This window comes from Apodemus sylvaticus, chromosome 2, assembly GCF_947179515.1.
Source record: "Apodemus sylvaticus chromosome 2, mApoSyl1.1, whole genome shotgun sequence".
NCBI lineage: Eukaryota > Metazoa > Chordata > Mammalia > Rodentia > Muridae > Apodemus > Apodemus sylvaticus.
Genome location: NC_067473.1, coordinates 37,211,623 through 37,355,801, shown reverse-complemented (window position 1 = coordinate 37,355,801; position 144,179 = coordinate 37,211,623). Strand labels below are relative to the sequence as shown.

The following is a 144,179-nucleotide window of genomic DNA, read 5'->3' as shown; positions in this document are numbered from 1 at the left end:
GTCCCCTATCAATGCTTCTAGAACTTGATTTGTTTTATTTTAAGGTCCTGTGATTGTTGTTGTTAGTAGTTCTTCATACATGCTGTAAATGATCTGTGACAGTAGACGGTGCCTTTATTTTTGGACTCGAAGAACCTGTAAGGAATCATGTTTTATTTTGACTACAGCTTCCATGTGATTAAAGAAAGGTTGGCCCCTTTAAGTACCATTGATGCTATCACTAAAATAAAAGAAAGATGAGAAGAAAGAAACAAGAAAAGGCAGAAAAGAGAGAATATAATTGTCAGCAAGGACTCAAGAGTCTGTAATCTTTATACACTATTGGTAGGAGTGTAGAATGGTGCATCCAGCACAGAAAATAGTATAGCAGTTACTCAGACTATTAATGGAGTTGCTGTACTATTCAACAATCCCAAGTTATGCCTACATTGTTTTTCTCAAAATGCTACATTCATATGCTACAATCATAGCAACCTTACTTACAGTGATCAACAGGTGGAAACAATCCTATTGCCCATATGAAAATTAATCAAGTGAATGAATGTGGTATATGAAACAATGGAATATTATCCACCATCTAAAAGAAAGAAATTTCCGACACAAAATAAATGATTGTGCCTTCAGAACATCAATTATTCCACACAAAACAAGGAAGTTGAAAAACCACAGACCTATGATTTCACATATCAAATGTGCTCAAGCTGAGTTAAATGAAAAATAAAAATCGGGATGTTAAGAATTAGAGAAAATAAAAATTTACAAAAGTAAGTTTCTATTCTATTAGTACAGAATTTTATACTGAAAAGGCAGACAAGTTCTTGAGAAAAGGGGACTGTACATGATAGAGTGAACTAAAGGACTGCTATGAGAGTGATGTTCATACTATCAGGCCACAACCCAGAAAATCAGACCAATTACCACACACATTATCACTGCTTCAAACAAAGGATCCCGTATCCATTTGGTAATGCCACAACTATCCTCTAACTATCATTTTTTAAGACATAATAAGAGGATGCAACTATTGCATACTTCTGCCTTATTTTCATATTCAAACAACACAGTTAAGTTTTAGAAAAGTAACAAGCATGATCCCACTTAAATTGACCTTAGATCCTGCACTGGAGATGGGGTGAAAGGAAAGGAGAAAATATAGTGAACTTAGACTGAATTGTGCACTCCTGTGAAAAGAGAACATTTGAAGAATGAGAAAGAAGGGCTTTCTTGATAACTGGTATTGTTATTCGTCTTTGAGTCTTCAGAGTCCACAACAGTGATGGGAACAGTGGATGGGAGATGTGAGAAGCACTTCTTCTGTCATCTTTCTTCCTTCTGTTTTCACAGAGATCTTAATGTTTAAAAAAAATGAGTACAAAAACCAAGGTAAAGAAGTGACGTGTCTTCTCAAGCCCTCAACAGTAGCCATGATTATTTGGAAAGTTCATCTGGAAGTAATGATTAGGTTGGTTTTCTTTCTCCTCTTCTTTTTTGGTTTACATTCCAGACCAGTGGCTAATCATGATTTATTTTTGAATAATTTCCATTTTAAAATAGCATTGAAAACTCAATCACCAGATAAGCATAAACCTAAGGAAAGAATCCTACATACTTTGCTACATGCCATTAAAGAACTAAGCAGTCTCCAGTCTCCATACTTTTCAATCATACCAAATAACTGCTGCCCACTCAGATACACTGAGCTAATTTTAATCTTTAATCTTGATCATGCAGTTTCCAATTCTGGACTTAATGGCCAAGGCTAAAGGTTCAGGTTTGTAATATTCCAGCTATTCAAAGGTCTGAGTCAGGAGGATATGATGCTCAAGGACTGAATCCAGAGAATGTCCAAGGGGAGGGTGTGAGAGTACCAGTTCAGTGACAAACAGCTTGCCTAGCACACGTAGTGCATAAGTCCTTAGTTTAATCCCTGATAACAAAATAAATACTACCTGCTAAACCCATACTGCACACAAAATACTGTCCACAATATACAGCGGACCAACCCATACTGCACGCAGAACACAGAATAACTGGGGTTATGAATATTTCTTTGGCAGTCGTCCATGCATCCTTTCCTCACCTATCATGAAAACATTACTATGTTAAAGAAAGATGGAAGTAATGTACCATAACACCAATAACGTAGGTAGCAGCCAACCTACCAGAAAAAAGGGAGAAAAGTTGGTATGTATTCTAAAGCAGAGAGAGAAATGTCAGAGGTGATCATGTAATATTTTTCACCTTCAGTCTGTAAAAAGAGAGGGCATTCTCTGAAAGGAGCATCAAATGGGACAGCATGGTAGAGGGGTCAAACTACAGGGCTTACAGGATGATGTACAAAAGTTTATATAAGGACCAGGACTCATGGGGCAAAGGTGGGTTTGGGGACATTTAGATATTATTTAGGCATTTCCTTTTTTAGAGGATACTACTTTGTGTATACACTATGTGAAAGACCTCAAACACTCCCCAGAATGTGAGCAGATATAACATTACATTATATAACATAACATAGCATAACAATATAAACACTGAATTTTTTTTCTAGAATAACTGGTTTTCGTTGATTTTCTCACCCCCTTGCCTTTTAAAACACCATCTGAAGTGTTCAACAATTATATAATCAATACAATTTGAGGGAAAAATTAAAGGAACTCAAAAGTGTGGCATAAAGACAAAACAAAACATAATGTCTGCCCCAAAGAGAATGGTACATCATGAAAATACTTACCTGTATGTATCTGAAACATTTTAATGGTTATTGGAATATCGTTAAACTGGTATTAAATTAATCTGAATTATTTCAATTGGAAAAAAAGAATAATGACAGAAAACAATTATAGTTTCAAAATATACTGGATTGATATAAGGTATATTCCTAAGAGCAAATCTCCATCAAAACTTGTCCCTGGCATAGATGAGAAAACAGATGTTAGCATTCGTCAAACGCAGAAACATAGAAAACATTTCTAACTTTTGAGGCTTTTTTTAAATTTACATTTCAAATGTTATCCCGTTTCCAGGTTTCCACTCCGAAAACACCCGATCACATCCCCCATGCTTCTATGAGGTGCTCTTCCACCCACCTACGCACTCCCCCCCTCACCACCCTGGCATTCCACAACACTGGGGCATCAAGCCTTCACAGGGCCAAGGGCCTCTTTTCTCATTGATGCCAGATAAGGCCGCTTCAGCTCCTTCACTCCTTCCCCTAGCTGTTCCATTGTGGTCCCTGTGCTCAGTCTGAGAGTTGGTTGTAAGCCTACACATTTGTATTGGTCAGGACCTGGTAGAGCCTCTCAGGAGGTTGCTGTATCAGGCTCCTGTCAGCAAGCAATTCTTGGCATCCACAATAGTGTCTGGGTTTAGTGTCTACATGTGGGATGGATCCCCAGGTGGGGCAGTCTCTGCATGGCCTTTCCTTCAGTCTCTGCTCTACACTTTGTCTTCATATTTGCTCCCGTGAGTATTTTGTTCCCCTCTCTAAGAAGGACCGAAGCACACTTTGGTCTTCCTTCTTCTTGAGTTCCATCTGGTTTGTGAATTGTATCTTGGGTATTCAGAGCTTTGGGGCAAAAATCCACTTATTAGTGAATACATACCATGTGTGTTCTTTTGTGATTTAGGTTACCTCATGCAGGATGGTATTTTCTAGGTCCTTCCATTTGCCTAAGAACTTCATGAATACGTTGTTTTTAATAGCTGAGTAGTTGTATAAATGCACCACATTTTCTGTATCCATTCCTCTGTTGAGGGACATCTGGATTCTTTCCAGCTTCTGGGCTATTATGAACATAGTTGGGCATGTGTCCTTGTTATGTGTTGGAGAATTTTTTGGGTATATGCCCAGGAATGGTATAGCTGGGTCCTCAGGTCCAATTTTCTGAGGAACCTCCAGACTCATTTCCAGAGTGGTTCTTGAAGGGGGCTTAAAAAGAGAGAATGGGGTGTTTAGAGAATGTGGCACAGTGTGGGGGGGAAGGGGTTGTTTAGGTGGGCCCATGCCCAGGCACCTCTTCACCCTGAGGGACTACACATACACAGACATGGTATAGAATAGAGTTTATTCAGGGCAAATGATGGGAGTTAATGGTATAGTGGAAGTAGAGAAAGGCAGAGAGAGTGTATGTAGAGGAATGGAGGAGTGGAGGCCGGCCATGACCACATGGAGGGGGGAGGGGAGGAGAGCCCAAGAGGGGCAGAGAAGATGAGAGTGTCAAGAGGCTAGAGCAATGACAGAGAGAGAGAGGGAGGAGGGGCAAGTAGCTCCTTTTATAGTGGGCCAGGTCTATGGGGAGGGGCATACCTGGCTGTGGCCAGGTAAGTGTGGGGTGGAACTTAGACAGAATACCAACAGTTGTATCAGCTTGCAATCCCACCAATAATGGAGGAGTGTTCCTTTTTCTCCACATCCTCATCAGCATCTGCTATCACCTGAGTTTTTGATCTTTAATTTGTTTCTTTATTTCTTCTTTTACCAATTTATCGTTGATTAGAGGGTTGTTCAGCTTCCATGTGTATATGGGTTTTCTGTAGTTTTTTGTTTTGGTTTGGGTTTTTTGTTTGTTTGTTTTTTTTTGTTTGTTTGTTTTGCTATTTAAGACCAACCTTGATCCATAGAGATCAGTTAAGAGGCATGGAATTATTTCAGTCCTCTTACATATGTTGAGGTCTGATTTGTGAATAATTTATGGTCAGTTTTGGAGAAGGTACCATGAGGTGCTGAGGAGAAGGTAAATTCTTTTGATTTAGGATGAAATGTTCTATAGATAGCTGTTAAATCCATTTGGTCCATAACTTCTGTTACTTTCACTATTTCTCTGTTTAGTTTGTATTTCCATGATCTGCCCACTGCTGAATGTGGGGTGTTTAAATCTCCCACTATTATGTTAGGTGCAATGTGTGCTTTGAGCTTTATTAAAGTTTCTTTTATGATTGTGGGTGCCCTTGTATTTGGAGCATAGATGTTCAGAATTGAGAGTCTTTCTTGGTAGATTTTTTTTCCTTTAATGGGTATGAAGCACCCTTCCTTATGTTTTTTGATTATTTTTGGTTGAAAGTCAATTTTTTCCAATATTAGAATCACTACTCCAGGTTGTTTTGTGGAGCCATTTGCTTGGGAAATTGTTTTCTAGCCCTTTACTCAGAGGTAGTGATTGTCTTTTACACTGAGGTATGTTTCCTGTATGCAGCAAAATACTGGGTCCTGATTACTTATCCAGTCTGTTAGTCTATATCTTTATTGGGGAACTGAATCCATTGATGTTAAGAGATATTGAAGAATAGTGATTGTTGTTTAATGTTATTTTTGATGTTATATTTATGTTTTTGTGGCTAGCTTCTTTAGGGTTTGTTGAAAGAAGATTACTTTCTTGCTTTTTCCAGGGTGTAGTTTCCCTCCTTGTGTTGGGTTTTCCATCTATTATCCTCTGTAGGGCTCAATTTGTGGAAAGATATTGTGTAAATTTGGTTTTGTCATATGGAATATCTTGGTTTCTCAATGTATGGTAATTGAGTTTTGCTGGGTTTAGTAGTTTGGGCTAGCATTTGTGTTCTCTTAGGGTCTGTATGACATCTGCCTAGGATCTTCTAGCTTTCATAGTCACTTGTGAGAAGTCTGGTGTAATTCTGATAGGTCTGCCTTCATATGTTACTTGACTTTTTTCCTTTACTGCTTTTAATACTCTTTCTTTGTTTTGTGCATTTGGTGTTTTGACTATTATGTGACAGGAAGACTTTCTCTTATGGAGTTCTGTAGGCTTATTTTATATTTATATGCATCTTTCTTTAGGTTAGGGAAGTTTTCTTCTATAGTTTTGTTGAAGATATTTACTGACCCTTTAAGTTGGGAAGCTTTACTCTCTTTTATACCTATTATCCTTAGGTTTGGTCTTTTCATTTTGTCCTGGATTTCTCAGATGCTTTGGGTTAGGAGCTTTTTGCATTTTGCATTTTTTGACTGCTTTGTCAATGTTTTCTCTTGTATCTTCTGCACCTGAGATTCTCTCTTCTATCTCCTGTATTCTGTTGGTGATGCTTGTGTCTATGATTCCTGATCTCTTTCCTAGGTTTTCTGTCTCCAGAGTTGTTTCCCTTTATGATTTCTTTATTGTTTCTATTTCCATTTCTAGATTCTGGGAAGTTTTGTTCAATCCCTTCACCTGTTTGGTTGTGTTTTCCTGTAATTTGTTAAGGGATTTTTATGTTTCCTCTTTGAGAGCTTCTACCTGTTTACCTGTGTTCTCCTGTATTTCTTTAAGGGAGTTATGTATGCCCTTTTTATAGTCAAAAAATACCAAATTCAAATGTCTCAGAAAGGAGAAAGGGCTATCCAGTTTCTTTGTAGAGCATCTTGATTTCTCTTGCAGGATTTTTTATTTATATGCCAATTTTTGTAATTTAATTAGTGCTATTGTTCAGAATTGTTACCCTCCATCTAGTAAAGTATAATGAAAAGGGGTTGTACTTTTCATCATACAGTGATGGAAGATTTAAAAAACAAACAGAACTTGGCATTCACAAATATATACTAAAGAAGTTATCTCAGGACCAGATTTCAAGATTTAAATTCAATTCTTGCCAAGTATTGGTGAAATATGACTTTGATGATGGCATTCAGGAGGCAGAGATAGGTAGAATTTTTTCCTTTGGTTACCGCTTCCTACTCTTTATCAACATTTCTTGTTTGTGACAAACTAATGCTTCCATTTCCTCATTTCATAAGCCAAAACCTTTTCTAGATTTGGTACTTCAGCTAAGGTATCCACAGTATCTTCATCCTTTAATGTAGCTATTGTTAGCATCAGAACTGTCCACAGACAGCCAGAAGCTGTTTGAAGCCAGCTTCTGAATCCAGCGACGATGTTATCTCTGGGTGACAATGACCCTCCTACAACCATGGCCATAGGCTGGAGAGATGGTTCAGTGGTTAAGACCACTGACTGCTCTTCCAGAGGTCCTGAGTTCAATTCCCAACAACTATGCCTTCATTATTGGTACATTTTAGATTTTTTTAGATACGCTGACATCATGTCTGCAGCCACATTGTTGTACCTAACAAAGCCTTTGGCGTGCAGGGTGAGCTGTACCAAAACAATGTGAAATAACTCCGTGTAGAGAGCTGATGTTTCAGCTGGTCTCAATGATGATCTCCTTGAGAGCTATTAGCACTTTCTCTTTTATTCAGGATGGAGCCCTGGACTAGGCCGGCATGCCTCTAACCTGGTGGCAGAGATACCACAAGCCCTATAGGTTGTTACAGGAAAGAGGTCTGGCTGCAAAGGGCTCCCTGGTCAGGATGCAAAAGCCGTAGTAAGGACACTGAATAGATGACATAACCCGTGGATATCAACTGGAAATATGAATTCACAGTGTTTCCACAACTGTGGCAAAACCACTTAAAATGTAAATTATCTGTTGTTTGTGCAGTTCTAAGTTGAACTAGAGTTACTGCATGTTTGAAATAAAAAAGAGAAAAACAAATGCAGTGACATGATTAAGAACTGTTCTGTGACAGAAGCACAATTCTGGCACTAGAAAAAAAAAACCACTCATTTTATCTGATAGCTTAATATCCTACATAAACTGCAATGATCCGGCACCTGCTCCCAAGACAGGGATCAACAGAAATTGATATTGGACAGTTACATGTAACGACACTTGACAGACACAGAGAACCACAGTGAATGCACATGGCTAATAACTTGAAACTGTAATAAAGGGGAAAGGAGATTACATTTTAAAAAAATGTTGGTAGATATGTAAGGAAAATTGAAAACTGTAGGTTAGAAATTTGGAGGTAGATTTTTGAAAATCAGAAACTTCCCAAACAAGCTGGATTTAGAAGTACCACAAAACTACCTGGGTAAGAGAGTAACAGTGTTAGTTTTAGTGTTATTTCTAGGACAGAAAATTCTGCTGCCTTTCTGGGCTATTTAAATTACAATAAATAGAATGCCTGAGGAAAGCAAGGATGTTGATCAATTTTTTTTTAAATAAAATAAGCTGTCAATGACTGAATCCCGTGTGATGCCACTGAAGTTACTAAGTGTAGTGGGAAATAAAAAATGACCCAACACTTTCCTGTTCCCGACATAGCTACAAGACAAACAACCAGCGGCCTGCACAGCTCAATCTAGGCCCTCAGGTCTCCTGTGGCTATGGGCCTAATGCAGTGTCCCTCTGTCTGACATCTCTCTGGTGGGAGACCCTGAGGTTCTCACGTTTCCACCCAGCACTCATGCTACCCAAGAGCTGCCAGCTCTTAGAGTTTCCCTACCATGCTTCCCCAAATTAACTGGTAGAACAGACTCTTAACACTTAATTAATTGGCTAATAGACTTGTCAATATTTAAAACACAAATTCAAGATGCCAGTTCAATGAAATATTTTGCTAATATTTCTAACCTCATAATACATTCAAAAGACAACTCAAGCCATGGTGTCCTTCACTTCTGCTGTGACCTCCTTTTTTGTGTGCCTCCCAGAGTCTCTCTTCCCCTCCACCCCTCACTCTCCCACCCCCTCAACCCCTCACCCCACCACCTATCACCACCACCTTACTTCCTCATCCAATCACAGCCCTCTCTACTCAGGAATTGGGCAGGGAAGTTCGGGCTACAATTAAGAAAGATTTAGAAAGTGTCAATTACCATCCCAGCTGACTGCAAGCCAGCACCTCATGGTTAATAACAGTTCTAGAACCTAGACTGCTCATGCTGGTCTTGCTTCTCACACTGACCTCAGGAATGTCCATGCTGCATCTACATAGCCATTCCTTGTCTTCAGGAGTATTCTTTTTACCATGTGACAGCAAAGAAACACTAGAATGTACCAGAGACCTGGGAGGTAAGAGACTCTGAGGACTCAGAGGGAAGGACCTTAGATGAAATGTTCTACAATGGGGAGAGAGAACTCATAGAGTCCACCTCTATGAGAAAGAGAGAGCATCACATGGAGGGATGGGGTTGCCATTTCATAGTCAAAAACTCTGACCCAGAATTGTTCCTGTCGAAAGAACTGCAGGTTCAAAAATGGAGAAGAGCCTGAGGAAAAGGAGGTCCGGTGACAGGCCCAAAGTGAGATCCAACTCAAGAGGAGGCCCCAAGGCCTGACACTATTACTGATGCTATGGTGAAATATCTGCATAAGACTCAGTTGCAACTGAAAGAGTCTTATGCAGATATTTACACTCAACCAATCGACAGAGCTGCTGACCCCTGTGGTTGAATTTGGGAAAAGTTGGAAGAAGCTGAGGAGTAGAGTGACCCTATAGGAAGATCAGCAGTCTCAACTAACCTGGACCTCTGAGATCTCTCAGACACTGAGCCAACAACCAGGCAGCATACACCAGTTGATATGAGGCCCCTTGACACATACAACAGAGGACTGCTGGGTCTGTACTCAGTCAGAGAAGAGGCACCTAACCCTCAAGAGACTTGAGGCCACAGAGAGTGGGGAGGTCTGGTAGGGTGAGAATGGGGGGATGGTGGAGACAACCTCTTGGAGACATGGGGAGAAGGTGTGGAATGTGGAACAGTCAGAGGATAAAATCTGGAGTGTAAAAAAGATTAAAGAATAAATAAAAAATAATTTTAAAATGTTTAATTTCTTTTAACTTCAAATAAAAACATTAAATGTATTGATTTCACTTCAAATTTTTCTACTTTCTGTTAATCTGGGTTTGGATTTTCCAAAAGAATTCATCTTGTGTCATTGATTTTAGACACAAGGAATATCAGATTTACATTTACAGTGATTCAAGGTTGAAAATCCCAAAAGTGTTCATTCTCTTCTGATAATTATGGGGGTTAGAGAAAATAGTGAAATATTTTTTTGAGGGAATTTTAAAATGAGTTCAGAGAATGATTTATGACAGTGTGGCTTTCTTGAATACTGGTTCATAACTTTATTCAGAGTCAAATATTTGAATTTAGAAAATTTTATGGCTGATCTCATTTTATCTAAATCAAATTAATTAAACCTTAAATATGAATAATTCAACAAGTTCAAAAACCATATGTGCAAATTCCTGACTATATTTTTTAAGGAATTATAATAATTTTCTAACATTCTGATGACATTGTTTTGTACTTACCTAAATATACCAGATATAATTGTTACTCATTTTTTGTTTTTCTTTCTTAAGCAAAAGGAAAAAAAGATCAGTATGTATTCCTAGTCATATGATCTGATAGCTAGAATGTGACAAAATAGCCCTGTTAATTGATGGGTACATGTATTTTTTATATTTCCTTCCATTTCTTTTTATTTAGCAGTTATCTCTTCAAGGTGGGCGCAACAAATGGTTGCTTGCCAAAATAATAGGTTTTGTTAGAGTGAATTTCATGTTTAATACTTTCCTTTATCCTTAGGTGGGAAAGTTCAATACTACACATAGAGAAATCATTTAAATACTTATTGTTTCTGAAGCAGTAAAATTCAAAACTAAAGCGGTCTATATCCTAGTGAGGAATAACATAAACTATCAAAATGTATAAATAAATTTCATCTTTTTAATGAAAGCACTCTATGACACTTAAGAAGCTAATCTGTACTCAGATATGGAGTTTAACAGTTAGGGTTTTTGGCCAATTATCGGCTATGCCAACAAGAAGCTTCTATTTTAAACTATATCTATGGAACTCATTTCGGAGAAGGCTCATGTATTTCATGGAGATGGACAAGTTAGGGAGGTAAATGTGTTTTTAAGACAACTTCGATTAGTGCTATTCTGAGGATGTGGAGGATAAGAGGGTTGCCAGAGGCATAAAGCCAAGTGCCTGGGCATGTATGCTTCATGATTCCACAGAGTGCATGAGGGCACACAGAGAGGGGCACACACAGAGGGTGTAGAGGGGTATGCTCAAGAGCCCATTGGCTGTTGCCATGGAGGCTGGCAATAATGATGGGGAACAAACAGAAAGACATAAAATGAGAAGACTGTATATTCTGAGAAAGAAACCTGTGACTGGCTTGATTTTCATTGGTCATCACTATGGACTTTAAACGCAAAGGATGGAATTTAGGTTCCGTGTAAACACACACACACACACACACACACACACACACCTCATAGAGGAGGTAAGCATCAGCAAATATATTATTTAACATTAACATCATACAATGTTTTCAGAATCCTTTAGCAATGTAGGTCAAGGAAAAATCCCTCTGGGTGCACAGAAAGTATCCACAGTACTTACCAATCTTTCTTTTAACTGTGGAATTCATTGTAATAAAACAACCTCATGAATCCAGTTTTATTTCTAGGTAATTTCAACCAACCCTGTGTTATTTCAACCAACATCAGTGGTTCTGAGGAACAAATCGGTATTTCAATAGTTAATAAAAGATGCTGCTACATATAGAGTGTTTAAGAGCCATGACACTGGTGTTAGGCAGTCAGGTATATTTCAAGTTATTGTTATACCCTGGGTCAATATTTTGCAGGATGCATTACTAACAAGGTTCCCTGGCAACCCATTACCTGAAAGAATTAGGTGTGCTTCAACCCGGGGCTCATGAGGCATAAAGTTAGTGTTTGTTTTTAAATCTCCTTCTGCCTCTTTGCACAATATAGCAGTTTCCCCAACTCAGTTTATTATAGCAATCATCTTTTGAATACATTTCATTTTTTCATTTGTCCTAATATCCTGTTGTGAACATAAAGGTTAGGTTTACAGAGTAGTACAAACCTATAATCTGAGTACTCAAGATGCTGAGGCAGGAAAATCTAAAGTTTTTTTGTTTGTTTTTGTTGTTTTTTTTTAAAAAATTATTTATTTACTATTTTACACTCCTCCCAATCCACCCTTCAACTGTTCCATATCCCATACCTCCTCCCCACCCTTCTGTCTCCTGCCCACCACCCCACCTGACCTCTAAACTCCCTGGGGCCTCAGGTCTCTTGAGGGTTAGGTGCCTCATCTCTGAATGAACACAGACCCAGCAGTCCTCTACTTTATGTGTGTTGAGGGCCTCATATCAGCTGGTGTATGCTGCCTCTTTGGTGGTCCAGTGTTTGAGAGATCTCGTGGGGCCTGATTAAATGAGAGTGCTGGTCCTCCTACAGGGTCGCCCTTCTCCTCAGCTTCTTTCAGCTTTTCCCTAGTTCAACAACAGGAGCCAGCAGCTTCTGTTGAAAATCTAAAGTTTTAAGCTAGACTGAGATCTATAAGAAGTTGAGAAGAGTCCTTACCTAGCAAGGACTTAAGTTAATAATGAAGCAAATAAAGCACAGGATTGTCCTGTTTTAAAAACTGTGGGAGAGGGACGGGAAGGGCTGTGGCAGCCAGAGGAACAGGCTCTTACAGACTGACTAAACAGGAACAGAATGGAGGTGATACTAATGGACAGGGACAGGTAGAATCATAAGGGTTCAACCCTCCACAAAGAACTGCAGTTAACTGATTAATCTGGGAGTAAGAGAAGTGGTTTTCCCCACGGAAGTCACATCAATTAGTTACTCAATCCCCAATGGTCAGCTCTGAAAACATACATACAAGTAACATTATAGAAACTAAATGGGTCATGTATCAAAATATATATCAAAAACTAAAAGAAGTAATTAAAAAATAAAAATAACTTTAGAAAACTTATTCTAAAGAAAGCATACATATTGCTCTCAGAATCTGAACATTTATCATAACTTTTTATTCAGTAAGAAACATAAGATAATTCAGTCATGCCCTATATAGAAAAAACTTAAGGGCTTTTTTTTTTCCTTCTGTGAAATTTATTTGTTAATGTGATGGAGAAAAATGTACTTTCCCAGTTTATTGACATTATATATGGAAAGAAATTGCTCAAGACTGAATTCTTTGAGAGGTATGGAAGATATATCATGTTTCTTGTGAGGAGAAAACATAATTTTTGCTCTTTTTCAATTAGGAACTTCTCTAGCCCAAATAAAGAGGCGTAATAAAGAGAGAGAGGGAGAAACAGTTGTAGGTGACAAAATTACCCCTGATAATTTATTCCTTAAAATAAAAACTTCTATAGCCAAGGCAGGCACAGTCTTTCGTTGCAAACCTCAAACTATTAATAGTGTACATACACTGAGAACCTACCCTTTAGCCAATGAGAAGAGTTATATCTTCGATCTGGGAGATAAAGACAGAAAGGTCAAAATAAGGGCAGATTTTCTGCCAGCCCACGCAACCAAACATGAAGTCTTCTGTCTTCCAGATGTCAGAGGCAAACAAGTGAAGGTCATACAGAGTTAAATGAATTCTCCTCCTAAGTCATTGTACCCTGGAATCCAGATTTTCCTTGTTAGGCACCAGGTTCTCATTTAGAAATGATCAAGTTCTGTCTATACATGTGGGGAAGCAATCCTGAACTCAGTGTACCTTAGCACTTGGGAAATATATCTGCAGCATACTGCTCCACAAAGAAGACATGTCACGTGATCCCTAAAAAGCTTCATGGAGACTCTTTAAAAGTTGAAATTCAACCTTGAAGCATGATTAACAAATACTTTTAAACAGAAGAATAAATCTGATATATTGCAAACTTAAAATATCACTGTTGACATACATTTTTTTTAACCGTTTGGCCTGAAATTTTAGCAGTGTGCAGAATGAGTTACGATGTTTCATTTGAAGAATGAACTTCACTTTAAAGGCTTATTGCAAAGTCTAACAGCAATTATAGTAATAATAGACTGAAATGTAAATTCAAGTTGTTTTAAAGGTGTAGAAATATCGTAGAGAATACCTGCCTTTCCCAGCACTGATGTCAAAAAACAAACTGAGCATCCCTGCTGGAGCCTTTCAACACCAGCCCTGTGAGGACAGATGCGAGAGCATCACTGAGGCCTGGCTGCCAGCTTGAGAGATCCAGTGTCCAGAGAACGAGACAGAGCACAATAAAGCAGGGCAATTAGCATTCTCTAAGCTTTGCGCGAGCCCTTGCGTGCATGCGTGCGTGCGTGCATGCGTGTTTCTATGTCTGTGTTAGAGAACAACTTTCAGGAGTCAGTTCTCTTCTTTCACAGTGAAATCCAGAGACTGAACTCAGGTTTGTACAGTAGGCGTTTGTACCTACTGACCAATTTCACTTTCACCCATTATGTTTTCTTAAACCAGTGCTTCTAGTAAACAAATGGCATTTAGATGTCATGCAATTGTCTTTTTAATTTCATCAATTTAAACTCTTTTTGTCCTGAAAAATGTTTATCTAAATCAATAAAGGTATAACATCATAGATAGATAGATAGATAGATAGATAGATAGATAGATAGATAGATAGAGATACATACATACATACATACATACATACATACATACATACATACATAGATGGATGGATGGATATATACAGAGTTAGATCCTAAAAGTTATTTGTAACCTAATAGTGCAGCCTATCTTCAGCATGCTTTAAATACTTACACTGGACAAGTTTGCCAAAGTACCTAACACAAGCCTATTTTAGTTCTTGAAAACATTGATTGTCTCACATACCTTATTGAAAAATGACACTGAAAATGAAAACCAGTGTGGTTATATGGGGACTTTCTCACTCTTATAAAGCTAAAACCTCCTAACTCTAACCATGTTGGGAGGGCATTTTATGTTCCACGAGTCCCAAGAGAACTATCTTCCATTTAATTAGTTGAAAAGCTTCACTTCTTCTGTGTTCAGTGAATGTATGGACAGTCTTTTTGGTCCTATGCAATTTTTCTTCTGCTTTTAAGGCTTTTTGTGTTCAAATGTTCTCATGAGAAATTCTTAGGGCTTTTAGATAGTGTACCCATTTATGATTAACTCTCTAGCTCAGTGTTAAATGGATTTACTATAGTAAATTCAATGCAGTTAAACTCAAATTGAGACTATAATTACCGTTTAGATGTTTATGTATATGGGTGTGTATGTGTGTACTAAAACATGATGACTACATATTAGTACATTACTATGATAAATTGTGTATACATTATACAAATATTTGATGCACATACATGTAGGCACAAGTGCACATGTAATCTCATTTTTAGCATTATTAAAGATAGTTTGTAAAGCACCAAAAGCATTCATAAGACTGTTTGGCATGAGGTGAAGAACTGACTCAGGAGTAAGCTCTTGTCGAGGCCACAGCATAGTTCCCAGTACCTATCTCTGAGAGCTCACAACTACTCCTCTGGCCTCCTGCAACTGGACTCATCGGGATGTACAGAAAGAGAACACACACACACACACACACACACACACACAATTGAAAATAATGCAAACCTATATTTAAATAAATTTTCTATGATCCTAATATTATTAAAATTCAATTTCATATATTTCCCAGGATTTTTACTACAATGTTTTAGTATCACAAATATTTGTGTTAATATAATTTCAAAGGTGGCACATTTCAGTACATCACTATGCCAGATTAATTTCCCAAATTTTAGGTATTTATGAGTCTCTAAATCATATGGCTTCTTAAAAATAAATATCCTTTGGATTATGTCATAATTAAAGCCTTATAAGCACATGAAAGACCATGAACACATGTTTTTAAGGCTCTTGATGCCAATTTACATTTTTCTAAAAGACATTACATTAATAAATGAGAATGCATATTTATTTCAGTTGAATGATATTGAATGCTACTTTTAATTATGCAATTATTTATAAAAATATGTTAACAATCAAATGAGTGCTTTTAATTTTCAGGTTTTGATTACTACTAAAACTTCCGTAGGTTCTTAGATAATTCACATTTAATGTTTTTATGGATTACCCATGTCCTTTGCCTTTTGGTCTTTGGTACCAATTGTAAAAGTTTTCTTTTACTATTGTTTAAATGGCTTAAATCTGAGTAATACTAGTCAGGTACCACAATGGGAGCAAGATATGATGTATGAATTTTTCAATTAAAAATAGCAAACCCAGCAAAATCTGTATTTCTACATTGTTGACTATTTTTATACCATATCACATTGAAGATGCTGTTACTGTGTTTCGATTATATATGCTTAAAGCTTCCTGGCAATTGGCAGTGAACTTACATGGTACTGCAATGAAATAAACGGCTGACTTCAAAGTATAGTGTTAACAATCTGGGACTCACATGCTACCCAACAAATCCAAGGATTTTACATCTAGCAAGTTGTGTACAAAACCTGTTATCTTTTAGAAGCATAAACAGTAGATCTTAACAGGTTTTGTTAAAACCCAACTTAGTCAATGAAGATACGAAATACTTAGAAATTTCTCATAATTGTTGAATGTCTCTGGTTGAATTTTTAAATTTTAACTTGGAATTTTTCTTGTTGGCTTTGATGGCAGACTTTATATTGAACATTTCAGTCCTGTCTCTGGAAAACCTCTAGGTACTTTTGGTATCTGATCTGTATGGTAAATACAGTCTCATTTCTCTTTTGGCACATCTCATTTTTCACTTTCAGAGGCAAGTTCCCTTTTCTTTCAAATCTCAGTAAAATGTAACATTTCCTAACAGGGAGGTCCCCATAGTTTTCTATGTGTGTGAGACATGATTTGCTTAGAGAAACAACTATCAGAGAAGCATGATTAAAAATCAGCCCTACATGAGAGTAATGAGAGACTCGATTTTCAAAATGTTTCTATTTCTTTGAGGACTTACCTCTGTGGTAACCTTCCTTTCTTGTCTATGAAATAGCCAAAGAATACATAGAGGGTATCTGTCGCTGAAGCAGGGGTGGGTGGGCTGGTGGGGGAGCACCCTCATAGAAGCAATAGAGAGGGAAAAGGGGATAGGGGGCTTGTGGAGGGGAAACTGGGAAGGGGGATAGCACTTGAAATGTAAAAAAATTAAAAACCAATAAAAAAAGAAAAAATTCTAAAATATATAATCCAAGATTATTTGTGTAGGAATTTATTTTATATTATATTAATAAATAGTTCTATTTTATTTATAATGTTATTTTATTTATGCAGGACTTATTTATGAATAGGACTATAATATAGTGCATTAATGTAGCCCTGTAATATTTCCCCTGCAAATTTGTCTGCCCTTTACACCCCAACAATCATGTCTTCACTGATCAATACATTTCTGAAAGGCTTGTTACGGTTTGAGAATGAAATTTTCCTACTGATAGCAGATCTGCAGAAGACTCAGGCTGTCAACATCCCCCTAATTCTAAAATCACTGCACATAATATGACAGCTTTTCTGATATGTTCAATCAGCTTGCTGTGAGTTTTCAGGATTTGAAAGATAAAAAGAGGGGAGACATTCTTTGAAGTTACTTCTGCCTATTATACTAAAATGTCCCTTTTCTTCCATTACACTTTTAAGAAACTGCTAACATGGAGTAAAGCACAACATTAAATCAGTATTGTGCTACATTATGCAATTGAATATCAAATAGGCAGACTATCACACACCAATATTAACATGTAATATGTATGCATGCAGTAACAATTGAAGAGAAAGGGAAAGTGATGCAATTAGAATCCCAAAAATAAAAGAAAAAAATTGTATGTAAAATCTAGTTTAGAATTAGGTTACAGACTCATGTGATAACAGTTTTTTTTTTTTTTTACTTATCCACACCACTGTCTTGTTCAGTTCCTAGAACATGCCCCCCTTTTACAAAAGCTAGCAGCAGCTGTAATGATCAAAGAGTCTTGTGTCTGCCTTAAGGTATAGGATTGGGTGTCACTGGTGTCCATCCTCCCCAGGGGCTAAGTTTGAGTGATGTCATCGGTATCCTCCTTTCCCAGGAGCTAAGCTTGAGTAATTTCACTTCTGTCTTCTTGCCTCCAGGAGCTAAACTTGAATGATGTCATCAGTGCCCTCACTCCCTGGGGGATAATACAGCTTCAGTGATAATACATCTGTTGCTATCTGCAGCTAAGTGAGGTGATGTCATTCTTTGAAATATAACCATGGAGATATTTCATTCCATTGCTAGGCACTTCATTTTCCTAGAGAACTTCAGAATAAATTAAGAAATCTAGAGAAGTGGGCCCTCCAGACATAAACCTAAAGCTACTTGCTTTGCTTAAATTTGTGAATACAGTTGATTAAGAAGTAAAGAAAGAGACAGACTGACCAGCACTAGGAGGGGTGCTCCGCCATCTTGGCTTCTGGACGCCAAAGAGATCTAACAGACAGTGAGAGGTACGCGGACATAGCCTGAGGCTAACGTTGCTTGGGTCTCAGCCTGTCAGGCTTTTGCCTGCACCCAGTAAGTGGGCAGCTATGCAGGACATCTGTGTAGCAACACTTTCAGGGGTCATTTGCCCTGCAGAGTGATCAGCACTTGGAAAAGGTTCCCTTACTGAGCAGATAGGCAGCACCAGGTACACAGAGACAACCCGAGTACAGCATTGCTTGGGACAAGACACACCAGGGCTCCAAGGGCACCCAAGAGGAGGGCAGCACATCAGCAATCTGTGCCAGGGGAAACCCAGTCATCCAGTAGTGCCGAAATAGCCTTACAGGCTCACAGGAGATTCAAGCACCAGCCAGTGACAACAAGACCAACTAACACCAGAGATAACCAGATGGCAAAAAAAGGAAGGTTACTAACAGAAATCAAGGCAATATGGCAACATCTAAACCCAATTCTCCAACAACGGCAAGACCTGAATACCCCAACACACCAGAAAAACAAGATTTGGATTTAAAATCACTGGTCATGATACTGTTAAAGGAACACAAAAAGGACATAAATAAATCTCTTAAAGAAATACAGGGGAACAGGAATAAGTTAAAACCCTTACAATGAAAACACAAAAATCATTTAAAGAATTTCAGGAGAATATGGGTCAACAGATAGAAGCCAATAAAGAGGAAAAGCAAAAATTACTTAAAGAAATGCAGGAGAAAGTGAGTCAACAGGCAGAAGTCATGAAGGAGGAAATCCCAAAATCTCTTTTTTTTTCAAGATTTATTTATTATTATATGTAAGTACACTTGTAGCTGTCTTCTGACATACCTGAAAAGGACATCAGATCTCATTAAAGATGGTTGTAAGCCACTATATGGTTGGTGGGATTTGAACTCAGGACCTTTGGAAGAACGATCAATGCTCTTAACCTCTGAGTCATCTCTCCAGCCCCAAAAATCTCTTAAAGGATTATAGGAAAACACAAACAAACAAGTGAAAACACCCAGGATCTAAAAACAGTACAAACAATTAAGAAGTACAAACAATTAAGAAATCTCAAAGGGAGACAATTTTGGAGATAGAAAACCTTGGGAAGAAATCGTGAGCCATAGATGCAAATATCAACAACAGAATACAAGAGATAGAAGAAAGAATCTCAGATGCTAAAGAGACCATAGAAAGCATTGACTCAACAATCAAAGAAAATGCAAAATGCAAAAAGCTTGTGACCCAAAACATCCAGGAAATCCAGCACACAATGAGAAGTCCAAACCTAAGTTTTATAGATATAGATGAGAGTGAAGATTTACAACTGAAAGGGCCAGCAAATATCTTCAACAAAATTATGGAAGAAAACTTCCTTAACCTAAAGAGAGAGATGCCCATGAATATACAAGAAGCCTACAGAACTCCAAACAAACTGGACCAGAACAGAATTACCTCCCATAGTAATCAAAACCCCAAATGAACTAAACAAAGAAAGAATATTAAAGACAATAAGAGAAAAAGGCCAAGTTACATATAAAGGAAGACCTATCAGAATCACACCTGACTTCTCACCAGAGACCATGAAAGCTAGAAGATCCTAGGCAGATTTAATGCAGACTCTAAGAGAACACAAATGTCAGCCAAGACTACTATACCCAGCAAAACTCTAAATCACCATAGATGGAGAAACCAAGATATTTCTTAACAAAACCAAATCTACACAATATCTTTCCACAAACCCAGCCCTACAAAGGATACTAGGTGGAAAGCTCCAATACAAGGAAGGAAACTACACCCTGGAAAAAGCAAGATAGTAACTTTCTTTCATCAAACCCAAAAGAAGATAACTACTCAAATATAAAAATAACATCAAAAATGATAGGAAGTAATATTAAGGAATCTCTCAACATCAATGAACTCAATTCCCTAATAAAAAGACATAGACTAACAGACTGGACACTTAAACAGGACCCTACATTTTGCTGCATACAGGAAACACACCTCAGTGTCAAAGACAAACATTACCTTAGAGTAAAAGTCTGGAAGACAATTTTATAAGCAAATGGTCTCAGAAAACAAGCCCAAGTAGCTATTCTAATATCAGATAAAATAGACTTTCAATCTAAAATCATCAAAAGAGACATGGAAGGACACTTCTTGCTAGTCAAAGGAAAAATCCACCAAGAAGAACTCTCAATTCTGAACATCTATGCTCCAAATGCAAGGGCACCCTCATTCGTAAAAGAAACTTTACTAAAGCTGAAAGCACACATTGCACCTAACATAATAATTGTGGGTGACTTCAACACTCCACTATCCTCAATAGACCGATCAGAAAAACAGAAATTAAACAGGGACACAGTGGAACTAATTGAAGCTTTGGACCAATTGGAATATATATATATATATATATATATATATATATATATATATATATATATATATATATAAAACATTTCCTCTTAAAGCAAAGAATATACCTTTTTCTGAGCACCTCAGGGTACCTTCTCCAAAATCGATCATATAATTGGTCACAAGACAGTCCTCAACAAATAAAAGAAGATCGAACTAATCCCATACCTCCTATGACCACTCAGATCACTATGGAGTAAGAGTGGCCTTCAATGGCAACAAAAACAACAGAAAGCCCACATACACATGGAGGTTGAACAATACTCTACTTGATGATACCTTGGACAAAGAAGAAATAAGGAAAGAAATCAAAGACTTTTTAGAATTTAATGAAAATGAAGGCACAACATACCCAAATCTATGGGACACAATGAAAGCAGGAAAACTAATAGCCCTGAAAGTCTCCAAAAAGAAACTGGAGAGAGCATACACTAGCACCTTAACAGGACACCTTAAAGCTTTGGAACAAAAAGAAGCTAATTCATCCAGGAGGAGAAGAAGACATAAAATCATCAAACTCAGGGCTGGAATCAATCAAGTGGAAACAAAGAGAACCATACAAAAAATCAACGAATCCAGGAGCTGGTTCTTTGAGAAAATCAACAAGATAGATAAACCCTTAGCCAGACTTAACAAATAGCCCAGAGACGGTTTCCAAAATTAACAAAATTAGAAATGAAAAGGGAAATATAACAACAGAAACTGAGGAAATTTAAAAAAATCATCAGATCCTACTACAAAAGCCTATACACAACACAACTAGAGAAACTGGAGGAAATGGACAATTTCCTAGACAGATACCAAATACCAAAACTAAATCAGGACCAAATAGATCATCTAAATAGTCCCATAACCCCTGAAGAAATAGAACGGGTCATAGAAATTCATCCAACCAAAAAAGCACAGGACCAGATGAGATTTTAATGCAGAATTCTACCAGACCTTCAAAGAAGACCTAACACCAATACTCTTCAAACTATTCCACAAAATAGAAACAGAAGGAACCCTACTCAACTCCTTCTGTGAAGCCACAATTATGCTGATACCAAAACCACACAAAGATCCAACAAAGAAAGAGAACTTCAGACAAATTTCCCTTATTAACATCGATGCAAAAATACTCAATAAAATTCTTGACAACCGAATCCAAGAACACATAAAAACAATCATTCACCATGATCAAGCAGGCTTCATACCAGGGATGCAGGTATGGTTCAATATAAGGAAATCCATCAATGCAAGCCACTACATAAACAAACTCAAGTTAAAAAACAAACAAACAAACACATGGTCATTCATTAGATGCTGAAAAAGCATTTGACAAAATTCAGCATCCTTTCATGCTAAAGGTCTTGGACAAAACACGAATTTAAAGCCCATACCTAAACATAGTAAAAGCAATGTACAGCAAACTAGTAGCCAATATCAAGCTAAATGGAAAGAAACTTGAAGCAATCCCACTATAATCAGGGACTAGACAAGGCTGTCCTCTCTCTCCATATATTTTGAATTTAGTACTTGAAATTCTAGCTAGAGCAATTAGACAATGTAATGAGGTCAAAGTGATACAAATTGGAAAGGAGGAAGTCAAATTATCACTATTTGCAGATGATATGATAGTTTACTTAAGTGACTCAAAAAACTCTACTAGAGAACTCCTACAGCTGATAAACAACTTTAGCAAAGTGGCTTGTTATAAAATGAACTCAAGCAAATCAGTAGCCTTCCTAAACTCAAAGGATAAGCAGGCTGAGAAAGAAATTAGGGAAATGACACCCTTCACAATAGCCACAAACAATATAAAGTATCTTGGTGTGAGTCTAACCAAACAAGTGAAAGGTCTGTATGACAAGAACTTCAGGTATCTGAGGAAGGAAATGGAAGAAGACCTCAGAAAATGGAAAAAATCTTCCATGCTCTTGGATTGGCAGGATTAATATAGTTAAAATGGCCATCTTGCCAAAAGCAATCTACAGATTCAACACAATCCCCATCAAAATCCCAACTCAGTTCTTGATAGAGGTAGAAAGAGCAATTCTCAAATTCATCTGGAATAACAAAAAACCCAGGAGACCCAAAACTATTCTCAACAGTAAAAGAACTTCTTGGGGAATCAGTATCCCAGACCTCAATCAATACTACAGAGCAATAGTCTTAAAAACTGCATGGTATTGGTACAGTGACAGGCAGGTGGATCAAAGTAATAGGATTGAAGACCAGAATGAGCCTACACAATTATGTTCACTTGACAAAGGAGCTGAAACCACCCAGTGGAAAAAAAGATAGCCTTTTCAACAAATGGTGCTGGTTCAACTGGAGGTCAGCATGCAGAAGAATGCGAATTGATCCATTCTTATTTCCTTGTACTAAGCTCAACTCCAAGTGGATCAAGAACCTCCACATAAAGCCAGACACACTGAAACTAATAGAAAAAAAACTGGAGAAGACCTTTGAGGAAATGGGCACAGGGAGAAAGTTCCTGAACAGAACACCAATAGCTTATGCTCTAAGATCAAGAATTGACAAATGGGATCTCATAAAATTACAAAGTTTCTGTAAGGCAAAGGACACTCTCAAGCAGACAAAACAGCAACCAGCAAATTGGGAAAAGAATTTTACCAACCCTACTTCTCACAGAGGGCTAATATCCAATATATACAAAGAACTCAAGAAGTTAGACCACAGAAAACCAAGTAACCCTATCAAAAAATGGGGTACAGAGCTAAACAAAGAATTTTCACCTGAAGAACTTTGGATGGCTGAGAAGTACCTTAAGAAATGTTCAACATCATTAGTCATAAGGGAAATGCAAATCAAAACAACCCTGAGCTTTCTCCTCATACCAGTCAGAATGGCTAAGATTAAAAACTCAGGAGACAGCAGGTGTTGGTGAGGAGAAACATTTCTCCACTCCTGGTGGGATTGCAAGCTGGTACGACCACTCTGGAAATCAGTCTGGCGGTTCTTCAGAAATTTGGGCACCATACTTCAGGAGGGCCCTGCTATACCACTCGTGGGCATATACCCAGAGGATTCCCCAGCATGTAATAAGGATACATGCTCCATTATGTTCATGGCAGCCCTATTTATAATAGCCAGAAGCTGGAAAGAACACAGATGTCCCTCAATGGAGGAATGGATACAAAAAAATGTGGTATATATACACAATGAAGTACTTATTCTGCCATTAGAAACAATGAGTTCATGAAATTCTCAGACAAATGGATGGAGCTGGAGAACATCATACTAAGCGTGGTAACCTAGTCTCAAAAGATCTCTCATGGTATGCACTCACTGATAAGCGGATATTAGCCTATAAACTTGGAATATCCAAGACACAATCCACATATCAAATGATGTCCAAGAAGAAGGAAGGAGTGGCCCCTGGTTCTGGAAATGCTCAGTGCAGCAGTGTCGGGGAATACCAGAACAGGGAAGTGGGAAGGAGTAGATGGGGTACAGTGGGAGGGAAGAGGGCTTATGGGACTTTTGGAGATGGGGGATCCAGGAAAGGGGAAATCATTTGAAATGCAAATAAAGAATATATCGATTTAAAAAAAGAAAAAAATAAGTAAAGAAAGAGAAAATCCAAAGTTGAAAATAGCATTATTGGGTTAAAGAGATTTTTTTTTTCATTCTCTTGTAAGTTTTTTTTTCAGATTTTATTTATTATGTTTACAGCTTTCTGCCAGCATGTATACCTGTAGGCCAGAAGAGGGAACCTGATCTCATTTTAGAAGCTATTAGCCAGCATGTGGTTGCTGGGAATTGAACTTCAGACCTCTGAAAGTGTAGCCAGTGCTCTTAACCTCTGAGCCATCTCTCCAGCCCCATTTTATGGTTTTTTTAAATCAGAGTCTAAAATATCAATGATTTATCAACCTTAGTTATTAGCATAATAAAGTTAACAATGAATCATAAAAAATTAAATGTAGTATATTAAATAGCTGAGAATTCTAGATAAAATTACCATAGTACAGATGATGGGAGCCATTTTGCCTCCACTTGTGAAAGCATGCCTGTCAGGCAGAGTTAAGGCAGGCCAGAGTCTGCTGGCAAATTTCCTAGCATGCTGAAACATGGAATGATAAGAGGGGACACACTTGAAGCTCAAGGTGAAGGGCTGAATGTTATATTAATCTTGAAGGAAGTAACAGGAAGGCCTGCAGATGGGAATAGATATGCAATGTACATCAGCCATTGTCTCTACTTCCTTGTGACTTTGTTTCCCACAATACTGTATATAAAAGCTGTGAGAAATTCATTCAGAGTTGCTGTGGTGTAGACCTGTAGCCCTCCTGATTTCTAACCTTTGTCTCCAAGTCTTCTTTTCCATCTTTCCTATAATCACCCTCAGTGGCACCTCTGAGGACTTTTCAACTTTGCACAGACAGGACCGGTATACCTGGTGGCTTGTAGATTAGAAACAGGGTTGGCTGGATGGGTCAATGGGTACAGAAATAAACTGTTAACCCTGATGTCTTGATTTCAACCCCCAAACCCACATGGTTGAACATAGAACCAGCTTCTCCAGGCTATTAACTAACCCCCCCTTCTCTCTCTCACAGTGTGTGTGTGTGTGTGTGTGTGTGTGTGTGTGTGTGTGTGAGAGAGAGAGAGAGAGAGAGAGAGAGAGAGAGAGAGAGAGAGAGAGAATAAATGATGAAGTGCTAGTAAAATCACTTTACACTGAGGACTCCTCTCTGGCCTGCAGATGGCCATTTTCTCAGTGTCTTCATATGGCCTTTCCTTTGTACACACTTCAAAAGGAGATGGAGAGGGCACAGAAGGAGAAGGAGAGAGGCAGGGAGAGAGCTAGAAGAGAGAGAGAGAGAGACCACTGAATTAGCTGTGTCTCCATTTCAGAAGAACCTAAGTCCTGTTGGAGTCTACCCTTTTGGCCTCACTCAACTTTACCTATCTTCTTAAAGACTTTCCTCAGAATAGTCGTGCTGGAAATTGAGGACATCACTTCATTAATTACTAGGCAGGAGACAATTCAGTTGTAACACTAAGTATTTATTGAGATATATCAAATACTGCTCAATCATAGGTCAAACTAGCAATAACAAACATATTTCCTAAGTCTCAGTAGTTTAATATTACTAGTGTTTTATATCTTACTCCCAAGATAGAAATGCACTGATTATAACCCAATTTAGCCAGCAAATTTATGGTGAAATAAGAATCTGACTACTCCCATTTTTGAAGAATTTCTGTCCATTGTAATGTGCTATTACATAAATGCTTGATGTGTTTTTAAAAATTATAAAAAGAGGTCAAAGAAAGTAAAAAAGAGGTAAAGAGAAAGCTTTTCTTTTAATAATGTGAACAAACTAGCTAATATTAGACTAAGATTCTTGAATACATCAGTAGTCTACTATTAGGGTCAAAACTGTGGGCAAACTTTTGTGATATATACGTTGAAAGAATGTATAAGTTGAGCCTCATGTATTGGAGTAAATAACTGGTAATTTAGCTATCTGGTCATATACAAACCAAGATTTCTCAAGCACATATTTAAAAACTCAAGTTCTCAATAATATATCATTCAAAACCTATACTATGCAATTTTGAAAGCACTAGAAATGCCAAGAAACAAAAATTTATGTGCCCTCGTCAGAAGGTAAAGGTGTCAATGAAATATCCCAAGCTGACCTAGATATTTGAATTAACAGCCAAGGACTTTAAAAGAGATGATGATACAGATGTTCATGATCAAAGAGGATCAAAATGAGTGAATAAATGCGCAAGCCTTGGTAGAAAAGCAAAACTATATAAAAGAACCAAACAGAAACTGTAGAACTGAAAACTACTATGGCCATTGTGAGACGGAATTTTTAGTTTAGTAGTTAGTAAGGCAATGCAATGCAATGCTCAGAGACAGTGGAAAACCATCACACACTCTCAGAAGACCTTAAAGTTCAAAGTCAAGTGCTGGAGAGATGGAAGTCCAACAGGTACTTCCTTAAGCTACTAAGACGTGAAAAATGGTAATTCAGAGACAGTTGGAATACAAAGTTTAAGCTTTTTCTTGTCAAGTAAAATATGTCCCAGTTCTAGGACTAAGTTTACTACACCTATGATTTTTTTCAAAAGAAGTGAAAATGTGAGTTCACACTGGTACTTGCATACAAATGTCAATAGTAAAAATAAGTCAAATGGATGTGGCTTTAATCAGTTGTGATCTATTTATACAAAGCAATGCTACTCAAAAGTAGAAAAAGAGGTTATAGCACTGCATAACATGAATAGCTAAGGGAAGCATGCTGATTGAAAGAAACCAGACATGACAGACATGCATGCAACCGTGTTCTCTACTAACACGCTCAAGACTAGGCATGCTATCTCTATACAGACTCAATTAGAATGTTTGCTATGTAAAGGATGAAGATTGACAGAAAGGGGACCATGTAGCTTTCTGCAGTGATGAAATGTTCATATCTCATTTAAATTAGTGCTCAAATGTCTATATTCTGCCATTGGTGTCAAAAAAGTTCTATTTATACTTCATAATGGTGTGTAAAAATGTGATGTTCTAAGAATGAATCTAGACTATACCCACATAGAATTTAAATTCTCTAACACCATGAAAGAATATAAACTCATCCATTGTGTATGATTTTTCTGTATGAAAGTCATCACTATATATAGTTCTCCTTGTGATCGGATACTATAAATGCCAAACGCTAAATATGGAGAGCAAAGAAAACACAAAAAGGAACGAGGCATTTTCCAATCACATAGTAGAGTGGTTACTTGAAAAGGGGAAACTTCAAAGACACTTTCTGTTCCTTCTTAATTTTCTTACTGCCTTCCAATTTCAAATTTGTGTTTTAAGTGGAAGAGAATTCTAACTGCTCCACTTCTTCAAATATATTCAGTTTGGGAAGATTCTCATAAAAAAGATCATTAAAACATCAGATTTCACATCTCACTTTCAGTTCTGCCTACTGTATTGTGATTTTTTTTACAAAAAATATTTGTACATATTGATAGATAGCTCACACGTGGAGAAAAATGTTGTCATTACATTTTCATGGTTAAAATATAATCAAGGCATTAAAGAAGATGTTCTCAGGTCTAGGTGTATATTAAAATGACCAAAGATGATTTTTGCATATTATGGACCAAGGATTAAGCCTGACTAATTAGATCAGAATTCTAGAGGAGAATTCATTTTATTGAACTATGAATTTTGGGGGGAAGATGATTTTACTTTTTTCCTATTTGTTCATTGCTGTGTTTCCATAGCTTGATACCTGACATATTCTAGATTATCAATAATTTGATGGGTGAATGTATAATTATGGAATAAACTGTTATAAACCAAGAAAACAGTTTTGTTTTATACATAATATCATAATTCCTCTAGTATACTGTATTTACTGTGTGTGTATGCGTATCCATACCATTGCATGTGTGTTTAGGTCAGAGCAGTACTTTTAGGAGTCTGTTCTTTCTTTTCAGTATGTGGCTTCTGAGGTTCAAACTGAGGCCATTAGGATTGACAGCAAATGTCTTTTCTGATTGTTCTACATTGCCAACCCCATAAAGTTATTTTAGACGTGGAAAACAGCAGTACCAATCATTTATTTTTATAAAGTTATTTGATAATTTTAACTCATTTGAAATAAAAATTGTGTTTCCATCTTTACAGAGGTTTTCCTAAGATCTGGATTTTGTGCTCAGAAGATGGTAAACAAATCTGGCTCCCTAATCACCCTGCATTTGAAACATTGTTGTGCTCTGGGGTGTTAGAATTCAACCTAGACATGGGTATTGAGCATTTATTTGGTTAAGAGACCAGTATTATTTCTATTATTAACATTTAGTAAACACTCAATATTTGTCAGGAAACACATACACAGATACACTGCTGAAAAAGTAAATAAGCAAAATATCCTCAAGTCTTTATTCTCTGGTGGAGAAAGATAACAAGAGAAGGGAAGAGAGCCATCTGTAATCATTGCTATGAGGAAATGATTGTCATGTGAAGGGAACTTTTAGTGTGCTGGAGGCTACTGCTTTCTATTATATGACCAGAAGTCCCCCCTGCAGGGAGGAAGGATTTGTGCTGAGATATTAACAATGAAAAGAACCAAAGATTCAAAGTGCTAATTGTGAAGAGCTGCTAGCAGAAGAAACAATGTATTCAAAATACTTAAAGTGGAAAAAAACTTGCCATGTTTAAGAACCTGACTAGGGAAAAAAAAAACAATGGCTGGATGACAACTAGAAGATAAAAACATTAGGTGGGGTTATAAAATTCACAGCTTGGAAGGCACTGCAAGAGATTACAGTGCTTATTCATCCAGATACTCATAATTTGAAATCATGGAGTTTAGACTATTTGAAATTAAATGTTAATGCATTTAATCATTTTAAGCAAGAACATACATTTTATATATTTAAATGGTTATTCAATTTCTCCAGGATAAAACAGACTAGATAATGAACCAAACAGAGTTTTAGGGTTCAGTAAAGATGTCTTTGCAGTTTGGGAGACAGAAAATTAAGACAGAAACAGAGCTTTTAAGCAGTGATTGACAGCATGGGTTAGTGAACAGTTTATAATATATTTGGAGAGTATCAATAGGACTTGCTGAGAGGCCATATGTATATGATAGAAAAAAAAGAATCTTTATTATATAATTTCAATTCCATGATAGTCTATTAAAACCATGCAAAAAGGACTAAAACAGAGACATAGACATAAGAAATGTTTTTGTTGTTTGGGGAGATACAATGTCTAGCGGAGGCAGGTAAAAGCAGTGAAAAAATGAAATTTTAAAAATGTAAGTCTTCTGTGGGCCAACTCTCATTGATTAAATAAAACTCTATATAGACACAAGTTTCACTTTCTATTCTAGGAAGTAGCATGATCAAATCCATCAATTTAAAAAGATAATCCAGGAGCAATAGAGAAAATTAGAAAAGAGGTTGGTCAGATTTTGAGAGATAAGTTCAACCAAGAAGCCATGACGTAAAATCCCAAGCAAAAACCATAAAAAGATTCCATGTTAGGACACGGACAGTGGCAATGGTGGAAAGGCATAGCGCAACAGCAAACCCATTGCAGAGATTGAATGGACACTGTCTGGGTATACATGACAAGAGAGGGTGGACAGGAAATGACAGTTCCAAGACCCTCGTTTGATCAACAGAATACACATTGAAGGACTTTCGGCAGCAGGATGGAGGGGCTTAAAAGGGGGGAGTATAGGGGGTTAGGTGAGTGTGGCTCTGCGGCGTGGGGGAAGGTGTCCAGGCGGGCCCTTGCCTGGGCACCTCTGCCCCTGAGGGACCACACACACACAGACATGGTCTAGAATAGAGTTTATTGGGAGTTAGTTGGAGAGAGAGAGAGAGAATAGAGAGTGTGGAGGCCGGCCATGACCACGTGGAGGGGGAAAGAGCCCCAGGGGCAGAGAGGTGAGAGAGTGTGGGAGAGTTGGAGAGCAAAGACAGAGAGAGGAGAAGCAAGTAGCCCCTCTTATAGTGGGCCAGATCTCTGGGGCGGGGCATACCTGGCTATTGCCATGTAGGTGTGGGGTGGAGCTTAGACAAAACCCCAACACACATGGTTGCTGATAACAAAGGCATGGAAAATGAGAAAAGAAAATACAAGGTCTGAGGAGCACACTCTCCTCAGACTCTGGGCTATGGTGAACTCAATGCCAGGTATGAAATTCAAGGAAAGTTTAAGGCAGTATTTGAGAGTTACATAGATCTTACTTAGTTAGAGCTTGGTGCTTGCATATCACTCAGAAGTATCATGCAGAAGAAGCAAGGATAATAGTTGTCTGGAAAAATCCTCACAGAAAACAAATAAAATTGTAAGAAGGATAAAAAGGAGATAGAGAGAGCGATGTGAAAGGGGTAAATGAAGAGCCGCGCCCGAGGAGGCAACAGTTTATGAGAGCGAAACTGCCGAGCAGTGCCTAATTCTTCCAGGGAGAGAAAGAGGATAAAAGCTGCCAAAAGGTGGAAGAATCCTAAAAGCACAATTTGTTTATAACGATCTATTCTTTCCAAATCTATTTCGATCATCATATCGGTAGGGAAGCAGTGGAACACTGGCAAAGCTTCAACTAAACCATGGACTCCCGAGTCACAAATTTCCAGGGTCACCTTACATTTGGGCAAATTAATTTTGTGGCCTGTCACAAAAGTAGTTGCGATGGTATTCTGCGCCACCTTTGTTTCTGCCGGCTTGTGTGGCGCTGTCCCTAATGATTTCTCCTGCCGCCATCATTCCTTCCGACTCCATCTCGGCTCTCAGACACATGACCTTTTTGCCAATCTCATTAAAGCTCGGGCTCATTTTCTCAAGTTCCCTATCAATCGAGATAATTGCTTCCTACACGAAACTCAGTCTTCCATTAACTAGCTCATTACCTTGAGTTAAAAGTTCAGAAACTTTTCCAAACTGAAATCACTGCAGTGCCCTGAAAAGAAACCATTTTTGAAGATGCCAGCTCATCCATAAGCTAAGATTAATTTTTTTTTTAATTGGATTTGCTGGCGTACAATCTAGCTCCTATTTGTACCCCACTTGTGCCCATACTGCAAGGGCACATTTCCTATTTCCCAGGTTGTAAGAGTCTTGGGTAAGCATAGGCTTTTATTGAGGACAAAAATCAGTGAATGTGCTGGTCACAGCACTACCTGTAACAATGTGCTTTAGAAAAGGAACACCATCAAAGCGCCTAGAGCTCTTTTTCTAGAGAAGACAATTAGCTTAGTAAACATTTCTACTCATTATCCATGCTAACTCGTTTTGTCTATTTTACAGACTGATCTCACTGATTTTAAGTGTCCTTAAAAGTTTTTGTTTAAGTGAAAAGTCCAAGAACCATAAAGCTTTGGGGAAAAAAATTAAAGATGTAATAAAAGAAGTGCTCTAAACCCATTATGCTTAATGATTAACTTAAATTCTTTTTTGGTAACCCAGATAAACATTTTCTCTAATAGATTTTTTTTTTAAGGTTCAAGATGGATATCACTTCAAGTAGAAAACATCTAAAAGGAACTAAATGTGGGCATGGTGGCATATGCTTGTAATCTCAGAACTCAGGGGCAAAAGCAGAAGGATTACTACAAGTTCAAGACCAGTCTATGCTATCATAATAAGTTACAGGTCAGCCAAGGGTGTTTAACAGTATCTTCTAGTGCCCCCCCCAAAATAAATAAATGTATACATTAAATAAATAAGCAAACCCAAAATGTATGATCCAACCTCTCTGGCTAATGTGAATTGTGTGTGTGTGTGTGTGTGTGTGTGTGTGTGTGTGTGTGTGTTTAAGGGTTGTATTTATATCTGGATACAAATAATTAGAAGGTATATGACATCATCATTTTCTTTCACTCAGAGGCTCAGCAATTTACTGCCTTAGTATATTGTTCAAATACCACAAATCTTAAACTCTGATTGAGTCATAATTGAGATATAATTATTTTCTTTTATGAGGTATACTTGCTCTATATCTAGAAATACTATTCGCATGAAAGTAAGTTCTCACAAGATTCTCCTACTAAGGTTTTGTAATTTTAGGTTTTATACTCAAGCCTGCCCTTTGTTTTGAATATTTTCTCCCATGGCTGGAGGCGTGTACGTGAAGTAGGGTGCTTACGGGACTTTCGGGGAGTGGGGGGCTAGAAAAGGGAAATCATTTGAAATGTAAATAAATTATATTGAATAAAAAAAAATATTTGTCCACTTAGCTTGGCTTAGCTTTTTGAAAGTTAGAGTAAACACCACTAAAATTGTTTTTGCTTTTTGATGGGAAACCCAGGAATGAATATAATATATATATGAATATAATATATATGTATGCAAATATATGACAGAATATAATATATGTGTATATATGGATAAATATAACATTTATGTATATATACATATATATTATATTGCCCAGGAATGAATATAATATATATGAGTATGTGTGTGTGTGTGTGTTTATGTGTATACATTATATATATGGCATTCTTCCCAGTCTTCCTCTCCTGCCCTATTTATTTACATTTTTCTCAACATCATGTCACTTTAAATAATGTGTTTGTAAACTAAATATGCCCTAGTTTATTCTGCTTTGTCAAAATTGTGTGGACCTTCTGCTTTGCTTGCTTGTTGTTGTTGCTTTGTTTGTATTTGCATTTGATCTTTTGAATATGCTTGTCAATGTCTATAATAACAACAAAACACTTGGTAGGCTTTTATTTTCCATTTATCTTTATTTATTTTTGTTTATCTTTGTAAATGGCACCAGGTATATAAAGTGCCCTTGAAGACCAGTAGAGGGTATTAGATCCTCTGGAATCAGAGGTGCTGAGTTATGAACTATTATGGGGGTGCTGTGGACCAAACCCAGGTCTTCTGCAAGAGTAACAAGTGTTCTACATATATGTGTATGTGTATGTATATGTGTATGTATGTATAAAATAGGATTCCTTGAATCTTTAGATAAATTGTACAGAACTGAATTGTTTACATTTTGCATTCTGAGCCATAGTTAAATACATATTTAGTTGAATAAAATAAACTTATTGGGAGTTTGGTTTTGGAATGAAGAATTTTATGGAACCACTAGTAAAGCAGAAATGTTGTGTATCTTGGCATAGTAAAAATTTAATTTGGTTTTCTAAAATGGAATAAATTCTAATTATTTTATAAGAAAAACATTTTTAGCAGTAGCAGGCAAGTTTTAGAAAAGCACCATGATTATAGTTTGATACATGCAGACTTTTAGTTTCTGAGGTCATCTGGGAGTTTTCGAACATATTTTCTTATAGGAAAGAGAAAAATGATTCCATGACAACCATTAAACCCTAAAATTAGAGCCATGTATGCTTAATAAGGGGAAACATAAATCAGCCCTGTCGGCATCCATGAAATTTTAGTTTCTCAGGCTCCTTAGAACATTTGTATCTACCGGTTTCTATTAACTACCACAATATTTTTACTTTGAAAGCAATGACAGACAATGGTTACTTTTTAATCATGCATCTGTGCAATGTCAGAATGATAACAAAACAGCTGATAAAGCAGCAGCAGGTGTCCACCTGGAGTTAATAGGAAAAGCTCCCCTAAGCTCAGTTGATTTTCTTTCATGGTATCTCTTCACTAGACCCCTCTGTACAAAAAGTAGAACTCATTCTACTCCAAAACTTAAAATGCCATTCATCTCAATATGGTTAGTAGCTCCATCTATCCAGAACCAAAGAGGCTGGAGTGTCTCCCCAACCCCTATCTTCAATGTGCATCTATGCGAGGTACAGAAAGCACTCTGGGAAGGCCTGGTTGCCTCTTTTGGCTTACAGGTGAAATGCCATGCAGCAAGAGATAGAATTTATCACTGCAACCCAGAGGACCTACATGTTCACACGCTTCCTTCACAGAGCAAACTAGCCCCTCAAGCGCCAGCTTCCTTGCATTCTGCTCCTCCAAATGGACACTTTTTTCAAGAGCCTTTGATTAGCAGAGTGGAGGTTTCTTACTATATTCCTTACGCTGGAAATTCCACAAGAATAAAGACGCGACCCAGGAGGAACTGAGCAGCCTGGGCACATCTCTCAAGGAACTTCAAGGTCAGTGTCAGTCACTAAATTATTGTAGAACACAAGCTGTAAGAGAGCTCTCAAATTGCCAATGTCTTTAAATTTAGCTCCCGACTCATTAGAAGCACATAAAATTAATATAGTCTTTGCTACAGCATTAGAAATAAAAATAAAAATTGAAAATTCACTGATGCCTTTCACTTAGCCAAGTGCAGAATTGCTTAGTAGGAAGGTTGTCTTCATTACCTATGCATGGAGGTTTTGTGTGTGTGTGTGTGTGTGTGTGTGTGTGTGTATAACTTGTTTAATGTGTATATATGACATTCTAAGTGTGTTGAGTCCCAAAGTAAAATGCATTCATTTCTAGAATCATGCTGGAAATAGTAATGAATTTGTAAATTGAAATACTACTCAAATAAAGACCCTTCACTTTATATTTAGTAGAGGGAAAAATAAGAAAGTCCTTAGTTGTGAATAATAGAAAGGGTCAAAAGACAATGAGTGTATATCTCACCAACCTCTGCTTCTGTGGATTCTTTGAACCTAGGGTATTTCCTCAGACAAATAGTCTACTGCTGAACTATAGATGCTTCTCCTTGTAACATGTCATCTTTTTACTTTGATATTGACTTTCAGACTACCGGGAGAGAGCTAGCCTCCAGAAGTACGGACAAGCCTATAAGCACAGGTAAGGCCACAGCTTCTGCTCAGAGCGACCCTCCTGGAGATCTCAGAACACAGGAACCAAGAAGCACCCTGGGACTGGAGCCTTCCAGTTTCTGTCTGCACCGGAAGCTGATCCTGTGCCACAGCGCTTCATAGCTTCATACCCATATACCGCCAGGAGAAAGCTGGTCTCCCAGGGCACACTTGTGAGCACAGATAAGATCACCACTTCTCTTCAAGTTCCTGACCTAAGAGGGACCCTCCCAGAATTATCAGGACACAGGAACCAAGGAAGAGCCAGGGACAGGATTCTACTGGTTTCTGTCTGTACCCCAGAGCTGACCCTGTGCCACAGCTCTCCATACCAAAATTCCTCCTGGAAAGAGAGAGAAAGGTATAGCGGCCAAGTGTGGGTTTGCCTGAGGTGCTCCACAAAGGCCATGGGGGATTTGAAGCACCGAGTTGGTATGGTAGCAACCTGCCACTGGGAACCTAGTGAGCTGCGTGGAGATGGGTCCAGAGCTCCGGGCCAGTGAGTCTCCACGAGAGAAAACCAGGTGGACCATTGCTCACCAGTACACCACCAGCTAGGCCGCTGGGGCAAAGGCACCCTTTTTTGTAATAGTTACTGTATAAACACTACATGATGACTCCACTCCACGGTTGAGAGGAAGGTTTGTATTGTAGATAGGAAGAAGAGAACAGGCAGAGGTAACTGGAAGAATCCAGAGCAGAGAGAAAGTGGCAGAATTGAGAATGGACAGCAAACTATACCTGACCAAGAGAGAAGCAGAGGAAGAATAGAGAGTAAGAGAAGAGAGGAGTCGAGGGTGAAAGGAAGACCAAGAGAGGACAAAAGGGAAGATCAAGAGCACAAGTGGGTGAAATAGCAGGCATATAAGGAGAATGAGATGCGGTGGGAAGGGAAACGCCTGAACTGGAGGAAGTTTGGTGGTGGGGTGAGAAGGCAGAGAAAAGCCATCGACACTAAAATGTGTAACAGGTATTTGGGATGCTGAAGAAGCCTGTAGGCCAGCACGCGCTTTGGCATGCTAATACGTACAATACGTACCGCAGATAACAATTTATCCCTTCCGCGGGTGGTAAAAGAAATGGCTCCCTATTGCAGAAGGGAACCAGCTTCACCAGTTCCTAAGGAATGCAGCTTTTTGTCTAAGCACCAGAATTTGAGGAAACAGAGTTTCCTTTGAACTTAACAGTAACATAAAGAGAATGTTACTAATATTACAAAGTCATTGATCTGAAAGTTTAAATGCAACAATGTCTATACAATGTAATGTAACCAACAGCTGTAAGGTGGAGGTAGTGCACAATCAGATACAATTCATTCCCAGCTCTACCAGATGCATTGCCGACAATACAGAGTGAATGCAGTCTCTTTTTGGAGAACCGGCTTCCACCTTTCTTAAACAAGTCAGCAATCACATCCTCTTAATAGTTTTGCACACGAATGGATGAAAGGAGTTGGAAAAGAGGATCCGTTTACTGAATTCTGCATGCACTAGTGGACTAGTTGTCCAAAATAATACGAGAGACCACCTGAGCAGACATTTTGTGTGTGGGTGGGTTCTGAGATGACCTGCAATCAATGCAGGTTTTCCAGTAATCCATTCTTATGGTCATCACAGAAGTTCTACAGGAAGACAATATGGCCTTTCAGGGTTTATAACTTGGTTGTCCCACACTTCTTAATATTTTTTAGTATCTTTCTTTCCCCCAATTTGTTGTCTTTCGTCCAGCTGCAGTATGCCAGACATTAGCCAGGGTTAGCTAAGAGAATTACATCCGGATTTGGTACTTTGACCTCTCCTTGACCCAAAAGAAGCCTTGAAAGTTTGGACTCCTTGGCATGTAAAACCTTGCGCAGCAGTCAAGTCTTCAAAGGGTGACTAGTTGAAGGGAATCTGTATTTGTGCAACAGGGTGCAGCGGAAACTCAGGTGGATGACCGCGTCCTGTGGCGGCATCACATCAAAACTCACAGCGACTTGGGAAGCTGGGAGACGTGCCAAAGCTGGACCGTACAATGAAGCTCAAACCAGGCAAAAAGTCTGGGGCGCAAGCGCACCCCACACCACAGGCCTCCGCCCCCTAGGCAGCCGGGGCTCCTCCGCACAGCATCCGGGGCGGGGCCTGGCAAGGAGCCCAGTGTTTTCTCCGCCTCCTTCAGCTGCTTCTTCCCAAACAACCGGGCGCTCCGTCGCTGCCCTTTGCCCATTGGTCCGTGGCCCTTTCCATTTCCACCCAGCCCTCCGAAGTTCACCAATCACCTGCGCTCTTGGGAAGACACCGCCCCCGAGGCCTTCGCTGTTGGCTCTTCGGCCTCCTCCCGGCTGCTGCCTCTGCTGCTGCCTCCTCCTTCCCCACCTCCTCCGTCCGGGGAGAGATCGCGGGGGCCCGAGGGGCGGCGGCAGCGGCGGCAGCGCTATGGAGCCGGGGCCGGGTGGCCGAGGCGCAGCGCGCGGACAGCGGCCCCCGAGCGCCGCGCAGCCCCGGGAGCAGGAGCGGAAGCTGGAGCAGGAGAAGCTGTCCGGGGTGGTGAAGAGCGTCCACCGGCGGCTCCGCAAGAAGTACCGCGAAGGTAAACAGGCGGCGGGGGAGGGGAGGCGCGTCCCCCGGCTGGGTCAGCTCTTTTCAGCCCCACAGGCCACCATTGACACACACGGGGGCGGCACGTCTGCCCAGGCCGCGACCGGCCGGCCTCCTGCGATCGGTTCCCGGAGCCCTTAATGGGCAATCGCCACCCGCCTAGGCCCTGTCCCCAGCGGTGGGCTGAGACCACTGTCACCGAGCATACACTCAGAGGGAGGGAGAGAGGTCCTTTCAGGTAAGACCCGAATAGAGGGGGAAAATCCACCGAGAGAGCGGCAGGAGCGAAGCTGCCCCTCACTTGAGTGCTGGACCAGCCTGTGGTTCAGCCCGCTTGGCAACAGCCCCTCTTCCTCTTCGCTCCTTGGCAAGGCCGTGCTGAGGCCTCCCCTGCCTGGGCATCCAGGGCTGCGAAGTCAGCAGGCCCAGCAGAGGATCTCAAGGTGCTTCACCGTGTTTAACAGGGGAAAGGGTGGCAGGTAGCTCCCCTCCACCGCAGCTCCATCATCAAGTTTGTGGAGGCAGTCCAGGAAGAGATCTGGGGCAGGTTCTTAAGATAGCGTGCAGTTTTGACTAGTCTCTAACCACAGAGACTCTGAAAGATGCGGATGCCATTGAAGCTGGCCGTAGGTGCAGCCCCCTCCTCCGTGGACGCAGCTTTTCCGTCTTGCGCATATCTCGGTACAGTGTCTATAGTTGAATATTATGAGTTATCCTGGCATTCTGTAAATGGGGGCTCTCAAACAAAGCAACTTTATAAGATTTAGAAGGTGATACTTTGCATTATTCTTCATATGTTCAGAAAAAAAATTCTCACAAAGTGTTACAGTGGGCTACTTTCAGCGGATTTTTCTTTAGCTTAATTGCAAAATGAAAACTCGGCAGCGTTCTAATGTCAGTCGTTTAACTAGTTAATAATTTAGGCTAAAAGAGAAATTATGACAGTGAAGGAACAAAGACTTGTGAGATCATGTCACTTTTCAGTAACGCACACTTTTCAATTACTCTGAAAGTTCAGTCAAGTCTATCTTCCTTTGAGTGCCATTGATGCGTTTTATTTTTAACACTATTCAAAGTTTCTTTCCTTGACAACTTAGCCTGGCTTTTAATAGAGGCCATTTGATATCCCCAAAGATGGCTAATAGCTATTGTTTGATAGGTACCAATAGAAGATTCTTGGCAAGCATATTAAGGTATTGAATTTTTTTTTATTGAAAATACTTTAATTCCCAACCGCAATTCAATAAAATGAGTGGTTACCATAGCAACAGTTGCATCATTCTTGATAGTCACAAAATGCACTTACATAATGGCATTCTCTATTGGTTTTTATGTTGTTTGAAGAAATGAGGAAATAAGTGGACCCACTTTTCTTCAATTTACCATGGCATTTCGTACAAATTTATGGCACATCTTTTGAAAGAAAATGACTAGTATGTAATTCAGTTTCTATTCTTAACCTTTTTGTAATAATTTCATTGTTATTCATTATTCATTTATTCATAAACGAATAGGTTCTACTTAACACACTGCTAATGTGTCATTATCTCTTTAAGCTGCTGTTTATGCATGCCTAGTCTCACATGTTTAAACATGTCTTTAAGCCCAGATTCTAACTAGGGGAACACTTGGCTCATAATGAGGATTGATACTGAGAAATTACCCGAATGGAAAGCAGTGCATGTAGTTCAGAAATCGATGATCTGGTGTGCCTTGGGCAGGTGGAGCTGTCCTGACTGTCTAAGCGTTTGAATGAAGCAGTTCTTGTGGCATTTTAATGCCTTGAATTCCATCAGTGATTTAGACGTTTTATTTTTGGTTATTATACTGCTGGTCTTCAGTCATAAATGTGCTCTATATGCTCATAACAGTTTTCTTACTAGGGAATGCAGTAAATTCTCACTTAAAATCTTGGAATGTAAGACTAGAAGAAGCCATAATTTTCACTAATGTTCTCAAACATGGCTGATCCTAAATTGTCTACATTTTCATCTCAGATCTACAGTCTCTGCATCTCTATTAGGGACAGGAAACATATTAGCCAGATTTAGTGTATACTCCACATTTAATTCTTTCAGTGTTATAGATTAGTGGGCTTAGTCCTAAAAAAATCAAAGTAACTTTCATGAAGCTGAGATAATTGATCATTAGTGCATACTATTTTATGGGAAATAGTGTCCTTCTCATCTCTTATCCTAATATTGTTGACACAAATGTTAGAATATAAAGGAATGTGAAGATAAGGAAGTAACACTAAAAGTTGAGCAAGGAAAAGGGATATAAATTGATGGATATGGGCTGTGAGAATGGAACTATGTAAAGTATAGTTTTTTCAGGGATGTGCTGGTAATGAATAGACTGGGGTAGAATGAAAAGGGAAACAGCAATTACCAAAAAGTAAGAACACAAATAAAAGTAAACAGTATAGGGTAGAGTAGAGTTTTTCTTGTCTATCTCTGACAGTGGATTGGAAATGCAACAGAAAGACAAATGAAAACAGGAGCTTCCTGCTTCAGTGGTTTCTTTTTTCCTCCATTGCTCTGATCTGTTCACTGGTAAGTATGGCAGTGATGAGCAGGCTTGGGTGGGGAAAGGCAGCTGTGTTACAGAGGTGAGTAGGTGTATTTAATGCACTTGTAACCACTTTTTCACAGTGCTCCATTGTACTGCCTGCCCTCTATCACCACTCAAAATCTTATGCCAGTTTGTATTAGTGAAACGAGAATCAGGATCATGGCCAGTGTTTCAGATAGTACTATCTGAATAAGTGACTAAAAGAAAGTGTGAGGACAGTTCCTAGAATTGGTGATGAGAAGGGGTATTTTGATGTCCAGCCATTTACAGATAGGAGACTTACAGATTGAGTTTATATGAAGGAAGATATGTTTACACAAATAACTGTTTAATATCTTTGCTGTACAGAATTTTGAAATTAGACTTTGACAGCAACTTAAAATATTTTAACTTCATTGGAAGGTGTATAGACAGTTTATTTATAAGAAATAGCTAGTTTAATTTTGCTTTCTAAACAAGGACTTTGTTGATTAGTCAGATTTACTTGATCAGTGTATCTGACTAAGAACTAAACTGGAGCCATGTAGATTTTCAGTTTTGTTTTTGCTTTCTTTGTGTGTGTGTGTGTGTGTGTGTGTGTGTGTGTGTATGTGTGTGTGATGTATGTATGTGTGTTTGAGATTGTACAGGTACCTGTGTGTGCTATACCTGTGATGGCTAGAGGTCAGCTCAGTATTTTTATCAGTTGTATCCATTTTATTTTTTGGGAGAGAGGTCTCTCTCTGAACCGAGAACTCAGTCATTAGGCTAGGGAAGCTGTCCTGAGATGAGTTGGATTATAGCTGGATGATTCTATGCCTGGTCTTTTACATGGTGCTAAGGAACTGAACACAGGTCCTCTTGCTTGCAAGCCAAGCATGTTAGTGATGGAGACATCTTCCCCGCTCTCACATCTTCTGTAGCAAACACTTGAGATGAAAACATTGTGGGGGAAATGGGAACTTTAAATTAGAGATAATTTAAAACTAAAACCAAAACAGCCTTAAAATTCATAGAATTAACTTCTAATATTGATGTTTTGCATGATGAACAATATTAAATTGTTTTAAAAATTAGGATCATGGACCATTTTAACTTAAACTCTTCTTTCAGTATTTTCTCCACAGCTGTGTTAATAAATTGACCAATTCTTTGACCCCCCCAATACAATTTGAACCAGTTCTCATTGTTTACTCTATTTCAAGTGGGTTTCCGGTTTTCTTTTCATGTTTTCTCCTAGTTAATTCTCATCATACAGAGTTAGAAGAGTATGTATGTGTGCATACATGAATATGAGAATCTTTGCTTGTTTGATAAAAAATATAGATTCTCCATCAAAAGTCTGGTTAAGTTAGCCCTCGTCATTTTTTACAGGGGGAACTAAAAGGATAATTTCATTTAACATCAGTAACACTATATAATGACTATCACTGACAGGAGCACAGATGCTGATGATTGAGTGAAGAGCACACAGTAGGTGTGCAGTGTATGTTACCTTATCTTTATGTGTCGTATCTCTGCAAGGAAGGGGGTTATAGTTCAAAAGATAAACACAAAAGTATAAATGTAAGTTCTTTGGTATTTAACATGCTAAAAGCAAGCAAACAAACAAACAAAAACCAACTGTCGTGGTTTTGGCCTTGGGTCCATTTTAAGAGTTATCTTTGGAACTCTGTAGGATATATCTGTCTATGACACTTCAAAACTCAAAACTCCATAAGTATACAGTAGACAAAAAGTCAACACTGAAGTGGAAGCACAATAGTTTATAATAGAAGGTAATCTAGGTGAGGTGAGTTAGGTGGCTCTGGACGCTCGTCTGATTTAGAGTGGATAAAGACATAAGAAATAGTCATGATGGTGAAACAAAAAAAAGAATATTTTGAAGGGTAGAATAAGAAGTTTTCATAAAACAAAAGAGGAAAAGATAATGATAATATAAAGATTCTTTGACTGGGAAAATAATAGACAGCCATTAAACCTCCAGCTTAGAATTGTATTACAAATGGTATAGTCAGAGTGCTGGGAGAACACAGCAGACAGGCAGACTGGTGTAGAGGAAAGATGGGGACAGTGCTTGAGTATGGATGTATTCTTTGGAAGTGGACGATTGGAAGCCTTCTGTATGGAGGACAATACAGACACCAACAAACACACTGCTAAGAGGAGTGACTGATTTGCTCAGTGATGCTTGGAGCCAGCAGTAGGTAAGGGCAAAAGGAGAGAGTGGAGCTGTCCCAGAATGCATCGAGGTTGAGTTTCCTCAGTTGCTAGGCTCTAACACTGCACAACCGTACCTACTATTTATGCCTTATTTATAGTTAAAGTACTCAAAGGGACAACCTAAAGTCTTCAAGAAAAGAGACAATTAGGATTATTACATTCTTCAAGAACCTGTGATTGGTTCTGATTCTCTACATTGGTCTAAGTGCACTGTTTCTGTGTATATCCTGTTTGTAGTTTCCTATATCTAATGTGATGTTTCTTTCTTTTTTTTTTAAAGAATTATTTATTCATTTTATGTATGTCAGTACACTGTAGCTATCCTCAGACATACCAGAAGAGGGCATCAGGTCCCATTACAGATGGTTGTGAGCCACCATGTGGTTGCTGGGAATTGAACTCAGGACCTCTGTAAGAGCAGTCAGTGTTCCTAACCACTGAGCCTTCTCCCCAGACCTAATGTGATGTTTCTTATGCATTAGTGAACATCACTTTTCTGTTAACTTTCAAATGTTGATTCTTAGGCCCCCAGAAAGCAATTTTGTAAGTTGGATAATGGAACCTGTTTAACTCTTTCTTTTCTGCTTCTGATGCAGGCAAGTGTTTTACCACTTTGTGGGGTGGGACATTGAACTAAGGTTATTTTGTTATAAAACTAGACAATTTGATGTAAAAAAATAAACCCCTGTCAGGAGCTCTGATTGGGATTTAAACTCATTCCTTGTCTACCTATGCAATGCTTCATTTGTAGAATAAATCATAGTATGTAGGAGGAAAGTGTCAGCTGACAAAGTTAAGTAAATTACTGATTTTTCTACACTTAGCGTGTTTGCTACACTGCTATGTAAAGAGTTATTTGCTTTTAAGGACAATATTTATACCAGTAGTCTTTAAATTTCCCCTTTAATAGATTTAATGCATAAATTAATTTCAAATATTAAGTTGTCTCTTTCTTACTTTTTAAAATCCCTTTGGTTGCTTTTTGGTATTTCTGTAGTAAAAATAATTACACCTATATTAATATCTCAATAATACAGGCAAATGTTTCACACAGCCTCTGTTGCATCCATCTCTTACAGCATTTATATTAATTTAGAACAATCCAGTGCTTGGACATACCTTTTCTGTCACAGAATGAAAACCGTTTGTCACATATTACAAAATAACTTAAAATCATAATGTGCTGTTAAAAGAACAATCTCACATTTAAGACTTTAATCACTGACAGTAGCATTAAGAAATTCCTATTTTATTATGAAACATCTTTGGAGTTCCCATTTTTATTAGTTCTTGCCAATTTCTAAAATTAGCAGGGTCCCAACCATTTTCAAGTTACATGAATGTCAGAGGTGGTGTTCGTAGCTGTCCTACTTGTATACCTCCAGGAGAGCATTAAGGACTGGTTAGTTCCTAGATAGTATTCTTTGCCACATCCCATTCCCATTCCTATATCATTATTACACTAGTCATCTTGAAACTAGGAGTACTGATACCCAGGAACTGTGTATTGTTTTCTTGACAATCGAAAATTCTACCTATTAGCCAAGCAGAGAGGAACATGCCTTTAGTTTCAGCACTTAAAAGTTTGAAGCATTAAGTTGAAGAGTTTGAGGCCAGCCTGGAGTATATAACATGACTATAAAGATGCTACTACTACTACTACTACTACTACTACTACTACTACTACTACTGGTTCCTAAATAGATAAATGAGGCAATCTGCCTCACTTCATCATCAAATACTTTGGTTTAAAATTAGAAATCTCTGGGCCTTTTAAAATTCTACAGATAGTCATTTGGTCTAGTTTCTTAGAATGAGTAGCACAGATTCTATATAAATAAGCACCTGTATTTGGGGATACCACAGTTGGCGTGTGGATTGCTTATAGCTTATTCCTTTCACTAGCACTCTGCCTTTTGTCTAACTAACCCTAGCACATTCCTCACATATACTGAAGACTCATACATAGGAGCAGCTGGGAAGCATGCCCTGTTGAGTAGATTGACAACTTTAGCCCCTTGAGTGATGCAGCCTATTCTGAACATTCCTCTTTCTATATACTTAAAATTCCCAAATACCAGAGAACACTGGTACTGTAACATTTGACAAGTCGCACTAAACTAGCTTTGCTTTATGGTATGTAATGAGTTCTGTTCTTCCTCTTACTTGCTACTCTGCCTTGCTTACCCATTGGTTCTTTTATATAACTCAGTCCAATTTTTAAAAGATATTTTTAGCCCATAAAAATTAGAAATATTTTAATGGATATGTTTATATTGAATTATGGTAATATTTATATATTTATTTATATTTGTATATAAGTTCAAATATAAAAATTCTATGGTCCTTTATCATTCTGTTAAATTTTGGAGGCCAAATTTATAGTACTGAGAACCACTGGTATACTGCTTTCTGGTACCTCAAATGCAACTTTATTCATGTCCATGGGACTAAATCACCAAAGAGTACACATGGAAGGACCCATGGCTCCAGCCGCATATGTAGCAGAGGATGCCTTACCTGGCATCAATGGAGTAGAGACCCTTGTACCTGTGTAGGCTCAGTGCCCCAGTGTAGGGGAATGTCAGGGTGGCGAGGCAGGAGTGGGTAGGTGGGAGAGCACCCTCATAAAGCAGGGGGAGGGGGGAGACACTAGAAGGTTTCTGGAGGGAAAACCAGGGAGGAAGATAACATTTGAAATGTAGACAAATAAGGTAAACAATAAAAAAAGAATTGTTACTCTCTTATCTGTGAAGATGTGTCTGAGCATCGCTGGTTCCCACTTGTGTAACAACTCCCTACTTATATAAATTAAGTTCTGGAAAACATTTCATAAGTCCTCTCATTTGCAAGTTTGATATTACATCAACCAAGTGATCTTTGTAGTCATATACATGTACATAAATTATTTTTCACAAAGGAGAAACAAGTTACCAGGTCCTGACTTTCTTACGCTGTCTCCCTTACAGGAAGTAGCCAAAGACTTTTGTAGTTTGGAAGAAGTTTGTTTCTGTTTTTTTTTAATTTAATTTTAATTATTTATTTTAGGTGCATGAATACACTGTAGATGTCTTTAGATACACCAGAAGTGGGCATCGGATCAAATTACAGATGGTTGTGAACCCCATGTGGGTGGTTCTGTGAATTGAACTCAGGACCTTTAAAGCAGTCAGCGCTCTAAACTTCTGAGCTATCTCGCAGCCACCTGAATGAAGTTTCTTAATCATAAATGATTCTTGCAAAACGTTACTTTATAAAGGTGAAATTGTATATGTAGATATTAGGGTTAATTCATGTATCATTTTGCTCTTTAAATTTAAATAAACTCCATTTTGCCCCATGCTTCATGGTGTTTTATATTATTGTAGTGGTTTGGCTCTACAACCTTGCTATTATAGGCTCTAGTTTTGACCTGTTAATATGCAGTGAATTTATTTGTAAAGTGTTAGGGTAAATGACCAGTTCATACTCTAGATCCATTACATGAAATGTGCTTTGAGAATTGGGCTAGCAAAGATGAGAACAACTACCAACAAAGTAACAGATAATGCAGTTACCGAGATTAAAGGGCAGCCTCTGACTGACAAAAGCCCCTTTGTTTGTGGTCAGCACAGTTGTAGTTTGTCTGCTGCAACTCTTTGTTCATGTTCATGAGTGTTCATAAACTGAAAACTCATCAAATAATGATGTGTAATATGGTGATTGGAACGTAATTTTCTCCATTCAGTCATCAGTTTCATTTCTTCATGTTCTAAGCAATAGCATTTAAAAGTCCTTGAACTTGACTTTGGAAGTCTGATCTTGTAGTGATAATGCACCCGTGGCCATATTTGGCAGCATGCCTAAGTCACAATCACTCTGAATTCCTAAAGATTCATGTAAGTATTAGGTCCCTGAAGTGTTTGTTTTTAAGAATTTGGCCTTGAAGTTAAGGAGCTACATTTTCTTAAGCCATAGATTAATTCATGATACCATTTTAATTTTGTAGCATTTCTTATGTTCATTGTACATCAGTTTTCAAGCTTAAACTTATTGAAGTGTAGGTAGTTTATACACAGTGGACTCCTTCCGTTTAATGTACCATTCATGTTAAAAGTCACTGCTGTAAAATATAAAGCATTTCCATTAGCCTTCTCCTTGCGCCTGTGAAGTCACTGCCACAGAATAAAAAACATTTACATCACTCCCAGAATCCCCTTTTCTTCCTTTTCTCTACTCATGGCTTCATTTGGGTTCTGTTGTTACAGGTATCTTTTGGAATTTTATATACTTAGGATAATATAGGATCATTTAAAAATCACTAATATATCAGTTACAGGCAAAGCTGCCAAGAATTATTTTTTGATGTATAAATGGGAAATAACCCCCCCCAATATGTTATGTAATCCCAACTTGTCAGCACCAAATGCATGCATATGAGCAGCACTAAATGAATTCAATAGTGTGTGTGTGTGTGTGTGTGTGTGTGTGTATGTCACAGACATATAAAATAATTAAAGAAGAGGTCATGGTAAGAAATTGATTGTATAAGTTCTAGGTACATACCTTGCTATTTTGATGAAAATATACCTTATATAATGATTCCTCAGTCAATCTGACATCCATAGTAATTTGGTTGTGCATGACCACAAAAAATTTACTTCTTTACTAATGTATACATACATTCTAAATAGTTACCATACTGTACATTAGATCTCAAAACCATATTCTTTCATAACTTAGTGTTTACGTTTTGGCCAATGTCTGTGTCTTCATCTTTTCCTCCTTCTTCCTGAGATCTCTGATGAGCACATACTACTTTGTATTTCTTTAAGGTCCCTGGTTCAGATTCCATATATAAATGATCTGTGATGTATGTCTTTCTGTGATTGTATATTTCATGTAGTATAATGACTTAGTGGCAGGATTTCCTTTTGTAAGTTGACTGATGCTTCATTATATATGTACACCGCATAATTCTTTAGTTTGTTACCCACTGATAGACATGTTTTTTTTCCTGTATCTTGTGAATAACACAGTGGGCATGAGATTACAAAATCTCTTTTACATATGGGTTTTGTTTCTCATATGTACAGAAAAAGGGAAAGAGAAAGAGGAGGGAAACTTTGGGATGTTTTGAAGGAACTGCATGGCTGAACTGTACATAGTACGTAGACTCCCTTTTCCCCACAGTTGCTTCTTTTTTATGTTAGCCATTATATTGTATTTTTAATTAGTATTTACTTAATTACCAGTGATTGTGAGCATCTTTGCATATGCCTGGTAATCCTTTTATATGTCAGGTTAGGAAAAAAAATGTAGCTTTACTTCCTTCACCTATTTTTTAAAAAGATTAGTATAATTTTGCTATTGAATTTTATGAATTCTTATATAGTCTACATTAATTCCTTACCATTTGGATTTATAAATATAGTTTTGTCATAAATTTGTCATAGTTATACTCATTAAATGTAGATTTTTGCTTTATATTTATACCCTTAAAGAATGAAAATGAAGATAGTTGCTGGGAAGAATTTCTAATTACGTGATCTCAGAAAGCAATAATGCAGATTTGCTTTCCTCACCTCTAAGAACTTTTTATAGTTTATTGGTTTTACTCAGATTATTTCCTGAAACTTAAAGATTTTCTTTAAAAGACTTGTGAACAATACCAGACAACTCAAAAGATGGGACTCCTCTTCCTCCTGCAGTAAGGAAAGAGAGAGACAAAAACATTTTAAGGAGCTTGAGAATGACATTTAGCATACATATAAAAGACTTGGATTCAGCATTCTGAACCTTTTAATTGTTTTTTTTCAGAACTGTGAAAATTTTGAAATACTCAGACTAGTTGAGTCACTAGTTGACGATGGCCTGTAGACTGAGTTGTAGTTGAGCAGCTAGTTGCTTGTAATTTTATAACTGGTGTTTACTCTGTTTTTTTTCTTTTAAATGTAGAAAACACTTAAATAAATATTTTGCCTCTCAACTGGGCACTGCAGTAAATTTCTGGAGCTTATGTAAGTTATAAATCAAATGCAGTGTTCCTTCTCCCTTTATCCCTTTGGGGTGGGGATGACAACTGTTTTTACTAGGTAACATTTGTAAGTAAATGACAAGTACCCTCAGGAGGCAGATGCATTGTATTAGGAATCATTATGAGATAATCAAATGAAAGGTAGATAAACCCTCTCAAAAATATGATTTCATTTATGTTTCATATGAAATGAATGTACTATGGCAGATAGTAGGAGAACAGTTAATTTGTAAAAGGAAAGATAGTATCAACTACATAGTATACTGTAGCACTAATGTTCTACATAATATAATGTAGAACATTAAAGAATTAGTTCATAAGAGAATTGTCAGGGTAAAAAAAAGATAATTCCATAACGCATTTAACTGTAATTGATTTTTTTTTACGAAGACAGTTGCAAGTAATAGCAAATTAATGCTTAAATAATTAAAAATACTGAGATGTTTTAAAATTACACACACTGTTCTTTTTTAGTTGCCATTATTTTTTAACAATAGGCAGTCAGGCTTTTCTTTAGTTGAAATGAATATTTTGTGTGTAAAGGTGAGTTAACTTGAAAACTATGTTATTATCTTGTTATAGGACACAGATTGAGAATAATTGGCACATTAATTTCTGTATTGAACTTGATTTGGAATGTTGTCATTAATCATGTTTAAAACTGTAAATTAGTATTTATTTTTGTTATGTTTTAATGGGTATTTAAAATGTAAATATGAAGAAAGTAGGAAAAGTAGAAGACATGATCTTGTGAACTTTGTTCTAGAATTTTAAGTTGATATGATTATTTTAAGTTGATTTTAAAACTGTAGTTGAACAAGTTATAATTGACAATTCTCCAATTTTATTCTTTTTGTTTGATCATGAACTCTGTGTGTGTGTGTGTGTGTGTGTGTATAATGATGCTTTCTAAAAGTAATTTTTATTTACTTGTAATAGGAAAGGTAGTTGTATATTTGTTGCATATAGACATGCTTTGACTCTCTTTAAAGCACATGTTTTTATAGGATGCTTGTAGGAAGTGAATTTAAAAAGGGAGGTATTGGGGCTGTGGCTTGATGGTACAGGGCTTTTCTACGCATGCAGACATGGGTTACTTTCAAAAACAACATAAAATTGAGCATGGTATCACACTCTCATAATCCTAGCACTGGTACTAGAGGCAGAAAGCTTAGACATTCAGTTCATGCAAATTCCAGCAGAGTCTCAGATACACAAGACCATCTCAGTCCTCACCAAAGAGGCTTCTTTTGCAGTACATGGTAATTAATAAAGAGACCTACAACTGATCAGTGTGCAAAGAATGAGAGATAGTTGGGTTTAGGTCCAGATAGAATATCTGTATCACACCTCCTTACCTCATGAGAGAAGAGTTCAGAAAGATCCTAAGAGCCAGAGGTAGTGGATATCTGCAGTGAAACAGTGTTTCACAAACACAACAATGCTGTCACAGACACGTACTCACTGAAGCTTGCATTGCACGCAAGGGACCTGCACAATACAAGCCAGCTCCAGTTCCAGCACAGATGGAGCTACTGGCATCAGTGGCTGCTGAAGGAGGGAGAATCCAGTTTCTTAAGAGATGCCTGAGAGGCTGCCCATGTTCCTGTAGTTGGTCCTACACCAGTGAACACACATCCTAAACAGACATGAAGTTGAGACAGGAGAGGAGGAGGAGGAGAGGAGGCGGGAAGTGAGTAGGTATAAAGTGAATAGTTAAATAAATAAATAAGTCAGTAAGTAAATAAATAAATAATAAAATATACTCTATCCAAAAACAGCTGTGGTTCAGGATAACTTATGCAGGACATAGATAATGTATTAGCTTCAGGTCTGTTTTGTTACAGACTCATTGGCATTTTATTTGTTTATTTTGTACTCTCCTCTGTTTTACTTCCTGTTTGGTACTTTACTATTTCATGTAGCATTTAACATCCCCCCCCCCCGGCTTAATTACTGACATGGCTCAGTAATTAAGAGAAGTTGCTGCTCTTCAAATCCATACTTGGTTCTTGGCTCTTACGTAAAGTGGCTTACCGCTGCCTATAAACTCCAGCTCATTTGATCTGACACCTCCTTCTTTTGGCTTCTACAGCCACCTGCATACATGTGGCACATGTGTAAGAAAACATTTTTTCAAAGAAATCATTTTCAACAAATATGGTATAAGAATAAAAAATAAAATTTCATTGTTTATTCTCACTTATATAGTTAAGTGCACTATGCTTACCAATCACATGTCTGCTTTTAGTCTCAGTACACAATGAGAGACTGTAAACAGGACTGTTAATGAAAATGTTACAATATTAAGTTGATTGCAGTTGATGTCAATCAAACACACACAAATTGAATCCTTTAAAATATCAGATAAGCAGATAATGAACCTCAAAACCACACGAAAAGGTCTATTTGAAGACAATTTTGTTTAATGTGAAGAATACAGAGGCCTTCTGAAAAACTGTAGGGAAGTAGGTTTCTCTGTAGTTATAATCACCTTTGCATCTTCTAGCTAGCAGTTAATCATAGAGTAAATCGAATTTCAGAATCTTAGGTGACATGGTAAGGACACTAAGAAGTTTTAATAGAGGGTAGTAGTGTCTCACATCACTACCCTTAGTTCTCAGGTGTAATGCACAAACAGCTCAGAGTCCCCATCCATGACAAGACTTGTGCTTTGAATGTGTACTGTTTTTCTGTTATTGTTTGCCAGCACTGTATTAAAATCCAGCATTTTCACATTCCCAAGTTAATGGGAAACAAGATAGTGCTCAAGCTTCCTGCCCTTTAGATGCCCTTTAGAGCTAGTAGCACTGTGGATGTGGTGTCCTCACCAGCAGTGTCCCTAGCACACCCCTGGACTGTGCTTAGCTTTTTCTCCTACTCTGTTGGTGCTCTGCTATGCTACTGTTCTTCTCTGCTCTGCTCCTTCTCTGTTCTGCTCTGCTCCTGCTCCTGCTCCTGCTCTGCTCCTGCTCCTGCTCCTGCTCTGCTCCTGCTCCTGCTCCTGCTCTGCTCCTGCTCTGCTCCTGCTCTGCTCCTGCTCTGCTCCTGCTCCTGCTCCTGCTCCTGCTTTGCTCCTACTCCTGCTCCTGCTCTGCTCCTGCTCCTGCTCTGCTCCTGCTCCTGCTCCTGCTCCTGCTCTGCTCCTCCTCCTGCTCTGCTCCTGCTCCTGCTCCTGCCTCTGCTCCTGCTCCTGCCTCTGCTCCTGCTCCTGCTCTGCTCCTGCTCCTGCTCTGCTCCTCCTCCTGCTCTGCTCCTGCTCCTGCTCCTGCTCTGCTCCTGCTCCTGCTCTGCTCCTGCTCCTGCTCCTGCTCCTGCTCCTGCTCCTGCTCCTGCTCCTGCTCTGGCTCCTGCTCCTGCTCTGGCTCCTGCTCCTGCTCCTGCTCCTGCTCCTGCTCCTGCTCCTGCTCCTGCTCCTGCTCTGCTCCTCCTCCTGCTCCTGCTTCTGCTCTTCTCTTTTCTTCTCTCATTCCCTTATTGCTATGGTTTAGCATGCTCTTCCAAATAAAGTACAAGTATCCAAGTCTTTAAGTTTTATCTACCATGTAGAATGTTAATCAAGTCTTGCAGGAATGAAATTCATTTTTAGCACATACAAGTTTTTTGAAATACATTTGATAATGGATTGTTATTCAAATGCCTCACATTTACAAACACATAACTCATTGAAGTATTTTTTTTTTGTATAATGTATGTGTTATATAGGGTAGTGAAGCAACCTCAAAGAGCCTTTTTTTTCATTATTTTTTTATTCGATATATTTTTTATTTACATTTCAAATGATTTCCCCTTTTCTAGCCCCCCACTCCCCGAAAGTCCCGCAAGCCCCCTTCTATTCCCCTGTCCTCCCACCCACCACTTCCCACTTCCCCGTTCTGGTTTTGCCCTATACTTCTTCACTGAGTCTTTCTAGAACAAGGGGCCACTCCTCCGTTCTTCTTGTACCTCATTTGATGTGTGGATTATGTTTGGGGTATTCCAGTTTTCTAGGTTAATATCCACTTATTAGTGAGTGCATACCATGAGTCACCTTTTGAGTCTGGGTTACCTCACTTAGTATGATGTTCTCTAGGTCCATCCATTTGCCTAAGAATTTCATGAATTCATTGTTTCTAATGGCTGAATAGTACTCCATTGTGTAGATATACCACATTTTTTGCATCCACTCTTCTGTTGAGGGATACCTGGGTTCTCAAAGAGCCTTTTAAGGTTTAAGATGTAGAGCTCAAGTAGAAAAGCACATTCAAAACTACACTGTACCTCACTGAATCATTTAGTCTCATGTCTCATGGGTCAATTCAAGAAGAGTAATGTTATGAGTGCCCAGAGTGTATAGAAGGTGCGCCAGAGTGCTGCTTGAAGACCTCTTACTCTGTTTATAGTCTGAAACCAATGCATCTGACAAATTTTGTTAAAAAAGAAATTGTTCAGAAATCAGAAAAATTGGTATGCTTTTTAAGGAGACAAATAATGCTAACTTGATGTGTAACAAATTAAGAATCTAGTCCCTTCACAAATATTGAAATATTAATCTATTAAGGGCATAACACTCTGGTACCCCTAATTTTCATTTACTTTAAAATTAAAATCAGTTTTCAGACTAATTTATTGATACCGTAGTCATTTTAACTGAGCAATGTGTATATGAATGTACCCTTACTTGTTTTTATGGAGATAGTCAAAACTGGATAGGTATTAAATAGGTTTTCAATTCAGTAATTACTAGTCAGTGGAACTGAAATATCCAGTAAATAAAAGTTGGCTGTTTTTCAAATTTGAATAAATGTGTTGATTGTTAAATTTAAACTGTTTTCATTTATTTTCTGTTACAGAAAAAAAAGAGAACCTTAATCTTGCTTTGAAAAAGAGTTTTAAATATAATTAACTGCACAGCTGGCTATTTCTTATACATGTATTACTATAGAAATATCTAGATTTAGATATTGTATCATAGAACTCAATTTCTTTGTTTAAAGATGGTGAACTAAGGTACCCAGATAATTTTAATTCTTTACCCTGTTGTGCCAATGAACTTCATTTGGCCAAATAATTCTTCAGTCATTGTCAGTCTTCACTGTAATGTTTGAAATTTCATCTTAAATGTGTTGATGACTGATTTAAAAACTAAAAAGTAATAGTTGGTTAGTAACCTGTTTATGTGTGTTTGCATATGTGCATGTGTGGAGCACAGAGGACAGTTTTAGGTGTCATTCCCCAGCTACCATCCACCTTATATTTTTATTATCATTGGAGTTGATGCATATCCCTACAGAGGAACTGGCCATTTGGACCAGGTTTGCTGGCCAGCCATGGTTAGTAAGCCAGAAAGGGCCCACTTGTCTATCCTCCCCATCTCTTGGATTATAAACTTTCATTAGCACACCAGGGATGTTTCTGTGACTTCTGTCAATGGAACCTCAAGTCCTTGTGCTTGCAAAGCAAACATTTTACCAAATGAAGCATGTCCCTTCTGGCCACTTGCTTTTAGTTGTTGTTCAGAATATTAGCAAAAGTCCAAAACTTTGGAGAGGCTTATATCATGCATTGATCCAAGCATAATGGGTGGGGCAGAGGACTTAGAATATTTAAAGATGCAGGATATCTAGACTAAGTACAAATCACAGGTGTTTGGGGTGTTCTTCCTTTTTCAAGACTGTATAACCCAAGATACTGTGAAAATGAATGCTTGATTTTCGGACATAGTTGTACCCTACCAACATAGATTTGCTTTATGAATGGATAGCTTATATGTATGTCTCTCTTCATCCTCCCTCTCTCTTTCTCTCTTTCTTTACCTCCCTTTCTCAGTGTGTTTGTGTGTTCAATTTTATAAATCTATTTAAAACAATCAATGTTGATTACAGATAATCAGTTGTAAAGCAATATTTAAAACTTCATTAAGTTAATTGATTTTTTTTATACTTCATTTATACACTGTCTTTATTTTCTTAAAATTAGCACACACATTTTAAAATAAAGTTAATTTAGTTCATCTTTTTTGTATACAGTGGGAGACTTTGATAAGATCTGGCGAGAACACTGTGAAGATGCGGAAACACTCTGTGAATATGCTGTTGCAATGAAAAATTTGGCAGATAATCACTGGGCAAAAACTTGTGAGGGTGAAGGTCGCATTGAATGGTGTTGTAGGTGAGTGTTTTACAAACTACCACTTTTGGTTTCAAATGCATTCTAAAATTTCAATGTAAAATGATATATAGTTTATTATACCATAATGGGGAAGTATACATATATTTCAAGTGATGTGTAGATCAACTTTAAGATCCTCTTTTTTCTTTGTGTCTCATTTGGTCTAGGTTTATTTCAATTACCTTTATTAATGAAAATACTTTTTTTCCACACATGCCTAATTTTGTCCAAACTTTTTATAAAATATGACTTTAAATACGTTAAATATTAACTTATATAAAATACAGTGATCACTGACTCACTGGTAATAGAAAAACTCTTTAGATAATACATTTGGATTCAAGTAAAAGTGAGTAGATTAAACTTAAATGTATGTTAATAGTTTCAAACTCCTAAATTTTTGATGTATGATTTTTGGGTATGTCAGCGTTTGTGTTGACTGTGAATATTTATTTTTTCATAGTATACTTTCAAATATTGAAGTCAAAAAGTGGAATACTATTGCTACTAATGTTATCAGTGTGGTAAAGTTAGCAGGTTTTTATATGTTAATTGAATTTTAAAATGAATTTTCAGAAGTAAAACACTGTTTTGTTTGTAAAATTGTAGTTACCATCTTACAAAGCTTTGTTTTAAATGATGGTTACCACATGGAAGGTTGGAATCTAACCAAACCATAGGTGTAAGTCCTCAAATTTTCTACCTGATTTGTGCACAGCAGTAGCATGAGGGGCTGGGAATGGAATGAAATCACAGAGAAGAATCTCTGTGTTCTTTCCTTTAAGAGCTGTCTCTCTGCATTCATAGAGAATTCACTCATTCTCAGAACATCTGAAACCAAATGTAAACTGATGCTTTCTAAAGAGGTAATTTAGCTCCTTTCCAGACCAATTACTGCTGATGGATCCAAGAGTTCCCTCCTGTATTAGAGAGGAAACATGTAAGGAAACATGTCTTTTCTCGGGAAAATACTTACAGCAGTATTTTATAAGCACAATCACAATGTTTAACAAACTACCACATACAGACTGAAGCAGAGTAAATGGCCTAGAATCAAAGGAGCAAACCTGCAAATAAATTATATACTAAAACAAGCAGAGAAAGCCTTAGCATAACTATTACAAACATATATATGAGCAAAAATAGAGAAAATTGTCATGAAACTTTGAGAAAATCATCTTAGAGCATTTTTCAGTAATTGATAAGATACCAAAAACAAAAAAGTAAATAAAAAAAGAAAGGAAGAAGAAAATCAGTGAGCTATCTAGAGTATTACAGCAATACAGGTAGCCATTTTAAATAACAATCAAAAATAAACTATGTGAAGTTTTCTATAAAACTGACATTTTAGCAAAAATTCAATTGTATAAAAATCAAAATAAGAATGTAAAGAGATAAAACTACCCAGGTCTAACTGCATTAGAACAAATTTATAGTCTTTTCAGAGTTACTTTTCTACTGCCGTGACAAAGCTCCACAACCTAAACAGACTATAAAAGGAAGCATTTAATTGGGGATCATGGTTTCAGAGTCTTCATGCATGACCATCATGGTCAAGAGCATGGCGGCAACAGGCAGCCATGGCGGCAGCAGGCCGGCATGGTACAGAGAAGTAGGTCAGAGCTTCCGTGCTGAGACAACAACCATGAGGCAGAGAGTGTGTGAGAGCAGACTAGAGCATGTAGCTTGCTAACTGGGAATGACTTCCAAGCCCTACCCACCCCACAGTGACACACTTCCTTCAAGAAGGCCACACCTCGTAATCCTTTCCAAATGGTTCCACCAACTGTGGAGCAGTTGTGAAGTATTCAAATGTGGGAGCCTCTGGGGGCCATTCTAGTGATACCCATGACAAAACCGTAAGATTTATTCTGAAGACAGAAAGAAAATATTTGAATTTATGAACTAGATGTTTTTAGTAAATTAGATTACTGATAATTGTCCTAATGATAATGGTGTTGTGGTTATACAGAAGAATTTTCTCTCTAAGAGCTATGAATCCAGGGAGAAAATGACATGCTATTTGTAAACTGCTTTCAAATTGTTCAGGAAAGAATGTGTTTTTGTATCTTTGGGCATATACATAAAATGATTTATTGAAATTATACCTATACCTTTACATAGCGTATTTTTCTGCATTTGATTATTTCATATTACATTTGAAATATATTATTCTTATAAAATAAATGCACTAAATTATTCCAACTAAATGACTAATAAAATCATAGTAGAGTAAATACATCACTCTTATTTCACATATCAAGTTTGTATAAAATTTTAAGTATGTTTAAATGAAAGCAAATTTTTAACCAGTAGTGTTTGAAGTCCTTATTACTTTGAAAGTAATATGGATTTCTTATGTTTGTGAAGAAGAAAAGAAATTAAATTACAGAAAACTGATATTTTAATATTTTTGAAGGCTTTAGGTTTAAATAGAGACAGTTCTTACAGACATATTTTGTTCTGCATCAAGAGCTTTCTGTATAACCCAGGCTTGTCTCAAACTCACATCTCTCTTGCTCCTTCTTTTAAGTGTAGTTTTAAAAAGCATGTGTTATCCCTTCAAGTTAGTGCTCCATAGCCTCAGTAATAGTGCCAGGCCTTGGGGCCTCCCCATGAGCTGGGTCCCACTTTGGGTCTGTCTCTGCAGCTTCTTTTCCTCAGGCCCCTTTCCATTTCCATCCCTGTAATTCTTTGAGAAGGACACAATTATGGGTCAGAGTTGGAGGTGGGCTCTATAAGTTCGCTCTCCCTACTGTCTGGCATTTCATCTAAGAGAGCCCCTCACCTCCCAGGTCTCTGGTGTATTCTGAAGAGTTCCCCCTCCAACCTCCTACCTCCTGAGGTAGCCTGTTTCCATTCTTTCTGCCAGCCTTCAGGGCTTCAGTCCTTCTCCCTCCCCCAATACCAGATAGTGTTCCCCTCTCCTCCCACTCCCTCCCCCCACTCTCTACTTTCCCTCCCTCCCTCCCTCCCTCCCTCCTTCCCTACTGTGATTGCTTTGTTCTCCCTCCCAAGTGGGACTGAGGCATCCTCACTTGGGCACTCAGCTTTTTTTACCTTTTTGAGTTCTGTGGACTGTATTATCTTGGGTACTCTGTACTTTTTAACATCCACTTATTAGTGAGACCACACCATGCTTGTCCTTTTGTGTCTGAGTTACCTCACTCAGGATGACATTTTCTAGTTCCATCCATTTACCTGCAAAACTCAGGATGTCCTCCTCCTTAATAGCTGAGTAGTATTCTATTGTGTAAATGAACCACAATTTTTTGTATCTGTCATGGGACATCTGGGCTGTTTCCAGCTTCTGGCTATCACAAATAAGGCCGCTATGAGCATAATGGAACACATGCCCCTGTGGCATGGTGGAGCATCTTTTGGGTATATTCCCAACAGTGGTATAACTGGGTCTTCAGGTAGATCTATTTCCAATTTTCTGAGGAACCTCTAGAAAAGACCCAACAAGCAGCTGAAAGATTCAGATGCAGATATTTGCACATGGACAGAAGCAACTGACCCCTGTGGTCGAATTAGGGAAGGCTGAAAGAAGCTGAAGAGAAGGGCGACCCTGTAGGAGGACCAGTAGTCTCATTTAATCAGGACCCCCAAGATCTCTTAAACACTGGACCACCAAACAGGCAGCATACACCAGCTTATGAGGCCCCAACACACATACAGTAGAGGACTACTGGGTCTGTCTATGTTCATTAAGAGATGATGTACCTAACCCTCAGGAGACTGAAGGCCCCACTGAGTTTAGAGGTTGGGGGGGATGGGGACATCCATGTGGAGCTGGGGGTGTGGAGGAGGTATGGGACGTGGAACAGTCAGAGGTTAGATGGGGTGAGAGAGAATACAATATGGAATGTAAAAAATAAATAAATATTTTTTTTAAAAAAAAGCATGTGTTATCATGGTAGGATCAATCTTTTGTTTTTGTTTGTTTGTTAAATCCACAACTTGTACTTGACCATTGTTCTCAGAAGCTGTAGTTAAATCCGTATCTTTTTTTTTTTTAAAGCAATTTGACTTAAAAATAATCTTTCTGACCACATGGAGATATAGTGCCTCTTGAAAAAAAATAAGTTCAAAAGAAAGGAAGGAAGGAAGGAAGGAAGGAAGGAAGGAAGGAAGGAAGGAAGGGTGAATGCAAGCCAGATTCATTATACAAGTACAAGGTACAGATACAAGAACAGCCCACTCCAAAGTCCTCTTAAGAAATACAGGAGGATCCACTATTCTCATATCCTACTAGTCTTACCCACTCTGTGTGTGTGTAAAATATATGGCTCTTAAAAATTATTAACTGTTAAGTAAATATACATAATTTAAAATAAAAGTATATGTTAAGACAGCACAGCCTCTTACATACACATTTTGTTCTGGATTATACACACAGACACACAACAATACAATTGAGAGGGCATGAGAGGAGTTAGTGGAAGAGTGCAGGGTAGATATGATATAAATAGAGTACTCAGGCATAGTTTTACAAAATTAATAGATTAAACTTCAAAGTGTTAATTAGCATTTCCCTGATGTGGGAACCTGTCATACGGATATTGAACCCTCTTTAAATGTTCTCAGCCATGTGTGTTCTGAGAACCTCCTAGTTTCAGGACTCATTTTTAAACTGGATTATTTCATGCCTTACCTAGGCCTAGTCAGGCCTAGATATTTCGATATCTTACCCTAGTCAGAATGGCTATGATAAAAGGTAAACAACAACAAAACAATCTTAGTGAAGTGGAGGACTTAGAGGCTGGAGAGAAAGGGAGTATTTACTTACTGGTGGTAGGAGTGCTTACTGGTAACAGTCCTGTGGAAATCAGCATGCAGATCTCTTAAGCTGAAAGTGGCTCTACCCGAGGCTACTGGAGCAAGCTGTAAAGGGCTCTCTCTGCCTAATCCACAAGTAGTGCTCATCCATGCTCATCGCTCCTCTGTTCTCGATAGTCAGGAAATAGAGACAGCCCTGGTACCTATAAACTGAAAAATGGACAATGAAAGTGTGGTATGCATACATAATAGAATATTCATTATTCAGTTATTAAGAAAAAAGGAAATTTACAGGTGAGTGGATGGAGCTGGAGACAATGAGGTAAAGGAAGTAATTCTTTCAGAATGGTTAATCCAGGACAGACAGTGCAGGGTTTGACTCCTGTAGATTAGAGCTTTTAAACTTTACATTTTTATGTTTCATTTGGAATACCCATGGAAGTTAGGTAAGGTAAGAACCATTGGGAAGGAAGGGGATCTTTCAAGGAATAGGTAATAAAAAATAGCATTATTATTACATAAGGTGGGGAATAAGAGTGCAGGGAATATTTAGAGAGATAACTAATGCTGAACGCCATTTGGAAAAATATATGCACAATATAAAAAAGAGTTCCAAAGGAGTTACCTGATACCAGGGATTTGGTGGGAGGAACAGACACCGTATCCTAGCTAGAAACAATATGCTACCAAATAACTCATAGAGACTTCAGCAGGATGATAGACTTCAGCAGGACGCACTAGATCTGCATAGAAGCCAGGTGGGACCCTCACACTGAGAGCGAGAAGTGGACGCAGGGTCCTGCCCCTAAACAGGAGCCTATTTGTAGCTGATACCTGCTGGAAAGGGGACATGAGTTTATTTCAGGGGTATGTACCTGACTATAGCAACTATAGTCCAGGACAAGGTCCTGTGCCTAGGAGTAGTTTACCAACCATCTTTAAGTTTAAAATTAAACTTAAAGTAAATTTTACCATATATCATGTCTAGACATTACCATATATATATAGACATGCTGGTTAGATATTTTTGTTAGCTTAACACAAACCAGGATTATCCGGGAAGAGGTAACATCCCCTGAGAAAAAACCCGTGGGGCGTTTTCTTGGTAAGTGATTGATTTGAGAAAGCTCAGAGCAGTGGACAGTACCACCACCCTTAGGCAGAAGGGTTTTAAAAGAAAGCAGACTGAGCCAGCCATAGAGAGCAAGCCATTAAGTACCTGATAGCCTTTGCTTCAGTTTCTTCTTCCAGAGTCCTGCCTTTAGTTCATACCTTGACTTCTATTATAATTGACTGTAACTGGGACATGTAAGAGGAGATAAACCATTCCTGTCCAAGGTACTTTGGGTCATGGTGTTTATCATACCAATAGATAGCAAATTATGATATTGTCAGTGGTTTGATATTATGTCCACTTAGCAGAATTATAATAGTAAGTTCACACGTGTGGCTTGGGTGCTCCCCAAGTATGGATTATTGGTCAGATTGACAGTTCCAGGCATGTATTTATTTCTTTATGTATTCAAGTAGTCTTAAATCCTTAATCAGCAAGTAGCTGATTAGCCTCACAAGCTCTGTGCCACTCATGCACCCATGGCTACATCTTGTCACACTACTTACTGTTGCAGTGCACAGTGTTGATGACTTCACCTCAGCAGCCTACATAGCAGCCTCCAGTGCTGTGAAAGTCAACGAGAACTGAGGAATCTTCTTGTCGGTTACAACTTGATTTACCTAGCTTGTGACCAAAGTATGGTATCTTCAGCAGTAGGATCTTACCCTCAAGTTTTAGTGAGCACTCGAGCAGACGATAGCCTCTGTTGTTTGTGGGGTTTTTGGAACACCACTGTCCAACATTTCCAAGGAATTATCTCAAACAAATCACTAGACTTTTTATTTGGCACTCTGGTTTCTGGGAGGAATCCCTATGAAGGGTAACTCCATTAAAATCATACATGGAAAAAAAAAGTGTGTGTGTGTGTGTGTGTATGTGTGTGTGTGTGTGTATGTGTAATATATGCTTATATATGCACCATATATATGATGCTTATAGAATACTCGGCTTTATATGAATTTCTCAAACATTCTTTTTTTTTTTTTTACTAAAAATATTGGGATTTTTTTTTGCTTTTTTTTATTTGATATATTTTTTATTTACATTTCAAATGATTTCCCCTTTCCTAGCCCCCCCACTCCCAAAAAGTCCTGTAAGCCCCCTTCTCTCCCCCTGTCCTCCCACCCACCCCTTCCCACTTCCCCGTTCTGGTTTTGCTGAATACTGCTTCGTTGAGTCTTTCCAGAACAAGGGGCCATTCTTCCTTTCTTCTTGTACCTCATTTGATGTGTAGATTATGTTTTGGGTAATCCAGTTTTATAGGTTAATGTCTACTTATTAGTGAGTGCATACCATGATTCATCTTTTGAGTCTGGGTTACCTCACTTAGTATGATGTTCTCTAGGTCCATCCATTTGCCTAAGAATTTCATGAATTCATTGTTTCTAATGGCTGAATAGTACTCCATTGTGAAATGTTAGCTATTTCATTCCCCACACACCTCAGTCCTCCTACCCAGCCCTCCCCTCCCAGTCCTTTCTCCCCACAAAATCTTCCCTTCCCATTCAGTTTTCCTATTCATATCACCAGTGTTGTGCCATCTGCCTAAGATCTTTGTTTCATCTCCACAGCCACGATTTCCTTTTGGTTTTCTGGATTCTACAGGTACTCCAGGTTAAACATACAAACATAAAAATTTGATGCAAATATCCACATATGAGTGCTTAGGACATTTTTGCTCTGGATCTGGGTTATTGTTCTTAGTGAAATGCTTTTCAGCTCCATCTGTTTACCTGAAATTTTCATTTTCTTTATAACTGAATAAACTTCCGTTGTATATAGGCATCAACATCTTTTAGTTATTCGTTGTTAGACATCTGGGTGTTTTCATATCTAGCTACTGTGAAGCAGCAAGTGAGCATGTAGTGGGCAATACAGTCATCTGATATGGTAGATTAGTAAAGCTTTGAGGGACCAGCACACTGAGTCCCACAGCGTCTATAGTCATTTTCCCTCCAGCATCTGCTCTTTGTTATCTGGAGATGGTAGCATGCTATATATTGTTTCCTGCCTTCTTTAATTAATTGTGGAGATTATGTCATTTAGTATTAGATGTTTCCAGAGAAATAGAAGCAATATGTGTGCATGTGTACCTACACTTATGTATGGATGGATAACTAATAGATTAGTTGTAAAGAACTGACTCCTATAATATTGAAGTCTGGTATATTCTAAGATCTTGATTTTAACTGTTAGACAAGTAAAACAGATTGCCTTTGGTCTCATCTGGCCAGTTCAATGGTCTAATTCCTTTAAATAGTTAAAACATTCCCCCTACCTTCCTTCCAATAACATCAGCTTTTCCCTGCCTTCAGGATCATATTAAACTGACTTCTTTTCCTGGGTTTTGAGATTATTGTTGTTGTTTTTTTGGTTTTTGTTTTTTTGGGGTTTTTTTTTTTTTGATAGAACAACATAATCAGTGTTTCATACCTGTGGCATTCTTAAATATGAAGTAGAACTATAAATATTAACAGCATATTGAAATGTTATATGATATATTATAAATGTTCTACCTTACTGCACCAATTAAAATATATTTACAAAGATGTCCTGAATTGCAGACTATAGGAATTCCTACTCATTATTAACTCATTTTCTTCTAGTACTTTTATACTTTCAATTTTTTTGTATTTATATATTTTGCCTATTTGGAGTTTAGCTAGTGGTTTTTTTTTTTTTTTTTTTTTTTTTTTTTTTTTTGCATGGCAAATCTTTTATTTGATATAATTTATTTACATTTCAAATGATTTCCCCTTTTCTAGCCCCCCCCCCACTCCCCGAAAGTCCCGTAAGCCCCCTTCTCTTCCCCTGTCCTCCCTCCCACCCCTTCCCAGTTCCCCGTTCTGGTTTTGCCAAATACTGTTTCACTGAGTCTTTCCAGAACCAGGGACCACTCCTGCTTTCTTCTTGTATCTCATTTGATGTGTGGATTATGTTTTGGGTATTCCAGTTTTCTAGGTTAATAACCACTTATTAGTGAGTGCATACCATGATTCACCTTTTGAGTCTGGGTTACCTCACTTAGTATGATGTTCTCTAGCTCCATCCATTTGCCTAAGAATTTCATGAATTCATTGTTTCTAATGGCTGAATAGTACTCCATTGTGTAGATATACCACATTTTTTGTATCCACTCTTCTGTTGAGGGATACCTGGGTTCTTTCCAGCATCTGGCAATTATAAATAGGGCTGCTATGAACATAGTAGAGCATGTATCCTTATTACATGGTGGGGAATCCTCTGGGTATATGCCCAGGAGTGGTATAGCAGGATCTTCTGGAAGTGAGGTGCCCAGTTTTCGGAGGAACCGCCAGACTGCTTTCCAGAGTGGTTGTACCAATTTGCAACCCCACCAGCAGTGGAGGAGTGTTCCTCTTTCTCCGCACCCTCTCCAACACCTGCTGTCTCCTGAATTTTTAATCTTAGCCATTCTGACTGGTGTAAGATGAAATCTTAGGGTTGTTTTGATTTGCATTTCCCTAATGACTAATGAAGTGGAGCATTTTTTAAGATGCTTCTCCGCCATCCGAAGTTCTTCAGGTGAGAATTCTTTGTTTAACTCTGTACCCCATTTTTTAATAGGGTTGTTCGGTTTTCTGGAGTCTAACTTCTTGAGTTCTTTATATATATTGGATATTAGCCCTCTATCTGATGTAGGATTGGTGAAGATCTTTTCCCAATTTGTTGGTTGCCGATCTGTCCTCTTGACGGTGTCCTTTGCCTTACAGAAACTCTGTAACCTTATGAGGTCCCATTTGTCAATTCTTGCTCTTAGAGCATACGCTATTGGTGTTCTGTTCAGAAACTTTCTCCCTGTACCGATGTCCTCAAGGGTCTTCCCCAGTTTCTTTTCTATTAGCTTCAGAGTGTCTGGCTTTATGTGGAGGTCCTTGATCCATTTGGATTTGAGCTTAGTACAAGGAGACAAGGATGGATCAATTCGCATTCTTCTGCATGCTGACCTCCAGTTGAACCAGCACCATTTGTTGAAAAGGCTATCTTTTTTCCATTGGATGTTTTCAGCCTCTTTGTCGAGGATCAAGTGGCCATAGGTGTGTGGGTTCAATTCTGGATCTTCAATCCTGTTCCATTGATCCTCCTGCCTGTCACTGTACCAATACCATGCAGTTTTTAACACTATTGCTCTATAGTATTGCTTGAGGTCAGGGATACTGATTCCCCCAGATTTTCTTTTGTTGCTGAGAATAGTTTTAGCTATCCTGGGTTTTTTGTTGTTCCAGATGAATTTGATAATTGCTCTTTCTAACTCTGTGAAGAATTGAGTTGGGATTTTGATGGGTATTGCATTGAATCTGTATAGTGCTTTAGGCAAAATGGCCATTTTAACTATATTGATTCTACCGATCCATGAGCATGGGAGGTTTTCCCATTTTTTGAGGTCTTCTTCCATTTCCTTCTTCAGAGTCTTGAAGTTCTTGCCATACAGATCTTTCGCATGTTTGGTAAGAGTCACCCCAAGATACTTTATACTGTTTGTGGCTATTGTGAAGGGGGTCATTTCCCTAATTTCTTTCTCAGCCTGCTTATCCTTTGAGTATAGGAAGGCCACTGATTTGCTTGAGTTGATTTTGTAACCTGCCACTTTGCTGAAGTTGTTTATCAGCTGTAGGAGCTCTCTAGTGGAGTTCTTTGGGTCACTTAGGTAGACGATCATGTCGTCTGCAAATAATGATAGTTTGACTTCCTCCTTTCCAATTTGTATCCCTTTGACCTCCTTATGTTGTCGAATTGCCCGAGCTAGTACCTCAAGTACAATATTGAAAAGATAAGGAGAAAGGGGGCAGCCTTGTCTGGTCCCTGATTTCAGTGGGATTGCTTCAAGTTTCTCTCCGTTTAGTTTGATGCTGGCTACCGGTTTGCTGTATATTGCTTTTACTATGTTTAGGTATGGGCCTTGAATTCCTGTTCTCTCCAAGACTTTAAGCATGAAAGGATGCTGAATTTTGTCAAATGCTTTTTCAGCATCCAATGAAATGACCATGTGGTTTTGTTCTTTGAGTTTGTTTATGTAGTGGATTGTATTGATGGATTTCCGTATATTGAACCAACCCTGCATTCCCGGGATAAAGCCTACTTGATCATGGTGGATGATCGTTTTGATGTGTTCTTGGATTCGGTTGGCAAGAATTTTGTTGAGTATTTTTGCATCGATGTTCATAAGGGAAATTGGTCTGAAGTTTCTTTCTTTGTTGGATCTTTGTGTGGCTTTGGTATCAGCGTAATTGTGGCTTCGTAGAAGGAATTGGGTAGTGTTCCTTCTGTTTCTATTTTGTGGAATAGTTTGAAGAGTATTGGTGTTAACTCTTCTTTGAAGGTCTGGTAGAATTCTGCACTGAAACCATCTGGTCCTGTGCTTTTTTTGGTTGGAAGACTTTCTATGACTCCTTCTATTTCTTTAGGCTTTATGGGACTGTTTAGATGGTCTAGTTGGTCCTGATTTAATTTTGGTATTTGGTATCTGTCAAGGAAATTGTCCATTTCCTCCAGATTCTCCAGTTGTGTTGAGTACAGGCTCTTGTAGTAGGATCTGATGATTTTTTGGATTTCCTCAGTTTCCGTTGTTATGTCTCCCTTTTCATTTCTAAGTTTGTTAATTTGGATACTTTCTCTGTGCCCTTTGGTCAGTCTGGCTAAGGGTTTATCTATCTTGTTGATTTTCTCAAAGAACCAGCTCCTAGTTTTGTTGATTTTTTTTGTATGGTTCTCTTTGTTTCTACTTGATTGATTTCGGCCCTGAGTTTGATGATTTCCTGCCTTCTACTCCTCCTGGGTGAAATAGCTTCTTTTTGTTCTAGGGCTTTCAGGTGTGTCATTAAGTTGGTAATGTATGCTCTCTCCATTTTCTTTTTGGAGGCACTCAGGGCTATGAGTTTTCCTCTTAGCACTGCTTTCATTGTGTCCCATAGATTTGGGTATGTTGTGTTTTCATTTTCATTGTGTTCTAAAAAGTCTTTAATTTCTTTCTTTATTTCTTCCTTGACCAAGGTGTCATTGAGTAGAGTATTGTTCAATCTCCACGTGTTTGTGGGTTTTCTGTTGTTTCTGTTGCTATTGAAGACCACTTTTATTCCATAGTGATCAGATAGGAGGCATGGGATTAGTTCTATCTTTTTATATTTGTTGAGGTCTGTCTTGTGACCAATTATATGGTCGATTTTGGAGAAGGTACCATGAGGTGCTGAAAAAAAGGTATATTCTTTTGTTTTAGGATAGAATGTTCTATATATATCAGTTAAATCTAATTGGTCCAAAGCTTCAATTAGTTTCATTGTGTCCTTGTTTAGTTTCTGTTTTCCTGATCGGTCCATTGAGGAAAGTGCAGTGTTGAAGTCACCCACAATTATTGTGTTAGGTGCAATGTGTGCTTTGAGTTTTAATAAAGTTTCTTTTATGAAAGAGGGTGCCCTTGCATTTGGAGCATAGATGTTCAGGATTGAGAGTTCTTCTTGTTGTATTTTTCCTTTGACCAGCAAGAAGTGTCCCTCAGAGTCTCTTTTGATGACTTTGGGTTGAAAGTCAATTTTATCTGATATTAAAATGGCTACTCCAGCTTGTTTCCTGAGACCATTTGCTTGTAAAATTGTCTTCCAGCCTTTTACTCTAAGGTAGTGTTTGTCTTTGACCCTGAGGTGTGTTTCCTGTAAGCAGCAAAATGTAGGGTCCTGTTTACGTATCCAGTCAGTTAGTCTGTGTCTTTTTATTGGGGCATTGAGTCCATTGATGTTAAGAGATATTAAGGAATAGTGATTGTTACTTCCTATCATTTTTGACGTTATTTTTTAAATTTGATTGCTTAACTTATTTGGGTTTGATGAAAGGTTACTATCTTGCTTTTTTCAGGGTGGAGTTTCCCTCCTTGTATTGGTGTTGTCCTCCTATTATCCTTTTTAGGGCTGGGTTTGTGGATAGATATTGGGTGAACTTGGTTTTGTCGTGAAATATCTTAGTTTCTCCATCTATGGTGATTGAGAGTTTTGCTGGATATAGTAGTTTTGGTTGGCATTTGTGTTCTCTTAGAGTCTGCATGAGATCTGCCCAGGACCTTCTAGCCTTCATAGTCTCAGGTGAAAAGTCTGCTGTGATTCTGATAGGTCTTCCTTTATATGTTACTTGGCCTTTTTCTCTTACTGCCTTTAGTATTCTTTCTTTGTTTAGAACATTTGGTGTTTTGATTATTATGTGACGGGAAGTATTTCTGTTCTGGTCCAGTCTGTTTGGAGTTCTGTAGGCTTCTTGTATATTCATGGGCATCTCTCTCTTTAGGTTAGGGAAGTTTTCTTCCATAATTTTATTGAAGATATTTGCTGGCCCTTGAAGTTGTAAATCTTCACTCTCATCTATGCCTATAATCCTTAGGTTTGGTCTTCTCATTGTGTCCTGGATTTCCTGGATATTTTGGGTTACAAGCTTTTTGCACTTTGCATTTTCTTTAACTGTTGAGTCCATGGTTTCTATGGAATCTTCAGCATCTGAGATTCTTTCTTCTATCTCTTGTATTCTGTTGTTGATATTTGCATCTCTGTCCCCTGATTTCTTCCCAAGGCTTTCTATCTCCAAAGTTGTCTCCCTTTGAGTTTTCTTAGTTGTTTCTACTTCTGATTTTAGATCCTGGATGGTTTTGCTTAGCTCCTTCCCTTGAATGTTTGTGTTTTCCTGTAATTCTTTAAGAGATTTTTGTGTTTCCTCTTTCATGAGCTCAGCCTGTTGACCAAAGTTCTCCTGTATTTCTTTAAGAGATTTTTGTGTTTCGTCTTTCATGACCTCAGCCTGTTGAGCAAAGTTCTCCTGTATTTCTTTAAGTGTTTTTTGCATTTCCTCCTTGTTGGCTTTTGTATTCTCCTGGATTTCTTTCAATGATTTTTGTGTTTCCCTTGCAAGGGCTTCTAACTTTTGATCCATTTTCTCCTCAATGTCCTTCATGTGTTCCTGTACCAGCATCATGACCAGTGATTTTAAATCCAAATCTTGTTTTACTGGTGTGATGGGGTATCCAGGACTTGCTGGTAGAGGAGAATTTGGTTCAGATGTTGCCATATTGCCTTGATTTCTGTTAGTGACGTTTCTGCGTTTGCCTTTTGCCATCTAGCTCTCACTGGTGTTACTTGGTCTTGTCAGTGCTGGACTCACCAGTGCAAGCTGCCCCTTCCCCGTTGGCCTCTGGTGCACAGCTTACACTCTGCACTGCCTATAGACAGGGTGCTGTTGTCCAGGCTGTTCAGATCCCAAAGCAGGCACCTGAAGGCTCCCGCTGGGGCCCGCAGGATTTATTGGAGCACACCGACTTCTCCCAGCTGGCCGCCCGGAAGCCCCCACTAGCCTCTTGAGGGACCTGGAGATGTGGCGGCCACCCAGGCTGATCTGAAGCGGAGAGAGTTGAGCTGGGGGCTTCTGCCTGAGGCCTTGCCCCAGATTGTGTCTGTGGGCCAGGTGGAACCTGTGTGCACCCCCAGGGAGCTCCGAAGGTGAATGTTGCTGTGACCTCCCCTGTGCTCCGCTCACTCCGCTGGGCAGCCGATTTCCCCAACCGGGCTGGCGCACACTAGGTTAGCCTTGTCGCCTGGGCCCTGAGTCCAGGCAAACGCCTGGGAGGCCAAGGTCCGAGCAAAGTTCCCCTAGGGCTATGTCTGTTATTTGGGTCCGCCAGGTGACCCGGATGGCGGGCGCGCTCGTCCGCGCTCCGCGAAAGCACCGGGAGAGTCTGTTGTGCTAATAACCTCCTGGGCTGGTTGACACACAGATGTCCCACCAAGCCGCCCAGTTCTTGGGGTCAGTCCTGTGCCTTTTGGGGCCTAGACCCCCGTTTTGTTAGCCTCAGGCTACGCTTGTTAGCAGTCTCTGCCCTCCCGAGCACTCTGGCTCCTGTAGGCAAAATGGCGGTGCATGCACCGGCCGGGGCAAAAAAAAAAAAACTCCTGGCTGGGTTGGCGCCCTGATGGCTACCCGAACAGCCCAGGGCCTGGGTGCAGGCCAACGCCCGTCGGGCTCAGACCCCTGCGGTGTTGGGCCTAGGATTATGTTTGTGTACCTTAGTCTGACCGATCTCTGGAGCCCGGGATCAAGATGGCGGTGAGTCTCTCCTGACTGGCGGGCAGCCGAGTTCTGAAGTGGCTTCCGTGCAGCGAAAGGCTCCGCAGAACCGCAGTTGCTTGCCGCCCGGCTGGTCAGCGAAGGTCAGTGGTCGTGGGCGCAGGGCCTAACTGGACCCTGTGTCGCCTTGGTTCCACTGCTGATGGCCCTTCAGCTGGAGCAGCCACTGCTACCGCCCTAGCTAGTGTTTATTGTAAACCAGTACTCTTGTTTTTCTCCTTAAATAACTTTCCCCATAAGAGTTACCATTTCTCCAACATCACATATGCAAAAAACTAGATCATAGTATTATAACCTGATGCCTACATGTTTTACTGTTTACCTCATAGTTGATTTTGTTTTGTAGTTTCTTTCATGTTATGTATATTGCTGATCTCTGACAGATGCCAGTGTTTTAATCACAGATTTACATAATGTTCTGTGTCATCTATCCAGTACACCCTTTTATAAATCTTTGCAGAGTTTTCTTGTTTTTTTCCTGTATATTTTAGAATCAACTGGTTTACTTAATTTTGTTAATTTCTTAGGATGAAATTATAAATTGTAAAAACTGATGCCATTGCAATATTGAATCATCTTGCCCAAGAAATAAAGTAGTTTATTTGATTTTTTTTTCTACTTTTTAATCAGTAGTTTAAGAATTTCTATATAGTGGTTATACACATCTCTTGTTTTACTTTTAGGTATTTTATTATCTTGTTGCTGTTATAAATATAAACTTTCCTTATATATTCTAACAGGCTAGTGTATGTATTTGTATAAAATATTTATGGATACCTCTCACTTTTGTATTTTATATATATATTACCATTTAACATAATTTTATTACTATTCTTGTTAATTCATGATTGTTTATTTTGGGTTGTCCGGATAGATATTCACAGTATTATCTGAGTATGCTAAGTTTAATTTCTCCTTTGCAGGTCATTTGATCTGGTCTACTTCCCTTAATCCCCAGCCATCTTAAGAGCTCTGCTGTCTATTCCTTGAGTATGAATGCACAGTCTGACCAGCTGGGTCAGGTTTCACAACTGTGATGAACTGTGTCACAGAATAAACCCTTTCTTCCTTAAATTGCTTTTGTCAAGAGTATTTTATCACAGCCACAGGAAAAGGACAAGGCTCACTTCTCTTAGGCTGCTGCTAGTTCAGCTTCACTGTTCTTACTTCCTATTTATGATTAACTTACTCTTGTCTTGCTTTCCTCACCCACATTTTTTAGTTGTGGAGAGGGGACATCAGAAGATAACTGCTGGGAGATGTTTCTCTCTTTGCACCCAAGGATCCAGAGACTAAGTTTGGGTCACAGCACTTTTAACAGCTGAGTCATCTTGCTGACCCATTACACAGCTTTGGCCTTTAATTCTAATTCTGTTTAAAAGTTGAAAGACATCCATAATTAATTGCATATTTATTAAGTACATATTTTGTATGGAGGCACATAGATAATGTTTTGGCTTTTCTAATCTAGAGTTCCATACTCTTCCACATTCTAGCTACAACATAGTTCCTGTAGTCTAAGGACTAAATAGATTTACCAAAACTATAGGCCCATTTCTGTACCAATTTCTATCTTAGTTTCACTTTTGATTGCTTTGACAAAATACTCTTAACTAAAGCAACTTAAAGGGTAAAGGGTTTCCTTTGGCCTGGTATCTTGGTTCTGGTATTGTCCATCATAGTGTGGAAGTCGGAGCAGCAGGAACCAGAAGCAGCTGATTATAGTTCATCCACAGTCAAAAAAATTGATGATAATAAATGTTTCCTCTAGTATTCAGCTTGGTTCCTCATTTTATAGAGACCAGAATCTCCTGTCTGGGGGAATAGTCTTTCCACTGGCAAGATATCTTCCTTCTTCAGTGGTCACCATTAAAATAATACTCCAAATGACTGTCTTTCAAATAATTCTAAAATCTGTCAGGTTGGTGATTAACATTATTCGTTACCCTCATTAAATCAGGAACAATATTGATTATAAACAAATTATTTCTTTAATTTTTTAAATATCAAGCAATCAATAGAGAAAATAGGTCTGTTTTTCATTTCATGGTAGGAAATATAATAATAATAATGATAATCCTAATCATAGTAATAGGTTTTAGAATCTAAAAGGAAAAAATGTTCATATCTCAGCTACTTTAAAATAACTGATAAAGACATTAAGTGTTTGCTTTGTTTTTAACAAATTATAAGCATAAAATTTTTACTAGTCACTATCCATATATTTACACATATGCATACTTCTTAGACCAGTTGATAGATATTTGAGTTGGTCCTATGGTACATTCACCGTCTCATTTCATACCTAGGCATGGTATCCTCCTATATTCATTATATTACTATACTGGGAAAACTGTATCAAGAAACTCATTGACTAGTGTATGCTAGTCATCAGTTTGGATACAGGATAGCAATCTGAAACAAACTTAATTGTGTGGATTTAAAACAATTCACCTTTCCATCCCTGAACTTTGATGCTAAGTGAAACAAATAGAAATGGTTGTCTTCACAGGAATAATTCAGAAAATCACTAATAATAGTAGTCTTTTATTCATTAGCACTGCTGTTAGAAACTCTTTAAATTACCACGTAATAGTTCAGGCCTCTGTTTTGAACTGTTCAACTCTTTATATCTCTAAACTTGGACTTTTATGGTATGCAATATTTTGATGCAGTTTGTTTTAAACTGAGACTCCTGGTCCATATTTCTTCTCAAAAGTAACTGATTAAAAACTAAAAACTCTCCTGGAAACTCTTGATTTCCTCCTCCCTCTGCCTTCAAGTTGCCCATGAGGACATGTCTTGATGCTACCATCTTGTAGTGTGCGGGAAGACCCTCCTCACTCTGGAAGGGCTGTGTTCTTTGCTCTAGAGGGAAGAATGTTTCATGAGACCACAAAGAATGCAGGTCTTGCTCTGTTTCTGCAGAGTTAGCATTAGATAGCGCCCCTTTTTGTCTAACCATATTTTTATAGAGTTCAATCATGGGTATGTGAAGAAATCTTTATAAAATCTCAATGGACTGGGTACATTGAGTTTCTACAGGGTTTCGTGTGGATTTTCTGAAGCAGACAGGAAGCTTTCTGATATCTCCCACACACATCTTCCTGTGTATCTTTCTTAATTTGTAATATCTTCTATATATCTCCCCTGTCTCGTCCCACACTTGATCCTGCTCCCCCTTTTTCCTTTCCCCCTCCTCTCCCTCCCACCTCCCTCCGACCCTCTGCCTCCTATAATTATTCTATTCCCCCTTCTAAGTAAGACTGAGACACCACACTTTGGTCTTCCTTCTTCTCGAGCTTCATATGGTCTATGAATTGTATTATTGGTATTCCGAGCTTTTTTCCTAATATCCACTTTATCAGTGAGAATATATCATATGTGTTCTTTTGTAACTGTGTTACCTTACTCAGGATGATATTTTCTAGTTCCATCTACTTGCCTCCAAATTTCATGAAGTCATTGTTCTTAATGGTTGAGTAGTACTCCATTGTGTAAGTGTACCACATTTTCTATATCCATTCCTTTGTTGAGGGACATCTGGGTTCTTCTAGCTATTATAAATAAGGCTGCTATGAACATAGTAGAGCATGTGTCCTTATTACATGTTGGAGCATCTTCTGGATATATGCCTAGGATTAGTATAGCAGGGTCCTCAGATCCTATGTCCAGTTTTCTGAGGAACTGCCACACTGATTTCCAGAGTAGTTGTAACAGCTTGCAATTTCACCAGCAATGGAGGAGTGTTCCTCTTTCTCCACATTCTCGCCAGCATCTGTTATCTACTGAGTTTTTGATCTTAGCCATTCTGACTGGTGTGAGGTGGAATCTCAGGGTTGTTTTGATTTGCATTTCCCTGATGACAAAGGATGTTGAACATTTCTTTAAGTGCTGTTCAACCATGCAAGATTCCTCAGTTGAGCATTCTCTGGTATAGCTTTGTATCCATTTTTAATAGGGTTATTTGGTTCTCTGGAGTCTAATTTCTGTAGTTCTTTTTACATATTAGATATTAGCCCTCTGTCAGATATAGGGTTGGTAAAGATCTTTTCCCAGTCTCTTTTCCAAGTCTTTTGGTTGCGGTTTTGTCCTATTGACAGTGTCCTTTGCCTTACAGAAGCTTTTCAATTTTATGAGATTCCATTTGTCAATTATTGATCTTAGGACATAAGCCATTGGAAATCTGTTAAGGAAATTTCCTCCTGTGCCCATATGTTCGGAGCTATAAAATCAGTAAAATTAGTGTCTTCCTCAAACCAGAGGAGAGACTTCATAATTGTTCATTAGGTGATATCAGCATTGTAGCCTGGAACACGTGCCTGAGTGGTCAGAAGAAATGTGTGTATATGTATACATTTATCTAAACATACATATGTACCATATGGCATCTATACCAAAAAACATTCTCCTGCATTAAATATAATCTATTATTTTTCTATATTATGTAATTTTATCATTTATGAAAAATGTTACACAGTTCTTAAACTTACCTCTATTTGACATTTTTTACTGTATTTTGTTTCAAATTTTAACTGAATATAATTATATCACTTCATTTTCCTCCCTCTAGCTTCTCCCCTCCCCTTCCTCCCACCCCTCCCATGCTCTCCACTCTCAAGTGATAGCCTCTTTTTGTTTATTATTGGTGCAAATATATATATTAGTAACAATAATAATTAAATATATTATTTAATGTATTTAATGTTACATGTATATGTATATAAATACAAGCTTTTTTATTTTTATTTTTTATTTATTTATTTTTGGTATTTTCAAGACAGGGTTTCTCTGCATAGCCTTGGCTGTCCTGGAACAACTCACTCTATAGACCAGACCAGGCTGTCCTCAAACTCAGAAATCCACCTGCCTCTGCCTCTCAAGTGCTGTGATTAAAGGCATGTGCCACCACTGCCCGGTAAATAAAAGCTTTTATGTAAATAAATATATATTGTTACACATATATGTATAAATTTGCATATAATAATAAATATACTTAAATGTGCACAAAGGTCACAGAAGACCTTGTTGCCTCACATTCTTGAGCCATTGCATTTTATTTATTTTCTTCATTAATTTATTCACTTTACATCCCTATTGAAGCCCTCCCTTACTCCTTTCCTTCCAGACCCACTCACATAAAACCCTCCCCCCATTACCTCTTTCTTTCCCATCAGAGAAGGGGAGGCCCACATGGGTACCAACTGACCCTGGCAAACCAAATCACATCAGGACTAAGCACATCCTCTCCTACTGAGGCCAGACTAGGCATCCCAGCGAGAGGAAAGAGATCCAAAGGCAGGCAGCGGAGTCACAGGTGGCCCCACTCAATTGTTAGGGAATTCATATGAAGATCAAACTACACATTGGCTACAAATATGTAAGGAGCCTAGGTCCAGCCTATTTATGCTTGTTGATTGGTGGTTCAGTCACTCTGAGCCTCAGTGGGCCCAAGGTGGTTGACTCCAGATATTTTGTTACCTTGACCTCCCTTTCTCCCTCAAACCTATCTCCAACTCTTCAATTAGACTTCTGAGCTCCACCAAAAATGTTTGGCTATGGGTCTCTGCATCTGTCTCCATCAGCCGCTGGATGAAGACTCTCAGAAGACAGTTTTGCTAGGCTCCTGTTTGCAAGCATAGCAGAGTATCATTAATAGTATCAGGAGCTGGCTTTCTCCCATAGAATGCATGACTCATTGCTTGGCTCATCCCTTAGTCTCTGCTCCATCTTTATCCATGTGCATCTTGTAGGTAAGACAAATATTGAATCCAGCTCGGGTGCGTTGATGTCTCCCTCCCTCCACTGGAGGTCCTGCCTGGGTATAAGAAGTGCTCTACTTCAGTCTCTACCCCCAGCTGCTAGGAGGCTCAGCTAAGGTCACCCCTATAGACTCCCAGGAGCCTCCCTCATCCCGGGTCTCCAACTTGATCCAGAGATGCCCCTCCACTGATTTCCAGTCTCTCTCCCAGCCCTGTCGTCACTCTTCCCACACCTGATCCCCACCTCTATTCCCCCTTATCACACCCTTTCCCGTCCAGTTCCCTCTATCCATCTACCTCCAATGTCTGTTTTATTTCCTTTTCTGAATGAGAATCAAGCGTCATTCCTTGGACCCTCGTAGTTACATAGCTTCTATGAATCTGTAGATTATGGCATGGCTATCCTGTACTTTATGTCTAATATCCACTTACAGCATGCATGTCTGGGAATCAAACTCAGGACCTCTGGAGGAGCAGTCAGTGCTCTTAACTGCTGAGCTATCTCTCCAGGACAAGCATGCATGTCTAGATCTAGGTTACCTCACTCTGGATGTTATTTTCTAGTTCCATCAATTTCCCTACAAATTTCATGATGTCTTTGATTTTGGTAGCTAGATAGTATTTGCATTATGTAAATGTTCAACATTTTCTTTATCCGTTCTGTTGAGGAATAGCTAGGTTGCTTCTAGTTATTACATATAAAGCTGCTATGAACATAGTTAAGCAAGTGTCCTTGTGGTATGGTGGAGCCCCTTTTGGATATATGCCTAGGAGTGATATAGCTGGGTCTTGAGGTAGAACTGTTCCCAATTTTCTGAAAAATTGCCAAATTGATTTCCAAAGTAGTTGTACACATTTGCTTTCCTAGCAGCATTGGAGTGTTCGTTCCCCTTTATTCACATCCTTTCCAGCATATGCTGTACCTTGAGTTTTTCGTATTAGCCATTCTGATGGGTGTGAGGTAGAATCTAAGAGTCATTTTGATGTGCATTTCCCTGATTTCTAAGGACATTGAACATTTCTAACAATTAGAGATTCCTCTGTTAAGTATTCTATTTAGCTCTGTACCCCATTTTTAACTGGGTTATTTGGTTTGTTGGTGTCTAATTTCATGAGTTCTTTATATATTTTGGATATTAGTTCTCTGTTGATGTGGGGCTGGTGGAGACTTGAAGATCTTGTCATACAGATCTTTCACTTACTTGGTTAGAGTTAACCCGATATTTTATATTATTTGTGGCTATTGTAAAGGGAGTTGTTTCCCTAATTTCTTTCTTAGCCCATTTATTTATTTATTTATTTTGTATAAAGGAGAGCTACTGAATTTTTTGAGCTAATTTTTTATCCAACCAGTTTACTGAAGGTGTTTATCAGCTGTAAGAGTTTTCTGGGAGAGGTTTTGGGATCACTTATGTATACCATCATCTGTGAATAGTGAGGCTTTGACTTCTTCCCTTCCAGTGTGTCCCCTTGATCTCCTTTAGTTGTCTTAGTGCTCTAGCTAGAACTTCAAGTACGATGTTGAATAAATACAGAAAGAATGGGCAGCCTGTCTTGTCCCTGATTTTGGTGGAATTGCTTTAAGTTTCTCTCCATTTAATTTGATGCTGGCTGTTGGCTTGCTATATATTGCCTGTTTTGTGTTGAGATATGCACCCATGTACCGGGCCTCTCCAAGACTTTTAATATGAAAGGATGTGTATTTTGTCCCAGGCTTTTTTGGCATTTTTCCCCCTTTCAGGTTGTTTATATGGTGGGTTACATTGATGGATTTTCATATATTGAACCATCCCTGTATCCTTGGGCTAAAGCCTACTTAATCATGATGGATGATATTTTTGATGTATCCTTGGATTCAGTTTGCCATTATTTTATTGACTATTTTTGCATCAATGTTCATAAGGGAAATTCATCTCAAATTCTCTTTCTTTATTAAGTCTGGTAAAATTCTGCTCTAAAACCATCTTGTCCTGGGCTTTTTTTTTTGTCTGTTTGTTTGTTTGGGAGACTTTTAATGACTGTTGAGATATGCAGTAGAATGATAAATCCTGTTTTCATATCTAATTTTTTAGCCTGTGTCTTCTGACTAGGGAATTGAGTCCCTTGGTGTTGAGAAATATTAGTATTACTACTCACTAATTACCAGGCTTGCAATGTCAAGATAGCTTGGACACTGGTGGTTCCATGTTGCCCTGGCTCTTGTTGATTGTGTTCTTATGTTGTCCATTAGCCACCTGGTTTTTCCTGGTGTTGGCTAGATGTTGCTGATGCTAACAAGTCTCCTCTGAGGCCTAACAATACATCTGAGGGAACAGCATGCTGCTCAGCTCTTCTAGCTGTGCTGCGGGTATGTACCCCTTGAGTCCTTTTATATCCCAGACAAGTGGAAATGCTATGACACCTTTTGCAAGATTATCAACTGTTGACAACAGAGAAAACCAGGAAGATTATGACTATTGACAACAGAGAAAACCAGGAAGATTATGACTAGATATGGAAATTTTTCTGAAACTTTTTTTATACTTTCTTACACTTCTTACATACAGTTTTATGAAATAAATTATGTTGGCTAACAAGCTGCGAATTACTTACTGTGTTAATATAAGTGGATTGAGTACATTAGAATAATGCTTTAAAAAGCACCATGGGTTATCTTCTCTAAAATTGACCATATAATTGGTCACAAAACAGACCTCAACAGATATAAGAAGATCAGACTAATCCCATGCCTCCTATCAGATCACTATGGAGTAGTGATCAATAGCAGCAAAAACAAACAAAAACAAATGGAAGCGGAACAATGCTTTGCCACATACAAATGGAATGCGGAACAATGATACCTTGCTCAAGGAAGAAATAAGGAAAGAAATCTAAGACTTTCTAGCATTTAATGAAAATGGAAGTACAACATATCCAAACTTATGGAACACAATGAAAGCAGTGCTAAGAAGAAAACTCATAGCTCCGAGTGCCTCTAAAAAGAAACTGGAAAGAGCATACACTAGCAGATGAACAACACACCTGAAAGCTCCAGAACAGAAAGAAGCCAATTCACCCAAGAGGAGTAGAAGGCAGGAAATCATCAAACTCAGGGCTGAAATCAACCAAGTAGAAACAAAAAGAACTACACAAAGAATCAACAAAACCAGGAGCTGGTTCTTCGAGAAATCGACAAGATAAGGGCACAGAGACAGTATCCAAATTGGCAAAATCAGAAATGAAAAGGGAAATATAAGAACAGAAACTGAGGAAATGAAAAAAAATCATCAGATCCTACTACAAAAGCCTGTACTCAACACAACTGGAAAATCTGGATGAAATGGACAATTTTCTGGACAGATGCCAAATACTAAAATTAAATCAGGATCTGATAGACCATCTAAACAGTCCCATAACCCCTAAAGAAATAGAAGTGGTCATTGAAAGTCTCTCAACCCAAAAAAGCAAAGGACCAGATGGTTTTAGTGCAGAAATCTATCAGACCTTCAAAGAAGACCTAACACTGATACTCTTCAAATTATTCCACAAAATAGAAACAGAAGGAACACTACCCAACTCCTTCTACAAAGCCACAATTATGCTGATACCAAAACCACACAAAGATCCAACAAGGAAAGAGAAGTTCAGACCAATATTGATGCAAAAATATTCAATAAAATTTTTGCCAACCAAATCCAAGAACACATCAAAATGATCATTCACCACCATAAAGTAGGCTTCACTCCAAGGAAGCAGGTTTCAATATACAGAAGTCCATCAATGTAATCCACTACATAAACAAAGTCAAAGGAAAAAAACATGGTCATTTCATTAGAGGCTGTAAAAGCATTTGACATAATTCAACATCCTTTCATGTTAAAAATCTTGGAGAAATCAGGAATTCAAGGCCCATACCTAAACATAATAAAAGCAATATACAGCAAACCAGTAGCCAACATTAAACTAAATGGAGAGAAACTTGAAGCAATCCCACTAAAATCAAGGTCTAGAAAAGGCTGCCTCCTCTCTCCAGATCTTTTCAATATAGTACTTGAAGTTCTAGCTAGAGCAATTAGACAACACAAGGAGATCAATGGGATACAAATTGGAAAGGAAGTAGTCAAACTATCACTATTTGTAGATGATATGATAGTATAATTAAGCAACCCCAAAACCCCACCAGAAAACTCCTACAACTTCAGCAAAGTAGCAGGATATAAAGTTAACTCAAACAAATCAGTAGCCTTCCTATACTGAAAGGATAAACAGGCTGACAAAGAAATTAGGGAAATGACACCCTTCACAATAGTCAGAAACAATATAAACCAAACAAGTGAAAGATCTATATGACAAGAACTTCAAGTCTCTGAAGAAAGAAAGTGAAGAAGACCTCAGAAGATAGAAAGATCTTCCATGCTCGTGGATTAGCAGGATTAATATAGTAAAAATGGCCATCTTGCCAAAAGCGATATACAGATTCAATGCAATCCCCATCAAAATTCCAACTCAATTCTTCATAGAATTAAAGAGAGCAATTCTCAAATTCATCTGGAATAACAAAAATCCAGGATAGGTTAAATTATTCTCAATAGTAAAAGAACTTCTGGGGGAATCAGTATCCTGAACCTCAAGCAGTACTACAGAGCAATAGTGTTAAAAACTGCATGATATTGGTACAGTGACAGACAGGTAGATCAATGGAATAGAATTGGAGGCTCAGAAATGAACCTACACACCTATGGTCACTTGATCTATGACAAAGGAAATAAATCCATCCAGTGGAAAAAAGATAGCCTTTTCAAAAAATGGTGTTAGATCAACTGGCAGTTAGCATGCAGAAGAATGCAAATCGATCCATTCTTATCTCCTTGTACTAAGCTCAAATCCAAATGGATCAAGGACCTCCACATAAAACCAGACACACTACAACTAATAGAAAAGAATCTAGGGAAGAACCTTGAGCATATGGGCACAGGGGCAAATTTCCTGGACAGAACATGAATAGCTTATGCTCTAAGATCAAGAATTGACAAATGGGACCTCAAAAAATTACAAAGTTTCTGTAAGGAAAGGATATTGTCAGTAGGACAAAAAGGTCAACCAACAAATTGGGAAAAGATCTTTACCAACCCTATATCCAACAGAGGGCTTATCCAATATATACTTACAACTCAAGAAGTTGACTCCAGAGAACCAAATAACCTTATTAAAAAATGGGATACAGAGCTAAACAAAGAATTTTCACCTGAAGAACTTTGGATGGCTGAGAAGCACCTTAAGTAATGTTCAACATTGCCAGGCGGTGGTGGAGCACGCCTGTAATCCCAGCACTCTGGGAGGCAGAGGCAGGCGAATTTCTGAGTTCGAGGCTAGCCTGGTCTACAGAGTGAGTTCCAGGACAGCCGGGGCTATACAAAGAAACCCTGTCTCGAAAAAACCAAATCCAACAAAACAAAACAAAAAAAAAAAACAAAAAAAAAAAAGAATTTTTCAACATTATTAGTTATCAGGGAAATGCAAATCTAAACAACCCTGGAATTTCACCTCACACCAGTCAAAATAGCTAAGATCAAAAGCTCAGGGGACAAGCAGGTACTGGCAAGGATGTGGAGAAAGAGGAACACTCCTCCACTGCTGGTGGGATTGCAAGCTGTTACAACCACTCTAGAAATCAGTCTGGTGGTTCCTCAGAAAACTGGGCATAATACTACAGGAGGACCCCGTTATACCACTCCTGGCCATATACCCAAAGGATTCCCCAACATGTAATAAGGTCACATGCTCCACTGTGTTCATAGCAGTCAGATTTATAATAGCCAATAGCTGGAAAGAACCCAGATGTCCCTCATCAGAGGAATGGGTCCAGAAAATGTGCAATATTTACACTATGGAATACCTCTCAGCTGTTAAAAACAATGAATTAATGAAATTCTTAGGGAAATGGGTAAAACTGGAAAATATCATCCTGAGTGATGTAACCCAATCACAAAAGAACACACATGGTGTGCACTCACTGATAAGTGGGTATTAGCCCAGAAGCTTGGAATACCCAAGACACATTTCACATATCAAATGATGCCTATGATGGAAGAAGAACTAAGTATGGATGCTCCTGTCCTTCTTAGAAGGGGGAGCAAAATACCCACAGAAGGAGTTACAGAGACAAAGTATGGAGCAGTGTCTGAGGGAAAGACCATCCAGAAACTGCCCCACCTAGAGATCAATCCCATACAGTTACAAAACCCATGTACTATTATCGATGCCCACAAATGCTTGCTGACCGGAGCCTGATTTAGCTGTTACCTGGGAGGTTCTGCTAGCACATGACAAATACAGAGGGGAACACTCTCAGCCAGCCATTGAACTGAGCACAGTGTCCCCAATGGAGGAGCTAGAGAAAGGACCCAAGGAGCTGAAGGGGGTTTGCAGTGCCATAAGGGGAACAACATGAATCACCCAGTACTCCCAGAGCTCCCAGGGACAAAACTATCAACCAGAGAGTACACATGATGTTACCAATAGCTCCAGATGCATAGGCAGTAGAGAATGGCCTTTTTGAACATCAAAGGGAGGAGAGACCCTTGGTCCTGGAAAGGCTCTGATGTTGCAATGTAGAGGAATACCAGGACACGGAAGCAGGAGAGGGTTGGTTGGGGAACAGGGGGAGGGGAGATGCCTTATGGGATTTTCTGGGGGTGGGGGAACCAGGAAAGGGGACAATATTTGAAATATATATTAAGAATATAATAATAAAAAAGCACCATGGTTGAAGTGGTGTTCTATTAAATATAGCAAAATATATCACCAAAAACTATATTTTGTATTTTGTCAAGGCTTTTTCTGCGTCTATTGAGATGATCGTGAGCTTTTTGTCTTTATGGCCATTTATATAATTTATTGTATTTATTGACTTAAAAATGTTGAACTATCTTGCATTGCCATGATGAAGCCAACTTGATCTTGGAGAGTGATCTTTGTTTTTCATTTAAAATTTATTTTCATACACTATATTTTGATCTTATTCTTTCCTTTCCTCAAATAATATATCAATATAATCTGAGCTGTAATAAAAAAAAGAATCCAGTAAAGTCTTTCATCCTTCAGAACCTTTTTTGTATATTGACAATATTATTTCCACTCTACCCTCCTTACCCTCCTAACTTTGTTTTCTTTCTTCTAATCTAGTAAACAATAAACAACAACAAAGAGGAAAACAAACAATCTAACAAGACCAAAAGTAGCAAAATGAAGCAAAAAGCTCACAAAAGAGGATCCATAGAGACGGTTTTGTGTTCACAGATTACTCATGGGCATGTCCCTATACTAAACTAAATTTAAGAGTAATTGACTGAGGATGCTTGCAAGCATCTATGTTCATTTGGGTCTGTTGGCCTGTCATCTGCTTGGTTTAGTTTCATTACTGTTGTTTTTTGACATGATGTGGGCAGTCAAGTAACACAGGCTTCAAGAACATTTTCATCATTTGCCTCCTGTTAACACAAAAGAATAGAAGTATTAGTTATAGGTCTTTAAAAGTTTAGTTGAATTCTCCTGTGAATACATCTGTTCCTGGGTTTTTCATAGTCAATAGGCTTTCTATTTTCTTAGTCAAGGGGAGAATTTCAGTCTCCTGCTTTGTTCTGGGTCTGTTTAGGCATTATATCTTTCCTTAGTTTAAGCTTGATAGCTTGGAAATTTATCCATCTCTTTTAGACTTTTCAACTTAGTAGAGTACAGATTTTTTTGAAGTATTTTCTTGTAACACTCTGAATTTCTCTGGAATCTATTGTAATGTTTCCTGTTCATTTATTGTTCTGTTAATTTGGGTCATCTTTTCCTTTTGGCTAGTTGAACCAGATGTCTGTCTCATTTACCTTTTCAAAGAACTGGCTTTTAGATTTACTGATTCTTTGCATAGTTTATTTGTTATTTCATTAATTTGTACTGTAATTTTTGTTATTGCTTATTGTCTAGTAGGTCTGTGTTTCACTTTTTCTCATTTTCCCAAAGTTTTGAGTTGTACCATTAAGTCATTTATTTTTGCTCTGCCCCATAGATTTTGTTGGTTTTCATTTTCATTTTGTTGCAGGATATTTTGATGTCTTAATGGATTTTTCCCCTTGATCTACTCATCATTCAGTAGTGATTTGTTCAGTTTCCATGAGTTTGTACACTTCCTATGTTTTTATTCACTGTCAATTTTAAGTTTTATTGTATAATGGCCAGCTAGGATGCATGGAATTATTTCAGTTTTTCTGCATTTTTTTAGATTGATTTGTGTCCCACCCCACATGTGGTCTACTTTAGAGAAGCTTTCATGTGTTTCTGAGTAGAATAAATATTCTTTGGTGTTTGAGAGGAATATTCTGTAGGTATCTCCTAGAGCCTTTTGAAATAATGTCCTTTAATTCTGAGGGTTTTGTTTGTTTGTTTTTGTTCAGATGTCATATTTATTGGAAAAAAAGGAGGTTTTTGAGTCACCTGGTATTACTAGGTTTGAGTTAAGTTTATGTCTTTAATTTTATTTGTATTCTTTTTATAAAACTGGGTGCAACAGACTTTGGTACATATATGCTTTGTATTGTATTATTTTCTTGATTGGTCAAGGATCATAGGTTGCAAGTCTGGAGCTAGGCTTGTAGCTGGCAAATAAATGGGGTAAGAGATGGCAAAGCAACTTTTAACTGTTTAACATTTTTATAAAATAATTATAATGTAATTGTATTAGTCGGCATTCACTACGAACAGAACTGATAGGATGAATCTATCTATCTCTCTAACATTCATCTATATCTGTCTAATATTTATCATCTACCAATAAAAAAATAAGCAAACAATAAATAAAGTAAATAGATAAATACATGGGATTTATTAGTTGGCTTGCTGGCTGTGGGCCACTCAGTTCAACAGTGGCAGCCTATCAGCAGAAAGAACAAGAACCCAGTAGTTGTTCAGTGCATGGGGATGGATGGCTCAGCCAGACTTCAGTATGTGTTCCTGAAGATGTATGCTCGAGTACCATGAAGGAATGAGCCAGGGAAAGCAAGTGCAAGCAGGCAAAGAACAAGCGCTCTGGCTTCCCCACCCTTTATGGAGGCTGCCAGCCTAAGTTGTGGTCCAGGTTTAAGGTGGTTCCTGTCTCAGAAGATCTGGATTTAGTGTCGATCTTTCCACCATAAATAATCTAGTAAAGAAAAATCCCTCACAAGTATACCCGGCCACTTGGGCTTTAGTTAAACCCAGATGTAGTCAAGTTATCAACCAAGAATAGCTATCTCTGTAATATTTGGCTTTTGAAAATAGGACCTTTTAATTTGAAAGTTTCACAGTTTGAATAATGAAGGGTTATTTATTTTTAGGTTTTTTTTTTCATTTTACTTCATCATGTCTAACATTTTTAAATATTTTGTTTTTTAGTGTATGCAGAGAGTATTTCCAAAATGGTGGGAAGAGAAAAGCACTTGAAAAAGATGAAAAACGAGCTGTCCTCGCCACTAAGACCACTCCAGCCTTAAACGTGCACGAGTCTTCTAAACTTGAAGGTCCTTTAACAAACCTCAGCTTTACAAGCCCTGAATTTATAACTGAGTAAGTACATTTCATCTGTTTCCATCAACATTTCCCCCAGGGAGCTGTGTCAATGTGAGCAGTGTGGAAGAAAGGGAATACAGTGTAAAATGATATGATGGGGTAGCAGGGCCTACCTACATTTGGTAGCAGGGTTCTACTTTCTCCTCTGGCATAGTGAAGGTTGAGACAGAAAATTTATAATGTCGTTAAGTTTAAAACTATCATACCATTTTAAGAAATATATGAAAACTTAATATTTCTGTAGCATGTTATCCTTACTAAAAATTAAAAAAGAATGGTTTATTAAATGCTGTAATTATTATGAATATATACAGAATCAAAAATCATGAAATCCAGTTAAACTGTTTAAAGTAGCTAGCTACTAAAAAATTAGAAATAAGAAATAATACTAACCAATCATCATGTTATTGTTGAATCAAAAATGTATACATACACCTTTATGCATTTAAACCTTTTAAGTTCATGAGTATTATAATCCAGTTAATCATTGATATTAAAATTATGTTTACATCATAATGTCAGAATAAATTTTTGTGTCATATAGTATTTTACTAATTGTTTGAAAGTTGTAGAAATATTCTTTGTTTGTTTGGTTGGTTTTGATTTTGTTTTTTTGAGACAGGGTTTCTTTGTGTAGCCCTGGCTGTCCGGGAACTCACTCTGTAGATCAGGCTGGCCTTGAGCTCAGAAACCCGCCTGCCTCTGCCTCCCCGAGTGCTAAGATTAAAGGTGTGTGCCACCACTGCCCGGCAGAAATATTCTTAATAAATGCTGAAAACAGCAAAATTAAGCTCTTAATTTTGAGTAAGTATATTTGAGTAAACTGAACTGTTGATGCCAGAATAGCAATATCTTTGATTACTCTGACCTTGTATGGACTGTGTTAAAATTATTACCTAGTTATGAGTAATTTCATCTAAATAAAATAAGCACTAAATTGATTATTTAACTAGGAAAGAAGCCATCTTTAAGATTATTGCAAAGCTTTTAATGACTTGTCAGACATCTTGTAGCTTAGGTGTTGTAAAATATCGTAAATATTTTGAAGTTGGTAGTTAGTGATAGAGCACGTGCCTGCACCTGTCAGACCCTAGGTACTGTTGTGGGGTATTCACGAGAAGACTGCGCGGGCTTGAGTTTCAGCCAATATGAAGTCTGTATTAGCTGCCCGGGAACTACACCGGGTGCTCAGGGTCCTTTCTCAGCCTTTCTTCAGATGAGTTCTTAAACATAAAAGGCATGTTCTGGGTTCACATACTTCAGTTAACATACTGGCCAGTGTGGAACTACAGAACCCAAATGGCAAGGTTAGAATATTTAGAAACTTTGTCAGAATTATGTTTGTTTTAGTTTTGGCAGTCGCTGCTGTCTACATGCTGAGTCTTACATCCTGAATGTCACTTCCATCACTGAGTCAGTTGTGCTAAGGGCCCTTTTATAGTTCAAGTCCCAGTACTGCCAAACACTGATAGATTAGAAGTTGAGCTCTAATACTTGGGCCAGCGTGACTTCCATCTTCTGCTTGTAAGAGTTCCATGTAAGAGTTGAATGAGGAGGACACTTGAAATGTAAACAGTTTGCAAATCAGCTTCACCCTTCACTTTTTGCCAGTTCCTCTTCAGCCATGGTCTTGTGGAGGGCATTATCTAGCTCCTCTATATCTATTTTATTTCCAAAGTTTCTGGTGTATCTTCTAGTCTGAATCTCAGCCTGACCACGCCTGGCATAGTAACCTGAGCCTAGCCTACCTCTGATTGCCCTTCCAGCAATGAAATACTCCCGTTTCACAGCCAGCTTTGACCTGGAAGAATCTAAGGTTTTCTCTTGATGAAGCAGTTATGGCAGAAAGAAGAAGCAGAGCTCCAGGAAGCATTTTCCAGATCCTCAGTGCTCTTAGCCTGCTTTTCAACTTGTTTCATGACAGACATTCTTCAACCTATTTGCCTTTCCTTTAAACCTCTTGGAATGGACTTTTTCTAACTTTAACTGTATTTAGTTGTCTCATTGCTGTGATAAAATACATGACAAAAGTAACTTAAAGAAGGATTTGTTTTGGTTCCCAATTCAAGGTTACCCTCTGTCTTGATTAGGGGAGACATTGCAGTAGGGGCTTGGGGAAGCTGGTCTTGCCGTATCCACATGAGGATGCAGAGAGGGATGGATGCTAGTGTGCTTAACTAGCTTTCAGGTTATTATTCAGTCCAGAATACAGCTCAGAACGGTAATGCTGCAATTAACGTGGGCCTTCCTACTTCAACTAATCTAATCAAGATAATCCATCAAAGGCATTCCCAGAGCCTAACCTCATTTTGATAATGCCCTGTAGACCTGCACAGGGGCTTGTTCTCGGAGGTTCTAGACCCCCAATGCCAATCAGCATCAACCACTACGATCAGCCCTTTCCATAGTCAGGTGTCTTCTAATTTAGATGTAAAGGTGAAAATGTACTTTTGTAGTATTTAGAAGAAAGTATCTAAATATGATTGTTAAAGGCCAGAATTTGCATTATATAACTTTAGGCATGTAGAGTGACTTTGCCTATGGTGATCCCGCCTAGGTATTTACCATCTCAAAACTATACAAACTGGGACCCAAGCATTCAAATATATGAGCCTATGGGGACAGTCATCATTCAAACACCACAGCAGTATTGTTTAACATTCCTTATATCTATATTAACTTATATCATATGAAAAATCACTATCACAGATTTTCCTGACTACCAATAAAATGAAGGTATGAAAATGTTGTATATAAGGATCATGAGTAAAAGCGAAATGGTCCCTCAACCCTGGTTACATTTAAAGTACATTTCTATCCAAGTTTTTTGTGGGCATTAGTTCTTATCCAGTAAAGATGATGTCCCTGACAGAATTTGTATACTTTTTGTGCTAATAAAACACTCATTTTTTTTTGCATCGTATTCTTCAAAAATTTTTACCAATGTGTGTACCTCAGTATGATGATCCAAATATGTTAGATGTTAGATAATCACATACTCATATGTGATTATCTAGTACTAAGTACAGTATATGTGAGAGAGGACAGGGTAGGATTGTCTACACAGGATAAATGTAAGTGGCTCTAGGCTCTTGCACATGACTGCTCAATTGAGTTCAGTAAGAACCCATTATGTAAACTTAACAGCTTTGAGTATTTTCATATTTTGGAATTTGTTTTCCTCTATATTGACACTGGAATAAATTGACAACTCCTTGTATTAATGCCCGCACACACACACACATACATACATACACACACACACACACAGACATATCATAAGAAGTAAATTTATAAAATAAAGAACAAGGGACATGATATAAAATTACAGAAGTAAAGTATGTTCTGTGGAGTTTTAAGATCCTATTATGGCAGAAATAAGGCATGTGTGGTACTACTTTACTTTCCAAAATACACAATAAAAACAGGTAACTGGAACTTAGGTTTAGTCTTAGAACCATTTGCCATTTTAAATTAATCCTTAGTATAAGACAGGAAACTTATCACTAATATATTCATTGTGATTGTTCAACAAGAATATTGTTTTAAAGCCATCTGGCTTTAAAATCGGACATGCCTTTAATTCCTGCACTTGGGTAGCAGGGCAGGTAAATCTCTGAGTGTGAGTGTGAGGCCAGTCTGTTCAACAGTGCAAGTTCCAAGACTACAGAGAGAGAGCGAGGGAGGGAGGGAGGGAGGGAGGGAGGGAGGGAGGGGGAGAGAGAGAGAGATAGAGAGAGAGAGAGAGAGAGAGAGAGAGAGAGAGAGAGAGAGAGAGAAGGAAGGAAGGAAAGACAGAGAAAGAAACAAATTGAGAATACTGTTTTGCCTTGTAAGCTTGTCAACAACTAAGGTATAGCTTCTATGGGATCTGCATGTCTCATTTTGGTTTTTGAAAATTACATGCTTACTTTATTTACCCACTTAAGTATTAGGATCTTAAGTGCTGATCAATGTATATTAAGTCTCTTGAATGTTAAGACTGTTACAAGAAAATGTCCCCCAGACTTTCCTACAGAAAATTTTGGTGGTGGGATTTTCTCACCTGATACTCTTCCCATATGACTGCAGTTTGTGTTAACAGCTACAGGCCCACACACCCTTCACAATCGGTGGCTGACAGAGATTCTCAACTGAACAAACTGCAGATAAAAAGTAACTGCGGAGTGCTGAGCTCTGAATAAGATTTCTGTTAGTCACTCCCTACACACAAGGCTTTGGGAACACCATGGAAGATTATAAGAACTAGAGGTCAAGGACTGTTATGAATGTCTTTTGGATGTGACAGGATCATTGTACTCATGAACTCACAGCATCTGTGGCTGCCTATCTGAAATCTGTACAAGATCAAGCCAGTCAGCATTCCAGCACGGATGGAGAGAGGGACTCACAAGGCGCCAGTCCTACCTGAGAGCTAGCTATAGTAGATGGCTGATTGTGGAAGAGGAGTTAGTTTTCTTGAGAGGCATGGCCTGTTTTAGGTTATCCACCTCCTGTCTGTGAACGTACTGGCAACAATAACTAAACTCAGTGGGCTGTAAGCTAAAATTATATAAATGTATATGAAAATCAAAGAATAGGTAAAATTAAAGACTAATGATACTGCCTACTTTTCAAGCTACTTTTTAAAAATGGGAAAAAGAGATGAAGTTCCAAAATTCTGACCTTTCTGGTAATGACTCAAAGTATTGGTCGAGAATAAACGTGGTGATAATACAAATTCAAATACCATTTGGGTAACAGCTCATCTGGGAAATAATTGTAAGACCAAAATCATGATCCAAATATCTGTAATATATTATATTTAAAGGAAAAATCACAAATACAAAGTATGTTCTCTTGAAATAAATACTATTTGGAGGAACATATAAAATAAATGTACCTTCTTAATAAGAGTTTTAAATCATTTAAAAATCTTGTTAATATCAGGTTATAATATTTTTAATATAATTGTGTGAACTATGTCCATATCACTATTTAGATTTACTACCTAAAACAAATTATTACTACTTTGGTAACTGGAATTTAATTTAACTTGATCTAATGTAAACATAAAGCTAGTGACACCTTGCACAAAATCTAAAAATTTAAGAAATGGATTCTTCAGTGTTTTCTTTTTAAATAAAGGGCTGTCTTCACCAGTAATACAAACTAATTAGCTGTTATTGGCTCTAGCAACTAAGAGGTCATCAACCTTGAGCTATTTGTTGAATGTTAAGAGTAAAAGCTAAATTTGAGTGATTTGGAGTTCAGCTGGGGGTGGGGCGGGATAATAGCAGGCTAATGGCAATCTTGCAAGTGTGATGGTAAATGGATAAGTCAAGAGAAATGACTCTAGGAAAAACAGATTAAGAGTTTTACACAGCTGGCTAAGACATTAATAGTGTGCCTGTATGTGTACTGACTTATTTTTTCATTATCCTAAGCCATTTAAATGTTTTAATGTTAACATAATTGCCTTAACAAAACACTAAAGCAGAGAATAGCTGTCAGGCTCCTGTCCAGATGTATGCATAGGTTACATAATTGGGTTAAAGAAAGAATAAAATATAGCATTACAGTTTTAATAGTTGCCTGCTTATTTCCCTATGAGGACCACTTTCATTTGAAATTTTTTATTTTTTGAATTTGTTCTCAGATAATTTGTTCTTGCACACATATGTATGATACATTTTGAAAGCTTTCTTCTTCCTTCCTGTTTACCCTGCCCCTTCATACTACTCTCTTTGCTACATTCAAGTCTCTCCTGTCCTTTTCTTTTCTTTGCTGCCCCTTTGGGTTGACCAGGGTCACCTGTGTGGACTTGGGTTTGGAGCTGTTTTGAAGCCTGATTGGTCCAGCCTTGTATTGACAGCTAAATTGTATCCATTCAGAACTACTTCCTAGTTATAAGAAATGATAATTAAAGGTTCTTCTTTGTCCTAGATAAAATAACTACCACCAAATAATCTGATTAACTGCCACAAAAAATTATCATTTACTGCCACACAACCCGACTCTTCGCCTCTTAGACATATATTCAGAGCACTCCGTACCCTACCACTGAGATATTTGCACATCCATGATTGTCATTCTTCAATTTATAATACAAGGAAATAGAACAATTTTGATGCCCTTCAGTAGAACCAATAATGTAAATGTTGTGTGCATACAAAATGGCACACTGCTCAGCTATAAAGAAAAATTAAATCATGAAATTTTCAGAATTATGGATGTTCTGAGAATATATAACACTAAGCTAGGTCAGGTAAACTCAAAGGAAAAAGTCCACATTTTCCCTCATATGTGGATCCTAGCCTGTATGTAAACAGTTGTTCAATATAGGTATAGAGTAACATTTAGAAAAGAAATCAAGAAAGGGTAATCGGGCAACAAGGAAGGATGAAATTCAGGCAAACAAACAGCAGTTGAGGATACAAAATACAAAACTAATTGCTTTTCCAGTCTCAGCTATGTCATAGTTTTTGTTTGTTTTGGTGTGTGTGTGTGTGTGTGTGTGTGTGTGTGTGTGTGTGTGTGTGCGCGCGCGCGCGCATGAGCTGTACTTGTCAATAAAAATGTAATTGCTAGTGAAAACAAACCATTAGCTGAAACTCTGTAGCTTCTTAATAGCCTCTCTTTAACCTTCCCTAGAGGCACAAACGTCATGGCTGAGAAAGTGTTGGCTTGAGTGGCTCCCTTTATCTAGCTGGATGATATTACTTACAAGGTTATCTGTTTTCTCTAGGGAGTGCTATCTTGTCATTGAAGTAGGATATTGTCATCAGTATTGAACCTTAGTAAATACTAGTTTCCTTATAGACTGCTTGTGCTTTTTTTTTAAAGTTTGTTCTTAAGTCATTTGTATTTTGATAAATACAATCCATTTTTCATCAAAGGGGGTTGATATCAAGTCATAAAAAATTGTTGGAAAATTACCATAAATAATGGTACCATTTAGAATCTATTTTAAGCTTTATTTATTTATTTTATGTATATCAATATACTGTCACTGACACTCCAGAAGAGGGAAACGGATGCAATTATAGATGGTTGTGAGCCACCATGTGGTTGCTGGGAATTGAACTCATGGACCTCCAGAAGAGCAGCGAGTGCTCTTAACTCCTGAGCCATCTCTCCAGCCCCCTATTTAGATTGTTAAAATTTATGCCGTACACTGATTTTCAGAAAAGTCATACATGGTTGCATGTTCCTAACCTAAAAGCAATGAAAAAAATCATACTCAACTGTTAAGAGGGAAAGTCAATGAAGACATTTTAGCTGGCTGGGTACTTACCCATCAATGGTACTATAATTTCATTTGCACTCCACCTAAAGTTGGAATGATCATATGCTTTATTTTTGTACAGTTTTCTTGTGTATTTCTTGTTCTCTACTAGGTAACAGGAAAACTGGTATGAAGATTTTTAAAAAGAAAATATAATATTAAAGAAAATAAATATATGTCGAGTTATAGATATCTTAGTCTATGTTTAATTTTTCAACTATATATTTTTGTCCCTGGTTCCTACAATCTTTCTGCCTCCTTTTCAGCAGAGTTCCTGAGCTGTGAGGGGAAGGATTTGATGAAGACATCTCACTCTAGATTTCTGAGATTTCTAAGGTCTCATTCTCTCCAGTTTGTCCAGTTGTGGGTCTTTGTATTATGATCTCTAAATTTCTATATCTCATAAGATCCCTGCTTTGCTTCTGACCTTACTGTTTTGAAAAAAAATATATTAACATTATTTGGAAGAACTTTGAAAGGAAGGAAATCAAGTTAAGGAAAGCATGCATGCATACATACATACATACCTACATACATACATGAATATTTCCACTAATTCACTGTGTGTGTGTGTGTGTGTGTGTGTGTGTGTGTGTTGGAGAAAGAGATTATTTGGGCCTGTGAAAGTTTAAACACTTGTGAGATCTAGAATTCATGAGTATACAGGATCTATAGATTTTTAGTGTATAATCCAGTTCAGCCTAAACCTTCTACCATGAAACTTGTGAGGTAGCTGCTGCTATTTAAAGTGCCACAGTAGTGAAACTACACACTGTCCATTCCCTATGAGGTTTTCATCATCCCTCTGCCCTGTTGGTTCCTCTAGCTATTGGAGGCCTTCCCTTCCCTCCCAAGTTGTTCCCTGTGTATCACTTAACTGGTGAAGACTCCCTACATAATTTACAAGTTTGCCAAAATCAAAGCAGGTATTTTCAGGTGGTTAACAGAATTATGAAGTATGTTCCTGAACCAAGTTTTATAATGTAGTCTTTATTCAATTTATTCTTATACAAATATTAGCCAATTACTCAGGATTGTAACTGTATGGAAGAATAAATACATATTTAATTTTAAAAATATCCTTTATTTCTAGTATTGGGGGAAATTTTTGAATAACCTTTATAATATCGTTGTTTACATATGAAGAAAATTCTTATGCATATATCATAAAGTATATAGCTTATTGATATAGTAATTTTTTATTTGAAAGTTGTGATCAACAGGAACTCAACAAAAGGAAGCATCAAATATTCTGAAAATAGAAAGTAGTCTAACAGTGTTGTAGCTTCATATCTAATGTGCAGTCCTTTGTTTGCTAATTCATCTTCCTCTTCAACTGTTAATGCATTTTTAGGGTAAATTTTTTCAAATATTTTCATTATTTCAAAACTAACGTAGATAACTCATGCTTAATAAATTCAGTTGCTCCTTCCTTTTGAGGAAAGAATAATGACATTTTTATTCCTTGATCTTTTAATAATTTTGAATGTCAGGAAAAATGGCATACTAGCACATACTTGTAGTTGCCACACTTGAGGGCTACGGCACGAGGATTATGAGTTGAAGGTCATCCTGGGCTAGAAGCTGGCTGAGCTGCAGAACAATGTCTAGGTCAGACCCTGCCTTTTTAAAAACAGTGTAAACCAGACATTGGCCAAGCACTAAATAGTTGTCTCATTTTATCCTGCTTATCCCCACAGTACATAGTAAGAGACAGATCAGGTTTATTAAACTAGATTGCTCTGATTTCAGAAGTCATATTCTTAACTATACGCTCAAGCGTGATTGAGTGGTATACATTATTACATATACTATAGATTATCATTTGTTCTGACTGCTGTCATCTGGATATTCAAATTTGCACAAGTATATTCTAGGCATTTCTCTGGCTGTTGTCTAGACATTTTTGTCTGATGGAGCATTGTGTAACTTATGCCACAAGAATTTGCTGGCTTCTGTCTTCCTTCAACTCGTGGATTGTCATATTTCAAAGACTGACAAGTGATTATTTACTATAGGCACAATCCAGTTTGCATATGACAGAATTCAACTTTTGATTCACTGTGGTTCAGTAGGTCACCTTTCAAGTTTCCAGAGCAATTTTTATCACTGAGAAAGATTCTGGCCATTTCTTACAGAAGCTGACATTTATCTTGATTTTTCTAGTCAGAACAAACAGTTTTATTTACACACACACACACACACACACACAGAGAGAGAGAGAGAGAGAGAGAGTTCACTTGGAGAAATTGCTAATCCCCTATTCTCCTATAACCTTGTTCAGGTTACGTTTTTAAAATTATATTCTATTTATAAAAATATTTTTTAATTGATTTATACTTTGGGTACTATCTAGTGTTGTATACTATAATAAAGAAGTTTATATGATTTGAAATAGAACAGATGACTTATTTCTATAAAATGTTAGTGCATCAAACTCTTAGCTGAATATATAACCCACTATTACATTTTTTATTCGATAAATTTTTAATTTACATTTGAAATGATTTCCCCTTTTCTAGACCCCCACTCCCCGAAAGTCTTCTCTTAAAAAAATTCACTTTTAGATTTGTAGTTTAAAGCCATTCTAAAGCAAATGCTAGTCAAGGCCTAGAACAGAGCTAAACAAATCTCTACACTTTAGCCTTAAAGACAATTCTGTCTTTACATAATTCTGTCATACATTATTTATATTCTCTTTCCTATATTTTTCAAGGTCTGCTCATAAATTTTGTGGAGAAAATTATTATATTAGTTAAAATGGCTTATGTTCACAGTTGTAACAGTCATACTGTTTCATGGTATCTATTCAGCCTGGATTTGGGACTAACAAAGGCTACTCCACAGAGCTGTCCTGAACTTGCAATTAAATTTGCTACCACATTTTCTGTTTGGGTTGGAAATGAAGAATACTTGAAAACAATAAGAAAATTCAGTGTTTTAAAGAATTCTATTTTATTATTTATTGTTTTCCTTTTGTTCATCTAAGTCATTGAGACAAATTAAACTGAAATTCCAATTGTATTAACTATTGAGAATTAATTTGAGTTCATTCTTTCCTATTCGAAATGTTCTCAAAAATCTAATGTGTGGATCTTAGCTATGAAAAAATTATTTTCACAATAATAAGTTGCTATTTCCGTTTTTGTTTGTTCTTTACTTTCTGCTGTGAGTGTAGAGTGCACTCAGAGCCTTCATGCCAGGTCATTCTACAGAAGTTTAAATGAAGACGCAGCTGTTAGACTCCACTGTATACCAGACATTAAAACAGTTCAAGACATAGAACACATTGCCTCACCTTTTACAGCTGTTTTCAGAAGTGCTGTATTTATTTAAAGATAGAATATATAGTGGTATTTGAAAGTTTCAGGCATTTCTCCTTTTAACATGGAATGCATAGACATATCAACACCAATAACATTCCTTCCAGCCCTCCTAAGACTTAAGAGCTCATGATCTACGGGAGAACTGTTATTCAAGCATGGGAATTTCGCATGTGTTACTTTCAGTGTGCTTTTTAAACCATGTCCTGTTTTTAGGTTGCTTCAAGCCTCAGGAAAGATCAGATTACTTGATGTTGGCAGCTGCTTTAATCCATTTTTGAAGTTTGAAGAATTTTTAACTGTTGGCATAGATATTGTACCTGCTGTAGAGGTATGTGCTTTTATTTACAGACTCTGTTTTTAATTTGTATCCTTAAAAAGAAAAAGCACTATCTTTATATTCTTAAAATAGCAAAGATATACTTTCTACCAACTAGAAAATTATTTCTGAAAATGTATAACATTTAGCTAACCAATATTATCATATTTTAATTTTCTTTGTTTTGTACCTTCTGTATATCGAGAAAGCCAGGCTTTGGAAGTATGCTGTCGAAAAAAATCATTGTAATTTAAAAATTTGTAGGTTTCTGTGTATCTGTATTGCCTAGGATTCATAGGAGACAACATTCTGTCTTAGCCTTCCCTCTTACTTGAGGAGTGCTAAGATTCTAGGTTGTGGACATCAGCTTTTTATGTGAGGTCTAGGGGATGAGACTCAGTCTAGGCTGCCACGGCAAGTGCTTTCACCTGTGAACTATCCCAGACCCTGTAGGCCTTCTTATTCCGTCTAGCTTGGTGTCTAGCCAGTTATGAAATATTTTTCCTTTGTTGTGTTTTCTTTAATCATTTGATGGCATTAATTAAATTTAATGTGCAATATGCTTCAAGGCAGAAATTAATTTTTTAAGAGTAAAAGTAGTGTTATTTTTAAATGTTTGTAGTTAGTACAATACAAAGCATTTTACTGACCTTTAAAGCATGCTAGCATCACCCTGCATATTCAAAGTTTATCTATCACTTTCTCTTCTATCTCTGTGACAAAGCATTTGACAAATAGACATATTTATTTATTTAGCTAGCTATTGATAATAAACTGAATACAAAAGTGAACATTACAAATGAATCATTCTTATATGTTCTTAGCCAAATTAAATTCCAGATAAGCATCAATTTTAAATAGATGCTTTAAATTATCCATAATGAAGGTGGTGTGTGAGAGAGTCTGAGTGTATAGAATGATGGTTAGAAATTTGCAAGACTTAATTACTCATTTTTTAAGTTTAGTTGAGAACAGGGTATGGTGGTACACATATGCAATCCCCAACCCTTGAGAGAAGATGATGGGTTCAGTTAGCTTTGACTGTTGAGGTTTGACTGTGACCCTGAACCACTGGAGACCCTGTCTCAAGTAAATAAATTTTAAAAAAAGAATAAATAAATAGAAAGAAATGAAAATTTATATAGAGTTAGAAGGAATAAGTAATCAATGCTAAATTCTATACAGAACTGTGAGATGTTAAATATTATGGTGTGAAGCTTATGTATTAAGCTGCACACATTCTCGACATTGTTTTTTTGTTTGTTTGTTTGTTTGCTTTGATTTTTCTAAGGCAGGGTCTCACTATGTCACTCAGACTGGCTTCCAACATACAGTCCTCAGCGCAGGTTCGTGACTACCGGGATGGCAGGCACACCTTACCACACTGTAGTTACTCTGCCTCTTTGTTGTTTTGTCTCTACAGAGTGTGTATAAGTGTGACTTCTTGAACCTGCAGCTTCAGCAGCCGCTTCAACTTGCACAAGATGCTATAGACGCTTTTCTGAAGCAACTGAAGAATCCTATTGACTCTCTTCCGGGAGAACTTTTTCATGTGGTTGTTTTCTCTCTCCTTCTTTCCTATTTTCCATCACCCTACCAGCGATGGATTTGCTGCAAGAAAGCGCATGAGCTGCTAGTGCTCAATGGCTTGCTGCTCATCATCACTGCCGACTCCTCCCATCAGAACCGGCACGCTATGATGATGAAGAGCTGGAAGATTGCTATTGAATCCCTGGGCTTTAAGCGCTTCAAGTATTCAAAATTTTCTCATATGCATCTCATGGCTTTTAGAAAAACCTCCCTTAAAACCACAAGTGACTTGGTTAGTAGGAACTATCCAGGGATGTTATATATTCCTCAAGATTTCAACAGTGTAGAAGATGAGGAGTATTCTAACCCTTCCTGCTATGTCCGGTCAGATATAGAAGATGAACAGCTAGCTTACGGTTTCACAGAGCTCCCTGATGCTCCTTATGATTCAGATTCTGGGGAAAGTCAAGCCAGCTCTATTCCATTTTATGAGTTAGAGGATCCCATCTTACTTTTAAGCTAATGTAAAAGCAAAAATCCTTTCCATTCCAGATTCCTAAACTAAATGCTTACACTAATCAGAATTCTAACATGAACTCAGTATTTAAAGCCTGGTTTGCATAGAAGAAATGCAAACGTTTACAGAGTTTGCTATTTTTTCTACTTCTGGATTTCAAAATTTATTCTTATATAGGAAGCTTAAAGTTTCATGCAGAGTGACTTCTGTCTTAGCAGACACCACTGTTACTTTAGCATTTTGCATTAAGATTACAAAGGCACCTTTTTCTCTTTAGTGCTGTTGGAAAGCCTAATTTCCTATGTACTTCCCTATTCAGTTAGTGTTGACTTTACACCTTGTCATGAGGAACTTTAAGATGTGTAGAGAGCTGTAGATTGCACTTTGATGACTCACAAGTTGAATATTTCACACATAGGTTGGTATAGTTGTTTGTGGTGCACTTGTCTTTTTCTTTAAATTGTTACCTTTTACAGAAACAGTTTCCACTCATTTTCATCTAACTATCCAGTATTCCTGAACCTTTTGAAATTGGTGACAAATTTTATATTAAGCTCATTCGGAAACATTAGACATTGGAAGAGATATTTCCCAAAGAATGTATCCTAACTAACACAGTACAGTAAACACCATTGCCAAAGTAGTATTTCTATGACATTCTTACTAATATAGGCTGTGGTGTTCAGTACATTTACCTGTGAAAGCTAATTTTTATTTCTTTAAAACGTGGACTGCATTTACAGAATTTTCTGTTTAAGCAAGAAGCAGTGTATAATACTCAATACTGACCTGGAACACCTTTGTGAAAGGGTTTGCACTTGTAAAAGTTTATATTCTGCTGTGACCAACTCTGATAGGGTCCTCACCTGTCCTTTACGGCAGTGCTGCACTGTAAGTCTGGAATTACATTAACATTTTTTGAAATTAACCCTTTACTGATAATCTCATAAAATGGTCTTGACCTTTTGTTATTCTAATTCTTTCTAAGCCCTAGCAGAAAATTTTCTTTGACTATATAAACAATTAATTAGCTGTGGGAAATTTCCCTTTCCACATTGATAAATGCCTTTCTGTGTTTCTGAATCAGAAGCAAATGATTAACTAGAAATATATGTCCAAACAAGACAAGTTTAAACAGTTAAGAACCTTTATTCAACATTGTCTTGTCAGCCAGCAATTGTCATGTGTCATGTAAACTATCATTTTAAAGAGTGCCACTGTGTGGATTTTTTTCAAGTGGTTATTACATTAAAATTACCTCATACTGAGGTTTTTGCACTGAAATATCACAGTTTCAGATTTCATGGTTAGTGTTGTATGAGCGTGTGTGTATGTGTGTGTTGTATGTGTGTGCATATGTATTTTTAAAAGAAACTTGCATTTTCAATAGTTGATCCTAAATTTCATAAACTGCACTTCTTTACTCTGGTAAAATGGATGTTTTTGTGCTTATTGTGACTTGCTATAGTTACCTTTGAATGTCAAATTTTATTTAGAAATACGTAAGCTTACACTTTAAGATATGTGTTCCTTGTATGTATCCAATATTTCATGTTCAGTTTCACATGCTAAATTAATGAAAGTAACTTGATCATAACTAACTTTAGAAAAGTCAGTTGTCGAAATGCAATAAACATTAGTTGTTCAAATATGCCATAAGTAACCTGAAATTCTTCATTTACTTTCAGTAGCGCATTGTCCCCTCATTATTAGAGTTTCTTTCTATTTAGGCACTACAGGAGAATTGTTTAAAACTCCATCAAAAGAAAAGAAGACAAAAGATTGAAGAGGCACTATGTTCAGGATAAAACAAAACTATGTTCTGGTAGCATCTCTCTTACCATTACTGTTTTCTTGTTTGTTTTGTTAACTCATTACAATCCTCGGAGCAAAGGAAACAATATACCAAATGAAATTGCTTTGAAAGAAAATGAAACAGTACTTTGGAAGTTTGGTCTAGGTATCACCTTTGAGACAACTTTTATGTCACAGCAAAAATGTTGGTGCTATAAATTCTTCTGGTTGTTTACTGAGATTTAGTCTGCTTTTGGTCCAAGGTTTGCATGATATATGTTAAGTAGTACTTAAAAATATCTCTTTATAAGAACTACTACTACTTAGTATAAATTGGTTTGTTTTGATGTCATTTTTTACTGTAAACTCAGCTTACTCAAATTAGAACTTACACCAATACCTATTCCAGAAGGCCAGTTCCATGTGTAAGTGTTGAAATATAAACAGTCATTGTGTGTTGAGGTGAGATTATATAAGTAATACCAGTCAAGTGAATAGGTCCTTCAAATATTTTATAGGTACGCTAAAATTATTTCACCTTGGATATCAATAATTTAAGGGATTTCCTGTTACATTCACATAATTTCTCCAAAATAACTTGGTATTTCAAAAACATGATAATTGGACCAAGTGGTGGGGGCTTAAGATTTTAATCCCAGCACTTGGGAAGCAGAGGCAGGTGGATCTCTATGACTTCGAGGCCAGCCTGGTTTTCAAAGCAAGTTCTGAGACAGCCAAGGCTACACAACAAAACCCTGTCTCAGAAAACCAAAAATGGAAATAAAACAAAAACAAACAAACAAACAAAAAATGAAGGAAGGAAAAAGGCCTGATGATAATCATGTGGTTGGGGCATCGGGATCGTGAACAGATCATGTGGTTTCACCGTGGTTGCAAAGTGGCTGGAGGTAGAGTACCTGAAAATGTACGTTTGTGTTTGATGTATTTTTTCACATTTTGTGAACAAAGCACATTTATTAAAAAATTTAAATTTTCTAATATTCTTTGTCTGTTACTTGTAAACTGAAGAGCGTTTGATCTTTGGTGTGTTTCACTAAAAGACTCAAAGTCTTGGAATTAATTTAGAATTTGACTTAGAGTTTTTCATCTCACCTGGTCATGTCCCTTCATTCCCTAAGTTCATTCCCAGAGATTTGCAGGTGACTCCCCTTTATCAAGCACTGCCATGTTCTGTATCACATTTTCATTAAGTATGTCTGCCATATACTATTGGTTCACAAAGAAAATGAAATGTGGTAACAGTTATAGTTAAATATATACGCCCCTTCAGGATAGTATTGAGCTTTCTCATGAAAGACATTTAATTGAACAATTGTCTGTATTTTACCTTGTACCATATTCTGAGAAACAGGGATAGAAGTGATCATAGTCCCTAGCATTCTTAGAGTTTTGATATATATCCTAATGGAATACACATACACACACACACACACACACACACACACACACACGAATGAAAAGTATCATCTTCGTGTGTAGGGAATGATGGCTTACTGATCCTAAAAGTTTTCTGCTTTGCTTGAAATCTTTCATTTATTTCCAGGGTAGAATGGGAGTTTCAGGGCAGAAGATTTAAACACTGACCACACTTGTACGCATGCACATGCACGCGCACAATCCCCCACGCCACCCCATTACATTGCTTACTGTTAGCAATCTGTCTAAACTCCACCCCACAGTTGCCTGGCAACAGCCAGCTGGCCTGGCCCACTATAAAAGGGGCTGCCTTCCCCCACTCCCTCTCTTCTCTTGATCTCTTGCCTTGCTCTCCCCTCCCCATTCTCTTCCCTCCCCCTCTCTCCACATGCTCATGACCATGGCTGGCCTCTACTCTCTGCCTTTCTCTGCCTCTACTACCCTCTTAGGTCCCTTCCTCATGCCCTGAATGAACTCTATTCTATACTGTCCTGTTCTATGCCTGGTCCCTCAGAGGGAAAGGATGCCCCGGCATGGGCCTGCTGAGACACCCCCTTTCCCCACACTCCACCACACCTCCATAGAACATATTCCCTTTAACTTTTTATAAACACATCACTCGCCATTCCAGAAAAGCACAAGCAAAACAGAAGTTTTCTGATTCTAGAAGAACTAAGAATGCTCTAGAGCTCTTCTCCATTTCCCATACTTGTCTGAGTTGAGTACAGCAGTGATCCTCCTCAGTAAGCAGTCAATGCAGTGTAGATTTAAGGTCTAAGATTTAAGATCGGAAGATTGCTCAGAGACAGAAAATGTGTGTAGCACCGACAGGGCACTAGCTTCAATCTCCTGCACATTACATTAAAAATTAAAAAGCCAAGTCTTGTCAGTGTTTCAAATCGTTAGATAACAAAGATGGAACTGATAATTTGTTCTTAATCATTTTACCTTTATATTATCATCAGAATTAATTAATGGAGAAAAGTCATATGTTCCACTGTGAACACTAATACCCCACAGTATGAACAGTAGTCTGCATTCTGAGAGAACGGGCATTTTACCAACAATTGCAGTAACTTTTAGGCCCTATAAATGAAGTGAGGGAGAGTAGTGCTAGATTTTCTGGAAAGACTCAGTGAAGCCGTATAGGGCAAAACCAGAACAGGGAAGTGGGAAGGGGTGGGTGGGAGGACAGGGGGAGAGAAGGGGGCTTATGGGACTTTCAGGGAGTGGGGGGCTAGAAAAGGGGAAATCAATTGAAATGTAAATAAAAAATATATCGAATAAAAAATAAAATAAAAAAATACAAAAATGCAAATGTCAACAACCATAAAGTATTTTATTTACTACCTTTAGCTTTGATTTGAATGGAGTATCCTAAAATAGAATGCTTTGTCCTAAAGTAGGTTCACAAATTCTGTAGCTCACTGTGTGTTTTGAGATTTGTTTTGTTGGGGGTTGAGTCTGTTGTAGGATCTTCACTGTGTAGTCTAAGATGACTTCAGAATCAAGGGAATTCTCTGGCCTCAGCCTAGTGACTCTTGGAATTGCAGACATGGGCCATCACATCTGGCTTCTTTGTTAAGATAACGTCCATATTATTTGTAACTCTAAGTACTTTGTATTTAACAGAAATAATGTCCAACTTAGCTTTATTTTTTAAAGGATTTATTTTTATGTGTGTGGGTCTAAAGATCATTATCATAGAATCAGTTTTAGCTTCAGTACTATATAGTTTATTAGATGGACATGCTTTGTCTCCCCAGGTGCTTAGCGTTCACAGCAGGATTTTACTCTTGAAATGCCAGAATCCATGGATGGCAGGGAGTTTTGACTCCATCTACATTCCCTGGTGATCAGCATGTTGTCCTAGGCATGGCCCTGCCATCACCTAGCCAAACCAGATTTATTGAAGCTTACCCCCTACCCATGGATCAGTTCCACTCTTCACTAGTCTCCATCTCTGAACTTTATGTGCATCACTGTCTCACTGAGATGCCCAGAACACAACCAAATTGATTTGGAAGAATGGAATGTTAGAGCTGGAAAACAAACCCAGTTTAATAGATTCATAAAACACAACAAAGAAATACAATGTACAGCTACAAGCTAGAAACATTCTCAAACTCCCAACTCCTCTATAATGGAATCCAAAATCACAAAGATAGCTGAAATGTCTGATACAGAATTCAGAATCTTATTTTGTAAAAGAATAACAAACAGAAGTATCAGACACTTGCCCAAACTAAGGAAGTCTGTCCAAGACTTTGACAGGATAATCTACAAAGTGAACTTTAAATAGTAGTTAAAGAATGAAGTCTAAAATATAAAGGAACATTATTGTATGAAAACCAAACAAAATTAATTAATTAATGGGAAAATGGCCAATAAAAAGCATCATAAAGTATCAACAAACAATACCATGCAGGAGAATGAATATTAGGCATGAGAAACAATAATATACAGGCATACTATTGTTAAAAAAAAAAGTTAAAGAACCTGATTAGACTTTCCAGAAAGGTTAGGACACATTCCAGAGTCAGACTCTTGAATGTCACAGAAAAGTAGAGTGTAAAATCAAAATGAATACACTTAAATTATAGCAAAAATATCCCAGAACCTAGAGAAGGAAGTAGATATCTAACCACAAAGGCTTTTGCAATCCCAAATACATATTCCAAAAGAAGAAAATCTGACATATCACAACCAGGATGTCAAAAAATTAAATAATACTAAATGTGGTAATAGAACAAAAACCAATTAACATACAAATCTAGGAATCACAATAATTTCAGAAATTTCATCAGTATTCTAAAAGCCAGAAAAACACAAAATGGTGTTTCAAGCTCTCAAAGCATGAAGCAAGAATGCTATGCCCAATGAAGTTATCTTTCAAAACAGCTGTAGAGATAAGGATATTTCAAGACAAACACTACATCAAACAATTCATAATAACCAAGCTAACATTGCAAAAAATTCAGAAAGGTATTCTCTGTTGATAGAAAAAATATAGCTTCTACAAGAACACATCAGAGGGTACACTCCAGGAAAGAAACAAATGAAAAAGTACCAGTAATCAATCAATTATGTCTAACAAAGCAATCAAAACTAAGGGAGAAAGAAAAGAATCCAGAAAACCAGAACATCACCTAAAAAATCCTGAGACATAACAGGCTTCTTTCTTTCTTTTTTAATTTTCTACATTGTTTGTTTACATTCCAAATGATTTCCCCTTTCCTGGTTCCCCCCTCCCCATTAGTCCCATAAGCCCTCTTCCCTCCACCCATTCCCTGATCAAACCCCTCCCACTTCTCTGTCCTGGTAATCCCCTGCATTGCTGCATCAAAGCAGGCTTCTTTAATAATAATCTTTAAGAGGCCCCAGTTAACCATTAAAAGAAATACAGAGGTGTCTGAATTTAAAGACAAGACCCAGCTATTTGTTACCTTGATGAAGCACACTAGCAAAGTCATACAAAATCTAAGTATCAAAAGATATAATCAAATTGCCAAGCAAACAGAAACCATAAACAATCAGACAAAGCTATCCCCAAATCTGACAGAGTAGACTGCAAACCACAACTAATCCAAGGAAATAAAGAGAGATGCTAAGTATAAAGGGAAAAAAGTCCAAGAAAATAACATTTGTAAACATTTATGTACCAAAAATGAATCCATAAGGTCTTGCCAAAATGACATCCTAAAGAGATCCCAAACAAAAATACAACCAATAAACATGCTTTAGCTCACTAAATAAATAAGCAAAAAAACCAAGTATGTGTATGTCTCTCTCTCTCTCTCTCTCTCTCTCTCTCTCTCTCTCTCTCTCTCTCTCTCTGTGTGTGTGTGTGTGTGTGTGTGTGTGTGTGTGTGGTAGAGGTTCCCTCCATGTTTGTTTATGCACCATATGCCTGCAGTGCACACAGAGATATTTGGGAACTAGGGTCTGTAACTCTGCATTTTGATAAGTTATGCTTGAAAAGACAGGACTCAGCATAAAACACAACAAAAGCAAGTTCTCAACACAAAGGAGATTTATTTACCTCAAAAGAACAAAAGGTGGGGAATAAGAGGCAAAACCAGGAGATAGAGGACCAGAGAGAAGAGAAAGGAATAAAGTGAGAAGGGGAAGGGATATTTGCCCCAGAGGAACAAAGGACTGGCTCTGGATAGAGAGGAGCAGACAGAGCCTGTAGGCAAATGGCAGTCTATAAAAGGAAAGAAGACACATGTGCTGGGGTGAGTTGGGTGGTTTTGATTGGGCATGTTAATTAGAGTGGTCACAAAGGAGCTTCTGTTTGAAGGACTTCAATACTTTGATAGCTGGACTCAGGAGGAAGAAGTGGCTAATAAGGGAATAGACCTTAGTGGCCAGCTTTAAGAATGTAATCAATGGTTTAGCAAGGCAGAAGGAATGGGAAAGGGACAAGGCCTGACAGAGCCATGTTTGTCACGTTTAGGCCTGTCAGAGCTGTTCATTGATTTTCTGTAATCGTCTCACATCTGTAGCAAAGAAAAGTCCTTGATGAGTGACTGAGGATTATCTGTGGTTTATTTGTGAATATAATGAGAAATATTTAGAAAGTAGTTACGGATTATGCTGGTTTAGTAAACTGGCAGTTAATTAAGTAAAGTTGTCGGTTTTCCAGGGTACACACATGGATATGTGACATTTTTTTTTAAAGACCATGATTTGAAAGAGAGCAAGATGTGTGTGTGTGTGTGTGTGTGTGTGTGTGTGTGTGTGTGTGTGTTGTGGGGTTACATAGGAGGGTTTGGTAGGAGGAAAGAGATAGAGATGATGTAATTTTATTACAACTGAAACATTTATATTTATATATTTTAATATATATATATATATTTTAAAAGGCTAAGGTGCACCATCAATTGCCTGAACTTAATGCATACATGCAGGATATTCTACCCAAAAAATAACATACACATTCTTCTAAGTGGTATGAAGTAACTTCTCCAAAATTGTTCATGTCATGGGTCATAAATCAAAGTTTAATGAATAGTTTTAAAGCAACAGTATGTCATTAAAGAAAATGGAAGAAATGTAAGTTTCCTAGTGTCAAACAAAAAGGAAAATACAACTTACCACAACCTTTAGGACATAGCCAAGGAAGTCTTAAGAGGACAATTTATACTTTTAAGCATACATATCAGAAAAGCCATCTCAAACACTTTAGTGATGCACATCAAGGCTCTGGAAAAGAAAAACAAGCTAATCTTTGTTCACTAGATGAACATGTAGATGGCCAGATGGCCAGATAATAATAATAACAATAATAATGTAAATGTGGGAAGAAGTTATTGAAAAAGCAAAAATCAATTTACAAAGCCAGCCAAAGAGCTGGTTATTTGAAAAGTTGAGAAGACTGACAAAACCTTAGCCAAACTTGAAAAAAAAATGAGGAGGGAGTTAAAAGGAAATTCTAGGTGAAAAAAAACCAAACCAAAACACCAAAACAGGGCTAAAGTGATGGCTCAGCAGTTAAGATCATTGACTGTTCTTCTGAAGGTTCAAATCCCAGCACCCACATGGTGGCTCACAACCATCCCTAATGAGATCTGATGCCCTCTTCTGGTGCATCTGAAGACAGCTACAGTGTACTTACATATAATGATAAATAAAGAAAAGAAACAAACAATACAGACTTCTATGGATGTTAGCTAAAACAAGTACAGAATATGCAGGACACAATCACAGAACTCAAAGAAGGTTCACAAGCCAAAGGGCCCAAGTGAGGACACTCAATCCCACTTGAGAGGAGGAAGAAAGCGATCATGGGTGTGCATGGGGCTGGGGGGTAGGACCTGGAGGAAAAGCAGACAGGGAGTGCAAGACAGACACATGATCAGGTATTTGGGGGGAAACAGGACTAAAGTCCTGAGGGCCATCAGAAAGAATGGAAACAGGCAACCTCAAGAGGTAGAGTGAGGACTCTCTAGAATGTACCAGAGACCTGGGAGATGAGAGACTCTCAGGACTCAAAAAGAGGGACATTAGATGAAATTCCCTACAGTGGGGAGAGGGAATTTGTTGAGGCCACCTCCAGTAGAAAGACAGGCCATCAAGTGAGGGATGGATTGACAGCCCATAGTCAAAAACTCTAACATAGAATTGTTCCTGTCTGAAAGAACTACAGGGTCAAAAATGGAGAAAAGCCTGAGGAAAAGGAGATCCAGTAACAGGCCCAAATTGAGATCCAACTCAAGAGCCCCAAGACCTGAAACTATTACTGATATTATAGTGACCTTTCAAACAGGAGCCTAGCATGACTGCCCTCCAAAAGGCTCAACAAGCAGCTGGAAAAGTCAGATGCATATATTTACACCCAACCAATGAACAGAAGCTGGTGACCCCTGTGGCTGAATTAGGGAAAAGTTGGAAAAAGCTGAGGAAGAGAGTGACCCTCTAGGAAGACCAGCAGTCTCAACTAACTTGGACCCCTGAGATTGTTCAGACACTGAGCCGCCAACCAGGCAGCAGACAACAGCTGATATGAGGCCCCTTGACACACACACACACACACGCACACACACACACACACATACACATCTATCTACCTATATATAGATAGATAGATATAGATATAGATAGATAGATATAGATAGATAGATAGATAGATAGATAGATAGATATCAGAGAACTGCTAAGTCTTCACTCAGTGTAAAAAGAAGCACCTAATCCTCAAAATACTTGAGGTCCCAGGAAGTGGGGAGGTCTGGGGCAGGGTTGAGGGTGGGGTTGGGACATCCTCTTGGAGACAGGCATGGGAAGATGGGGTTGTGGGGAGAGGAGGTATGGGATATGGAATAGTCAGAGGGCAGACCTGGAGAGGGGATAAAGACTGGACTGTAAAAAGAGATTAAAGGATTAAAGAGAAAAACAAAAACAAAAACAAAAACAAAACAAAAACAGACTTCAATGAAATCCAGGACATCATTGGGGAATTGTTTGAATCTTTACACACCAAAAAGCTAGAAAACCTATGAAAAGTATAAGAATTTCTAAATATACTAGGCCTACCATAATTAAAGCCAGATGATATGTAAACTGGTCTATTATAACAATAAGATGAATGCTATAATTAAATTGCTGAGCAAAGAAAAAGAAAAGCCTAGAACCAGAAGTTTTCTCTGTTTAATTCTACCAAACTATGTTGTTGTTTTTGTTTTTTTGAGACATATTATCACTATGTAGCTCTGGCTAGCCTAGAACTTGGTTTTCTATGTAAACCAGGCTGACCCCAAACACAAAAATCCACACGTGCTTCTGCCTCAGTGGGTCACAAAGCAAATTGCAAAAGGCACAAATGTGTAAAAGGAAGGGAAGAGAGGAGGTTTGTTTGGTGGGAGGGAGAAAGGAGATGGTAGAGTGTTAATAACCAGAATATATCCTATGCAAAATAAAATCAACAACAAATTTAGTAAGAATTACATCCATTCAAAAAGATGTTTATAACACAAACCTGAGGCAGAAATGGTTTACCTGAAATGTCAAGTACTTTAACATAAACAACAAATGTTTTCCTCCTTTAAATTCTTCAATTTAAGAAACAGCATTTCACATCACTGGTGACTCTGGGATTAACAGTATTAATCCCCTGTGAATTAATACTTAATACCACTGGTGAATGTTGGTATTAAGGATCGGTGGATAGTGATAGTTTCATGGATTCACTTTATTTCTATCCCAAAGTGGGTCTTCACCTACCTCATTCCCTAACAACCAATTAGTTTAAAAGTAACACTGTTCTGCCAATCACATAGTGGCTGTCCTAAGGACGGTTTAAAGGGCTGCTGTGCGGGCTGCCCGTAGTCTTTCTCTCCCCATGTGCAGGGTGACTCCAGCATGCTGGATTAAATAAAATTCCTCTTGCTTTTGCATTGAAAAAAAAGTGATAATGTAGAGGCCTGTTGTATCATTTTACATTGTTAGGTAGCATTTCTTAAAATGTAAGAATCAGTTTCCAGTAATCATTTTATCTATTACCCTTCTTCCTCCAACCTGAAAGTCTGAGTGTTAAATACTCCATTACAAGATTACAAAGCTGGACTGGAGAGATGGGTCAAATGTTCAGCACTTGCTGCTCTTACAGAGGCCCAAGGTTCAGCTTCTTGGGCACTGGACACATATGCTACACATATAGGAAATCGGGCTTATAAATGTTTATATTAAAAATTATTAAAAAGCCAGTGGCCTATGATCTAAATTTAGATACAAAAGAGTTGTAATACCCAGGTTTAACTCTGGACTGCTTGCCTTCTAAGATTATATTCAGAGAAGGATAACTGAATGGAGGTGCCTAGCACCTCTTCCATAAAAAAATTACAGTAAGCATTGTAAGGGGCATGCCAGTGGACACATACTGGAAATGTGTGATAGGGACAGGAGCCTTGTAGGGTTCAAAAACCTGGGATAACAAGGGCCCAGCAGTTGATGTCTCCATAGCCTGGGTAGATTCTAGGTGTTAGTTTCTCAGTCTTCACAGATTTGCAGCCAACTATGGTAAGTGAGTTAAAATCTGCACAAGAGCCTTGCTTTGGAAAAGGATGTCACATCATCTTCAGTGATGTGCCAAGGTATCATAGCTAGGCAGTCACTCTGGAAAATAGAGCCTTTGTCTCCATAAAGATGTTCTTGGGGTCAGAAAGCACCATGGGTTTTCATCTTTTGACTCACTTATTCTATTATGGGGAAGCAACCTTATAAACCCAACATGGTACAGAGGAATGGCTATGACACCCCAGGGGTGTCTGCAATCGTCACACTCAAGGTCCAAGACATCAGGCCGGGTGCCTTCACACACCAATGGTATGGGCAGCTTCAATGGAGATTCTTGCAAATGCCTAGTCTAAAGATTGTCATTCATAGAGATAGTGTCATCCCCCTCCTTCCTGTGCTACATGCAAGGACCAATTACTGAGAGGGTGATCAAGAAACAGCATGACTCTAGCTGCCCTGCTACTTGGGACTTGACAACTCTGAAGTTCCAGCCTTTGCCTCAACCCTCCTGTTGATAGCCAAAGGGAACCCCCTAAGGCAGTGGTTCTCTTTCAAACGGATCAAAAATCAGTTATTTACATTGCAATTCATGATAGTAGCAAAATTACAGTTAGGAAGTAGCAACAAAATAAGTGTATGGTTGATGTCACTATAACATGAAGAACTGTATCAAGGAGTTGGAGCATTAGGAAGCTTGAGAGCCACTGAGGGCCTAAAGGAACTTTGCACAGGTCTGGCAGCAATCCCACTCCTGAGTAGGCACACTAATGAGGAAGAGAACAGCAATGAAAACTTGTTAGTAGCCACAAGAGTGTAGCTTGCAGAGTGTGTCAAGGGTGTCCTTTTGCTCAGTCATGACTAAACATGCTAGCACTGCTCAGGGCGAGGTTCTAGAAAAGGGTTAATCTGCTGGGACCTGTTTCCTATCTTCCAAAAATCTGGTTGCCTCACATTTTGCTATCTCTCTAGTAGCTCGTTGCAGTTGGCCACAAGTGATGGCAGAAGCAGAGGTGACCAGCAAGTACTGATTACTGTGAAGGTTTCCACACTACCTCCACAGCACAGCTGTAATGACTATGGGGGTGCTCCTTTCCTCCACATTCTCTTCAGTTATGACCCTCAGAATGTATGCTCACACATAGGCATCTTAAACCAAGCATGTGCAGGAATTTACCAGCCCAAAGGGCCCCTCTCCCATGGAATTACTAATTAAGCCCTCACCTTTTCTTTGTTGGGGAGAGCATCCTATTTTTGGAAGTTGTGCTCTACTGCCTGCAGGTAATGCTATGCCTCTTCACTCGTCTATGGTACCTGTGCTGTTTGGCTTGCCACTTAAAGTTATGAGTCTATTGTGTTCCCATAGAAAATGACACTTCCTGCAACTATCTACATATAGTTCCCACTCCACTCTATTTTCACCTTATCTGACAATGCATGGCTATCTTGCCTGGGCATGGTACACAAAAGGGGACTCTGGAGTTTCTGCCACTTTATTTTCTTCCATACCTATCGGCCTGTGTCATGTCTTCTTGGAATCCCTCAGGTGACCAGTTCTGCCTGTGCCAGAGACCCTGCTGGGAGCATCAAGCATGCCTGTGGAGTGGCTGGAGTGATTCTCAGACTAAGTTCCTGCCTTTCTCTCGCAGAGGATCAGTTCAGTTCTTAGCACCCAAGCTGTGTAGCTCACACCGACCTATAACTCCAGCTCCAGGGAAATCCAATGCCATCTTCTAGTGCGCATTCTAGTTCTCACACATTCACAGACATATACATAGACATTTACATAATTAAAACAATATGTGAGTAAATTCTGTTGGTCTACCACTGCTATTTTTAGAGTGGGCTACACAGCGAACAAACCCACCCATTGCTATCTGTAGCACATCTGTCGAAATTGCTAAAGACACCGAGGACAACAGGTCTTTCCAACCATGCTACAGTAAGTGTCATGCCCAGGATCATTAATCACAGGGAAAGATGCTATTAAGAGACTACACTGTAGTGTCCAGAACAAATTAAAACCAACATTGCATGACATACTAACGCCTGAAGACACATCTTCAAGACAAAGCTGCTTACAAAGAAGGCCACACTGTAAGTGGTAAGGCATTGCACAAATCTCAGCATGTCCCATGAAAACCATTTTTAAAAAATAGTGCCTCCAAAGTAAAATTCTCTAGTGATGTATTACAAAGACACTGAAATGGATGAAGTGACTGGTGAAGAATGTACCCGATGGATGTGGTGGAGCATACCTGTCAGCTTAGCAGGTTTGCAAGGCCAGACTGTGATACACAGCAAGTTTGAAACCATCCTTGGTGACAAAGCAAGATATTGTTTAAGTCAATAAATCAAGGCTTAGTGAGGTGTCTCAGTGAGTCAAGGGACTTGCCACCCAGCCTGATGACCTGAGTTTGACCCTTGAAGCTCACTTGGTACTTAGAGAACACTAACTCCCTTAGCTGTCCTGTGACCTCCACACATCTGCACTCACACAATAAGTAAATAAATAAACCAATAATGACCAAATAAAGAAACCAACTGAGATATCAGTGAGATCTGAAAGAATGCAAATAAGCAGCTATACAAACAAACACACAAAAGTAGAAAAATAAAGCTGGGGAGATGGCTCAGGGAGAATTGAACCAGTGGACCTGGATTCAATTCTCAGTGGACCACAGTGGTATGTAACTCCAGTTCCAAGCGACCCATTGCTCTCCTCTGTCATGCAAAATGAACAGGCACTAAAGAGGTTCACAGCCATACATACAGGCAAGAACAGTATACACTTAAAAGAAATAAATTTAGAAAGAAAAACAGGAAGACAATTCTAACAGGGTTTGAGTGAGTGGAGTGAGATTTTAGGAGAACCTCAATAGAAATCACAGAAGTAAAGAATTTAACAAGCCAAAATCCTATTGAGAACTGGACCTACAAGAATAAAGGATATCTGAATTTGATGAAATATTCCTTTTGAAATAGTCCAATCAGACAGACAGACAGACAGACAGACAGACACACACACACACACACACACACACACACAGAGAGAGAGAGAGAGAGAGAGAGAGAGAGAGAGAGAGAGAGAGAACCTACAATCCAGGATGTTGTTCTTGACCTATAGTGACCTTTCCTTCCTTTCCTGAGTTCTGGGCATTAAGGTGCTGATCTTCACTGCATGAGAAGGGAAAAGTGAAAGAAGTCAATGCTTCTCAGTAGATCTCTATAGAAAAAAACAACACGGGAGAGCTTGAGGAGCTAGCTAATGGTAGAGCACTTACCTGTCATGTATAAAAGCTCTGGGTTTGACCCGCTGCCCTGCATAGACTCAGTATGGCAGTACTGGCCTGCAATCCTAGCCCTGAGGGCAGAGGCAGAAGGATCAGAGAAGTTCAATGCCATCCTTAGCTCTCTACAAGCCTCCATGACTTACTTAAGGAAGTCTAACTTTGCTTCTTAAACCACACAACAGAAAGTGACAGATGGTTGGGGACTTCAAGGCACGGTTCTACAGTATTTTCATTTTGTAGACAGATAAAATCTTAGGAGATGGACTTTTTAGCACATGGAGAACATTGAGATAAAATTAAAAATTGAAGTTAAAATATCTAGTGATATGAGCAGTATACATCTGGATGTAATCCTTAAATCTGGGTTCTGAGACTTTGCTTACTAGGACCACTGTAGAACGTCTAGTACTTACTACAAAGAGGAAAGCTGGGGTGGATATGTAGTTTAGACTCTTCTCAATGGTTCTAAAATGTTTTCCAGAGTAGCACTCTTTCCCCATGTACTGTGAACACTGCTGATAAGATTGCTTCCCAGTGGGAACCCAAAACAGAAACCATAAAACAGGATTAAATCCCTGCTCTGCGATGGCTAATTATAAGGGCCTGAAGCCGTGTAGTTCCACTGGCTGCTGCATACTTTATTTGTAAACTGGTGAAGCTATTTATAGCACTGGATTTTTATAAAGGTTATATAATATAGACGAAAGCACTTTGTAACCAAAATGGGATGGTGCTACCATCCCTTGAAAGCCCAGACTTTAGCCTTAGGTCCAAACTGAAGAATTTAAAGGAACGCAACATAGACTGTAAGGAAGGATTTATATAGGATTCATTGCTGCCATCCTGCTACACGGGATTGAAATATATGAGGGAAACGGCATTCTCTGTGACACAGGTGCTGTTCGCTCTGCACTTTCTAACTTTTCTATTAACGTGGTTCTGATTTTAACAGGTTTCATTTGTCTGAATTAACTCCTCTGTGTGAACTTCCTGGCATGGAACACACAGGCTGTACCTGCAAGGAAGCATGTGTCAGAGAACATCTGTTCCAGCTGTTAGGATCATTACACTGTCATCAATAACCATTGCCTGAAATCTCATGACACTGGAAAGATTCCCAGGTGATCATCTTATGTCCAGGTGTTTGGCTGTTGATGTGCCAGATGTCTGCGGTTGCATACTGTTGTGTGCTTGGAGGTCAGGAAATAAATTGCAAGGCAGAGTCTTCTCCCTGCACTTGTTGGTTTTGGAGACAGCCTCGTGTCATGAGGCTTGGATACAGACACCTTGGATACAGGCACCTCATCACCCTCCTGCCTTTATTTTTAAGAAATAAATTTCATGTAGGTTTTCATAATTATTAGATACTCTGGTAACTCCTAATAAAATTAATATAGGTGATTTTTCAAAAGGAAACAGGGAGGTGATTACTAAGAAAAAGCCTCAGAAGAGTGCTATACTCAAATTCTTATCTAAAAGGAGACATGAAACATTGTTCAAACAGGACTTTGGAGGATTCCTAAAAAGTTGTCTAGATTCATGGAATCACCCTGAAAGGAGTCATGCTGCTAGCAGAAGATTTAAAAACAGGTTTTAAGAAATACGTTTGCTTGATATGTAACTATTTATTTTCATGTTTTTTTTAAAGTTTTCATTCTGTCTCTTCTGATCACATTTTCCCCCTCCCCCAACTCATCCTAGATTTCCCTACCCACCCAACCCAATGTTGGTTCTTTCTTTATTGCTCCTCTCAACAAAACAACAACAGCAACAAAATCAAAGAACTTTCCTCCACATACAAAAAGATAATCTCCAAACAAAAAATCAAAGCAAACAGGCAAAACACTAATAAGACCAAAAAAAAAGAACAGAGAGAGAGAGAGAGAGAGAGAGAGAGAGACAGAGACAGAGACAGAGACAGAGACAGAGACAGAGAGAGAAGGAAAGAAAGACAGAAGGAAAGAAAAAGAAAGAAAGAAACTCCATGACTGTTTTGTGTTGGCCTGCTACCGGGCATGAGGCCTACCTTGGAATGTAGTTGATGTATCCAGTGACACTCCACTGCTGAACACTGATACATTGATCTTCCCTTTGCCAGCAGGTATCAGATACAAGTAGCATCTTGATTAGGGGGTGGGACTTTGGGTCCATTTCCCCATCTCTGTGCTGAGACCCTGTCTGGCTTGCACCTGTGTGGGTCTTGTGTGTGCTGCCACAGTCTCTATGAGTTCATCCGTATATCAGTCATGCTGTGTCTGGAAGACACTGTTTCTTTGGTGTCATCTATCACCTCTGCTTTATAATATTTCCATCTCCTCTTCCTCATAGATCTCCAAGCCTTGATTCTTGGAAAGGAAGAGCCACCTTTTCGATGTGATAGGGAGGCACTTATCTTAAATACGTCCCACTTCCACAGAAAACATTCCTTCTGACCCTTTTATGTTAATTAATATAAAATCCGTAGTCAGATTTTACATTGTGACATTTAAAAAGTACTTGTGCAACCAACTATCCAAGTTAGCAGCCCTTATTGTCAGATTAAAGATTTATGAACCTTCAAGACAAAATATTTTAAAGTACACAGAAATGATAATTAACATCAAGAAACAAGGTGAAAAGGCAGAGGGTCATTTCTGAGAAGGAAGAAGTCTGTCTTTAAGAGTCTTAGTCCTGAGCAACACAAAACAACTATTGCTATTCAAGAAGAAATAGCTGATTTAAGTAGAAAATAAATTTTCTAGAGGATATTTGGTATCTCAAAGGACTCCTGGGGATCTAGGTCTAGGAATCTATAGACAGAAACTGCAATTGGATAATTAGTACAAGGGGTCTATAATTGGCCACTAAGCTATTTACAGACTATTGAATAGTCTATAAAACTGACTGAAAGAGGACAGCAGGGTTATACTTGTTAAGCATGGGCACCTCAGATCTAATAATGAAAGCCAGAGGCCACAACACCCATACCTCTCACTACTGTCCTAAGAAAGCTCCACCCACTCCACTCCACTCCTGCAGCTGGAGCTTTTCTAAGTCATCATCTTCTCTCTGGTGTGGAGAGCAAACAATGCCCTGAGTGAATGTGTGCTGTTAAAATGGGTGTGACTATGTCAAGAACCACAATGCTTCAGACCCAGGGGACTAGCTAGGCCTTCAGCAAGTCAGGCTCAGAGAATTGGAAAGCCTTTCTCTGGTTCAAGTACAGATGGTTACGAGCAACTGACCTTTAAATAAAATTAGTGCTTAAAGAAATTATCAACCGCAACTTCCCCTTCTTGGATGACTACAGCCTGAAACTGTTCACCAGCAGAGACCATCTACCTAGATTGACTAATCAGACTCCTCCAGCACACAACAAGTATACAATACATCTATTTCTTGTTCAGAGGTATATAACATGCCCCACCTTTCTGGGCTGCTATGCATTCCCATCAAAGCATATGCCTTACCTGATCCCAGCTTTTCTATGTGTCCATCCTTCCTTCATTCCCATACCACCACCACCAGGTCAAGTCTGAGAACCAGGCAACTGAATAGTTTTTGTTGTTTCAGCTTCAGCCTCTTCATTCCTATGGTAGGAGTTTCTCCAAAGAGGTCTCAGATGGTGTTATAAAGCAAATAAATGAAAAATGTTCAAAGTGTTCACAAAAGGCAGGTTGAATTGGAAGTGAATACAGTATCTCTGTGGTAGGCAGGCTCAAAAGTATAGATTTGGTAGATTCAGCAGGATTAAGTCTACAGCCAATCTTTTTACTCCATATGTGAAATCTGAATCTGAGAGGCTGCTTCAATATTATAGATGTAGCAGCTGTCACAAACATTTTTAATAAATTACATTTATTAAATGGAAATGATGAGATTCACACCGTATGGACGCTACAAGAAAATTTGGAGAACTCCATGTAGAGCAACATTTGTTAGGAAATTAGGATTCCTCCTTTGGGTTCTCAGTTTTGTTAACAGAAGGATTTAGGAATGAATTCTGAAGCCCAAGGATGATTAAAGTCAGAGAGAAAACAGGGCAGGCAGGTTGATAGCTACTAGGAGGAAAGATATGGAGAAGACAGAGAAAGCCATGCTACTTAAGTTAGTGGGGCACATTCAGAGATGGAGGTCAGCAAACAGCCCATGGCAGTACTCAGTTACATGGGAAAAGGGGGGATATTTTCAGAGAAACAGTGAAAAGTCCCAAATGTGAGAGAAAACATGCTTAGGCTTGCGGCAGTATCTGAAAGTAAAAGAAGAAAGAGGAAACCTCCTATCTCTGAAAAGCAGCTAATCCACAGGGCAGGGCCCTGCAAGCAATGAGATTTCTGGGGAGGAAAAGCACATCACCTCACTAAGGGGATCATTATTCCTCCCATGGCCTGAGCATGCCGTTTTCCTGAGAGATGGCCCTTTGACCAGGTAATAGACAAGCCTAGCTCTACTGACTCCTAAGGGAGGAGACTCCTAAGGGAATGTTCCAACCTTTAGAGCAGACCAGAATGTCAGGTCTCCAACCAGGGTCAGACTTATTCCGTTCTTTTGACCAGGAGGAAACAACTTTTCCTGAATGGTTCTCAACAGAGCTCTGGTGTCTGATGGTCTCCAAGGCTACTGTAACATGGACACAGACATGGAAAAAACACACAGATAACACTAATATAAATGAAGCGTTGAGAACTATAGGACCAACAATATTTGATTCCTTTGTTTTAAAAACATTAAAATGCCAACTCTCTACCAGGAACTAAGGAAATGTAACAGCGAGAAAAACTGGACGGGGTGGGGCTACATTTGAGGAAATGAAAGCAGGCTGGGGTGCAGAGCTGGGTAGTATGTGGGAGTTTAAACTGGAGGTGAAAAGGAAAAGCACACAATTTGTCTGTATATAAGCCAGGCTCTCTTCCTCCCTCCCTCCCCCCTCCCTTCCCCCTCCCTCTCACCCTCGTTCCCCCCCTCCCCCCTCACCCCCCCTCTCTCCCTCTCTTCCTCCTGGCAGTGCTTGCTCCAATCCAGAACATCCTGCAAGCTAGGCATGCACTCTACCACTGAGATAACACCCACATGCCCTATTTAAGGATTTTGAGCTTTATCTGAAAGGATAAGCCATTTAAATGTTGTAAGGTATTTTTAAAACGCACATTCTCCCTAAATCCACAGAAGAACCTTGTCGGATAGATGCTATCAGAATTCTTTTACACTTACTTGAGAGGACTAGGGTTTTGAAATGGTTTGACCTATACGAGGGGCTACAAGCAGCAGGAAATGGAATCAGAAGGCAGGCAGGGACTTTTTGGAAGGAAAGGGCTTTTTGGAAAGAAAAGGGGTCTTCATGCTTTTTGCCTGGCTGTATTCTATTCAGACTTCACTCAGAACCTGTTTTTCAGGCCCAACTGTATATTCCCTAGTCAAATCTAACTTTTAACTAAGAGTGCTATGAAGTCAGTTTAGCTTTCTTATCTTTCTTATCTCTCTGTTTTCTAGGTAACAAGTAGTTACTCTTGCTATGTTAGCAACAATGTGGCTATGCTTAAGTCATTGTCCCCCTTAATACTAATGTGGTTCTCCATTTGCTCAAGCACCCCTATCCCCTGATCTTTAAATTCCCACTTCTACAAACTCTTTTAAATTGAAACCAGTATCTCCTCTCCATTGTAAGATGGATTTATAGCGGTCCCTACACTTAAGGAGACTGTCTTAAATAAAGCCCTCCCTAACAACGTATTCTTACAGGTATTGAATATTTTTAAAAATCCATTTGGTACATGGAGGGGCACACTGTTTCCCTATATATTCACAGTCTAGTAAGAAAGATTTTGTTACTATTTCACAGATGGAGAAACCAATTTCAAGCCCTGAGACTGCTGCTCCACAGCACCTGTGAAATGTACCTCTCATGCTTACGACTATGTTAATTCAGGGGCATCAGGGTGCAAATTAAAATCAGGTGTGGTGTTTGAAGGTCCGCTTAGGGCCAGGGAATGTGAGGCCTGTAGAATAAAGATATTCAGGATGGGGATTAATGGCGGACTTAATTAGAAAAGCAGGCTGAGGCATGGAGAGGAAGGCTTTGAAGGTTTGGACAGCATATGCAAAGCCATATATTATACCACCTATATGAAAGAGTAGCAACGCCTTCTACATTATATTTATAGTCCATTTGCAATTATCCCACTCTAGCTGGCCCAGTTTCGGTCCACCCCTAAGCGGTGACCCCGCTGCCTTCGGGGCTTGGTCATCGGTGGTCTTCAGGGTCCCTGCTCTTGCTGCTAATTCCAGGTGGGAGTTAAAACTGGCCAAGGCTGGGGCTTCTGGCCTGGGAGCACCAGCCTCTGGGAGGCTCGCGGCTGGGCGTGGAGAGCTAGGAGGCCGGGCCAGGGAAGGAAGCGCGCGGCTTTCCTTGACCCAGACGGCGATCCGTAGCGCCGGCAGTCGGCAGCGGAAACATGGCGGCCGTGTCGGTAATAGAGAAAGTTTCTACCGCGGCCGTGTGGTGCTAGTGCGGGAGGCCTCGGGCTCACGTCCCCACACCACCTCTCGGTTCTGGCTCGGAGGCTCCGCGCCCTTTGCTTTGCGAGCTTCGCAACAGACGAAGAGAGGCTCGGTGGCGACCGCGGACTCAGGTGAGGGGCACCCGGGAGCCGAGGGGCGGCGGAGGGCTGGGGCGCCGCCCAGGGTCCGGCCGAGCCGGCCAGGCCCCGCCCCGTCGGCCTCCTGGTGGAAACGCTGCCAGCCCGGGACCCGCGGCCGCAGAGGGAGGGCGTTCCTCGGTGTCCCTCGCCGCGCCGACCCGGGACTCGCGTTGTGTCGCCTTGTCCCAGGGCTAAGGGGTAGCGAACAGCCAGGGTCCCAGCCCCACTTCTCCATCTCTCGCTAGATCGAGGCCTAACGAGCGAAAGTTACAGTCGCTGCTCAAAAGGGAGAATCCGGGTTGCCAGTCTTCTGGTTTAAGAGGTGGGCCGATGAAAGAGTTATTAGCAGGAACTCAGAGAAACGAGACTGCCCTTCTCCAACTCTTGACAGCTCAGTGTTTGTTCTTTCAGGTTTTGACGTTTTCCCTACGTGGAACAGAAATGGGTTTCCACTGAAAGTTTGTGAAAGCCATGCATTGTGTCTTGAAGTCCATTGTCTTAGGACATGAGGAAGGCACTTTTCTGTTTTGGAAGAAATTTGGTGAATTAAGTGAAGCTGGGGTAAAGCCAAGAGCAAACAAGCCAAAACTTCCTGGAATCTCCCTTACCTACTAGTACTAGCTGTGGCATATTAGATAGTTGTTTATTTTATGTGCATTTAAGTAGTTGTTTCTGTTATTAGCCTCCCCTTCCCCCCCCCCCCCCTCAAGGAATTGGTTGTTAACTTGATTACAGACTGGATTACATCTGCCGGAGCATGCATTGTGGAAGACAGATCTCCCCAGAGACTCTGACCTAGTGAAGAATGCAGACATTAAACAAAAGAAGAAATTACTTTTCCATTGCAGAGGGAGTGACGGAGAGGCGATATTCTCCTAAGAAAATAATTGTAATCTCAGACCTGAAGAGTTTGACAGATGAAGGACTAGGAGGAGGGAAAGGAAGAGGTCCAGAGAGGGCATAGCATTTATGTAGTTCTTAATTGAAGTGTCAGTGTGCTTGGAATCAAAGTGAGAGGAAGAGCAGGAACAGATGGGACAGTTATTCCTGTCCACTGTGTAGTACTTTATAAGGACACTGAGATAGACTGTAATACTGTGAGGGGATGGGAAGCCATTAGTACTTTATAAGGACACTGAGTTTAGACTGTAATACTGTGAGGGGATGGGAAGCCATTAGAGAATTTTGCATAGTGGAGCATAACATGGTAAAATTTGGGTCTTAAAAACACACTTTATGTAAGAAGGGCAGAAGTTGATGGGGAAGAAAGTTGGAAGACATTCAAGAATGGGGGTCATTGTTGCTAAAATTTAGGTGGTGATTTTTGGAGATAAGTAAAAGAAATGTGAAAGAGATGCTTAGGGAAAGAAAAAAATCAAGAACTGGTGATGATTAAATCGTGGGTGAAGAAGTGTGGACAAAGGTTAATATGGTAGATAGGATAGAAGGCTGGGGTTCTACTGGGGGTCAAAGCCAGCACCTGTCAAATACTAAGTGTGCTTTCCGAGTTATAGCCCCAGTCTGAACATTTTTTAATAGACTTTAGCAGTGACTTGCTCGTTGGCTCCATTCTCTTTTATTTGCCTCTGGACTTTTCCATCAAATCATTAGGGAAGGCAGCTCAAGTTAAAACAATTACATTGCTTTTTAAATTTGCTTTCAATTCTAGTAAAAGCTATTTTTAAAAGTCAGGATGGGTAAAAACTTTTAAAACTAAGGCCCATGAGAATGTGGCTGTATGATATTCTAAGATACGGCTGTATTTGTATTTTTCAAAATTACATAGTATATGGAAACAATTTAGTTTGCTCAAAGCCTAGGGTTGGGATTAAGTGTCCAAAGTATGGGTTGAAAATGGACAACTTTCAAGAGGATCATGGAAATCATGACTTGTGAAAAAAAATATGGATCCTTAGACTTTAGAAGCCAAGGGAAGTTTCAGAAGGTGATAGTACTCATCAATATGAAGGCTTTTTAAGAAAATGTGTAGGCTCCTGTAAGGACTCCATCATATTCAGAAATGTACCCATCATTCCAGAAGTTGTCTGAGCATTTGCACTGAGGGAATCACACTGTTCAGCATTTTGAAGTGAGTGTATGAGAACTTAATCAAACATTAGCTGTGAAGAGGGAAGAAAATTGAATCTGGTAGACCAGATGGAGAGAACAAAGATTTTGTTGTCCTTTTTATACCCTTTGGTAGTTTTAAAAGCCAACTGACAAATGCTTAAGTACTAATGAATAAAGGAGATGAGAGTTTGGAGAGAGAATGGCATTCTGTACCAGGAAGGATTTAGCCAGGGAAGGGGACTCTTTGACTGGCATGCAGAGATGCAGAGAGAGGTGGATTTGTGCTATTGGAAACCTAAAGAAGTTTTGTTATGACCCTGTAGGAAGCACTCATGTGGTTAGAATGCAGTGAAATGTGGGTGTCAAGAGATTTGAGAAGAAAGAGAGCTTTGCACAGTCACAGATCAGGAAAGAGTGTTGACCAGGACACACAGATGGGTGTTTCATGAGGGTGGAGTGGTCCTTTTTAGCAGAGTGTGGGAATTTTTTCTTTCTAGTAGTACTTATTCTGAGCCTATATTCTACCATCAATATACTTTAAAAATCTCTCTCTCTCTCTCTCTCTCTCTCTCTCTCTCTCTCTCTCTCTCTGGTATAGGAGTAATATTTTATGAAACATTTTTGTAATCCAGATTTTAGCAGTTTGTTATACTTATGTAAAAAATCTACTATAAACAACAACAAAATACCAGCCAGTTTCATTAATTCTGCGTGGAAGAAGTGCTTACATGGAAACATAGCAGAGGGAAGTTACTTTGAATACTTAATGAATAGATTTAGAAATAAAAAAATGTTTTGGAACATAAGAAAGTAGAAATAGAAATAGCTCTTGAAATGTGTTTGAAATCTACAATTGTCCCAGAAACATTCCTTCCCAGCCAAGTGCTAGGTAGGGGTTCATTCTAAGTTATCTCATGTTTCTATTGATCATGTTCATGTTTCATGTCTTTTAGTGTACCTCTACTAGGAAAATTTAAATAAACCGAGCTCCTCTGTGTGTGTTTGTTGATGTGATTCAAGTCTAATGCCTCCTGCATCTTAGGGAAGTGCTCTGGCTCTGATATGCAGCCCTGGACCATAAACTATTTATGGGTTTTTGAGTATCGTATGGCTATAAGCTATTGCAGTAGATCTGTTCTTACAGTATACTGAACACATTGAAGAACTATCTACTGGATGGATTAGTACTTGTGCGTGCGTGTGTGTGTGTGTGTGTGTGTACATACACGTTCAGTATGGGCACATGTGTAATGACATGCTTATAGAGGTCAGAGGACAACTTTTAGGAGTTGATTCTCTTCTTCCACCATACTGCCATTTGAGTCTCAGTGATGGGACTCATAGTCCGGCTTCACAGGTGAGCTATCTCCTTGACCCCCACAGTGTGTGTGTGTGTGTGTGTGTGTGTGTATGCCATTATTGTATTTTAAGTCAAAGTTATGAGAGTGCTTACAATTGATGTAATCGTTTGGGTTCGAGAAAATAGTTGCTGTTATGACATTTTGAAGAGGTAGACTTGAAGTTCTTAACTTTACCATGACCTGGTTAAGTTCCAGTATTTAGATTTTCAGCAAAATGCTCAGCAATTGATTGATTTATAATATTTAGATGTGAAAAGTAAATGATTATCCAGGTAATTCATTTTGATAGGAGTGAAAGTACAAGAATTATGGCTCAGCTTTTGGGACTGAATAACTTTATAGAGTTAAAATTTACTTCTAGTTAAGTTTATTAGCTAAACAATGTGAAGGCTAAAATTTTTATAGCATTTTGAATGCTCTTGTAAAAAGACATGGAGACTCACAATAGTAATAATGGTTATCATCTCTGCGTACTAGTGCTTTCCAATTAGAAGTAATAATGAAGCCTTCATCCATTTAAAAGTTAAGTGACATTTCATGTGTCAAAGACGAGTGCTTATGATCTAAGCTAAACTGAATATTCAAATAGGAATAGATTAGAACAGTTCAGCATTAACACTGACAGAGAGACTCCACTGATATTTCGTGATGCAATTTTATCAATATGAATAGAAATCATGGGCATTTTCCTTTGTGTAACTCACAGTGTTTGTAAGCCAAAAACAAAACAAAAACAAACCCAAACCCTTATTATTAAGATATATACAATTAGTCTTTGAACTGGATTTCAGAAGAACCTCTAGTTTTTTCTCGGATTCACGTATTTAGTATAAAGAAGATGGCACAAAATATTATATATAATTAATTGTGGAATATCTTTTCTTCTCTTTAGGTTACTATAAAGAAAACTTCTGAGAAAATGTTGGAGTAGGCATTACCAACACATTGGATTTATTGGATGAAATACAAGAAGTTAATTTTTGTGACGTGCGGGAAGCCCCCCCAGTGCCAGATTACATGTGTAAATCACTGCGTTACTGCGTTAGTCACTGTCTCTATCTAGCAATGACGAGGCTGGAAGAAGTAAATAGAGAAGTGAACATGCATTCCTCCGTGCGCTATCTCGGCTATCTAGCCAGAATAAACTTACTGGTGGCTATATGTTTAGGCCTTTATGTAAGATGGGAAAAAACAGCCAATTCCTTAATTTTGGTGATTTTTATTCTCGGCCTTTTTGTTCTTGGGATCGCCAGCATACTCTACTATTACTTTTCAATGGAAGCAGCAAGTTTAAGTCTCTCCAATCTCTGGTTTGGGTTTCTGCTTGGCCTTCTGTGTTTTCTTGATAATTCATCCTTTAAAAGTGATGTGAAAGAAGAAACAACCAAATACTTGCTTCTGACATCTATAGTATTAAGGATATTGTGTGCTTTGGTGGAGAGAATTTCTGGATATGTCCGCCATCGGCCTACTTTACTAACCACAGTAGAGTTTCTGGAACTTGTTGGGTTTGCCATCGCCAGCACAACTATGTTGGTGGAGAAGTCTCTGAGTGTAATTTTGCTTGTCATGGCTTTGGCCATGCTCATTATCGACCTGAGAATGAAGTCTTTCCTAGCTATTCCAAACTTAATCATTTTTTCAGTATTGTTATTTTTCTCTTCATTGGAAACTCCCCAAAATCCAATTGCTTTTGCATGTTTTTTTATTTGCCTGATAACTGATCCTTTTCTTGACATTTATTTTAGTGGACTTTCAGTAACTGAAAGGTGGAAACCATTTCTGTACCGCGGGAGACTTTGCAGGAGATTTTCAGTGCTTTTCGCTGGAATGATTGAGCTTACATTCTTCATTCTTTCAGCATTTAAGCTTAGAGACACTCATCTCTGGTATTTCGTGATACCGGGTTTTTCCATTTTTGGAATTTTCTGGATGATTTGCCATATTATTTTTCTGTTAACTCTTTGGGGATTTCATACCAAATTAAATGACTGCCATAAAGTGTTTATCAACCACCGGGCGGATAACAATAGCCTTGATAGAGTCATGGCATCCAAAGGGATGCGTCATTTTTGCTTAATTTCGGAGCAGTTAGTTTTTTTTAGTCTTCTCGCAACAGCAATTTTGGGAGCAGTCTCCTGGCAGGTAAGCTCTTGGGTTTTTGTTTATTTTCTTATGTCAGTGCCAATGATGCCTGATAAGATTCTAGCTAGAGGTGCTAAATGCTGAAGATCTCAGGATATCTGTGCCTTTAAAAGCAATTATTTTGTAATGAGAGGAAGAGACTAGCATGAAAAGAATTTAATCATAAACTGTTTATATTGTGACAAACTATATAATTTGAGTACTTCAGGCTGGGATGTGGGCATACAAGAGCAACTCTTCTTGGTGCAATTCTTGCTTTGTACCAATTTGTTGCTGCTGTGTGTATTACAGATGTAGGTGTTAAAGGGAGCTATAAAGGCTTGCCTGGGCATGGTGCTTCTATTCCATGTGGGCTGCCTCAAGGAGCCTGTGTGGGAGTCAACCCCATGGTGAAAACAGTGAAACCTTCTTCACGGTTGCCCCACGGCAGCTTTTTCTTTCTGCCAGCTTGCTGTAGCTGGGGACGTTCAGAATTGAGTGACGTCAGAGCCTAGCGAGAACTGCCCCTCTTCCTCTTCTCTCTGGGATGCCCACGTTCCCAGTCGGAACTACTCATTCTTTGCCAAGTCAGCTGCATTCATGCAGGGTTCCTTTCCAGGACATGAAATTCTGTTAACCAAGTACTTTCTTGGGGCACTAGATTTTTCTACACTGCATACATCAGTGGATTTTAAGTAGTGTATATGTACCAGTGGGAGTACACACAAGCTTTCGAGGAATCTCTCAGCAAAGATAATGTTGAAACCACTTGAAAACAGTAGATGTTCTTTCCTCACTAAGCCACCCCAAACAGTGGTCTAGGCATCTGACTTTCTCTTCTGGCTTTTGAACACATAGGTGCATGCAATTGCACACACACGTACACATACACTCACACGGACACAGGTACACATAAACTAAAAATTTAAAAAGATAAATCTTTTGTATAGTTATTTTTAATTCAACAAGCACAAGCACTTTAATTCAATAAGAACAAACAACGTCTTTTTTAAATTATGTGACATGTATTCTATAAGAAATATGTATAAATTATACATTGGTTATATAAAGTGTAGCATATTTACACTGAAAGGGTTTTTAATACCATTAAGCTAGCAAATGTAAATGTAAATATATACAAATTAATGGCTTTCCAGAAATATTATATATTACTCCTTTTAGTAAAAAATAGACCTATAGCTACACACAAATATATATTTGTGATGAAATAACTAAAAAAAAATTATGTGTGTGTGTTGTTTGCATACATGTCTGTGTACTATACGTGTATCTGCAGAGGTCAGAGGAAGGTATTAGATCCCATGAAGCTGGAGTTACAAAACATTGTGAACTGTTTTGTGGATGCTGGGAATGAAACTTGGGTCCTGTGTATGAACAAGTGTTCTCAACTGCTCAGTCAACTTCTCCAACCTCTATGTTTGTGACTATATACACATATTATATATAATATATATTATGTATATTATAAAGTATGGAAATAGTCTAATGGACTATTTGAAGTGATTTAATCATTTATACATTTCATATTTTACAATGTTCATAATTGATTATTTTACATTAAATGACCATAATTTACTATAATCTATATTATACAATTGATAAACTACAATGTACCAAATTGGTCAGTGTGTCTGTTTTTTCATTATGAATACATTTTCTCCTTTTGCTATGATAAGCCACTCCTTAGTGTTAACATTTGTTCTTGCATATAGGCCTAATATTTATGCAGCAGCAATGCAAGAATATGGAACCATGCAAGTATTAAAAAGATACAATAAATGGGTGCTTCCCCCCTGCTTTTTAATATTTAACTTTGGGTTTTTAAATTATTTTCTGTCTTCCTGCTGCTTTAAAGGTATTTAAATGTGCTTTTTGTTGTTGTTGTTGTTATGAGCTGCAATTTAGACAAATTGAGTTTGGGGTTTTTAAAAGGTAAACTATTATATAAAAATGAAATTAGTTTTTAAGCCTTAAGGTCTTGACTGTCCTTAAGGTTTTATTCTCACAGTTTCTGGATGCTCTGCCCTCTTCCCTGAAGCACCCTCCGTGATCAAGCCATGGTATTTGGCATGAGGATGCATATGTGGGTTGAACATGGAAGAATGGTTTTTGTTTTCTTGCTTTCATATCAAAGGTGTTGTATTTTTGTTTTCAGTTTGGATGGAAGGTTATTTAACACATTTTTAAATAATGTGCTGTGCTTTGCTACAACTTCCAAAAGACTTAGAGCTGTGTCATTGCTCTGGTGATTCATCTGTGTCTACAAATGTATGCTTTTAGATTATCAGTTGTTTTTTTTACTTTGTGAAAATAGGGGTTAAAAATGGAGTCAATACAGATGCATATAAATATCCACAAACTATATAAAATCTGTTGTTTTTCATTTCTTCTAGCCCACAAATGGAATCTTCTTGAGCATGTTTCTTATTGTTTTGCCACTCGAGTCCATGGCTCATGGGCTCTTCCATGAACTAGGTAACTGCTTAGGAGGAACCTCTGTTGGATATGCTATTGTGATCCCTACCAACTTCTGCAGGTACTGTGGTCTGGTGGACTTGATAGTAACTGCTTGACTCTTGGCATTCTCTCAATGATTATGATAGATTATTTTCCCACAACTTCATTACTGTGAGATATAGTGCTCTTGCAATTCATCCTTGTCTATAAAGCTTGACTGTAAGTGATAATGTAGTTTTCAGGATTAAATATAAATATCTCGATAGATATATTTAGCCTTGTATTTTAACTAGGGATGAGCTTTTAAAGGAAAGGCCCTTCCAAATGGAGTATCATGAAAGTTCCTGTGATCCAGTGTTAGAATGTCTGATGGGTTTCCAGTTCTCCCATGAACAAATTGTAATACCTCTGCACCTCAATATCCTTATCTAAAATAATAATGGAAATATCACCCCTTTCGGAGGAACTTTTTGGAGAGCTGGTAAGATTTAGGATGTAGAAATACTCTATTTTTCTATGAAAAATTCTATACAAATATGATAGATTAGTAGTTAAGTTTATTAAAAATTTATTTTATTGTTGCTTCATTTTTATAATTTTCTTCCTCAAATGTAGGGGAAATTTGGAATAACTAACACTACTACATTTAAGTCCCTGAGTAGCTAACTATATTTACAATAGAAAAAAGTAGTTTCTTCCATAAATGAATGAGTTCTGATGACTAAATATTCTCTGTAGTTCCTTTGGTTGGAGGGATAGCTTGAAACATTTTTTTTTTAAAACCTGGTTTCAAATATTTCATAGGAACTCCTATGTTCTGCACTGAAGATTTGCTAGAAGTAGAGGGATCTCGTCAGAAATGAAGAAGTTTAGGAAAGGTCTCATAAAGTAAGACATAGCAATTCTGCAGAAAGAATTTGTGGAAATAGTAATAAATAATTTTTGCCCCATTTTAATTTCAGTTTATGTGACTTAAGATTTTTGGTTACCATTAAATGTCAGAAATATGTGAAAGATTTTATTTTAGTAAATATTGAAGCATTACTCGGATAGCACTGATGGTACATGAAGTAAAATTTAGAGTTTCAAAATTTCTGAAATTTTGTTTTGGAAAGGAAAGCAGTGATGCTTTTCTTCCCCAGCACTAAAAGCTTTTTATTTCTGCTAGTTGTCAGGCAAAGGTCAATGTTTCCCAGGGTACCATTTGCTTCAGGATCAAGTCCACGTTTTTAGTTAGTGTTCAGTACTATGATGGCCTGTCTTAATAACTGTTTTAAAGTTATCTCTGTTAGTAGATAACATCTTCTGTTTTAGACTATACCTTTGAGTTAGTAAATTTTGAATGCATTAAGAAGATCCTGTGTTTTTCACTACAGAAATTAAATATATAATCACACTATATATTGCTTCCCCTGTTTTATGTGTAAGTTTAGTTTTCTCAAGAAGAAAATGTCCTTTTCTTTGTCCTTGAAACAGTTAGTACAATCTTGATTTTAAAAATTCTTATTCAGTATCTGTCATTCAGTAAGAAAATATGAATAGGGGCAAAGAATAGTGCTTTGTATTTCATGAGATATTGTTATCATCCTTACTAATAAGAAATGCAACTTTTAGAAACCATATTTTGATTTTTCTAAACTTAACTGTTAACATGAAATGAACTACAGAAGAGAAACCTGCCCTTCAGTTAGCATGGTTGATGATGGATAGTCATTTTAGATGATGGATGAGAATGTGTAATAGAATACTTCTTTTTTTAAAGATTTATTTATGTATTTTATGTATGCAGCTACTTTATCTGCATGTATATTTGCATACCAGAAGACAGCATGAAACAATTGTGAGCTGCTATGTGGGTGCTGAGCATTGAATTCAGGGTCTTTTGAAGAGCAGTAAATGCTCTTAACCACTGAGACATCTCTTCAGCCCTGTACTGTGAGCAATTTAAGATAATCCCTGACTAGTTTACAAATAATGAGACTCAGACTATGGTTATTTTATTTGACTCTGACAATTACTGGGGGTCACCCCTAATCTTCTCTTCTAACTGCAGGCCTGGCTACCTCCCAGCAGTGTACCCCAGATCCTTGCTGTATCTCCTGGGCATGTGTTCATGGTTCCTTTCCTACACCTCCTTTCCTTCTGATCTTTCTTCCTCCAAGCAGGAAGAAAATCCTAACCCACTCCTAACCCACCTACCTCTAAACCCTTGAGTAATTGGCTGTAGTCAATTTTATTTCACCAATTGTTTTAAATCAAGGAACAAGGTTTGCACAACAAAAGCTTGTAAACATGAGAAGTGACTTGTAGGCCTAGACCTAGTGTATAGAATTTAGCATTATAATATATAGCAACAGACCAAAGTTCAACAATTCTCCTTTTTATTTTCTAAATAAAAAAGGCTCTTTCTCTTAAACAGTGTACCCTGGGAACAATTATGAAATTATTATTGAAATCATTTAGTAAAATTTACATTAAAAAAGTTCAGTCTGTTTGTATTTGGCAACTTGGGGAAAGTATTCTATTATCTTTCCTGTCCTGGTGAGTTCAGAGTTCTGCATCTCAAATCAATTTCTATTTCAACCTGTATTATGCTCCTAAAATTACCATCTTAGACCTAGAATATCTTTTTAAATCCTAAACAACTTATCCTTTAGTCTTCAACCCCATCAGAGGCCTGAGAAGGAAATAAACATTACTTGTATGCAGGAAGCTCAAGGATATAGCTTCCAAAATACTAAAATGACAGTCAGCTGACTGCTTGGATAGTCCCCAATATTCTCTATAATGTCGGGACATCTGTCTTCAGCCTTCTGGCCCAGAATGTCTGAGAGATCTCTTATGAAGCAGGAATTATGAAGGACTTTCTTACTTTGTATTGGCAGAGCTTGGAAGTCAACTTTCAGAATTCTGTTTAAAGATAAAGTTAGAGCATTTTCTTTCCTAGTAGCTAGCTTGCCACAATTGAAGCAACTCCATATGGAGGCCTTTTGAATCTTCTGTTTCTAAATTGAGTGGGGCTGCTTCCTGGAACTGCTATGTCTTAATGTCAAAAGACCTTACATTAATAGAAAATATCTTAAATGCCATATTCTGTTAGTCTCTGAAATTTTGAGACCATCTTTCTATTCATAACATAACTGAGCAAGCAAATGTTGCTTGTCTACAGCTTCCTATTATCTGTACAATCTAGGATGTGTATCTGTAATAATCCAAACTAGAGTTTTAACATGTTTGATTGACTGGCTAGTAACTTGTATTGCTAAATTATCCTTAACAGTTTGTAAGAGCAGCTATTAAAAGAAATGGAATTAAACCTTGTACTTTTAAATGAGTTGCACAGGCCCTTAAAATGACAATATATCTATAATTCATAAAATAACCAAAACCATTCACCCTAACTTAAGGGATTGGAATGGCAGTCTTCTTATAATGATTTCTGCTGATTTGTAGCAAAGAATTCCTGAAAATTAGAAAAACTGTTAGAGTTAATACTATAGCAAAGACTATAGCTTTTATTGTGCAGTCTCTGTATGCTGGAAAGTGCAAGTATAAATGAAGTCCTGGTTGGAAAAGTGAGAAAGGCTGGACTAACTGAGCTAGCTGAATGTGTCCCAGGAGCAAGTCTTTAAAGGAAACAGCTTCGATACACTTAAAGTAGGATCAGGGAGGGAGCTGGAACAACAGGTCCTGCATCTCAGCATCCCCAAGGCTGAATCCTGTCAGGGCTGCCTTTCTTGTCTTCTACTCTTCAGTATACAAATTTTACAAGGAATACATAGCTTTATAAAGACATTTGGATGAAATATGCAGGTTGCTCAGAACAATTAAGTATGATTTCCTGCTTTTTGTTTGAGCAGTTAAGAAACAATTGTATTTCTTTAGAAGTTAGCTTGATCATATAAGCAAAGCACAATGTAAATCTCCATTCATGCCATATGAAAGGATGGTATGTAATAGTAAGTCTGAGAAATTTGTAGCCAACAAGACTTATTGGTCATGCAAGATAAAGAAGTTCTGGCTGGAGACATATATATGTGCCAGTCAGTTCTAGAATAATATTTTCTAAAACCCAGAATTTTTTTTTTCTCTTTTTGCAGTCCTGATGGCCAGCCAACACTGCTTCCACCAGAACATGTACAGGAGTTAAATTTGAGGTCTACTGGCATGCTCAATGCCATCCAAAGATTTTTTGCATATCATATGATTGAGACCTATGGATGTGACTATTCCACCAGTGGACTGTCTTTTGATACTCTACATTCCAAACTGAAAGCTTTCCTTGAACTTCGGACAGTGGATGGACCTAGACATGACACATATGTTTTATATTATAGTGGGCACACCCATGGCTCAGGAGAGTGGGCTCTAGCAGGTAAGTTCACTTTAGTCAGCTGTGAAATATATGTATTAATGGAATATTTACATAGAGACATTAAAGTTCTCAGCTCGCTGCTTCACAGATGACAATGGTTACTCTTAATTTTGCCAGGAATACCTACTTCATTTTAGTAAGCTGTAATTAGGATTTGAGAGTGGTTCCCTTTATAGTATTTAGAGAGGAAATAAAGTGATTGATTTGAGACTTAGTATCTTTCTGCCTTTAAAAGTGTTTTCAAAATCATTCCACATAGTAATATCTTTTAAAAGCTGATGAACTATTGACTAGTACTTCTTAGTCTTTAAATGTCCTAAGTTCAGATTTCAGTAGTGCTTTCACGTACATGTGCAGTATTACTGGACTTAATGTGTCAGGCCATGTGGTAGGAGCACCGCTAGGTCAGAAGGCCTGCTCAGTTCCCCACAGCAGACAGCAGTCCTGTTTCAGGAAGGAGTCCCAGTGGCTTCATTTTCCATCTTCATAAAATGAGGGGAGACAGGAAATGATCACAGATTCATTGAAAGCTATAAAATTCTCTAGGGCATTTTAGATTGTTGATGCATTTATATATATTTTTTAGAGCCTTGAGGGGGGAAAAAACTTTGGTTTTCCTATATATAGAAAAGGAAAACACTTTATGGTCAAGGCAGGTTCCAGTGAAGTATTACGTGAATTTTTTAGTCTTTCTAATTATAATAAATATTTCATTTATTAATTGCAGTCTTTGTTTTTTGGATTATTACATGCCCAGAACCTAAGAAAAGTTGGAACACAGTAGGGGCATCCTTAAGTAGTGCCTAGGTATGAAAATTCATGAGATATAACATGAAAAAGTAAGACCGTTTCCTTATTTAAGATAGAAAATAGATCATTTAGATTTAGATCCACCCTAGTTTTAAATTGAGATCAAAACAATGATAGCCATAAAATATAAGTGTTGTGATACCTGAACTTGATTGCCAACTGTCTTGGTTTAGTGGTGAGCAGGAGACTAGGAAAGTACCCCTGGGTTTGCTTTATGCCATTTCCAGAGATGAGGATCCCTAGGCCCAAGGGGAAGGTCCCCGAACGCAGGTGCTGTACCATGATGGTCTGGAGGGCTGTGTGAAATAAAAAGGGGGAAGGAACCAGCCAGCCCACCCACCTGCCCCCCTGCCTGACCCCTGCCTGCCCCTCTGCCTGCCAGCTCAGGTAGCTTGCTCTGCTTCTACAGTGTCATGTATGAGCCACCCTACACTGCTGCATCCAGAAGCATTGTCATTGAAACCTCTGAACCCAGGAGCCAAGTGACCTCTATACATTGTTTCTATCATAAGCCTTGTCACATAGATGCAAAGATGATCATACTCAGTGGGAGACACCCCACCAGTCAGACAGCTGCTAGTAAGAAGCTCAGGAGGAAACAAGCTCAGTTAGCAGATGGCCTTAAGCCACCTTGTGTCAGAGTTTTATGTCTGACTCGTGACTGAGGTTATATCATGAAAGCAAGTTTTTTAAATTTATGTTTTGCAATTTAATATTAAATATTGCAGTGGCTGTTTTAGGAGTAAAGGTGAACATTGGATACATTTATGTACCAGTGCTATGCTTAGTACTTAGTAAACAACTTTAGATTTGATTTTCCTCTAAAGTCCTCAGTTTTCTGTCACCTTACAGTTTTCAAAGGATGGAGTAAAACTGAAGGCAGTATGTAACTTACTCTGATCATCCCCAGCTCTGCCCAACTTCAGGAATGTTTTCTTACTCTGTCTCATGTTGCCACCATCGGCAGTCAACACAGCTCTAATTTGTTAACATGAATTGCCTTTGTAACAAAGAAAATGAACTCTGTGAATGAATGCACTTTATAAGTTCATTTCCTTTACCTGTAACTTTTGAATGACAGTCCAGAAAAGAGCCCTCTCTAGGTGAGGAATAGGGGTCTGTCTGCATCTTCTAACTCAGAACACGTTAGAAAAGGCCTAGTCCATTAAAACCTCCAGAATAAAATTTCAGACAAGAGGGACTGATTTTTGTAAATTTAATATGTTACATGTAATTTATAATAAACTTTGCAAACCAAATTTTATTGAGTCTTTGCATATCCTTGCTATTTAAAGGCATTATAAGACATTATAGCTCTGTCTGTGTTGCTCAGGCTCATCTTGAGTATATGGACTCAAATGATCCTCCTGACTTTGCCTGAGTGGAGCCTGCCACTAGAGGTGTCGCTTCTTCACACCTTCTGCCATTTCTGCCACTAAGAGGTGTCTTTCTTAGAGGTGCCTAAGAAAATAATTTTTGGACTAAGTTTTAAATGTACTTCCACTAAGGATTTATACCTAATATAAATGTTTTTCAAAAAGGTTGTATTTTCTTAAATATTTTAAAATTTATTTCAAGCCTTTCTTTAAAAATAAATGTTACACATTCAGCTTACTAATAATTATATCACTTTTTTTTCTGGAAGAAAAAAAGATAATAGATAGTATCTAAATTTGGTGTTGTTGAGTTTTATGGAGTTAGGAACAATTTCTGAGAATTTAATTCTAAAATAGACTTACAATTTTGATAAAGATCTAGGTGTAACATTCTAGAGTGATATCTTTGTAGTCTTTGAAATATACTGTAAGTAAATTGGCCATTATGCAATTCCTTTGTTAGCCAAAAAACTTTTGTGGTTATATAACTGTTCTGGAGTTTATCATAAAAGTAAGAAAGTAAATTACAAAGGAGAAATGAGTGGTGGGTATAGTGTAGTAAGACACTAACTACCCTGTGGTATCTCATATCTCAAGGGTGTGTGTTGCCTGGAGCCTACCCTGTAGCACCTGCCTCATTTGCAAGTAGTCAGGTTGAGCCAGGACCATAAACTCTTCAGATAGAGTTCCCAGACCTGCCAGCCACTGATTTTGCCTTAAAATTGAATAGAACACCCCTGCTCTGTGGAAATGTTCTCATTTGTTCCAAATCAAATGCCAATGAACTTAATAAACTCTGAGAACTTATTAATAGCTATCTCTGGCAGTCTTCAAGTATGATCCATTAGCTCTAGAGTTTACTTGGGTTAACAACTTCAAGTTCAAAACAATATTACTTTGGCAACAAGAATCTCAATGTGTCTCTGTTCCATACTTTAATAGATATTACTTAGAATGTCTTTTTAGATTCATGGATTTTTAATTCATGGAGTTTAACCTGATCATTTTGCCTCCTTGCTTTAGGGTATAAAACAATTAGAATAACTATCAGAGAGACAGAAATAAACAAAAAATAAGATAGTTTGTAAAGCAGTTTATCATACATAGAACCTATAAAAAGGAGTTTCAGTTACTTTAAATCCTGTGAATTGCTGTTACTGGAATTAAAAGTTAAGTGTGTTGTATCAGGGCAAAAAAGCCAAGTATAGGATAGAAACTACAGGAAAGCAGAGGAAGAAATACTCACAAGGCTTTAGTGCTCCTTACATGCCTTGTTGATGTTACAAGATAGGGTGGAATGTGCTAAAAATGTTGAAATAGCCTTGAGTGCTATGCTAGACAGTGATGGTCTGTGCAGGGTGGAATTTGTGTCATTGCTTGTAGTCTATGTTGTCTATGTAGTCTGATGTCCAGAGACATTTAATGCTTCTGAAGATTATGAAAAGTTAACTTTTGAACATTTTCTGAAAACTGGAAGAATACTAGTAGTACATGCAAACCATGTATTGAAGTCTTTCCTCTAAATCAGTATTCATGAGTGTTAGAGCAGTGTATGTATGGTGTATGTTCTCTGCCTTTCTGGCAATCAGCTGATAATTAGTTATGCATAGATAATGTGAAGTAGGCTGGCTTCTGAAGTCCTATTACCAGTAGAGTTGCAAATTATAAAAGATACTCTTACTACTTTGATAGTTTAACAAAGATGATACTTTCTCTTAGTTGAAAAATGTATTCTAAAAATAGTTGGTTGGATTTTTTTTTTTTAGTAATTCCAGCATGTTAAAACTTTTTCTAATTGTAAAAGTATCAGTTGCTCTGTGGAGAGTCCCAGCAGACTTTGTAACAGGCAGGGAAATGATCCTTGAAAAGATAAGAATGACATTGATTCTGCCTGTCTTTGGTATGGGTGCTTGACAAAGACTTGTAGCATCTCACATCAGCTCCTTATATTTATGCACAGCTTTGGAAGGAAGTTTTCAGATAACAAACTATGAACATGTCCTGAACTGAGGCACCTTACAAGGAAGCACAAAGTCCACATGGTTCGTCCATACCTTGGCTTCTTTTGACTTACAGACAATGCTCAAGACAAGGTCTAGGGAAGAAGATGGAGATAAGTTTAATGCTGGCCCTAAGACAACATAGAGATCACTTAAGACTGTTGTAAAGTCTTAAGCGATAAATACAATTATTTATTAAGTGAACAAATAGCAATTCTCACTTGATAGGTTTTATGGGCTAAAAGTATAGGTCAAGGTTTTAGAGGGAAAGGGTCTGGAATAAATAAAACAAATTCTGGAAGATACAGGTAGGACCTGGCTCTTCAGATAGTGAGGATCACCTGGTTCTAAACTATATCCGTTACCAGCATTCCAGGAAGAAGGCAGGTTAAACATCTCTTTCATTTGAAAGATGCCTGCGAGTTTAACTTTTCTGGCTTATATGAATGCACAAGCATGTTTTGCGCTCTACAGTTAGATGTTTAGCTCCATCTAACATTTTTGTAAAACAGAAAAAAAGTGTTTTGTGTTGGGAAAGGCAACAGATTTCCAAATACCCAGTAATACCTCCTGCTGTAATTTCTGCAGATTAGTTTCTGTGTTGTACCTTGTCCTCATAATAACATAAAAATTCCCTCAGGAAATTTTTGTAAGTTTTATTTTGTTATAACATTTTCTGAAGATTATTGTATAGTTTATTTCTGTTCCCCTTGTTTTAGAGTTTGTATTACCTTAGACAACAGTGGTAATGTTTGTAAGTTTGCCTCTATCTGTTCTTTCCTTGGGATAGATTATTATAATTAGAATGATTGTGTTCTTTTGTCATTGAGTCAGCCATGGGTAGAATAGGTGAGGACAGCTGCCTCAGGCACAAAATTGAAGGGAGAAGTGTACAGTTCTTTCATTTACCATAGTTAGAAAGACTAAGACTACCAAAAGAATCATAGAACTGACACAAATTTAGTATATTAGCAGGATTCAAACTAATATACCTGTCTGTGTATCAGTAGTGAACTCAATCAGGAAAGTATTATCACTGACAATAGACTCAGAAGAAAAAAAAAAAGAACAAAACAAAACTGTAGGAATAATCCTACCCAAGGAGGACAAAGCCTATGAACAACTAAGAAATTAACAGAAGAAAGCAGTTGAAGATAGGCAATTCTCCCATGTTCATAGACTGAGAAAATAATCTCATAACAGCAAAAGCAATCTATACATTAATCCAGTTCCCAGTAAAATACTAATGAAACCTTTATAAATTAGAAAAAAATCTAAATCCTAAAATTTGTAAGTGAGGGCTCAGTGAAACCACAGAACTAGACATTTTGTGGGTAGAAATAAGGATATATTGAGAAACTCAAACTTCTAGGGCTGTTGATGAGTGGGCAGAGAGAATGACAAAGGCAGAATCAGCCTTGTCAATTTTATGGGGAGCAGGCAGCAGTGTGTGTGTGTGTGTGTGTGTGTGTGTGTGTGTGTGTGTGTGTGTGACTGACAGAGAAGTCTGGGAGTTTGAGTAGCTGGGTGAGGGGTGAAGGCCAGAACAGCCTGGGAGCTAGTACGGGGACTTTGGTCTGTTACAGGCTTGTTTGAGTTAATAAGGTACTAGACACCCTTCTAGAGGTAGTTGGCTGGGGTGGGGTGGATGGGGCAAAGGAGAAGGGAAATCATGACTTTCCTGACAAACAGAAACTCACTTTGCAAGGTTTCTGACAACTGCTGAGTTTAAGTTTTGTTTGTCTGCTAGTCAAAATCCAGCCGCTTAATAAACCGACTCCTTCAGGACAGCAACAGCAGCAGTGTCCTGCACTTGTTGACTTTCTTTGGACCAAACAAAACTCACACGAATACACAAATACTGTGAATAACCAAGCAGGCTGAGCAAAAAGGGAGACGCCTGTAGTCTACAGTGTAAACTATGTCCCACCAGCTTTCTATATGCTGCCGCAGGGACTCCTTATCTAAGTGGTTTGAGTGCTGTGCATTCATGGTCTTTCCTTCTAGTGACTGAGAAGCCCAGCTGGTATATCCTTTTTACCCCATCCTCTCTTCCCATCCATCTCTCCATCCTGTCTTTTTTCCCTCCATTTCCCCACTTCTTATTCTTAGTAGACTATTCTCTATGTCTCTGTACTTTTTGTTCAGATAACTTCAGAACCTGGAAGGGTTGTTATGTTGAATCTTAGCATTTTTAAGGTGTGCTATCAATTTGGGGGGAAGTTTCCTTCATTTACTAGGTGCACTTATGAAGGTAAAGAAAACTTGTTTTTTTTTCCAGTGACATAAAACAGGAATTAATAGGAATATTAATTCCTAATAGGAATATTTATCCCTAGGAATAAACAGGAATTATGACTGTACAGAGTCAGTTTACTATGTTGAGTTGGCATTATCTAGAAATTAACAGCTATATTAGTTGAAATTTCATTTTTTTCCCAATTTGTAAAAGGGTCATATACTATATTAAATAAGCAAGATTTTATCTGTGTAGATGAGATCATAGAAACTAATGAAGTCTTTTAAATACTGGGAAAAAACTTATTCATAAAGATAAACTAATGAAATCTTTAAACACTGGGAAAATTTTATTAGTAATAATAAATATAATATTTTAATGCTCCCTTCTTAAAATAAAAATTCAAAAAATTCACAGTGAGCCAGATAGAAACGTAATTTACTTCAGAGTGTTGGACCTGGGGAGGGTTGTGTACCTTGGGGGGGGTCTCAGGTATAACTTTTAAATGTAAATACACCTATAAGGTCTTCTCCAGGCTTAGGAAGTGCTACGGATTTCTGAGGACTAGCCCTTGGCCTCACTCAGGAGGTGCTTGCTTTTGAAGGCAAAGATGGATTGGATTACCAAATGATTTTTGTATAGAGCCAATTGTTTGGAGACTTTTACATCTTGAGCTGTAGAATCCCTGTATCCACAGTAGCTGTGAAAAGCAATAGGAAACAAAACTGAAAAAGGTGTGGTTATATATACTCTTCTGATCAAGAGTTCTTTGTGGGAATAATTATGAAAATTGCATTTTTCTATATATTTAATGTTTAATAAAACCGTCTTTTGATTTTTCCTGTGCAAAAATGTAATATCAATTCTCAGGTCATAAAAGCCAGGTGACAGCTTGCATTTGGGATCAAGAGCTCTTGTTTATATACAAGTTTAGAAAGTTTGCTTTTCTGTGTATTTCACTTTTCTTTTACTATATTTGTCTACAGACAGTCTCTAGTTTACATTAGTTCAGCATAATGAGTTTACAGTGGTGCAAAAGCTGGATGCAGTCAAAGCAAGCTTTGGTTTTGTTTTGCTGCTTTATCAGAGCAGCAGTGTGACACTAGTGCAGGGATGCCGGCTAGTGTCAGCTAGCTTCAGACCCTGTCAGTCATAGTCACAATGATAGACAGCTAATGCTGGATGCAATGTATTGTGTCGCTTGGCTTTGGTGTTTGTGTTTAGTAGGAAAGGTATGTTGAATACAATTTAACTTACAGTGTTTTCAATTTAGAAAGATTTTTATCTATGTGAAACCCCATGCAAATCAAGGAACATATTCATTTTATATAGTTATCAGGCTAAAATTATGTTTTAAAGTATCTGAAAGGATACTTTTTAAGATTACTTTTATTTTTTACAATCAGGTCATTGCTCCCTCTCTTTCTGCCCTCCGACAGTTCCTCATGTCATTCCTCCTCCCCCTGTCTCCAAGAGGTTGTCCCCCTACACACATGGTACCCCCCACATTCCCTGTGGCCTCAAAAAGACCAGGCACTCCTCTGCTGTATATGTGTCCTAGGCCTCAGACCAGCTCCTGTATGCTGCCTGGTTGGTGGCTCAGTGTCTGAGAGATCTCAGGGCTCCGGGTTACTTGAAACTGCTGGTCTTCCTATGGGGGTCCCTCTCCTCAGCTTCTTCCAGCCTTTCCTAATTCAACCACAGCAATCCCTGACTTTAGTCTAATGACTGGGTGTAAGTAACTGAGTCTATCTCAGTCACCTGCCTGTTGGCCCTCTCAGAGGACATGCTAGGCTCCTGTTTGTAAACACACCCTCGCATCAGTAATAGTGTCAGGCCTTGGAGCCTTCCCTTGAGCTGGATCCCAATTTGGGCCTGTTACTGAACCTCCTTTTTCTCAGGCTCTTCTCGATTTTGGTCCCTGCAGTTCTTTTAGACAGGAGCAATTCTGGATCAGGGTTTTAAACTGTGTGATAGTAACCACATCCCTCCACTTGATGCTGGAGGTGGACTCTGCAAGTTCCCTCTTCCCACTGTAGGACATTTTATCTAAGGAACTTTATCTAAGGTTCCTTTCTTTGAGTCCTGAGAGTCTCTCACCTCCCAGGTCTCTGGTACATTCTAGAGGCTCGCCCTACCTCCTACCCCCAATGTTGCATGTTTCCATTCATTCTGCCGGCCCTCAGTGCTTCTCTCCTGTCTCCCCTTCCCTCATACCTGATCATGTTCTCCCTTTCCCCTCCCTCTCCTCTCTCCCATCCATCTCCCTCTCTCCCACCCATCTCCCTTCCACTCATCTCCCTCCCTCCCACCCATCTTCCCCCCTCCCCACTTGTGATTGCTTTCTTCCTCTTTCCAAGTAGGACTGAGGCGTCCTCACTTGAGTAGGACTGAGGCCTCCTCACTTGAGTAGGACTGAGGCCTCCTCACTTGAGTAGGACTGAGGCCTCCTCACTTGGGCACTTCTGCTTTTTAACCTTCTCGCGTTCTGTGGATTGTATCCTAGTTTTTCTGTACTTCTTGGCTAATATCCACTTATCAGGAATATATGCCATGCATGTTCTTTTGGGTCTGAGTTACCTCATTCAGGATGATATTTCCTAGTTCCATCCACTTGACTAAAAATCTCAGTATGTCCTTGTTCTTAGTAGCTGAATAGTATTCCATGGTGTAAATGAACCACATTTTCTATATCTATTCTTCTGTTGTGGGACATCTGGGTTGTGTCTAGCTTCTGGCTACCACAAATAAGGCCGCTGTGAACATAGTGAAACTGTGGTGGGGCAGAAAAGATACCTTTTTAAATGATCTCTCTCTCTCTCTCTGTCTGTCTGTCTGTCTGTCTGTCTGTCTGTCTTTTGTTTTGTTTTGTTTTGTTATGGCTGTTGTTTAAGTCTTCTAAAAATTTAAAGAAACAGACTTCAGAAATCACCACTGTACCAACTTTTTTCTTATCCACAGGTGGAGACATACTTCGCCTTGATACGCTTTTAGAATGGTGGAGAGAAAAGAATGGTTCCTTCTGTTCCCGGCTTATCATCATCTTAGACAGCGAGAATTCAACCCCATGGGTGAAAGAAGTGAGAAAGATTAATGACCAGTACGTTGCAGTTCAGGGAGCCGAGCTGGCAAAGACAGTAGATATTGAAGAAGCTGACCCGCCACAGCTGGGGGACTTTACTAGAGACTGGGTAGAGTACAACTGTAACTCCACAAACAACATCTGCTGGACTGAGAAGGGACGCACAGTGAAGGCCGTGTATGGTGTGTCAAAGCGCTGGAGTGACTACACTCTGCACCTGCCGACAGGAAGTGATGTGGCCAAGCACTGGATGTTACACTTCCCGCGTATTACATATCCGTTAGTGCATTTGGCAAACTGGTTATGTGGCCTGAACCTCTTTTGGATCTGCAAAGCTTGTTTTAGATGCTTGAAAAGATTAAAAATGAGTTGGTTTCTTCCTACAGTGCTGGACACAGGACAAGGCTTTAAACTTGTCAAATCTTAATTTGGACATCAAGGAAGGATATTATTGAGAGTTCATGTTACCATTTGTCAGTAACTTGCCATTTTTTGTATGCTGTATTTTTATTTGTGGAAAGTATCTTGCTACATTTGTAGCTGCTCTCATTTTGTCTTTTCTTAAATAATTATGGGATGTGTAAGATATTGGGAATATGCATGATTTTATACTAAAATATACAGAGGGTCATAAAAATGCTGAATGTAAACATGTAAGAGATGTTAAAAGTGACTGTGCACTTTCAGATAACTTTCTGTTTGTCTCCAAGGAAAAGAAACACAGGTGTCTGTGCTCTGGAGTGGCCAATGGACAGTTTCTAATGCCTTATTTTCTAGGCATACATTAGAGAATGTAGACCAGACAAATGTGTTTTAAGAGAACTACCAATTTACTTAAAAGAAGATTCTTTGATGTGTGTGATTCAGATAGGTTTGACCCCAAGACTGCAGAAGTATAAATTCTTAGAGCAGGAAGAGACCTGCTCATAATGACTGCAAAATGCCCTTTCTCCACCACACCCAAATGTCTTGGCTCTGACCTTTACCAGTATAGCATAAAAGCCCCAACTGCCTTTGAGATGGAAGCATCTTTAATGTGGGTAAAATTGAGAGCTTAGAGGCTACAAAGTATTCCTTCATCGATAGTGAGGGACTTTGAAAATACTGGTAATTTTAAGAGTCCTTCTCAGGGTAATTTTGTTTTCTTAATGAGTAATATTTCCAGCTACAAATTCCTTTCAAGTAAATTGCCATTCGTTTCAAAAAGTACACTTACAAAATAAATGTATCAGTTTCTCGTTGACCAATTCATCCTGTCTTAAGTATTTCTGAGGAGTTAGTACTCTGCCATGAAACTACTTTTCAGATCCTATTGTAATAACTTTTTTCTGCTGAGGGTCAAAGGATGGGAACAGATCATTTTGTTGTTGTATACCTGTATTGTATTATGTAAAAAAGTATTCATTTTGGCAATTTTAGGTAAGCATAATGGTGTGGTTGTAATTTGTAAACTTTAATTCAGTGTTTTGTTGAATTTAATTCAGTAAAGTAGGCACTGATCAAGATATCTCCTTAAGAGGTAAATCACTTCCTGTTCCCTTCCAATAATCCTTACGTTCTAGATTTTCATCTTTGGAAAAGGGAGGTATAATTAAATTGGAAATTAGACTTTGTTACCATGGTGACCTCTCACCATTGAAGCCATTTTTCCATGCCCAGAGAGAGAAGGTAACAAATGCATCTACCATTTTCTACCGATGACTTGAAAACTGATGTTTTCTTTAGAAAGAAGTCACACCATCAGGGAACTTGTATACCGCTATCTATGCAGCATTGCTACAGCCTATTTCTATGTTTTGAATATCGTACTCTTAATACTTTGAATAATATTTTGTTAAAAATTAATTTTTCATTTAATGTGAAATTAAGAGTTCCTGAATATTTTACTGTATTAAAAGTGGAAGTTATACAAAATGCCTTTGCTTTAGAGTTTATGTTTGGTGGCAAGTTGATTTGAAAATATTTCCTTATTCCAGAATACTGAAGAATAGATACAATATTGGAAATTAGTGGCATCCTATATACAATATTTTTTATAAAATGGATCTTGTTTTACAGCTTGAAATACAGATAGTAAATTTGACTGAATAAATCATTTATTTGTATGCATCTGGAATTTTCAGCTGGGTGCCATTTTAAATCAGTTTTGTATGATTTTTTAGGTTCTTCAGGTCCACAACTAAATAAGGAAAATAGCGTTGAGATTTTAACTTGCTGTATACATTTATGTGCATCAGTAGCTAGGCTTCCCTGCCTAAGCAGAAAGACATTGCTCTGGCTCTAATCTTTCAATGCCTTTCTTCCTTCCCATATGAAACAACTCTGTATATGGCCATGGGTATAGTTTATGATCTAAATATTCTAAGTATTTCTCTACACTTGATTTTATTACATCTTTCCAAACGCTCTTAATAATTTAATATAAAAATTTGTATTTTATAAATGATGAAACTAGGGCAGTGGACTCGTACAAAAATGACAGAATAATAAACTATTCTGAAGTTAATTTGAGACCCAAATTGTGTCCCAGACTCAGCTCTGGTTCGAAACACCTTACTACTTTCCAATCACGTGTCTCAGTAATCTCTCTGCTGTCATTTTCCTCTCATGATAGTATGAGCACTCTTGAGACTTAGATAAATGAACACCTTTAGCCCTACATTGTATGGGTTATAAACATATGTAATACTGTATGTACTCATACATGTTGCTTGTATGCAAAAATCTTACTTTATTTCAACTTTCACTATATATTATACCCATAGCAACCCAAGTCCCACACATAACTGTCTGCTGACAATACTCCTGGTAACTCACCCATTGTCTCTCTATTGTCAAGTGAGTAGACCTTATTTCTGTTGCTTTCCGTGGCGTTTATTAACTACTTAATCCCCCTTTATGTTTGGTTTCTACAATACTGTTGACTTTGTTAGTACTACTCATGCTACCCATTGGTATGTTGGTATATTTTCTAACCCTTCTCTTTATAGTTAGTATATTAACCTGAAGACTTCACTGCCTGCTCCTTCAGCTGTGTTCCATAGTCT

The 144,179-nt window shown here is 38.2% G+C and overlaps 2 protein-coding genes across 3 annotated transcripts; both read left to right on the top strand.

The window, feature by feature from the left end:
- The first annotated feature begins 37,044 nt into the window (after positions 1-37,044).
- On the top strand, positions 37,045-100,360 carry Bmt2 (base methyltransferase of 25S rRNA 2 homolog). Its single transcript, XM_052173254.1, has 5 exons — positions 37,045-37,320; positions 54,129-54,270; positions 84,436-84,606; positions 95,416-95,530; positions 96,942-100,360. The coding sequence occupies exons 1-5, from the start codon at positions 37,167-37,169 to the stop codon at positions 97,569-97,571; spliced, it is 1,212 nt and encodes a 403-aa protein (XP_052029214.1). The 5' UTR covers positions 37,045-37,166; the 3' UTR covers positions 97,572-100,360.
- An 18,625-nt stretch (positions 100,361-118,985) lies between these two features.
- On the top strand, positions 118,986-143,594 carry Tmem168 (transmembrane protein 168). 2 transcript variants are annotated; one of them, XM_052173252.1, is made up of 5 exons: positions 118,986-119,208; positions 123,541-124,793; positions 127,187-127,329; positions 131,351-131,625; positions 141,012-143,594. In XM_052173252.1, the coding sequence occupies exons 2-5, from the start codon at positions 123,666-123,668 to the stop codon at positions 141,557-141,559; spliced, it is 2,094 nt and encodes a 697-aa protein (XP_052029212.1). In that variant the 5' UTR covers positions 118,986-119,208; positions 123,541-123,665; the 3' UTR covers positions 141,560-143,594. The 2 variants fall into 2 exon arrangements, with proteins under 2 accessions (XP_052029212.1, XP_052029213.1); XM_052173253.1 differs by lacking the exon at positions 118,986-119,208 and adding an exon at positions 119,309-119,539.
- Positions 143,595-144,179: the final 585 nt, after the last annotated feature.

What these genes read in the sequence shown, in the direction of transcription:
- Bmt2 (XM_052173254.1), top strand. Translation starts at nt 37,167, where the DNA reads ATGGAGCCGGGGCCGGGTGGCCGAGGCGCAGCGCGCGGACAGCGGCCC. An exon ending in CCGCAAGAAGTACCGCGAAG is followed by an intron (nt 37,321 to 54,128) that starts GTAAACAGGCGG and finishes TTTTGTATACAG; the next exon opens with TGGGAGACTTTGATAAGATC. An exon ending in CGCATTGAATGGTGTTGTAG is followed by an intron (nt 54,271 to 84,435) that starts GTGAGTGTTTTA and finishes TTTGTTTTTTAG; the next exon opens with TGTATGCAGAGAGTATTTCC.
- Tmem168 (XM_052173252.1), top strand. Translation starts at nt 123,666, where the DNA reads ATGTGTAAATCACTGCGTTACTGCGTTAGTCACTGTCTCTATCTAGCA. An exon ending in TGGGAGCAGTCTCCTGGCAG is followed by an intron (nt 124,794 to 127,186) that starts GTAAGCTCTTGG and finishes CATTTCTTCTAG; the next exon opens with CCCACAAATGGAATCTTCTT. An exon ending in ATCCCTACCAACTTCTGCAG is followed by an intron (nt 127,330 to 131,350) that starts GTACTGTGGTCT and finishes CTCTTTTTGCAG; the next exon opens with TCCTGATGGCCAGCCAACAC.